The sequence below is a fragment of the Tachyglossus aculeatus genome, chromosome 22, assembly GCF_015852505.1.
Source record: "Tachyglossus aculeatus isolate mTacAcu1 chromosome 22, mTacAcu1.pri, whole genome shotgun sequence".
In the NCBI taxonomy this organism is placed as follows: domain Eukaryota; kingdom Metazoa; phylum Chordata; class Mammalia; order Monotremata; family Tachyglossidae; genus Tachyglossus; species Tachyglossus aculeatus.
In genome coordinates this window covers 56,536,284-56,678,474 of record NC_052087.1, presented here as the reverse complement: position 1 = coordinate 56,678,474, position 142,191 = coordinate 56,536,284, and the positions used below count along the sequence as shown (strand labels likewise).

The following is a 142,191-nucleotide window of genomic DNA, read 5'->3' as shown; positions in this document are numbered from 1 at the left end:
AGACCTGACTCTGTGTCTTCCTCTCTCCCCAGGGACCCCCACCACGTGGCTTTGGGCAAACCAAGGAGACGCGAACAGCCCCTCGAGGGTCACCATCAAAGCCACGTGGCCTGGTCCTGCTGACCCTTGCCCTGGCCCAGGCCTCGCCTCAGGTCATCTCCATCTCCTCCTCCTCCTCCTCCTCCTGGTCCTCATCCTCCTCAGCCTCATCATCCTTCTCCTCCCTTCTTCTCCCCACGTCCTTCTCTTCTATCTTCCCTTTCTCCTAGTCCTCCTCTTCCTTCTCCTCATCCTCGTCCTAGTCATCATCCTCCTCCCCTCTGCTCTCCCCTACTACCTCCTCCTCTTCCTTCTCACCCTCCTCCTCATCCTCATTGCTCTCCTTCTCCTTCTTCTCTCCTCTGCTCCCCCATCCTCCTCCTCCATCTTCTCCTCCTCCCCACCCTCCTCCTCCGCCTCCTCCTCCTCCAATTTGCTCCCCCATCCTCTTCCTCCTCCATCTTCTCCTCCTCATCATCTCCTTTCTTCATGAATGAATGACCTTTCATTCATACATTCATTCAATCGTATGGATTGAATTCTTATTGTGTTCAGAGCACTGTACTAAGCACTTAGAAAGTACAATTCAGCAACAGAGACAATTCCTACCCAACAACAGGCTCACAGTGTAGAAGCAGGGGAGACAGACAGCAAAACAAAACAAGTAGACAGGCATCAGTAGCCTCAGTATAAATAAATAGAAATATAGATATATGCACATCATTAATAAAATAAATAGAATAATAAATATGCACATATATACACAAGTGCTATGGAGCAGGAAGGGGGGTAGAGCAGAGGGAGGGAGTAGGGGCAATGAGTTCTCAACCTCCTCCTCTTCTTGCTCCTCACTCTCATCCTCCTCCTCCCCCTCCTCCTCTTCACCTTCTTTCTCCTCCCATCCTCCTCCTCCATCTTCTTCTCCTCCTTTTCCTCCTCCATTTCTTTACTCTTTCCTCTCCCTCTTCCTCTTCCTTTTCTTCACCTTCTCCTCCTCCATCCTCCCCCCTGCTCCCCTGTCCTCCTTCTCACCCTCCATCTTCTCCTCCTCCTCCTCCTCCTTCTCTTCTTTCCTCGTCTCATTTTCCTGCTCCTCCTCCTCTTCTTCCCCCTCTTCCTTCTCCTCGTTGTCGTCCTCATCCTCCTCTTCACCTCCACTCCTCCCCCACCTCCCCCTACATCTTCTCCTCCTCTTTGCAGTGCTCTGTACTGGATGCCTGCTGTGTACCCAGCACTGTACTGTGCTTAGTACAGTGCGCTGCACACAGTAAGCGCCCAATAAATACGATTGAATGAATGAATGACGTGGGTATGCCACATGAAGGAGACCAAGTCGCTGTGCTGTAATGGAGGAGCCGGGTGCCGTAGATACCATTTGAACATTGGGCACACCAGGCAAAACACAGAAAGGTGTTTTGCAAACCTGAGCAGGAGACAATCACTTCACGGTGTAGCAAGAGAAAACATGGTTAAAGCTAAACAAGAACTTCCTGACGGCAGGGGGAAAAGGAGTTTGTGGTTATTTTGGCTCTCCAATCCATTCTTTTTAATAATGATGGTATTTGTTAAGTGCTTACTATGTGCAAAGCACTGTTCTAAGCGCTGGGGGGGATACAATAATAATAATAATAATGATGGTACTTGTTAAGCACTTACTATGTGCAAAGCACTGTTCTAAGCGCTGCAGGGATACAAGGTGATCAGGTTGTCCGACGTGGGGCTCACAGTCAATCCCCATTTTACAGATGAGGGAACTGAGGCACAGAGGAGTTAAGTGATTTGCCCAAAGTCACACAGCTGACAATTGGCGGAGCTGGGATTTGAACCCATGACCTCTGACTCCAAAGCCCGGGCTCTTTCCATTGAGCCACGCTGCTTCTCTGCTTCTCTGGGACAACCTGATCACCTTCTCTACAAGGTGATCAGGTTGTCCCAGGTGGGGCCCACAGTCTTAGTCCCCATTTTACAGATGAGGGAACTGAGGCAGAGAGAAGTGAAGTGACTTGCCCAAAGTCACAGAGCTTTGACGGCAATTGGCGGAGCAGGATTTGAACCCATGACCTCTGACTCCAAAGCCCGGGCTCTTTCCATTGAGCCATGCTGCTTCTCCCAGTATGGAAGCAGAAACCCAAGACTTTGCCCCAAATTGCTGCCACACTGATGAAAATGTTTATAATAATAAGTATTATTATTATTATGATATTTGTTAAGCACTTACTATGTGCCAGGCACTGTGCTAACTGCTGGGGTGGATACAAGCCAATCAGGAGGGACACAGTCCCCATCCCATGTGGGGCTCCCAGTCTCATTCCCCATTTTACAGATGAGGGAACTGAGGCCCCGAGAAGTGAAGTGACTTGCTCAAGGCCACACAGCAAACAAGTGGTGAAGCTGAGATTAGAACCCATGACCTTATGACTCGCAGGCCCGGGTGGTATCCACTACACCATGCTTGAGTGCTTACTGTGTACGGAGCACTGTACTAAGTAATAATAATAATAATGGCATTTATTAAGTGCTTACTATGTGCAAAGCACCGTTCTAAGCGCTGGGGAGATTACAAGGTGATCAGGTTGTCCCATGGGGGGCTCACAGTCTCAAACCCCATTTTACAGATGAGGTAACTGAGGCCCAGAGAAGTGAAGTGACTTGCCCAAAGTCACACAGCTGACAATTGACAGGGTGGGGATTTGAACCCAGAACCTCTGACTCCAAAGCCCAGGCTCTTTCCACTGAGCCACGCTGCTTCTCAAGTGCTTTGGAGAGAACTGTGAGCCCCATGTGGGATCATCATCATCATCAATCGTATTTATTGAGTGCTTACTATGTGCAGAGCACTGTACTAAGCGCTTGGGAAGTACAAATTGGCAACATATAGAGACAGACCCTACCCAACAGTGGGCTCACAGTCTAAAAGGGGGAGACAGAGAACAAAACCAAACATACTAACAAAATAAAATAAATAGAATGGCTATGTACAAGTAAAATAAATAAATAAATAAATAGAGTAATAAATATGTACAAACATATATACATATATACAACATATATACATATATACAGCATATATACACATATACAGGGATGACCTGAATATATTGTATCAACCCCAGTGCTTAGAACAGTGCTTGGCACATAGTAAGTGCTTAGCCAGTACGGGATGACCAGATTACCTTGTATCTACCCCTGTACTTAGAACAGTGCTTGGCACATAGTAAGTGCTTAACCAATACTATCATTATTATTACACTATAATAATAAACAGACGCAATAAATGCAGTTGAAATACGATTGAATGAATTCCTGCCCACATAGAGCTTACAGTCTAGAGGGGGAAACACACATTAATGTAAATAAATGTATTACAGATATGTACATAAGTGCTGAGGGGCTGGAGGAGGGAGGTGAAGAAAGGAAGAAAGGAAGTCAGGATGACGTAGAAGGGAGTGGGAGAAGAGGAAAGGGAAGGCCTCCTGGAGGAGACAGGCCTTTAATAAGGCTTCAATAAGGCTTTGAAGTGGGGGGTGAGTAGTTGCCTGTCGAATATGAGGAGGGAGGATGTTCCAGATCAGAGGCAGGATACGGGCGAGAGGTCGGCAGTGAGCTAGATGAGGTCGAAGTGCAGTGAGCAGGTTGTCATTAGAGGGGCGAAGTGTAAGGGCTGAGCTGTAGTTGAGTTGTTTAGAGAAGGAGAATGGCCTAGCAGATAGAGCACGGGTCTGAGAGGCAGAAGGACTTGGGTTCTAATCCGACCTCCACCACTTGTCTGCTGTGTGACCTCGGGTGAGTCACTTCACTTCTCTGGGCCTCCGTTGCCTCATCTATAAAATAGAGATTATTAATGATAATCCAGACTGTGAGCCTGCTGTTGGGTAGGGACCGTTTCTATAAATTGCCAACTTGTACTTCCCAAGTGCTTAGTACAGTGCTCTGCACACAGTAAGTGCTCAATAAATACAATTGAATGAATAATAATAATAATAATAATGGCATTTATTAAGCACTTACTATGTGCAAAGCACTGTTCTAAGCACTGGGGAGGTTACAAGGTGATCAGGTTGTCCCACGGAGGGCTCACAGTCTTAATCCCCATTTTTCAGATGAGGTGACTGAGGTACAGAGAAGTTAAGTGACTTGCCCAAAGTCACACAGCTGACAATTGGCGGAACAGGGATATGAACCCATGACCGATTAAGAGATCAAGAATGTGAAGCCCATGTGAGAACGGAACTGCATCCAACCCGATTCCAGGGCTTAGAACAGTGTTTAGAGCATAGTAAGTGCTTAACATGAAGCCTCTATAGGACCAGACTTAGGGCTTCCCCTTCTTAGGTCTCCCCCTTCTAGACTGTGAGCCCACTGTTGGATAGGGACCGTCTCTATATGTTGCCAACTTGTACTTCCCAAGAGCTTAGTACAGTGCTCTGCACACAGTAAGCGCTCAATAAATGCGATTGAATGAATGAATGAATGGACAAGTACCATAATTATTATTAGTAGGTGGAGGAGAGTGGAGAGTTGAGGTTGGAGGGGCCAAGGTGATTGAGTGCTTTAAAGCTAATGGTGAGGAGCTTTTGTTTGATGCGGAAGTAGAATTGGCAACCACTGAAATTTCTCGAGGAGTGGGGAAACATGGCCTGAATGTTTTTGTAGAAAAATGATCCAGACGACTGAGAGAAGTATGGACCGGAGTGGGGAGAGGCAGGAGACAGGGCTAAAAACATCCACTAAAGGATGCTAAATCCCGAGTGGTTTCAGGTCTATCGACTCTGTTGCATTTTATCAATCAATGAATCAATCAGTGGTATTTATTGAGCACTTACTATGTGCACAGCACCCTAGTAAGCACTTGGGAGAGTACAATTCAACGGAATTAGCAGGTCCATTCCCTGTCCAAAATGAGCTTCCAGATTAGAGGGGATTTTTGAGAAGTGCGGAAACACGGACTGAACGTTTTTGTAGGAAAATGATCCGGGCAGTGGAGTGAAGTGTGGACTGGATTGGGGAGAGTCAGGAAGCAGGGAGGCTGGAATTGTAGTTAATAACTGCATTTTCAAACTCTGAGAATAATCCTATGCATAGTATACACTAAATCAATCAATCAATCAATCAATCAATCAATCAATCGTATTTATTGAGCGCTTACTGTGTGCAGAGCACTGTACTAAGCGCTTGGGAAGTACAAGTTGGCAACATATATAGTTCCTACCCAACAGTGGGCTCACAGTCTAAAAGCTCACATTTATTCTAAATGAATAGATCAGATTGATTCCTGGTTGACCGAGTATTAAGTGGGATTGGGGGTGCTGTTTTGCACACAGTAAGCGCTCAATAAATTCAAATGAATGAATAAATGAATGGTGGCTTCTTCTCACAGAGAAGCAGCATGGCATAGTGGGAAGAGCCCGGGCTTGGAAATCAGAGGCTGTGGGTTCTAATCCCGGCTCCGCCACTGATCAGCTGGGTGACTCTGGGCAAGTCACTTGACTTCTCTGTGCCTCAGTTCCCTCATCCGTAAAATGGGGATTAAGACTGTGAGCCCCATGTGGGACAACCTGATTACCCTGTATCTCCCCCAGCGCTTAGAACAGTGCTTTGCACGTAGTAAGTGCTTAATAAATGAGAAGCAGCATGGATCAATGGAAAAAGTACGGGCTTGGGAGTCAGAGGTCATGGGTTCTAATCCCGGCTCCGCCGCTTGTCAGCTGTGTGACTTTGGGAAAGTCACTTCACTTCTCTGGGCCTCAGTTCCCTCATATGTAAAAGAGGGATTAAGACTGTGAATCCCACGTGGGACAACCTTGATGACCTTGCATCCCCCCAGCGCTTAAAACAGTGCTTGGTGCATAGTAAGCGCTTAACAAATACCAACATTATTATTATTATTATTATTATTATTAACAAATGCCAGTGCTTAGAACAGTGCTCCAGCACTTAGAACAGTGCTTGGCACATAGTAAGCGCATAGTACAGTGCTCTGCGTACAGTAAGTGCTCAATAAATACGAGTGAATGAATGAATGAACAAATACCAAAATTATTATTATTATTATTATCATTATTATTCTCAGAGAACAAGTGTGGCTCAGTGGAAAGAGCCCGGGCTTTGGAGTCAGAGATTGTGGGTTCAAATTCTGGCTCCGCCAATTGTCAGCTGTGTGAATTTGGGCAAGTCACTTAATAATAATAATAACAATAACAATAATTGGCATTTGTTAAGCACTTACTATGTGCAAAGCACTGTTCTAAGCGCTGGGGAGGATACAGAGTGATCAGGTTGTCCCACGTGGGGCTCACAGTCTTAATCCCCATTTTACAGATGAGGTAACTGAGGCCCAGAGAAGTTAAGTGACTCGCCCAAGATCACACAGCAGACATGTGGCGGAGTCGGGATTCAAACCCATGACCTCTGACTCCAAAGCCCGGGCTCTTTCCACTGAGCCACGCTGCTTCTCTCACTTAACTTCTCTGTGCCTCAGTTCCCTCACCTGTAAAATGGGGATTAAGACTGTGAGCCCCACGTGGAACAACCTGATCACCTTGTATCCCCCCCAGTGCTTAGAACAGTGCTTTGCACATAGTAAGCACTTAACAAATACCGTTTTTATTATTATTATTATTGTTATCATTACTATTCTCAGTTCAACTGTTGGGTAGGGACTGTCTCTATATGTTGCCAATTTGTACTTCCCAAGCGCTTAGTACAGTGCTCTGCACATAGTAAGCGTTCAATAAATACGATTGATGATGATGAAGTGATGGTAATGAATAACCTGCAGTTCCAGAAATAGGCCAGCAGAGGGAGACGTTTCCTCCTCGCTCCGGCGGCCTGGTTACGCGGAGTTCCCCACTTCAATCAACCAATCCATCTTATTTATTGAGCGCTTACTGTGTGCAGAGCACTGTACTAAGCGCTTCGGAGAGTACTATATAAAGAAGCAGCGTGGCTCAGTGGAAAGAGCCCGGGCTTTGGAGTCAGCGGTTCTGGGTTCAAATCCCCACTCTGTCAATTGTCAGCTGTGTGACTTTGGGCAAGTCACTTCACTTCTCTGGGCCTCAGTTCCCTCATCTGTAAAATGGGGATTAAGACTGTGAGCCCCACGTGGGACAACCTGATCACCTTGTATCCCCCAGTGCTTAGAACAGTGCTTTGCACATAGTAAGCACTTACCAAATACCGTTATTATTATTATTATTATTATTATTATCATTACTAGTCTCAGTTCAAGTGATGGTAATGAATAACCTGCAGTTCCAGAAGTATACCAGCAGAGGGAGACGTTTCCTTCTCGCTCCTGCTCCCTGCTTACGCGGAGTTCCTCACTTCAATCAACCAATCCATCTTATTTATTGAGCGCTTACTGTGTGCAGAGCACTGTACTAAGCGCTTCGGAGAGTACGCTATAAAGAAGCAGAGTGGCTCAGTGGAAAGAGCCCGGGCTTTGGAGTCAGAGGTTCTGGGTTCAAATCCCCACTCTGTCAATTGTCAGCTGTGTGACTTTGGGCAAGTCACTTCACTTCCCTGGGCCTCAGTTCCCTCATCTGTAAAATGGGGATGAAGACTGTGAGCCCCACGTGGGCCAACCTGATCACCTTGTATCCCCCCAGTGCTTAGAACAGTGCTTTGCACATAGTAAGCACTTACCAAATACCGTTATTATTATTATTATTATTATCATTACTAGTCTCAGTTCAAGTGATGGTAATGAATAACCTGCAGTTCCAGAAATAGACCAGCAGAGGGAGACGTTTCCTTCTCGCTCCGGCTCCCTGGTTACGCGGAATTCCCCACTTCAATCAACCAATCCATCCTATTTATTGAGCGCTTCCTGTGTGCAGAGCACTGTACTAAGCGCTTCGGAGAGTACTATATAAAGAAGCAGCGTGGCTCAGTGGAAAGAGCCCGGGCTTTGGAGTCAGAGGTTCTGGGTTCAAATCCCCACTCTGTCAATTGTCAGCTGTGTGACTTTGGGCAAGTCACTTCACTTCTCTGGGCCTCAGTTCCCTCATCTGTAAAATGGGGATTAAGACTGTGAGCCCCACGTGGGACAATCTTAACACCTTGTATCCCCCAGTGCTTAGAACAGTGCTTTGCACATAGTAAGCACTTACCAAATACCGTTTTTATTATTATTATTATTATCATTACTATTCTCAGTTCAAGTGATGGTAATGAATAACCTGCAGTTCCAGAAATAGACCAGCAGAGGGAGACGTTTCCTTCTCGCTCCAGCTCCCTGCTTACGCGGAGTTCCCCACTTCAATCAACCAATCCATCGTATTTATTGAGCGCTTACTGTGTGCAGAGCACTGTACTAAGCGCTTCGGAGAGTACGCTATAAAGAAGCAGCGTGGCTCAGTGGAAAGAGCCCGGACTTTGGAGTCAGAGGTCATGGGTTCAAAGCCCGGCTCCGCCAATTGTCAGCTGTGTGACTTCGGGCAAGTCACTTCACTTCTCTGAGCCTTAGTTACCTCATCTGGAAAATGGGGATGAAGACTGTGAGCCCCCCGTGGGACAACCTGATCATCTTGTAACCTCCCCAGCGCTTAGAACAGTGCTTTGCACATAGTAAGCGCTTAATAAATGCCATTATTATTATTATTATATAATAGAGTACATAATAAGTAATAAATAATAATGGTATTGGCTAAGCACTTAACCCTACTAAGCGCTGGGGTGGACATATGGGAAGCAGCGTGCTTCCCGTATTGAGCACACAGTAAGTGCTCAATAAATACGATTGAATGAATGAATGAACAAATACCAAAATTATTGTTATTATTATTATCATTATTATTCTCAGAGAAGCAGCGTGGCTCAGTGGAAAGAGCCCGGGCTTTGGAGTCAGAGTTCATGGGTTCAAATCCCGGCTCCGCCAATTGTCAGCCGTGTGACCTTGGGCAAGTCACTTAACCTCTCTGGGCCTCAGTTACCTCATCTGTATAATGGGGATTAAGACTGTGAGTGCCCCGTGGGACAACCTGATCACCTTGTAACCTCCCCAGCGCTTAGAACAGTGCTTTGCACATAGTAAGTGCTTAATAAATGCCATCATCATCATCATCATCATCATCATCAGTGTGGCTCCGTGGAAAGAGCCCAGGCTTTGGAGTCAGAGGTCATGGGTTCAAATCCCAGCTCTGCCAACTGTCAGCTGTGTGACTTTGGACAAGTCACTTCACTTCTCTGGGTCTCAGTTCCCTCTTCTTTAAAATGGGGATTAAAACTGTGGGACAACCTGATCACCTTGTAACCTCCCCAGCGCTTAGAACAGTGCTTTGCACATAGTAAGCGCTTAGCAAACACCATCATTATTATTATTATATAAGCTAATCAAGTTGGACACCATCCCTGTCCCACGTGGGGTTCACAGTCTCAATCCCCATTTTACAGATGAGGTAACCGAGGCCCAGAGAAGTGAAGTGACTTGCCCAAGGTCACACAGCAGACAAATGGCAGAGTCAGGATTAGAATCCATGACCTTCTGACTCCCAGGCCCGTGGTTTATTCACTGTGCCATGCTGCTTATCTAAGAAAAACACCTTCCCCGTCTCTTCCTTAACAATTCCCCTGGGGCATTTTTAAAAACGATACTTGTTCATTCATTCATTCATTCATTCAACCATATTTATTGAGCGCTTACTGTGTGCAGAGCACTGTACTAAGCGCTTGGTAAGTACAAGTTGGCAACATATAGAGACGGTCCCTACCCAACAGCGGGCTCACAGTCTAGAAAGGGGAAACAGACAACAAAACAAAACATATAAACCAAATAAAATAAATAGAATAAATATGTACAAGTAAAATAAATGAATAAATAGAGTAATAAATATGTACAAACATCTATACATATATACAGGTGTTGTGGGGAGGGGAAGGAGGTAAGGCGGGAGGGATGGGGAGGGAGAGTAGGGGGAGAGGAAGGAGGGGGCTCAGTCTGGGAAGGCCTCCTGGAGGAGGTGAGCTCTCAGTAGGGTTTTGAAGGGAGGAAGAGAGTTAGTTTGGCGGATGGACAGAGGGATTGGGGGCATTCCAGGCCTGGGGGAGGACGTGGGCCAGGGGTCGATGGCGGGACAGGCGAGAACGAGGCACGGGGAGGAGATTAGTGGCAGAGGAGCAGAGGGGGTGGGCTGGGCTGGAGAAGGAGAGAAGGGAGGTGAGGTAGGAGGGGGTGAGGGGATGGACAGCCTTGAAGCCCAGGGTGAGGAGTTTCTGCCTGATGCGTAGGTTGACTGGGAGCCACTGGAGATTTTTGAGGAGGGGAGTAACATGCCCAGAGCGTTTCTGCACAAAGACGATCCGGGCAGCGGCATGAAGTATGGATTGAAGTGGGGAGAGACAGGAAGATGGGAGATTGGAGAGGAGGCTGAGGCGGTAATCCAGTCAGGATAGGATGAGAGATTGAATGAGTAGGGTAGCAGTTTGGATGGAGAGGAAAGGGCGGATCTTGGCGATGTTGCGGAGGTGAGACCGGCAGGATTTGGTGACAGATTGGATGTGAGGGGTGAACGAGAGAGTGGAGTCGAGGATGACAACAAGGTTGTGGGCTTGTGAGACAGGAAGGATGGTAGTGCCATCAACAGTGATGGGAAAGTCAGGGAGAGGGCAAGGTTTGGGAGGGAAGACAAGGAGTTCAGTCTTGGATATGTTGAGTTTTAGATGGCAGGCAGACATCCAGATGGAGATGTCCTGAAGGCAGGAGGAGATACGAGCCTGGAGGGAGGGAGAGAGAGAAGGGGCAGAGATGTAGATCTGGGTGTCGTCAGCGTAGAGATGATAGTTGAAGCCGTGGGAGCGAATGTGGTCACCAAGGGAGTGCGTGTAGATCGAGAACAGTAGGGGACCAAGCACTGAACCTTGGGGAATCCCCACAGTAAGGGGATGGGAGGGGGAGGAGGAGCCTGCAAAAGAGACTGAGAATGAACGACCGGAGAGATAAGAGAACCAGGAGAGGACAGAGTCTGTGAAGCCAAGGTTGGATAGCGTGTTGAGGAGAAGGGGGTGGTCCACAATGTCAAAGGCAGTTGAGAGGTCAAGGAGGATTAGGATAGAGTATGAGCCATTGGATTTGGCAAGCAGGAGGTCATTGGTGACCTTTGAGTGGGCAGTTTCCATGGAATGCAGGGGATGGAAGCCAGATTGGAGAGGGTCGAGGAGAGAGTTGTCGTTGAGGAATTCGAGGCAGCATGTGTAGACAACTCGTTCAAGGAGTTTGGAAAAGAATGGTGGGAGGGAGATAGGGCAATAACTAGAAAGTGAGGTGCTGTCAAGAGAGGGTTTTTTTAGGATGGGAGAGACATGGGCATGTTTGAAGGCAGAGGGGAAGGAACCAGTGGAGAGTGAGCGACTACTACTACTACTACTACTAATAGTAGTGGTGTTTGTTTAGTACATAATAATAATAGTAATAATAATAATGGTGTTTGTCAAGAGCTTACTATGTGCCAAGCACTGTTCTAAGCACTGAGGGAGATACAAGGTCACCAGGTTGTCCCACGTGGGGCTCACAGTCTTAATCCCCATTTTACAGATGAGTTAACTGAGGCACTATTATCAGATGCCAGGCACTGTACTACACACTGGGGTAGATACAAGCTAACCAGGTTGGACCCAATCCGCGTCCCACATAGGGCTCACAGTCTAAATCTCCATTTTACAGTTGAAGTGACTGAGGCATGGAGAACTTAAGTGACTTGCCCAAAGTCACGCAATAGACAAGTGGCAGAGGTGGGATTAGAACCCAGGTCCTTCTGATTTCCGGGCCTTTGCTCTATCTGCTAGGCCACACTGCTTTCTCCTCCACTGGGCCCCCACCCACCTGCCTGGGCGACCCCCAATTTATCTTTCCCCACTCCTCTGTGAGCTTGGGGAGAGTGTTCGGAGGCGGGGTGTTGGGAGTGGGGCTGGTGGAATAGGGGCTGGGAGAGGAGATCCATGCGGAGACAAGGGGGGTGGTCTTGGAGAAGTAGAGAAACTGAGAAACAGTGTTGCCTAGTGGCTACAGCCCAAAGGACCTGGGTTCTAATCCCGGCTCCACCACATGTCTGCTGGGTGACCTTGGAAAACTCACTCAACTTCTCTGTGCCTCAGTTCCCTCATCTGTAAAATGGGGATTAAGACTGTGAACCCCAGGTGGGACAGGGACTTTGTCATTCATTCCCTGTACATTCATTCCCTGTAAGAGCGCTTAGTACAGTGCTCTGCACACAGTAAGCGCTCAATAAATACGATTGATGATGATTCATTCATTCAATCATATTTATTACTGTGTGCAGAGCACTATACTAAGCACTTGGGAAGTACAAGTTGGCAACATATTCATTCATTCATTCAATAGTATTTATTGAGTGCTTACTGTGTGCAGAGCACTGGACTAAGCGCTGGGGAAGTCCAAGTTGGCAACATATAGAGATGGTCCCTACCCAACAGTGGGCTCACAGTCTAGAAGGGGGAGACAGAGAACAAAACCAAACATATTAACAGAATAAAATAAATAGAATAAATATGTACAAGTAAAATAAATAAATAGAGTAATAGAGTAATAAAGTAATAAACATATACAGATGGTCCCTACCCAACAGCAGGCTCACAGTCTAGAAGGGGGAGACAGACAACAAAATGAAACATATTAACAAAATAAAATAAATAGAATAGTAAATATATACAAGTAAAATAGGGTAATAAATCTGTACAAACGTATATACAGGTGCTGTGGGGAGGGGAAGGAGGTATGGTGGGGGATGGGGAGGGGGAGAGGAATGGGGGTGCTCAGTCTGGGAAGGCCTCCTGGAGGAGGTGAGCTCTCAGTTGGGCTTCGAAGGTTTGTCCAACCTGATCAGCTTGTATCTACCCCAGTGCTTAGTAATAATAATAATAATAATAATAATAATAATAATAATAATAATGATGTTGGTATTTGTTAAGCACTAACTATGTGCCAAGCACTGTTCTAAGCACTAGGGCAGATACAGGGTAATCAGGTTGTCCCACATGGGGTTTACAGTTTAATCCCCATTTTACAGAAGAGGGAACTGAGGCACAGAGAAGTTAAGTGACTTGACCAAAGTCACACAGCAGACAAGTGGCGGAGCCGGGATTAGAACCTAGTACAGTGCTTGGCACATCCTAAGCACATAAGAAATATTAAAAACAAGGGTTAGATCGAGTGGTGTGGGGTTCTTCCCCCATCCCAGCCTCAGAGCCCTCATGTCTATATCTGTAATTTATTTCTTTATATTAAGGTCCATCTTCCCTCCCCCCGGCTGTAAGCTCGTTGTGGGCAGGGACTGTGTCTGTTTACTGTTGTATTGTCCTCTCCCAAGTGCTTAGTCCAGTGCTCTGCACACAGTAAGCGCTCAAGAAATATGATTAAATGAATGAATGAATATACCCCAGTGCTTAGCACAGTGCCTGGCACATAATTAATGATGGCATTTGTTAAGCGCTTACTATGTGTCAAGTACTGTTCTAAGGGCTGGTGAGGGCGGGGGATACAAGGCGATCATGTTGTCCCACGTGGGGCTCACAGTCTTCATCCCCATTTTCCAGATGAGGTAACTGAGGCCCAGAGAAGTGAAGTGACTTGCCCAAAGTTACCCAGCTGACAAGTGGCGGAGCCGGGATTCGAACCCATTCATTCATTCATTCAATCGTATTTATTGAGAGCTTACTGTGTGCAGAGCACTGTACTAAGCGCTTGGGAAGTACAAGTTTGCAACATATAGAGACGGTCCCTACCCAACAGCGGGCTTTCAGTCTAGAAGGGGGACCCATGACCTCTGATTCCCAAGCCCGGGCTCTTTCCACTGAACCACACTGCTTTTCTTAGGTACGTACTTAACAAATATAAAAATAGCAAGGGTCAGACCGACAGGTGTGGAGGCTACAAACTCCTACCTTGGAGGGGGGTCCTTTTTCCACGGGGCTCTCAGATCTGGTGGGAAAGAAGGGGCTGAGCGAGGCCTGGAGATCATCATCATCATCAATCGTATTTATTGAGCGCTTACTGTGTGCGGAGCACTGGACTAAGCGCTGGGGAAGTCCAAGTTGGCAACATATAGAGACAGTCCCTACCCAACAGTGGGCTCACAGTCTAAGAGGGGGAGACAGAGAACAAAACCAAACATACTAACAAAATAAAATGAATAGAATAGATATGTACAAGTAAAATAAATAAATAAATAGAGTAATAAATATGTACAAACATATATACATATATACAGGTGCAGTGGGGAAGGGAAGGAGGTAAGATGGAGATTGGCCCAAGTGCAGAGAGTGGGAGGGAAAACAACATCTGGAAGGCCCAGAGCCCCCCCACCCCTCCAACCCCATCTCTCCGCTTCAGATCCCGTGTCCCTCCCACGCTCTCCAGACCCTCAGGCCCGGGCCACGCAAAGGACGCGTGACCCGGGAGGGAATGGGGATGGGAAGAGGGGAGGGAATGGGGATGGGAAGAGGGGAGGGGGGCTTCGTCCATCTCCCTCTGCTGAGGTTGCTAATTAGGAAGGTGGCACACGCTTTCCTTAGCCAGTCAGTCGATCGTAGTGAAGCAGCGTGTCTTCGTGGAAAAAGTCCGGGCTTGGGAGTCAGAGGTCGTGGGTTCCAACCCTTCCTCTGCTGTGTGACCTTGGACAAGTCACTTATAATAATAACAATAATAATGATGGCATTTATTAAGCGCTTACTATGTGCAAAGCACTGTTCTAAGCGCTGAGGAGGTTACAAGGTGATCAGGTTGTCCCACGGGGGGCTCACAGTCTTCATCCCCATTTTCCAGATGAGGTAACTGAGGCCCAGAGAAGTGAAGTGACTTACCCAGAGTCACACAGCTGACAATTGGCAGAGCCGGGATTTGAACCCATGACCTCTGACTCCAAAGCCCGTGTTCTTTTCCACTGAGCCATACTGCTTCTCTTGTCTTATCTCTTATCTTAACTTCTTAACTTCTCTGTGCCTCAGTTACCTCATCTGTAAAATTGGGATTAAGACTGTGAGCCCCACGTGGGACAACCTGATAACCTTGCAATCAGGTTACAATCTCTTATCAGGTTGTAATCTCTTATCTCTTATCTCTTATCTTCTCTGGGCCTCAGTTACCTCATCTGGAAAATGGGGATGAAGACTGTGAGCCCCACTTGGGACACTCTGATAACCTTGTATCTATCCCAGCCCTTAGAACAGTGTTTGGTACATAGTAAGCACTTAATAATAATAATAATAATAATAATGATAATAATAATAATAATAGCATTTATGAAGTGCTTACTATGTGCAAAGCACTGTTCTAAGCGCTGGGGAGGTTACAAGGTGATCAGGTTGAGGAAGCAGCGTGGCTCAGTGGAAAGAGCCCGGGCTTTGGAGTCAGAGGTCATGGGTTCAAATCCCGGCTCCGCCACTTGTCAGCTGTGTGACGTTGGGCAAGTCACCTCACTTCTCTGTGCCTCAGTTCCGTCATCTGTAAAATGGGAATGAAGACTGTGAGCCCCTCGTGGGGCAACCTCATTACCTTGTACCTACCCCAGCGCTTAGAACAGTGCTTTGCACATAGTAAGCGCTTAACAAATACCAACATTATTATTATTATCAGGTTGTCCCACGTGGGGCTCACAGTCTTAATCCCCATTTTACAGATGAGGTAACTGAGGCACAGAGAAGTTAAGTGACTTGCCCATAGTCACACAGCTGACAAGTGGCAAAGCCGGATTTTGAACCCATGACCTCTGACTCCAAAGCCCATGTTTTTTCCACTGAGCCATGCTGCTTCTCTGTGCTGGGTCAGGGATGATGATGATGATGATGGCATTTGTTAAGCGCTTACTATGTGCAAAGCACTGTTCTAAGCGCTGGTTGGAGAGGGGAGAGTCAGAGGCTTGTGTGCCAAGCACTGTTCTAAACATTGGGGTAGATACAAGATGATCAGGTTGTACCAGGTGGGGCTCACAGTCTTCATCCCCACTTTACAGATAAGGTAACGGAGGCCCAGAGAAGTTAAGCGACTTGCCCAAGGTCACACAGCAGACAAGTGGTGGAGTCGGGATTAGAACACATGTTCTCTGTGCTGGGTCACTGGGGGAGAGTCGGGGATGGGGAGGGAAGAGTCAGAGGTGTTGGAGGGTCCATTCTGGATAATAATAATAATAATGATGGCATTTATTAAGCGCTTACTATGTGCCAAGCACTGTTCTAAGCGCTGGTGGAGATACAAGGCAATCAGGTTGTCCCACGTGGGGCTCACAGTCTTAATCCCAATTTTGCCGATGAGGTAACTGAGGCCCAGAGAAGTTAAGTGATTTGCTCAAAGTCCCACAGCTGACAAGTGTTTGGTTCTGTTCTCTGTCTCCCCCTTTTAGACTGTGAGCCCACTGTTGGGTAGGGACTGTCTCTATATGTTGCCAATTTGTACTTCCCAAGCACTTAGTACAGTGCTCTGCACATAGTAAGTGCTCAATAAATACGATTGATGATGATGATGAAGTGGCAGAGCCAGGATTAGAACCCATGACTCTGACTCCCAAGGCTGGGCTCTTTCCACTGAGCCACGCTACTTCTCTAGGATCACTAGGGGAGAGTCAGGGATGGAGAGGGGAGAGTCGGGGTGTGGGATGGTCCATGCTGGGTCACTGGGGGAGAGTCAGGGATGAAAAGGGGAGAATCAGACCGTCCTAACATCCCTGACTGTGCGGTGGGGGGATCAATCAATCAATCAATCAATCGTATTTATTGAGCGCTTACTATGTGCAGAGCACTGTACTAAGCGCTTGGGAAGTACAAATTGGCATCACATAGAGACAGTCCCTACCCAACAGTGGGCTCACAGTCTAAAAGGGGGAGACAGAGAACAGAACCAAACATACCAACAAAATAAAATAAGTAGGATAGAAATGTACAAGTAAAATAAATAAATAAATAAATAAATAGAGTAATAAATATGTACAACCATATATACATATAACAACCATATATACATATAACAACCATATATACATATAGCCACCGGCGTGACCAAACCCCAACCTCAGGGCCAAAGTTGACCGACCGAAGCGAAAGCCATTAAGCCAACCTCAGGCCTCCACCCAGGCCCCACTCATCCGCGAAGCAGCGTGGCTCAATGGAAAGAGCCCGGCCTTGGGAGTCAGAGGTCATGGGTTCAAATCCCGGCTCTGCCAATTGTCAGCTGGGTGACTTTGGGCAAGTCACTTCTCTGGGCCTCAGTCCCCTCATCTGGAAAATGGGGATTAAGACTGTGAGCCCCGTGTGGGACAACCTGATCACCTTGTATCCTCCCCAGCGCTTAGAACAGTGCTTTGTACATAGTAAGCGCTTAACAAATGCCATCGTCATCATCATCATCATCATCCAACTCACATTAATTCCGGGAGGGTGACGCAGGTAGGCCCGAGGCCCAGCGCACAGCCTGACGCACAAGAACTTGTTTTCGCCCCTCGCTAAAACCGTCAGCTCCTTCACCGGTAGCCTGGCATCCCCCCCACCGCCACCCCCCAGCAAGGGGACACTGTTTTGGGGAGGGGGAGAAGGAGGAGGATCAGGCCATGTTGCCTCTCCCCATCTCCTTTGCTCCTCCGTCCCCCATCTCTTCCCTTCCCCATCTCTGAGTCGCCCCTCTCTATCTCTCTCTCTGCACCTCCATCCTTGGCGACAGATGTTGGAGGGGGAGGTCGCAGGGGGGGTTCCTTTCTCCGCGCCCTTGGGCCCTCGTTAGGACGCCCAGGGCTTCTTGTTCCCGAGCCCAGCCCCCCGCAGAGCAAACAGCGGGGGGGGACCAAGGGGAAATTATCCGGAAACTGAAAGTGCCGACGCGCCCCCTTCTCCAACCCCTCGCCATCTGCCAAGCGAAGCCCCCAGCGTGCTCAGACAGCAGAAATTCGGGGTGGGATGAGGCTCGGGGGGCAGCGGGGAGGGGCAAGCAGCCCCTCATGGACAGCGATCTGGGAGCGTATAAATGAGGCTGGAGGGAGAGCTCTCCACGTCTGGGTGGCCTCACTCTCCCCTGCCTCCTCTTCTCCTTCCTCCTCTATCCTCCTGGTACAACAGGTGAGGCCTCCCTGCCCACAGGGAGAGTGAGGGATGGAGAGTTAGGGGTGTTGGATGGTCCGTGCTGGACCACTGGGGAGAGTCAGGATGGAGAGGGGAGAGTCAGGGTGGGAGTGGGATGGTCCGTGCTGGGTCACTGGGGAGGGTCTTTTAGACTGTGAACCCACTGTTGGGTAGGGACTGTCTCTATATGTTGCCAACTTGTACTTCCCAAGCGCTTAGGACAGTGCTCTGCACACAGTAAGCGCTCAATAAATACGATTGATTGATTGATGGAGAGGGCAGAAGGGAGAGGGTGTGATCTGTCATCCTGTATCCTGGGGCCCCTGTGAGAGACGGTCACCATCATCATCATCATCATCATCAATCGTATTTATTGAGCGCTTACTGGGTGCAGAGCACTGTACTAAGCGCTTGGGATGTCCAAGTTGGCAACATATAGAGACAGTCCCTACCCAACAGCGGGCTCACAGTCTAAAAGGGGGAGGCAGAGAACAAAACCAAACATACTAACAAAATAAAACAAATAGAATAGCTATGTACAAGTAAAATAAATAGAGTAACAAATATGTACAAACATATATCCATATATACAGGTGCTGTGGGGAAGGGAAGCTGGTAAGATGGGGGGGATGGAGAGGGAGAGGAAGGAAGGGGCTCAGTCTGGGAAGGCCTCCTGGAGGAGGTGAGCTCTCAGTAGGGTCTTGAAGGGAGGAAGAGAGCTAGCTTGGCGGATGGGCAGAGGGAGGGCATTCCAGGCCCGGGGGAGGACGTGGGCCGAGTCCTGCGGGGCTGACCAGAGCCTCGCTCGGGGGATGGGGGTCTGGGCTGGAGTGGGGTCCTCAGGACCAACTCCCTCCCACACTCCCCCTCCCTCCTTCCCTCCCTCCCCCTGCAGCCTCCTCTCTGGCCATGGCTCTTTGGGTCACGGTCTTGCCCCTGCTGGGCCTCCTGGCACTCTCGATGCCCACGCCTGGCGAGGCCTTCGCAAACCAGCACCTGTGTGGCTCTCACCTGGTGGAAGCGCTCTACCTGGTGTGTGGAGAGAAAGGCTTCTACTACATCCCCCGGGGCCGCAGGGATGCTGAGGAGCCGGTCGGTGGTGAGTATTCATTCATTCAACCATATTTATGGAGCGCTTACTATATGCAAAGCACTGTACTACTACTAATAGTAATAATAATGAGCGTGGCTCAGTGGAAAGGCACGGGCTTTGGAGTCAGAGGTCATGGGTTCAAATCCCGGCTTCACCAATTGTCAGCTGTGTCACTTTGGGCAAGTCACTTAACTTCTCTGGGCCTCAGTTACCTCATCTGTAAAATGGGGATTAAGATTGTGAGCCCCCCATGGGACAGCCTGATCACTTTGTAACCTCCCCAGTGCTTAGAACAGTGCTTTGCACATAGTAAGCACTTAATAAATGCCATTATTATTATTATTATTTATTAAGCGCTAACTATGTGCAAAGCACTGTACTAAGCGCTGGGGAGGTTACAAGGTGATCAGGTTGTCCCATGGTGGGGGGCTCACAGTCTTAATCCCCGTCCTCTCCTGGTTCTCCTCTTATCTCTCCGGTCGTTCTTTCTCAGTCTCTTTTGCAGGCTCCTCCTCCCCCTCCCATCCTCTTACTGTGGGGGTTCCCCAAGGTTCAGTGCTTGGTCCCCTTCTGTTCTCAATATACACTCACTCCCTTGGTGACCTCATTCGCTCCCAAGGCTTCAACTATCATCTCTACGCTGATGACACCCAGATCTACATCTCTGCCCCTGCTCTCTCCCCCTCCCTCCAGGCTCGCATCTCCTCCTGCCTTCAGGACATCTCCATCTGGATGTCCGCCCGCCACCTAAAGCTCAACATGTCGAAGACTGAGCTCCTTGTCTTCCCTCCCAAACCTTGTCCTCTCCCTAACTTTCCCATCTCTGTTGACGGCACTACCATCCTTCCCGTCCCACAAGCCTGCAACCTTGGGGTCATCCTCGACTCCGCTCTCTCGTTCACCCCTCACATCCAAGCCGTCACCAAAACCTGCCGGTCTCAGCTCCGCAACATTGCCAAGATCCGCCCTTTCCTCTCCATCCAAACTGCTACCCTGCTAATTCAAGCTCTCATCCTATCCCGTCTGGACTACTGCACTAGCCTTCTCTCTGATCTCCCATCCTCGTGTCTCTCTCCACTTCAATCCATACTTCATGCTGCTGCCCGGATTATCTTTGTCCAGAAACGCTCTGGACATATTACTCCCCTCCTCAAAAACCTCCAATGGCTACCGATCAATCTGCGCATCAAGCAGAAACTCCTCACCCTGGGCTTCAAGGCTGTCCATCACCTCGCCCCCTCCTACCTCACCTCCCTTCTCTCCTTCTACTGCCCAGCCCGCACCCTCCGCTCCTCCACCACTAATCTCCTCACTGTACCTCGCTCTCGCCTGTCCCGCCATCGACCCCCGGCCCACGTCATCCCCCGGGCCTGGAATGCCCTCCCTCTGCCCATCCGCCGCGCTAGCTCTCTTCCTCCCTTCAAGGCCCTGCTGAGAGCTCACCTCCTCCAGGAGGCCTTCCCAGACTGAGCCCCTTCTTTCCTCTCCCCCTCGTCCCCCTCTCCATCCCCCCGTCTTACCTCCTTCCCTTCCCCACAGCACCTGTATTTATGTATATATGGTTGTACATATTTATTACTCTATTTATTTATTTATTTATTTATTTATTTTACTTGTACACTTCTATCCTACTTATTTTATTTTGTTGGTATGTTTGGTTCTGTTCTCTGTCTCCCCCTTTTAGACTGTGAGCCCACTGTTGGGTAGGGACTGTCTCTATGTGATGCCAATTTGTACTTCCCAAGCGCTTAGTACAGTGCTCTGCACATAGTAAGCGCTCAATAAATACGATTGATTGATTGATTGATTGATTAATCCCCATTTTACAGATGCGGTAACTGAGGCCCAGAGAAGTGAAGTGACTTGCCCAAAGTCACACAGCTGACAATTGGTGGAGCCGGGATTTGAACCCATGACCTCTGACTCCAAAGCCCGAGCTCTTTCCACCGCGCCACGCTGCTTCTCTGTGCTTGCTTGGGAGAGGACAATATCATCATCATTATCATTGTGATATTTGTTAAGCATTTACTATGTGCCAGGCACTGTACTAAGCGCTGGGGTGGATACAAGCAAAGCAGGTTGGCTACAGTTCCTGTCCCACGTGGGGCTCACAGTCTCAATCCCCATTATCCAGATGAGGGGGGGCTCAGCGGAGCACTGTACTAAGCACTTGGGAAGTATAAATAGGAAAAATATAGAGACGGTCCCTACTCAACAATGGGCTCACAGTCTACTGTGGTCGTATGGGCAAGGCTGCATTTGTGTGTGTGTGTGTACATATTTATTCTATTTATTTTATTTTGTTAATATGTTTTGTTTTGTTCCCCGTCTCCCCCTTGTAGTCTGTGAGCCCACTGTTGGGTAGTGACTGTCTCTATATGTTGCCAACTTGTACTTCCCAAGCGCTTAGTACAGTGCCCTGCACACAGTAAGCACTCAATAAATACGATTGATTGATTGATTGATTGATTGATCAGTTGTCACTTTCTTTCCCCTGTGACAGTTCGTGGGCTCCTCCAGAATGGGTTGAATGACCTGGAATCCCCTTCGGACCTCCAGGTGGGCAAGAGGGGCATCGTGGAGGAGTGTTGCAAAGGCGTCTGCTCCATGTACCAGCTGGAAAATTACTGCAACTAGTCGTCGGCGGTGGGTGGGTGGGTGGGTCGGAGCCTGGCACTTTCATTATGGCACCTTCAAAGCAACCGAATAAAACTTCCAGTGACTGACTCATTCATTATTCAATCATGCAATCACATTCAATCACATTCGCCTGTCCCGCCATCGACCCCCGGCCCACGTCCTCCCCCGGGCCTGGAATGCCCTCCCTCTGCCCATCTGCCAAGCTAGCTCTTTTCCTCCCTTCAAGGCCCTACTGAGAGCTCACCTCCTCCAGGAGGCCTTCCCACACTGAGCCCCTTCCTTCCTCTCCCCCTCGTCCCCCTCTCCATCCCCCCCATCTTACCTCCTTCCCTTCCCCACAGCACCTGTATATATGTATATATGTTTGTACATATTTATTACTCTATTTATTTATTTATTTTACTTGTACATATCTATTCTATTTATTTTATTTTGTTAGTATGTTTGGTTTTGTTCTCTGTCTCCCCCTTTTAGACTGTGAGCCCACTGTTGGGTAGGGACTGTCTCTAGATGTTGCCAATTTGTACTTCCCAAGCGCTTAGTCCAGTGCTCTGCACACAGTAGGCGCTCAATAAATACGATTGATGATGATGATGATGATGAATGGGGAAGGGGCGGTAGGGAGAGGCTGCAGGCTCGGATGTGGCCGGGAGGGGGCGCCAGAAGTCAGCGCACATGGCCGGCTTTGCCTCTTTGACTTTATTCCTTGACATTGGCGGCCGCAGGGAGAGAGGGAGCCAGGAGTGTTGGAGACTGCCAAAAGGAAAAGAAAAAAAAAAAATAAGAGAGAGAAAAACAAGAGAGAGAAGGGAGGACTGACCTGGAGAGGGGCAGGAAAGGGGGAAAGTTGGAGGGGGAGGAGAAACCCGGGAACCGCTTTCTTAGAAGTTTCCTCCTCTCCAGTTTTCCTGACAAGCAACTGGGAGTAAGAAAAAGCTCCCCCCCTTGGCTGTCCCTCCTGGCATGCTTCCCCCAGGCCCTCCAGAAATGCCTGGCTGGACTCTACTGCTAAACGTTGCATGTCCTCGGCAGACCCTGAAGGCCCAGATCTGGAATGCTTGGAGGCAGGGGGATGGATTAGATGACCTCAAGGTCCCTAGCGCTCCAGAGTTCCCGCCAAATGACTGGAATACAGAAAGCGGCCGGCCCCAAACACGCAGTCCTCACTCCGGCCTCCTCTTATCCCCCTTTCTGGGAAATTCATTCACTCATTCAATTCGTATTTATTGAGCACTTACTGTGTGCAGAGCACTGTACTTCCCAAGCGCTTAGTACAGTGCTCTGCACATAGTAAGCGCTCAATAAATACGATTGATGATGATGATGTACTGCTTGGAAAGTACAATTTGTCAACAAATAGAGACAATCCCTGTCCACAAGGGGATCACAGTCTAGAAGCGGGGAGGCAGGCATCAAAGCAAGTAAACAGGCATCACTATAAATAAATAGAATTAATAATAATAATAATAATGTGGATATTTGTTAAGCACTTACTATGGGCCAAGCACTGTTCTAAGCACTGGGGAGGTTACAAGGTGATCAGATTGTCCCACGTGGGGCTCACAGTCTTCACCCCCCTTTATAGATGAGGGAACTGAGGCCCAGAGAAGTGAAGTGACTTGCCCAAGGTCACACAGCTGACAAGTGCGATGAGAAGCAGCGTGGCTCAGTGGAAAGAGCACGGGCTTTGGAGTCAGAAGTCATGGGTTCAAATCTCGGCTCCACCAATTGTCAGCTGTGTGACTTTGGGCAAGTCACTTCACTTCTCTGGGCCTCAGTTCCCTCATCTGTAAAATGGGGATTAAGACTGAGCCCCCCTGTGGGACAACCTGATCACCTTCTAAACTCTCCAGTGCTTAGAACAGTGCTTTGCACATACTAAGTGCTTAACAAATGCCATCATTATCATTATTATTATTAAGTGGTGGAGCCAGGATTAGAACCCACGACCTCTGGCTCCCCAGCCCAAGCTCTTTCCACTGAGCCACACTGCTTCTCAATTATAGATATATTCACATCATTAATAGAAATAAATCCCAGCAGAGGTCATTAGAGGGAGGCAGGAATGTATATAGAATAGCCGATAGTCCAACAGCCCAACCTTCAATCAGTCAGTGGCTTTTATTGAGCATTTATTGTGTGCAGAGCACTGTACTAAGCGCTTGGGAGAGTACAATCTAGCCGAGTTGGTAGACAGTTTCCCTGTCCACAATGAGTTTACAGTCTAGAGGGGGAGACAGGCAGTCTTAAGTAATAAGTGAGAAGCAGCGTGGCTCCGTGGAAAGAGCACAGGCTTGGGAGTCAGAGGTCATGGGTTCTAATCCCGGCTCCGCCATTTGTCAGCTGTATGACTATGGGTAAGTCATTTAACTTATCTGAGCCTCAGTTCCCTCATCTGTAAAATGGGGATTAAGACTATGAGCCCCACGTGGGACAACCTGATCACCTTGTATTCCCCCAGCGCTTAGAACAGTGCTTTGCACATAGTAAGGGCTTAAAAAATGCCATTATTATTATTATTATTACTAATATAAATAAGTAAATTATGGCTATGGACAGAAGTGCTGTGGGGCTGAGGGAGAGGGTGAATTAAAGGAGGAAATCCAAGTAAAAGGGGGGTGCAGAAGGGAGTGAGAGGAGAGGAAATGTGTGCTTCATCAGGGAAGGCTCCTTGGAGGAGTTGTGCTTTTAATAATAATAATAATGATGATGTTAATAACAATAATGGTATTTGTTTAGTTTTTACTATGTGCCAAGCACTGTTCTAAGCACTGGGGGTAGATACAAGGTCATCAGGTTGTCCCATGTGGGGCCCACAGTCTTCATCCCAATTTTCCAGATGAGGGAACTGAGGCACAGAGAAGTGAAGTGACTTGCCTAAAGTCACACAGCAGGCAAGTGGCAGAGTGGGGATTAGAACCCATGACCTGTGACTCCCAAGCCCGGGCTCTTTCCATTAAACCAAGCTGCTTTTGCTGCTGTGATGATGATGATGATGATGATGATGATGATGATGATGATGGTATTTGTTAAGCGCCTACTATGTGCCAAGCAGTATTCTAAGCTCTGCAGGAGATAAAAGGTAATCAGGTTGTCCCACGTGGGACTCACAGCCTTAATCCCCATTTTCCAGATGAGGTAACTGAGGCACAGAGAAGTGAAGTGATTTGCTCAAAGTCACACAGCAGATAAGTGGCCAAGCCGGAATTAGAACCCTTAACTTCTGACTCCCAAGCCTGTACTCTTTCCACTAAGCCTTACTGCTCAGTGGCCAGTTCTTTCAGACATTTAACTTCCTCCTCAAACCCCTTTCTTTCCCCCCAGCCCCCTCCCCCCATCTGTTGCCCCTAATGACCTGGCCACGGACTTTATTAAGAAAATTGAAACCATCAGGTGTGATCTCCCTAAAATCTCCCCTGCTCCCCTTGAGTCCCTCCCTCCTCCTGCCCCTTCTTCAATTCTCCCGTCTTTCCCAGCCTTCTCTCAAAAAAAGTTCTCCCACCTCCTCTCAAAATCCACCCCCAACACCTAAGCCTCCCACCCCATTCCTTCACGCCTTTTCAAAACACTTCCCCCTCCCTTCCTCTCTCCCTAACAGCCGTCTTCAACCGTTCACTGTCCAATGGCTTCTTCCCCACTGCTTTCGAACATGCTCATAATAATAATGATGGTATTTGTTAAGCGCTTACTATGTGCAAAGCACAGTTCTAAGCACTGGGGAGGTTACAAGGTGATCAGGTTGTCCCACGTGGGGCTCCCAGTCTTAATCCCCATTTTACAGATGAGGTAACTAAGGCCCAGAGAAGTGAAGTGACTTGCCCCAAATCACACAGCTGACAGTTGGTGGATCCGGGATTTGAACCCATGACCTCTGACTCCAAAGCCCGTGCTCTTTCCACTGAGCCACGCTGCTTCTCCATGTCATGTCAGGTCTCTCCAACCCTAAAAAATCATCATCATCATCATCAATCGTATTTATTGAGCGCTTACTATGTGCAGAGCACTGTACTAAGCGCTTGGGAAGTACAAATTGGCAAAATATAGAGACAGTCCCTACCCAGCAGTGGGCTCACAGTCTAAAAGGGGGAGACAGAGAACAAAACCAAACATAGTAACAAAATAAAATAAATAGAATAGATATGTACAAATAAAATAAATAAATAAATAAATAGAGTAATAAATATGTACAAACATATAGACATATATACAGGTGCTGTGGGGAAGGGAAGGAGGTAAGATGGGGGGGATGGAGAGGGGGATGAGGGGGAGAGGAAGGAAGGGGCTCAGTCTGGGAAGGCCTCCTCTGGGAAGGTGGGATCAAGAAATCCCACCCTTGATCCCAAAGCTCCCTCCAGTTATCCCCCCATCTCCCCCTTACCATTCCTAACATTAATACAGTGCTCTGCACATAGTAAGCACTCTATAAATACAGTTGAATGAATGAGTGAATTCCTCTCCAAACTTCACGAGCAAGTCGTCTTAGATCCCAAGTCATCTTAGATCCACAGTCTCCAGTTCCTCTCCTCCAAGTCTCTCCTCGACCCCCTCCAATCTGGATTCCGCCCCTATTGCTCCTCAGAAACGGCCCTCTCAAAGGTCAGCAATGACCTCTTTCTTGCCAAATCCAATAGCCTCCACCACCGCTCAGCTGCCTTTGGTACCGTCGATCACTCCCTTCTTCTGGAAACATTATCCAACCTCGGCTTCATTGACCCTGTCCTCTCCTGGTTCTCTCTGGTTGCTCATTCTCAGTCTCTTTCGTGGGCTCCTCTCTGCCTCCCACCCCTTAATTGTGGGGATCCCTCAAGCTTCATTTCTGGGTCCTCTTCTATTCTCCACCCACACCCACTCCTTCGGAGAACTCATTCACTCCCATGGCTTAACTGCCACCTCTATGTGGATGATTCCCAAACCTCCATCTCCAGCCCTGATCTCTCTCCCTCTGCCGTCTCACGTGTCCTCCTGCCTCCAAGACATTTCTACTTGGATGCCCAGAGGACACCTCAAATTTAACATGTCCAAAACAGTATTCATTATCCTCCCACCCAAACCCTATCCTCCCCCTGACTTTCCCATCACTGTAGACAGCACCTCTATCCTCCCTGCCTCACAAGCCCATTAATTTGATGTTGTCTTTGACTCACCTCTCTCATTCAACCAATATTCAATCTGTCACCCAACCTGTCAGTTCTACCTTTGCAACATTGCAAAATCTGCCCTTTCCTCTCCAACTTGTACTTCCCAAGTGCTTAGTACGGTGCTCTGCATACAATAAGCACTCAATAAATGCGATTGAAGATGATGATGATGATGAATGAATGAATGAATGAATCCAAACTGCTACCACATTAATCCAAATCCTTATCCCATCCTGCCTTTATTACTGTAACCTTCTCAATGATCTCCCTGTCTCCTGTCTCTTCCCACTCCATTCCATACTTGACTCCGCTGCCCAGATCATTTTTCTGCAAACACTTTCAGGCCATGTCTCCCTACTCCTCATTCATTCATTCATTCAATCGTATTTATTGAGCGCTTATTGGGTGCAGAGCACTGTACTAAGCACTTGGAAAGTACAATTCAGCAATAACAAGAGACAATCCCTGCCCACAACTGGCTTACAGTCTACAGGGGGACTCAGACATTAACAAAAATAATGCTCGCTCCCACCATCATTCATTCACTCATTCAATCGTATTTATTGAGCGCTTACTGTGTGCAGAGCACTGTACTAAGCACTTGGGAAGTACAAGTTGGCAACATATAGAGACGGTCCCTACCCACAACGGGCTCACAGTCTAGAAGGGGGAGACAGACAACAAAACAAAACATATTAACAAAATAGAGTAAATAGAAGAGTAAATATGTACAAGTAAAATAAATAGAGTAATAAATCTGTACAAACATTCATTCATTCATTCAATCACATTTATTGAGCGCTTACTGTGTGCAGAGCACTGTACTAAGCACTTGGGAAGTACAAGTTGGCAACATATAGAGACGGTCCCCACCCAACAATGGGCTCACAGTCTAGAAGGGGAAGACAGACAACAAAACAGTAAGCACTCAATAAATATGACTAAATGAATATTAACAAAATAAAATTAATAGAATAGTAAATATGTACAAGTAAAATAGAGTAATAAATCTGTACAAACATATATACAGGTGCTGTGGGGAGGGGAAGGAGGTAGGGCGGGGGGGATGGGGAGGGGAAGAGGAAGTAGGCGGCTCAGTCTGGGAAGGCCTCCTGGAGGAGGTGAGCTCTCAGTAGGGCTTTGAAGGGAGGAAGAGAGCTAGCTTGGCGGATGTGCGGAGGGAGGGCATTCCAAGCCAGTGGGAGGACGTGGGCCGGGGGTCGATGGCGGGACAGGCGAGAAGAAGGCCCAGTGAAGAGGTGAGCGGCAGAGGAGCGGAGGGTATGGGCTGGGCTGTAGAAGGAAAGAAGGGAGGTGAGGTAGGAGGGGGCGAGGTGATGGGCAGCCTTGAAGCCAAGGGTGAGGAGTTTTTGCCTGATGCATAGGTTGACTGGGAGCCACTGGAGATTTTTGAGGAGGGGTGTAACATGCCCATAGCATTTCTGCACAAAGATGATCCAGGCAGCGGCATGAATTATAGACTGAAATGGGGAGAGACAGGAGGATGGGAGATCAGAGAGGAGGCTGATGCAGTAATCCAGTCAGGCTAGGATGAGAGATTGAACCAGCAGGATAGCGGTTTGGATAGAGAGGAAAGGGTGGATCTTGGCGATGTTGCGGAGGTGAGACCGGCAAGTTTTGGTGACGGATTGGATGTGAGGGGTGAATGAGAGAGCGGAGTCGAGGATGACACTGAGGTTGCGGGCTTGTGAGATGGGAAGGATGGTAGTGCTTACAGTGATGAGAAAGTCAGGGACAGGGCAGGGTTTGCGAGGGAGGATAAGGAGTTCAGTCTTGGACATGTTGAGTTTTAGATGGTGGGTAGACATCCATATGGAGATGTCTTGAAGGCAGGAGGAGACATGTGCCTGAAGGGAGGGAGAGAGAGCGGGGGCAGAGATGTAGATTTGGGTGTCATCAGCGTAGAGATGATAGTTGAAGCCATGGAACCGAATGAGTTCACCAAGGGAGTGAGTGTAGTTAGAGAACAGAAGGGGACCAAGAACTGACCCTTGAGGAACCCCTACAGTAAGGGGATGGGAGGGGGAGGAGGAGCCCACAAAGGAGACTGAGAATGAATGACCGGAGAGATAAGAGGAGAACCAGGAGAGGACGGAGTCTGTGAAGCCAAGGTTGGATAGTGTGTTGAGGAGAAGGGGGTGGTCCACAGTGTCGAAGGCAGCTGAGAGGTCGAGGAGAATTAGGATAGAGTAGGAGCCGTTGGATTTGGCAAGCAGGAGGTCATTGGTGACCTTTGAGAGAGCAGTTTCGGTGGAATGTAGGGGACAGAAGCCAGATTGGAGGGGGTCGAGGAGAGAGTTGGTGTTGAGGAATTCAAGGCAGCGCGTGTAGATGACTCATTCTAGGAGTTTGGAACAGTGAGGAGGTGAGAGGTGGCAGAGGAGCGGAGGGTGCAGACTGGGCTGTAGAAGGAGAGAAGGGAGGTGAGGTAGGAGGGGGTGAGGGAATGGACAGCCTTGAAGCCGAGGGTGAGGAGTTTTTGCTTGATGCGTAGGTTGACTGGTAGCCACTGAAGATTTTTGTGGAGGGGAGTAACATGCCCAGCGCATTTCTGCACAAAGATGATCCGGGCAGCAGCATGAAGTATAGACTGAATCAGTCTCCTGACTGTAGACTTTAAAGTACTCAATCAGCTTGCCCCTTCCTGCCTCACCTCCCTGATTTCCTACTATATTCCAGCCCACACAGGGAGCAGTTTGGGGGTGTCAGTGTGTAGGTGTGTGGGGGGGAGAGGGATTTTGTGTAGGGGGTGGCAGTGGTTTGATAAGGCTGTGGGATAGAGAGGAGAGGGTGAAGCATGAGAGTGGCGGCGGAGGGTGGGGGAGAAGAACAAGCGCTTAGTCCAGTGGTTCTGCACATAATAACAGTGCTATTTATTAAGTGCTTCCTATGTGCCAGGCACTGTACTAAGCGCTGCCGTAGATATAAGCAAATTCAGTCGGACACAGTCCCTGTCAATCAATCAATCAATCATATTTATTGAGCGCTTACTGTGTGCAGAGCACTGTACTAAGCGCTTGGGAAGTACAAGCTGGCAACGTATAGAGACAGTCCCTACCCAACAGTGGGCTCACAGTCTAGAAGGGGGAGACAGAGAACAAAACCAAACATACTAACAAAATAAAATAAATAGAATAGATAGGTACAAGTAAAATAAATAAATAGAGTAATAAATATGTACAAACATATATCCATATATACAGGTGCTGTGGGGAAGGGAAGGAGGTAAGATGTGGGGGATGGAGAGGGGGACGAGGGGGAGAGGAAGGAAGGGGCAGTCAGTCAGTCTGTCCTATGTGGGGCTCTTAGTCTCAAGCCCCATTTCACTGATGAGGCAACTGAGGCCCAGAGAAGGGAAATGACTTGCCCGAGGTCACACAGCAGACATGTAGTGGAGCTGGAATTAGAACCCAGAACCTTCAGACTCCCAGACCGTGCTCTATCCACCACTGTAGACTGCATTCCAGCCCATAAAGAATGTACATAGGAGAAGCAGCATGGCTCAGTGGAAAGAGCCCAGGCCTGGGATTCAGAGGTCGTGGGTTCTAATCCCGGCTCAGCCACATGTCTGCTGCATGACCTTGGGCAAGTCACTTCATTTCTCTGGGCCTCAGTTATCTCATCTGTAAAATGGGGATCAAGGTTGTGAGCACCATGAGGGATAGGGACTGCGTCCAACCTGATTACCTTATCTGATGATGATGATGGCATTTGTTAAGCACTTACTATGTGCAAAGCACTGTTCTAAGTGCTGAATAATAATGATGGTATTTGTTAAGCGTTTACTATGTGCAAAACACTGTTCTAAGCACTGGGGAGGTTACAAGGTGATCAGGTTGTCCCACGGGGGGCTCACAGGTTTAATCCCCATTTTACAGATGAGGTAACTGAGGCACAGAGAAGTTAGGTGACTTGCCCAAAGTCACACAGATGACAATTGGTGGAGCAAGGATTTGAACCCATGACCTCTGACTCCAAAGCCCATGCTCGTTTCACTGAGCCATGCTGCTTCTTACTACCCCAGTGCTTAGAACAGTGCTTGGCACATAATAAGCACTTAACAAATACCACAATTATTATTATTATATTAAGTGCTCAATAATTTCATTCCTTGACACATAGTAAGCATTTAACAAATGCCATAATACATAACGCATAAATAAATAGAGAAGCAGCATGGCCTAGTGGCAAGAGTACGGGCTTGGGAATCAGAGGATGTGGGTTCCAATCCCCGTCTCCGCCACTTGTCTGCTGTGTGACCTTGGGCAGGTCACTTCTCTAAGCAGCGTGGCTCAGTGGAAAAATCCCGGGCTTTGGAGTCAGAGGTCATGGGTTCTAATCCCCACTCTGCCACTTGTCAGCTGTGTGACCTTGGGCAAGTCACTTAACTTCTCTGTGCCTCGGTTCCCTCATCTGTAAAATGGGGATGAAGACCGTGAACCCCACTTGGGACAACCTGATCACCTTATATCCCTCCCGCCAGCACTTAGAACACTGCTTCACACATAGTAAGAGCTTAACAAATAACATTATTATTATTATTATTATTATTCTCTTGGCCTCAGTTCCTTCCTCTGTAAAATGGGGATCAAGTGATGTGAGCCCCATGTGGGCCAGGGACTGTGTCCAACCCAATTTGTTTGTATCAACCCCATTCCTGGCACATAGTAAACCCTTAAAAAATGTCATGATAATAATAATAGTTATTATTATTATTATTATGATTCTCTGGGCCTCAGTTGCCTTATCTGTAAAATGGGGATTATGATTGTGAGCCCCATGTTGGACAATATGATTGAATGAATACCCCAGTGCTGAGAACAGTGCTTGGCACCTAGTAGGGGTTTAACAAATGCCAATAATAATAATAATAATAATAATAATAATAATAATAATAATAATAACATCATTGATTAATTGATTGACAGGCCGGGGACTGTGACTGAGCACTCCTGGCTGCAGGTAGAAGGCCCCTCTGGGCTGAAGGTGAGGAAGAGCTGTTTTGGGTCCACCCCCTGACCCCAGCCCCCGGCCCCAGCCCTGCCCCCCTGGTTGCCTGTTGGTCACCCTGCGAGCTGGACATGTGCACCCCATTAGCTGGCCCATGAGAGTGGCTTCCTCTTTTAATCAACCTTCTCATTCCAGTAATCCCTGCCCCTTCCCCCCAGGCCGCCCCGGACCCCCTGTTTGGATAACCCGGGGGCGGTGACCCCAACAGACAGACTCACAGACCCCCGGCCTTGAAGCCCGGACGTCCCCCTACTCCCCTCCCTCCGGATGTCCCTCTGTGGTTTAGCCTCTGGCCCCCGGCCCCACTCTGTTCTGCATTTCCCACCCTCTCCCTGTGTCCTGGACCCCCCAAATTGCTCCCACAGCCCAGGCCTGCCCCCCTCTCGGGGCCTGTCTTCATTCCTGAAGCCCCCTCCTCTACCAGGACCCTCGTTTGGGCCAGAGTTTTTACTGTTGGCACAAACCCCCTCCCCACCATCCTCACACCCCCAGGCAGGAACCCCCAGACCCAAGGTGGTCCCTCTCCCTCTCCTCTCTGCCGGGCCAGGGAGAGGCAGGAAAAACTGGACAGGGGTCTTTTGGTGGGGGGGGGGGCGGGGGTGCCCTCCTGATTTCGAGGTCTCCTCTCTGCTTCTCAAGGGGCAAGGAGCGCTTTCCAGAGATCTGAATCCAGGCGGGCTCTGATCCGGAGGGGCTTCGGAGACCCCCAGCCGGTGGCCTCGACCCACGAGCCAAAGCGGGTTTCACACCTCGTAAAAAGCGCCTTCAAATCCGGGAGGCGGGGCATGTTCTGTCCAGACTCTGCTTTTCTAGAACCTGGGAGGCGAAGGGGTTGGAGGATGAGGGACTGGTGAGGGGGGTCCAGGGGGGCGGGAAGGAGATGGGGTCCAGGGGGGTGACAAGGAGAAAGTCGAGGGGGCTGGGAGAGAAGGAAGAGGTCATTCTTTTTTCTGTCTTTTAAAGTAATCCTTTCCCGATCTGTCCCTCTCTGGGGGCAGGGGACGGAGCATTTAAGACCCCGGCCCAGGGGAGAGGAGAAAGCCGTCCGAGGATCCAACGGGTCATGGCCTCAGAGCCAGGGGCACCTGCCCTGGACCGTGTTAACCGTTAACCGGGCCACCTGTGTCTGTCTGGACACTGGGACAACCTTCCAGAGATGAGAGAATCTGTTCTCACATGGGGAGTGAACCCCTTTTCCCACCCGCCAGGCCACATCTCTCCCCACCGTAACAACTAAAATCATTACTAATTATGGCATTTGTCAAGCGCTTACTATGTGCCAGGCACTGTAATAATAATAATAATAATAATGGCATTTATTAAGCGCATATTATGTGCAAAGCACTGTTCTAAGCGCTGAAGCACTGCTCTAAGCGCTGGAGCACTGTGATTGGGTGGATATAAGCAAATCGGGTTGGACGCAGTCCCTGTCCCATGTGGGGCTCACAGTCCCAATCCCCATTCTACAGATGAGGTAATGAGGCTCAGGGAAGTGAAGTGACTTGTTTGTCTACTTGTTTTGTTTTGTTGTGTTTCCCCCCTTCTAGACTGTGAGCCCGTTGTTGGGTAGGGATCATCTCTATCTGTTGCCGAATTGGACTTTCCAAGCACTTAGTACAGTACTCCGCAAATCACTTCACTCTCTTGTCTGCTGACTGCTTTACTTCTCTGTGCCTCAGTTACCTCATCTGGAAAATGGGGATCGAGGTTGTGAGCCCCGAGTGGGACGGGGATTACATCCAACCCAATTTCCTTGTATCTATCCCAGTGCTTAGTACGGTGCCTGGCACATAGTAAACGCTTAGCAAATACCACCATTATTATTATTATTACTCTCCTGTGCCTCAGCTCCCTCAACTGTAAAATGGGGATTGAGACCATGAGCCCCACATGGGACAAGGGACTGGGAACAACCTGATTTGCTTCTATCCACCTCAGCACTCAGTATGGTGTCTTAAGCACTTAAAAAACACTGAAATTATTATTATTACTTCTCTGTGTCTCAGGTATGTTGTCTGTAAAAGGGGATAAAGACTGTGAGCCCCATGTGGGACAGGAACTGAGTCCATCTTGAATCTACACCAGTGCTTACTACAGTGCCTGGGACACAATAAGCGATTTACCAAAACCATTTTTTAAAAATTGAGCACTTACTATGTGCACAGCACTGTACTAAGCACTTGGTACAGCACAATACAAGTTAGCTGACACGTTGGTGGTGTTAATAATAATAATAATAATAGTAATGGAATTTGTTAAGCGCTTAGTGCAAAGCACTGTTCTAAGCATTGGGGGCATACAAGGAAATCAGGTTGTCCCACATGGGGCTCACAGTCTTAATCCCCATTTTACAGATGAGATAACTGAGGCACAGAGAAGTTAAGTGACTTGCCCAAAGTCACACAGCTGACAACTGGTGGAGCTGGGATTTGAACCCATGACCTCTGACTCCAAAGCCCGGGCTCTTTCCACTGAGCCACACTGCTTCCCCTTCAGTACAGGACACAGGGGGCACTTCTTGGGGGTCTGAGCAGCAGGAGATGCCTCCCCTCCTTCCCTTCTCCCCTTCCTCTGTCCCTTTCCTCATCCTCCCTCTCTCCCTCCATCCCTCCTTCTGCCCTTCCCTCCTTCTCTCCCACTTCTCTGGGCCTCAGTTCCCTCATCTGTAAAATGGGGATTGAAACTGTGAGCCCCACGTGGGACAGGGACTGTGTCCAACCCCATTTGCTTGTATCTACCCCAGAGCTTAAAACAGTGCTTGGCACATAGTAAGTGCTTAACAAATACTGCAATTATCATTATTATTCTTGCAACCAACACAGTGCTCTGCCCACATTAATTAATTAGTTATAGTATTTGTTAAGCGCTTACTATGTGCCAGGCGCTGTTCTAAGCACTGGGGTAGATACAAGGTATTCAGGTTGTCCCACGTGGGGCTCACAGTCTTAAATCTCATTTTACAGTTGAGGTAACTGAGGCCCAGAGAAGTGTAGTGGCTTGCCCAAGGTCACACAGCAGACAAGTGGCCGAGTTAGGATTAGAACCCATGTCCTCTGTCTCCCAAGCCCGGGCTCCTTCCACTAAACCATGCAGCTTCTCAGCATTAGGCAGTTAGTACAGCGCTCTGCATCTAGCAGGCATCAGGTGCTCAGAACAGTGCTTTGCAACAAAGCAGCGTGGCTCAGTGGAAAGAGCCCGGGCTTTGGAATCAGTGGTCATGGGTTCAAATCCCGGCTCTACCACTTGTCAGCTGTGTGACTTTGGGCAAGTCACTTAAATTATCTGTGCCTCAGTTTCCTCGTCTGTAAAATGGGGATGAAGACTGTGAGCCCCCCGTGGGACAACCAGATCACCTTGCAACCTCCCCAGCACTTAGAACAGTGCTTGGCACACAGTAAGCACTTAATAAATGCCATTATTATTATTATTATTGCACACAGCAGGTGCCCAGTACGGCATCCTGAATCCAGTAGGCGTCCAGACCAGAGCTCTGCACACGGTATGCACCCAGCGTAGGGAATTCTATAATTTTATTCATTTCTATTGATGTTATTTATGCCTGTTTACTTATTTTGATGCCTGTCTCCCCCCTTCTAGACTGTGAGCCCATTGTTGGGTAGGGGATTGTCTCTATCTGTTGCCGACTTGTACTTCCCAAGCGCTTAGTACAGTGCTCTGCACACAGTAAGCGCCCAATAAATAAGATTGAATGAATGAATGAGGGAGGGTCCTGGGGTCAGCCCTGTCCCGTTACAGGCAGCCTGAAAGGGCGGGGGGGGGGGGGGGGCACGGTGGGCATTTCCAGCGCTTAGAACAGTGCTTGGAACATAGTAAGTGCTTAATGCCACGTGGTTCAGTGGAAAGAGCCCGGGCTTTGGAGTCAGAGGTCATGGGTTCAAATCCTGGCTCCGCCAATTGTCAGCTGTGTGACTTTGGGCAAGTCACTTCACTTCTCTGTGCCTCAGTTCCCTCATCTGTAAAATGGGAATGAAGACTATGAGCCCCCTGTGGGACAACCTGATCACCTTGTAACCTCCCCAGCACTTAGAACAGGGCTTTGCACAGAGTAAGCGCTTAATAAATGCCATTATTATTCGGCTCCACCAATTGTCAGCTGTGTGACTTTGGACAAGTCACTTAACTTCTCTGGGCCTCAGTTACCTCATCTGTAAAATGGGGATTAAGATTGTGAGACCCGCATGGGACAACCTGATCACCTTGTATCCTCCACCGCACTTAGAACAGTGCTTTGCACATAATAAGCGCTTAACAAATACCATTCATTCAATCGTATTTATTGAGTGCTTACTGTGTGCAGAGCACTGTACTAAGTGCTTGGGAATCAATCAATCAATCAATCAGTCAATTGTATTTATTGAGCGCTTACTGTGTGCAGAGCACTGTACTAAGTGCTTGGGAAGTACAAGTTGGCAACATACAGAGACGGTCCCTACCCAACAGCGGGCTCACAGCCTAGAAGACCGATAGAAGACCAAAATTATTATTATTATTAATGAGGATGATGAGGCATTTGCTCAGTGCTTGCTGTGTGCCAAGCACTGTTCTAAGCACTGGGGTAGATCCAAGGTGATCAGGTTGTCCCAACGTGGGGCTCACAGTCTTCATCCCCATTTTACAGTCGAAGCCACCGAGGCCCAGGGAAGCGAAGTGACTCGCCCCAAGTCACACAGCCGTCAAGTGGCGGAGCCAGGATTTGAACCCACGACCTCTGACTCCCAAGCCCGGGCTCTTTCCACTGAATCACGTGGCATTACTATATGTCTGTACATATTTATTACTCTATTTATTTATTTATCTTATTAGTACATATCTATTCTATTTATTTTATTTTTGTTAGTATGTTTGGTTTTGTTCTCTGTCTCCCCCTTCTAATAATAATAATAATAATAATAATGGCATTTATTAAGCGCTTACTATGTGCAAAGCACTGTTCTAAGCGCTGGGGAGGTTACAAGGCGATCAGGTTGTCCCAAGGGGCTCACAGTCTTAATCCCCATTTTACAGATGGGGCAAGTGAGGCCCAGAGAAGTGAAGTGACTTGCCCAAAGTCACACAGCTGATAATTGGCGGAGCCGGGATTTGAACCCCTGACTTCTGACTCCAAAGCCCAGGCTCTTTCCACTGAGCCACGCTGCTTTCTAGACTGTGAGCCCGCTGTTGGGTAGGGAACGTCTCTAGATGTTGCCAACTTGTGCTTCCCAAGCGCTTAGTACAGTGCTCTGCACACAGTAAGCGCCCCCTTCCCAGACTGAGCCCCTTCCTTCCTCTCCCCCTCGTCCCCCTCTCCATCCCCCCATCTTACCTCCTTCCCTTCCCCACAGCACCTGTATTTCTGTATATATGTTTGTACATATTTATTACTCTATTTATTTATTTATTTATTTATTTATTTATTTATTTATTTATTTTACTTGTACATACCTATCCTATTTATTTTATTTTGTTAGTATGTTTGGTTCTGTTCTCTGTCTCCCCCTTTTAGACTGTGAGCCCACTGTTGGGTAGGGACTGTCTCTGTGTGTTGCCAATTTGTACTTCCCGAGCGCTTGGTACGATGCTCTGCTCATAGTAAGCGCTCAATAAATACGATTGATTGATTGATTGATTGACTGTGAGCCCATTTTTTTTACTCTATTTATTTTTTAATTTATTTTATTAGTACATATCTATTCTATTTATTTTATTTTGTTAGCGTGTTTGGTTTTATTCTCTGTCTCCCCCTTTTAGACTGTGAGCCCACTGTCGGGTAGGGACTGTCTCTATATGTTGCCAATTTGTACTTCCCAAGCGCTTAGTAAAGTGCTCTGCACATAGTAAGCGCTCAATAAATACGATTGATTGATTGATTGATTGATTGACTGTGAGCCCACTGTTGGGTAGGGACTGTCTCTATATGTTGCTTAGTACAGTGCTCTGCACATAGTAAGCGCTCAATAAATACGATTGATTGATTGATTGACTGTGAGCCCATATTTTTTTACTCTATTTATTTTTTTATTTATTTTATTTGTACATATCTATTCTATTTATTTTATTTTGTTAGTATGTTTGGTTTTGTTCTCTGTCTCCCCCTTTTAGACTGTGAGCCCACTGTCGGGTAGGGACTGTCTCTATATGTTGCCAATTTGTACTTCCCAAGCGCTTAGTACAGTGCTCTGCACATAGTAAGCGCTCAATAAATACGATTGGTTGATTGATTGATTGACTGTGAGCCCACTGTTGGGTAGGGACTGTCTCTATATGTTGCTTAGTACAGTGCTCTGCACATAGTAAGCGCTCAATAAATACGATTGATGATGATGATTGATTGATTGATTGATTGATTTCCACTGAGCCACTCTGCTGCTCCCTGCACGCTTAACAAATACCATTATTATTCAATCGCAAAAATCCCCTCCCGGGCTATGAGCAAATGGATGGGCGTTGTGGCAAACAACAGAGGTGTGGCTCCCATCTCGCATATTTCCCTGACGACCCTCTTCATCCCCTCCCCAGGCCCCAACTATTTCCTCCCCCTTTGTCTGGGGGTGATGAAGTATGCGCCCCCCGCCCCATTTCCCCCAGGCCTGATGGGGTCTCCAGATAAGGGGGATGTGAGAGGCTCCCCCCACCAACCCGGGGCTGAGGACCGACCACCCCGCGCTCTGCGAACTTAGAACAGTGCTTTGCACATAGTAAGTGCTTCTCAGGCCCTACTGAGAGCTCAAGGCCCTACTGAGAGCTCACCTCCTCCAGGAGGCCTTCCCAGACTGAGCCCCTTCCTTCCTCTCCCCCTCATCCCCCTCTCCATCCCCCCCATCTTACCTCCTTCCCTTCCCCACAGCACCTGTATATATGATGGATATATGTTTGTACATATTTATGACTCTATTTATTTATTTATTTTACCTGTACATATCTATTCTATTTATTTTATTTTGTTAGTATGTTTGGTTTTGTTCTCTGTCTCCCCCTTTTAGACTGTGAGCCCACCGTTGGGTAGGGACTGTCTCTATATGTTGCCAATTTGTACTTCCCAAGCGCTTAGTACAGTGCTCTGCACATAGTAAGCGCTCAATAAATACGATTGATGATGATGATGAATCGCGCAAACCGCGCTCTGGGAGCGGGCGATTGTCCCAGCAGATGCCTGGAGCCCCTGCCCAGAGCATAGTTGACATTCCTAAAGCCTCAGACGCTGTCAAGGTCACCCTGCTCAGATTAATAATAGTAATAATAATAATAATACTTAGAAAACAGTGCTCTGCACACAGTGAGCGCTCCATAAATACGATTGATGGAATAATCATGGCATTTGTTAAGCGCTTACTATGGGCCCAGCACTGTTCTAAGCGCTGGGATAGATACAAGGTGATCGAGTTGTCCCATGAATGAATCATCATCATCGTCAATCGTATTTATTGAGCGCTCAGTATGTGCAGAGCACTGTACTAAGGAAGTACAAATTGGCAACATATAGAGGCAGTCCCTACCCAACAGTGGGCTCACAGTCTAAAAGGGGGAGACAGAGAACAAAACCAAACATACCAACAAAATAAAATAAATAGAATAGATATGTACAAGTAAAATAAATAAATAAATAGAGTAACAAATATGTACAAACATATATACATATATACAGAGTATATATCGATCAATCAGAATATTCTTTACTGGATAATCGATTCATCAGTGGTGTTTACTAATCCATCAATTGATGAATCAATGACATATAATAATAATAATGATATTTGTTAAGCGGTATGTACTTGAGTACATACTCTTTAGACACATGATATTCTCACCCACAATCCCACAGCACCTATATCCATATCTTTATGCTCTGCCTCTTCTCCTATCAACAATTTTTTTTTAGTGCTTCCTCAAGCATTGCTAGGTGCCAGGCACTGTTCTAAGCACTGGGATAAATGCAAGCAAATTGGGATTCATTCATTCATTCATTCAATCGTATTTATTGAGCACTTACTGTGTGCAGAGCCCTGTACTAAGCGCTTGGGAAGTACAAGTTGGCAACATATAGAGACGGTCCCTACCCAACAGTGGGCTCACAGTCTAGAACACAGTCCTTGTCCCAAACGGGACTCACAGTCTTAATCCTCATTTCACAGATGAGGGAACTGAGGCACCGAAAAGTGGCAACTTGTACTTCCCAAGCAGTTAGTACAGTGCTCTGCACACAGTAAGTGCTCAATAAATATGATTGATTGATTGATTGATTGATTGATTGAAGTGACTTACCCAAGGTCATACAGTGGACAAGTGACAGAGCCGGAGTTAGAACCCAGGTCCTTCTGACTCTCAGGGCTGTGCTCTATCTATTATTCGTCCATTCATTCAATCGTATTTATTGAGCGCTCACTGGGTGCAGAGCACTGGACTATGTGCTTTGAAAGTACAATTCAGCAATAAAGAGAGACAATCCCTGCCCGCAACGGGCTCATAGTCTAGAAGGGGGGGAGACAGACATCAAATCAAGTAAACGGGCATCAATTTAAATAAATAGAATTATAGATAGGTACATATGTCCACATGTGCTGTGGGGTGGGGAGGGGTGGTAGAGAAAAGGAAGAGAGTGACACGGGGTGACATGGGGGGGAGCTGAGGAAAAAGGGAGCTTAGTCTGGGAAGGCCTCCTGGAGGAGATGAGCTTTCAGTAGGGCTTTGAAGGGAGGAAGAGAGCTAGTTTGGTGGATGTGTGGAGGGAGGGCATTCCGGGCCAGGGGGAGGACGTGGGCTGGAGTTTGACGGCGGGATGGGCGAGAACGAGGCCCAATGAGGAGGTTAGCGGTGGCAGAGGAGCGGAGGGTGCAGGCTGGGCTGGAGAAGGACAGAAGGGAGGTGAGGGAGGAGGTGACGAGGGGATGGACAGCCTTGAAGCTGAGATTGAGGAGTTTTTGTTTGATTCAGCGTTTGATAGGCAACCACTGGAGATACTGCTCCTACACTAGGCCGTGCTGCTTGTCTTTGCAGACAAAGATTGCGCTAACAATTCCACTGTATCATCCTCTCCCACGCAATCAATCTTTCCATCAATCAAACAATCAATCATATTTACTGAGTGCTTATGATGTGCAGAGCACTGTACTAAGCACTTGGGAGAGTACACTATAACAAAGTTGTTAGGCACATTCCCTGCTCACAGTGACCTCACTGTCTGGAGGGAGAGATGGACATTAATAGAAATAAATAAATTAGTTATAGGGACATAAATTTCTGTGGGGTTGAGGGAGGGGTGAATAAAGTCCAACTTGTACTTCCCAAGCGCTTAGCACAGTGCTTTGCACACAGTAAGCGCTCAATAAATACAGAGTACAGTGCTCTGCACACAGTAAGCGCTCAATAAATATGATTGATTGATTGAATGAATGAATGAATGAATGAAAGGGAGGGAATCAGGATGACGCAGAAGGGAGTGGGAAAAGACGAAATGAAGGCATAGTCAGGGAAGGCCTCTTGGAGGAGATGGGCCTTCAGTAAGGCTTTGAAGGAGGAGAGAAGAATTGTCAGCTATGAAGAGGGAGGGGTGTTCCTGGATAGAGGCGGGACGTGGGTGAGAGGTTGGCAGTGAGATAGACGAGATGGAGCTACAGTAAGGTAGGTTGGCCTTAGAGGAGCAGAGTGTGCAGGTGGGGTGGAACGGGAGAGAGGCGAAACGAGGTAGCAGAGGGCATTCATTCATTCAATCAATCGTATTTATTGAGCGCTTACTGTGTGCAGAGCACTGTACTAAGCGCTTGAGAAGTACAAGTCGGCAACATATAGAGACAGTCCCTACCCAACAACGGGCTCACGGTCTAGAAGGGTGAGATGAATGAGTGCTTTTAAAGCTGATGATAAGGAGTTTCTGTTTGATGTGGAGGTTGATGGGGATCCCTGGAGGTTCTTGAGGAATGGGGAGACATGGACTGAAAGATTTTGTAGGAAAATGATCTGGACAGCAGAGTGAAGTATGGACTGGAGTGGGGAGAGACAGAAGGCAGGGAGGTCTGCAAGGAGGCTGATACAGTCATCAAGACGGGGTAGGATAAGTGCTCGGATCGTTTTGGTAGTCATTCGGAAGGAGAGGAAAGGGCGGATTTAAGTGATTTTGTGAAGGTCGAAACGACTGGATTTACAGGTTGAATGTGTGGGTTGAATGAGAGAGATGAGTCTCATCCGCCAAGCTAGCTCGCTTCCTCCCTTTAAAGCCCTACTGAGATCTCACCTCCTCCAGAAGGCCTTCCCAGACTGAGCCCCCTTTCTCCTCTCCTCCCCCAACCCCCCCGCCCTACCTCCTTCCCCACCTCACAGCACCTATATATATGTTTGTACAGATTTACTACTCTATTTTACTTGCACATATTGACTATTCTATTTATTTTGTTAATGATGTGCATCTAGCTTTAATTCTATTTGTTCTGACTATTTTGACACTAGTCTACATGTTTTGTTTTGTTGTCTGTATCCCCCTTCTAGACTGTGAGCCCGTTGTTGGGCAGGGACCGTCTCTATATGTACCAACTTGTACTTCCCAAGTGCTTAGTACAGTGCTCTGCACGCAGTAAGCGCTCAATCAACTTGTACTTCCCAAGCACTTAGTACAGTGCTCTGCACACAGTAAACACTCAATAAATACGATTGAATGAATGAATGAATAAATACGATTGAATGAATGAATGAGTCAAGGATGACATCGAGGTTATGGGCTCGTGAGACAGAGGAGGATGGTGCTGTCTACAGTGATGGGAAAGAGAGGCAAGAACAGGGTTTGGGTGGGAAGATGAGGAGTTCTGTTTTGGACCTTTAAAGTTTGAGGTGTCGGCGGGACAACCTAGTAAAAATGTCCTGAAGGCATCCAAGGGAGTGGGTGTAGATGGAAAATAGAAGGGGACCCAGAACTGAGCCTCCACGGACCCCCACAGTTAGGGGGTGGGAGGTAGGGGAGGAGCCTCCAAAAGAGACTGAGAATGAGCTGCCAGAGAGATAGGAGGAGAGGACAGTGTCAGTGAAGCCGAAGTTGGATATTGTTTCCAGGAGAAGGGGATGGTTGACAGTGTCAAAGGCAGCTGAAAGATTGAGGAGGATTAGGATGGAGTAGGAGCCATTGGATTTGGCGAGAAGGAGCTCATTGGTGACCTTCGAGAGGGTCGGTTTCCGTAGGGTGGATTGGATGGAAGCCAGATTGGAGAGGGTCAAAGAGAGAATTGGTGGAGAAGAAGTGGAGGACTGCGGATGTAGACAACTCGCTCAAGGAGTTTGGAAAGGAATGGCAGGAGGGAGATGGGGCGATAAACTGGAGAGAGCCGTGGGGTCAAAGGAGGGTCTTTTTAGGATAGGGGAGACACGAGCATATTTGAAAAGCAGTGGGGAAGAAGCCGTTGGAGAGCAAACATTTGAAGATGGCAGAAAGGGAGGGAAGATGAGGCAGGGACTTTGATACGGACCAAAGGGATGGGGTTGAATCCACAGGGGTGGATTTTGAGAGGACGATCTTGAGATATTGTTGGGAAAGTTGAAGAAGGGGCAGGAGGAGGGAGGGAGGAAATCTTGTCCAATCCAATTACCTTGTATCTACCTCAGTGCTTAGAACAGTGCTTGGCACATGGTATGCACTTAACAAATACCATGATTATCATTATTATCATGATTATTACAAACCCTTCCTGTAGCAGGGATGATGGGGCTGGAGGCAGCAAAGGATACTGATTTTGATTTTTCTATTTTGATTTTTCTGAAACATTCTCTCCAGCTCTAGGCTGTAAGCTCTTTGTGGGCAGGGAATGTGCCTGTTTAATGTTACATTGTACTCTCCCAAGTGCTTAGTACAGTGCTCTGTACGCAGTAAGCGCTCAATAAAGAAGCAGCGTGGCTCAGTGGAAAGAGCCCGGGCTTTGGAGTCAGTCATCATGGGTTCAAATCCCGGCTCCACCACTTGTCAGCTGTGTGACTTTGGGCAAGTCACTTCACTTCTCTGTGCCTCAGTCCCCTCGTCTGTAAAATAGGGATTGACTGTGAACCCCCTGTGGGACAACGTGATCACCTTGTAACCTCCCCAGCGCTTAGGACAGTGCTTTGCATGTAGTAAGCGCTTAATAAATGCCATCATTAATGATGGGGGCCCAGATGAAGCCGCTCCAGAAGATGGACCATCGACCCTCAGCAACCCCTTAGGAATAAGGGTCGTATGTCTTTGAGGGGGAAATGATGGGGGGGGCCCCCATCAATTATTAATAAACACGATTGAGTGAATGAATGTGGGACAGGGACTGTTTTCAACCTCTGTGCGTAGAACAGTGCTCAGCACATAGTAGATGCTTAATAAACACTATTATTATTGTTGTTATTATTTATTACCTCCTTTGCTCCAACTGATTTTCTGCCTTAGATCCTCCGTCTCCCCCAGTCCCCCACAAACAAAGACCCCTTCCCTTCCACCCCAAGAAGATCACTTTTCCTCTTCCCCCACCCCCAGATAAGGATCCCCTTTCCCTTCCCCAGTGGCCCCCAGCTCAGGCAGTCGAGTCAGGAAGCTGGCCTGTCTATACCCCCGGGGGCATGCAGCCATTAGCCCAACGGACTTGCCCGGACATATCCGGGCTGAGAAGAGCTGTGGTGGAGGGGGTCACCTAGGATCCTGCTGTGTAGCCCTGCACAGTACTAGGCACCTACTGTGTGCAAAACACTGTACCGGGCATCTACTATAATAATAATGATGGCATTTGTTAAGCGCTTACTATGTGCAAAGCCCTGTTCTAAGCACTGGGGAGGTTACAAGGTGATCAGGTTGTCCCACGTAGGGCTCACAGCCTTAATTTCCATTTTACAGATGAGGTCACTGAGGCACAGAGAAGTGAAGTGACTTGCCCAGAGTCACACAGCTGACAGTTGGCAGAGCTGGGATTTGAACCCATGACCTCTGACTCCAAAGCCTGTGCTCTTTCCACTGAGCCACGCTGCTTCTCTACTCGAATAATAATGGCATTTATGATGTACTTACTATGTGTAGAGCACTGTTCTAAGCGCTGGGGAGGTTACAAGGTGATCAGTTTGTCCCACGGGGGGGCTCACAGTCTTAATTTCCATTTTACAGATGAGGTAACTGAGGCACAGAGAAGTGAAGTGACTTGCCCAGAGTCACACAGCTGACAGTTGGTGGAGTCGGAATTTGAATCCATGACCTCTGACTCCAAAGCCCGGGCTCTTTCCACTGAGCCATGCTGCTTCTCTACTATGTGTAGAGTGCTGGGCCAGCCTCCTACTGTGTGCAGAGCGCTGTGCCAGCCGCCTACTGTGTGCAGAGAGCTGTACTGAGGGCTACTGTGTGCATAGCTCTGGTGCCTACTCTGTGCAAAGCGCTATATCGGGAATCTACTGTGTGTAGTGTGTTGTGCTAGACACCTACTGTGTGCAGAGAGCTGTGCTGAGTGCCTACTGTGAGCAGAGCGCTGGACCGAGCAACAACTGTGTGCAGAGCACTGGTGCCCACTGCGTGTAATGATGGTATTTAATAAGTGTTTACTATATGCAAAGCACTGTTCTAAGCTCTGGGGAGGTTGCAAGGTGATCAGGTTGTCCCACGGAGGGCTCACAGTCTTAATCCCCATTTTCCAGATGAGGTAACTGAGGCACAGTGAAGTGAAGTGACTTTCCCAAAGTCACACAGCTAAGTGGCAGAGCCGGGATTTGAACCTCTGACCTCTGACTGTAAAGCCAAGTGCTGTACTGGATGCCTAATGTGTGCAGAGCACTATGCCTGGTGCCAACTATGTGCAGAGCACTGTAATGATGTCTACCGAATGCAGAGCCCTGTACCAGGTGACTACTATGTGCAGAACAATGGTGCCTACTCTGTGCAGAATGCTGTGCTGGGCACCTAATAATAATAATAAAATATAATTATGGTATTTGTTAAGCATTTCCTATGTGCCAGGCACTGTATTAAGCACTGGGGTGGATACAAGAGAAGCAGCATGGCTCAGTGGAAAGAGCCCGGGCTTTGGAGTCAGAGGTCATGGGTTCAAATCCCAGCTCTGCCAATTGTCAGCTGGGTGACTTTGGGCAAGTCACTTCACTTCTCAGGGCCTCAGTACCCTCATCTGTAAGATGGGGATGAAGATTGTGAGCCCCACGTGGGGCAACCTGATCACCTTGTAACCTCCCCAGCGCTTAGAACAGTGCTCTGCACATAGTAAGCGCTTAATAAATATCATCATCATACAAGCAAATCAGTTTGGCTACAGTCCCTATCCCATGTGGGGCTCACAGTCTCAATCCCCATTTATTTTTAGAGAAGCAGCATGGCTCAGTGGAAAGAGCCCGGGCTTGGGAGTCAGAGGTCATGGGTTCTAATCCTGACTCTGCCACTTGTCAGCTGTGTGACTTTGGGCAGTCACTTCACTTCTCTGGGCCTCAGTTACCTCATCTGTCAAACGGGGACTAAGACTGTGAGTCCCAAATGGGACAACCTGATTACCTTGTATCCCTCCCAGTGCTTAGAACAGTGCTTGGCACATAGTAGGAGCTTAACAAATGCCATCTTCATTATTATTATTATTATTTTACAGATGAGGTAACTGAGGCCCAGAGAAGTAAAGTGACTTGCCCAAGGTCACACAGCAAACAAGGGGCAGAGCAGGAATTAGAACCCAAGACTTTTGACTTCCAGGCCTGTGCTCTATCCATTATGCAATGCTGTGTGCAGAGCACTGTACCAATCAATCAATCAATCAATCATATTTATTGAGCACTTACTATGTGCAGAGCACTGTACTAAGCGCTTGGGAAGTACAAATTGGCAACATATAGAGACAGTCCCTACCCAACATTGGGCTCACAGTCCAAAAGGGGGAGACAGAAAAAAAAACAAACAAACATACTAACAAAACAGGCACTTACTCTATGCAGAGCGCTGTACTGGTTGCCTTATTAAGTGCTTACTATGCGCTATACTAAGTAAGCCCTTAGCAAATGCCATTATTATTGTTATTATTATTATTATTATTATTACTGTGTATAGAGCACTGGTGTCTACTGTGTGCAAAGCACTGAACTGCATCCTTACTGCAGCAAGGCGTAGTGGATGGAGCCCGGGCCTGAGAATCAGAATAATAATATTAACAATCATGGTATTTGTGAGCGCTTACTATGGGCCAAGCACTGCTCTAAGCACTGGGGTAGATACAAGGTAATCACGTTGTCCCACGTGGGCCTCGCAGTCTTAATCCTTATTTTACGGATGAGCTAACTGAGGCACGGAGATGTTAAGTGGCTTGCCCAAGGCCACACAGCAGACAGCGGTGGAGCCATGGGTTCTAATTCTGCCTCCTCCATTTGTCTGCTGTGTGATCTTGGCAAGTCGCTTCACTTCTCTGGGCCTCAGTGACCTCATCTGTGAAACGGGGATTAAGACTGCGAACTCCATGTGGGACGGGGACCACGTCCAACCCGACTATCTTGTATCTATCCCAGTGCTTAGAACAGGGACTGGCACATAGTAAACACTTAAAAGATACAGAGAAGCAATGGAAAGAGCACGGGAGTCAGCGGTCATGGGTTCAAATCCCAGCTCTGCCAATTGTCATCTGTGTGACTTTGGGCAAGTTGCTTAACTTCTCTGTGCCTCAGTTACCTCATCTGGAAAATGGGGATGAAGACTGTGAGCTCCACGTGGGACAATCTGATCACCTTGTATCCTCCCCAGTGCTTAGAACAGTGCTTTGCACGTAGTAAGAGCTTAACAAATACCATTATTATTATTATTATTAAATACCATGGTTGTTTATTTATTATTATTATTATTATTATGTGCAAAGCGCTGTGCCGGGTACTTACGCTGCTTCCCTGTCCAGTCCAGCACGCTGTCCACTCCCCCAGGGACTCCAGACTAGCTTGCCGATTAGGTCGGTCCAGAGACCTTGAACCAGAATGGTAAGAAATGCTCTTAGTTCTTGGTCCCCAACTCAAGGCCCAGTTTACATGCTCTGAAAGCACATTTGTGTGTAAATCCGCTAGAAGCCAGAAGCCTCTAGACCATAAGCTCGTTGCAGACAGGGAATGTGTCCGTTTATTGTAGTATTGTACTCTACCAAGCGCTTAGTACAGTGCCCTGCACGCAGTAGGCACTCAATAAACACGATATTACTCTATTTATTTATTTTACTTGTACGTATCTATCCTATTTATTTTATTTTGTTAGTATGTTTGGTTTTGTTCTCTGTCTCCCCCTTTTAGACTGTGAGCCCACTGTTGGGTAGGGACTGTCTCTATATGTTGCCAATTTGTACTTCCCAAGTGCTTAGTACAGTGCTCTGCACATAGTAAGCGCTCAATAAATACGATTGATGATGATGATGATGATGATTGACTGACTGAATGTCATGCCCAAGTTTTCAGGGGTGGAAGCCCTCTGCCTTTCACGCATTTTCCCAGGACACCTCTGTCTCGATTGCACAATGTGATAAAGGCTGGAGAATCCCGAAACCCTGAGCCGGACTGTCCGAGTTTAATATTTGCCTTTTAAGAGGCCTGGACTTTCCCCCACACTCCAGCCCACCCCCACCCTTCGATCATTCCACGCACATTCTCTTTAAATGAAAAAGAAAAAGCTTTCAAACTGTCTGTCTCTTGGGCTTTCCATCTCTGCTGTGTCTCCACTGTCTCAGACTCTCCGCGTCTCTGTCACTCTCTCCCTCTGTTTCTGTGCATGTTTCTCCTCTCTCGCTGTCTTTCTGACATGATCTCTTTCTGTCTCCCCCTCTCTGTCTCTATCTAGCACTCTCTGTCTCTTTCTCTCTTGGTCTGTCTCTCTACCTCTCGCTGTCTGTCTTTTTCTTTCTCAGTCTCTCTCTTTCTTCTTTTGTAACTCCCCGTGTCTCTGTCTACCACTGTCTCTCTCTCTGCTTCCTCTTTTGTCTATCTCTTGCTGTCTCTGTCTTTTTCTCTCTTGGTCTCCCAATCTCTTCTTTTGTGACTCTCTGTCTCTACCACCTTCTCTCTGTCTCCTCTCTTGGTCTGCCCGTCTATCTCTTGCTGTCTCTGTCTTTTTCTCTTGGTCTCCCTCTTCTTTTGTGATTATAATAATAACAATAATAATGGCATTTATTAAGTGCTTACTATGCTGCTCTAAGCACTGGGGGTGATACAAGGTGATCAGGTTGTCCCACGGGGGGCTCACAGTCAACCCCCATTTTACAGATGAGGTAACTGAGGCACAGAGAAGTTAAGTGACTTGCCCAAAGTCACACAGCTGACTGGAGGCGGAGCCGGGATTTGAATCCATGACCACTGACTCCAAAGCCCAGGCTCTTTCCACTGAGCCACGCGGCTTCAATTGATTATACATGTCTCTGTCTACCACTGTCTCTCTTTGTCTTCTCTTGGCCTCCCTCTCCATCTCTTTCTCAGTCATTCATATTTATTGAGTGGTTACAGTGTAGGGCACTGTACTAAGTGCTTGGGAGAAGTTTTTCTCTCTTAGTTTCCCTCTTTTTCTGTGACTCTCCATGTGTTTCAACCTACCTCTCCCTGTCTCTATCTCTTTCTCTCTTGGTCTGTCTCTGTTCTTGTCTATCTCCCCCTGTCTCTGTCTTTTTCTCTCTTGGTCTCCCTCTTTCTTCTTTTGTGACTCTGTGTATCTCCATCACTGACTCTCTGTCTCATTCATTCAATCGTATTTATTGAGCGCTTCTCTCTCGGTCTCTCTCTCGGTCTCTGTCCCTGCCTGCCTTTTATCTCTCTTGGTCTCTCTCTCTTTCTGTGACTCTCTCCATGTGTCCCAGTCTATGTCTGCCACTTTTTTCTTCATCTCTGTCTCTCTGTCTCCTTCTCTCTTGATCGCTCTACCTCTGTTTCTGTTGCTGTCTGCCTTTACCCTCCTTTTAGTCTCCCTCTCTTTCTGTGACTCTGATATCTGAGAAGTAGTGTGGCTCAGTGGAAAGAGCCTGGGCTTTGGAGTCAGAGGTCATGGGTTCAAATCCTGGCTCCGCCACTTGTCAGCTGTATGACTTTGGGCAAGTCACTTCACTTCTCTGGGCCTCAGTTCCCTCATCTGTAAAATAGGGATTAAGACTGTGAGCCCCACATAGGACAACCTGATCACCTTCTATCCCCCCAGTGCTTAGAACAGTGCTTTGCACATAGAAAGGGCTTAATAAATACCATCATTATTATTATATCTCCATCTACTTCCATCACTTTGTCTCTCTCCGTCTTCTCTCTTGGCCTTTCTCTATCAATTTGTCACTGCCTTTTTTTGGTCTTGGTCTCCCTCTTTTTCTTTGACTCTGTGTGTCTCTACCTCAATCACCTTTCCTCTGTCTCTGTCTCCTTCTCTCAATCTTTCTGTCCCTGTCACTGTCTGCTTTTTCTTCTCTTGGTCTCTTTCTGTTCCTCTCTGTGTGTCTCAATCTATCTTTGTCACTTTTTTCTTTTTGCCTCTCTGTCTTTTTCTCTCTAGATCTCCCTCTCTCCTTCTGTGGCTCTCATTCATTCATTCAATTGTATTTGTTGAGTGCTTACTGTGTGCAGAGCACTGTACTAAGCGCTTGGGAAGTACAAGTTGGCAACATATAGAGACGGTCCTTACCCAACAACGGGCTCACAGTCTAGAAGGCTCTCTCTCTTTGCCTCTTGCTCTCTCTGTCACTTTCTCTCTGTCTCTCAGTCTCTGTGTCTGCTTTTGTTTCTGTCTCTGTGTTTTTCTCTCTTAGTCTCTTTCTCTCCTGCTGAAATGCCTTACCTCTGTCACTTTCTCTGTCTGTTTTTCTAGCTCTCTCTCTCTCTCACTGTCCCTCTGTCTCTGTGTTTGTCTCTCTTTGTCTCCCTCTCTCCTCCAGGGACCCTTTGCCTTGGTCTATCTGTCACTTTCTCTATCTCTGTTTGCCTACTCTCTATGTGCCTCTCTGGGTCTCTCAGTCTCTGTGTTTTTCTATCTTCTTCTCACTCTCTCCTCCAGGGATGCTTTGTCTCTATCTGTCACTTTCTCTGTCTCTGTCTCCTCTCTCTGTCTCTGTCTATTCTCTGTGTGTCTCTCTGTGTCTCTCTGTCTCTGTGGTTTGCTCTCTTGTTCTCCCACTCTCCTCCAAGGACGCTTTGTCTATCTGTCACTTTCTCTGTCTCTGTTTGTCTACTCTCTGTGTGTCTCTCTGTGTTTCTCTGTCTCTGTGTTTTGCTCTCTTGTTCTCCCACTCTCCTCCAGGTATGCTGTGTCTGTTTATCTGTCACTTCCTCTGTCTCTGTTTGCCTACTCTGTGTGTATCTCTCTGGTTCTCTCTGTCTCTGTTTTTCTCTCTTGGTCTCCCTCTCTCCTCCAGGAACTCTTTGTCTCCATCTGTCACTTTCTCTGTCTCTGTCTACTCTGTGTGTGTCTCTCTGTTTCTCTCTGTCTCTGTGTTTTGCTGTCTTGTTCTCCCACTCTCCTCCAAGGATGTTTTGTCTCTGTCTATCTGTCACTTTCTCTGTCTCTGTTTGTCTACTCTCTGTGTGTCTCTCTGGGTCTCCCAGTCTCTGTGATTTTCTCTCTTTGCTCTCCCTCTCGCCTCCAGGGATGCTTTGCCTCTATCTGTCACTTTCTCTGTCTCTTCTCTGTCTCTCTCTGTCTCTGTTTTTCTCTGTTGGTCTCCCTCACTCCTCCTCAGACTCTCTGCCTCAGTCTCTTTCTCTGTCTCTCTGTTTGGCTATCTCTGTGTCTCTCTGTCTCTGTTTTGCCCTCTTGGTCTCCCTCTCTCCTCCAGGGACGCTTTGCCTCAGTCTATCTGTCCTACTGAGAGCTCACCTCTTCCAGGAGGCCTTCCCAGACTGAGCCCCCTTTTTCCTCTCCTCCTCCCCATCCCCCCGCCCTACCTCCTTCCCCTCCCCACAGCACCTGTATATATGTTTGTACAGATTTATTACTCTATTTATTTTACTTGTACATATTTACTATTCTATTTATTTTGTTAAACTGTGAGAGGCACATTTTAGACTGTGAGCCCACTGTTGGGTAGGGACTGTCTCTATATGTTGCCAACTTGTACTTTTCAAGCACTTAGTACAGTGCTCTGCATACAGTAAGCGCTCAATAAATACGATTGATTGATTAATGTAGTGCATCTAGCTTTACTTCTATTTATTCTGATGACTTGACACCTGTCCACATGTTTTGTTTTGTTGTCTGTCTCCCCCCTCTAGACTGTGAGCCGGTTGTTGGGTAGGGACTGTCTCTATATGTTGCCAACTTGTACTTCCCAAGCACTTAGTACAGTGCTCTGCACACAGTAAGAACTCAATAAATGTGATTGAATGAATGAATGAATCTGTCACCTTCTCTGTCTGTCTCTGTCTTCCCTGTGTGTCCCTCTGTCTCCGTCTATCTCTCTGTGTCTCTCTGTATCTGGGTTTTGCTCCCTTGTTCTCCCTCTCTCCTCCAGGGACTCTTTGTCACTATCTGTCATTTTTTCTGACTCTGTCTCTCTCTGTCTCTGTTTTTCTCTGTTGGACTTCCTCACTCCTCGGACTCTCTGCTTCAGTCTGTCACTTTCTTTGTCTCTCTGTCCATCTTTCTGTGTCTCTCTGTCTCTATGTTTTGCTCTCCTGTTCTCCCACTCTCCTCCAGTGATGCTTTGCCTCTGTCTATCTGTCACTTTCTCTGTCTCTGTCTACTCATTCATTCATTCAATCGGAGTGCTTACTGTGTGCAGAGCACTGTACTAAGCACTTGGGAAGTACAAGTTGGCAACATACTCTCTGTGTGTCTCTCTGTGTCTTTCTGTCTCTGTGTTTTGCTCTCTTGTTCTCCCACTCTCCTCCAGTGATGCTTTGTCTCTGTCTATCTGTCACTTTATCTGTCTCTGTTTGTCTACTCCCTGTGTGTCTCTCTGTCTCTATGTTTTGCTCTCTTGTTCTCCCACTCTCCTCCAGGTACGCTTTGTCTCTGTCTATCTGTCACTTTCTCTGTCTCTGTTTGTCTACTCTCTGTGAGTCCCTCTGGGTCTCTCTGTCTCTGTTTGTCTCTCTTGGTCTCCCTCTCTCCTCCAGGGACTCTTTGTCTCTGTCTATTGTCACTTTCTCTGTCTCTGTTTGTCTATCTCTCCATGCCTCTCTCTAGATCTCTCTGTCTCTCTCTCTGTTCCCCCCACCTCTCAGTCTCTCTCTGTCCCTCCTCTTTGGCTCTCTCTTCCCGGCCTTGAGGAACCAACCAACCCCAACCCGGTGAATGGACCCCATTAACCCCCTCCTCCCCGTCCCCCCACCCGGGAGCTCACACCACACACCCTTTAGTTGCCGGGAAGGATAACTCCGAAGCGGCTGAAAGATCAAACGCACGCAGCAGGGAGACCCCCAAATACGACTCCTTCGGTGGGTCGATTTCTGGGGGACTAGAGATGTTTCGCACCCTTCTCCTCTGCCAAAAACTCAACCTCTGCTCGCCGAAGCCCCCTCCCCCTGCAGCTCCCCTATGGCGACCCTTCGCTTTTTGAAAAAGTGGGATGGGGGCTCCCCATTATGAATTGCTCCTAAGGGGGTTGATTTCCGCGAGTTTCGAAATCCTCCCGGTCTCCCTGGATAGGGGACAGGCTTCCTCGCCCTTCTCTTTCAGCTTTCCAGAGAAGAGCCTGGGCTTTGGAGTCAGAGGTCATGGGTTCAAATCCCGACTCTGCCAATTGTCAGCTGTGTGACTTTGGGCAAGTCACTTCACTTCTCTGGGCCTCAGTTACCTCATCTGTAAAATGGGGACTAAGGCTGTGAGCCCCTCGTGGGACAACCTGATCACCTAGTAACCTCCCCAGCGCTTAGAACAATCAATCAATTAATCAATCGTATTTATTGAGCGCTTACTATGTGCAGAGCACTGTACTAAGCGCTTGGGAAGTACAAATTGGCAACACATAGAGACAGTCCCTACCCAACAGTGGGCTCACAGTCTAAAAGGGGGGGGGGGGGAAACAGTGCTTTGCACATAGTGAGCGCTTAATAAATGCCATCATTATTATTTAGAATGGGGGGACAACGGGGGGGGGGGAAGAGAGGGGTCCTAACCTCGCAGCCGAGACCCTCCTCCCCTCCCCCATGGGGACATATAACCCTTTCGGGGTCTCGTTTGCGCAATCCAGGACCGGGAAACGGGAGGGGACAGGGAGGGGCCGGTCTATGCCCTAATCTGGCAGAATTAAAGGGATTAGGGAGGGAGGGAGTTGGGGGGGGGGAAGGGAGAGAGGGTCGTCCTTTGGCCCTATCCGGATCTTTCAGACACCCCCCATGTGGAGGTAGAAAAGGGGAGGGGGAAATTTCGGCCCATCTGAGAGATTCGGTGCGGGCGACCAAAGGCGGAGAGAGAAAGAAATCCACTCGGCGCGCAATGGAGCTGAGTGTGCGTGTGTGATATTTTTATTATTACTATGGTATTTGTTAAGCGCTTCCTATGTGCCAACCACTGTTCTAAGCGCTGGGGGGGGGATACAAGGTGATCAGCTTGTCCCACATGGGGCTCAAAGTCTTCATCCCCATTTTACAGATGAGGTCACTGAGGTACAGGGAAGTGAAGTGACTCGCCCAAGGTCACACAGCAGACGAGTGTTGGAGGGGTGTGTGTGTGTGTGTGTGTGTGTGATGGGGAACTCAAAATTGAGGCTATTTTGGCTTCTGGGTTAGGGTTCTCCCCAGCCCCCCGGGGCCCGATCGCCGGGGTCCCCTCTGGAGCCGGTTGGAGAGGTAACAATAACCTTACTGATGATGGCATCTGTTAAGCGTTTATTATGTGCCAGGCACTGTGCTAAGCGCTGGGGTGGACCCAAGCGAATCAGAGGTCCTTCCGAGGAGAGATGGGCGGTGTGGGGAGTGGGAGGGGGGGAGAGAGGAGGGCTGACCCGTTGATCTCTGCCCCGATCCCCGGCCGGGCTTGGGACTTTGGTCCCGTAATAAACGTCTCCAGCTTCTTCCGGTCCTGACTGCGGGGCGGGGAGGGGAGGGGGCTTCGGGAGGGCCGTCCCCGCCCCCCACTCCCCCGCAAACCCGTGGGTCCGTGCGTCAGAGGACCGGGACCGTTCCTCCCTGAGCCCCATCCCGCTTTCGCCCCCAGTGTAGGAGACGCCCCGCTTTCCGTCATCCCTGGATTAACGGTGGCGAAAAACTTTCCCTGGGTCTCCCTCTCTCTCCGTCGTCTCTGATTCTCCGGGTCCGTCTCTTCCCCCCCCCCCCCCCCGTCCTCTCTCTCCGCCCCCCTCCACCATCCCACGCGGGGCTCGGGGAGGGGGCTTGGGGGGAGGGGGCGGAGCCGGAGGCTATTGGCTGGGTGACTTTGTTGTGTTTCCCTACTGGGTCGGAAAGGACCCTACTCCGGACTCGGCCTATATAAGAACCGGGGCCGGGGCCGCTCCTGTCTGTCCAGGGCCGGAGAGGGTCCGGGAAAGGAAAGAGCCGGAGCCGCCGACCCCTCCCCAGCCCCCCCACACCTCCCACGACCCCCCACCCCCGGCCTCGACCCCTCTCCCCCCCGGGTGGTCCACGTTGCCCCCTCCCCAGAGATCCTCCTCCTCCTCCTCCTCCTCCTCCAGGCCCCGGGGAGCCAGTGGGCTCTGGTCCCGCGCCGCCCCCTCCCCTGCATCCTCAGCTGCCCTCCCCCCTCCCCACTCCCCCCATCCCGCCCCCCACCCCCCATCCCACCCCTTCCACCGCTCCCGACCGACATGGGCCGGGAGAAGTCCTCGGCTTGCTGCCGCCTGTCCGTCCCGCCCAGCCGGGGGAACAGCCTACAGGTGAGGCCGGAGGGACCCCCGACACCCCACCTATCCCCCCCCCCCCAGGGCAGGCGACCCCCGGGGTCACCGGAGGACGAGCCGAGGTCCGGCGGCGGGGGAGAGCGCTTCGAGGAGCCCAGCCCACTCCTGAAGGGCGTGGGGGCGTTGGGGGGTGTGGGAATCTCTCCTCCTCTCCCCTCCTCTGCTCTCCCTCTCTCCCCCTCTTCTACCTTCTCTCCTTCTCTCCCGCTTTTCCCCCTTCCCTCCTCTTCATCATCATCAATCGTATTTATTGAGCGCTTACTGTGTGCAGAGCACTGTACTAAGCGCTTGGGAAGTCCAAGTTGGCAACATATAGAGACAGTCCCTACCCAACAGTGGGTTCACAGTCTATCTCCTCCTCTCTCCCCTTCTACCCCCTTCGCCCTCTTCTAACCCCTCTCCTTCTCTCCCCTTTTCCCTCCTCTTCCCCATCTCCCTTCTCTCTCCTCTTCTGCCCTCTTCTCCCCCTCTTCCCCAGCCTGGAGTTTGGGGAAAGGTCCCCCAGGCTGGACCCTCCCTCCTCATCCCCGCCCCTCTGGGAGGAACGGGTGGGGGGATGCAGGAGTGGAGGGAAGGGGGAAAGGTTGGAGGGAAGGGGGAAAGGTGGGAGGTATTGCGGGGTCGGGGGTCGGGCATCTGGTTGGATCTTTGCGGGAGTTGCGGGAGGATAAGAAGAAGAATTCTGGTATTTATTAAGCGCTTCCTAGGTGCCAGGCACTGTACTAAGCGCTGGGGATGAGGACCGTCTCCGGGATGTCGCGTCCTGAGGGGGAAGCCGGGAACTTCAAAGCTGCGGATTTGGAAACTTGTCTCTCCCATCTCTTCCCCCTCCAAAGCCCCCCACCCCATCCAAGGAAAGTGTAGCACCCGGGGTTGGGGTCTCCCCTGCCCCTGTCAGGGGGTCGGGAGAGGTGCGGGGGGATCCTAGGACAGACGTGAGCTAAACCAGGGGGATGCTGAACTCCCGGGGTGGCCTTGGGGGGAGGGGGGTGTCCCATTTTGAGGGAGGGTCTGCTTCAGCTCCCCCCTCACCCCCAACCCCTCTAGGGGGTATGGACATAGACCACCCCCCTCTCCTCTGTGACCATTCATCGCTGCCTGGATCGAGCGCAATTGGAGGAGGGGGGGGAAAGAGAGAGAGTGTGTGTGTATATGCCGACTTGTACTTCCCAAGCGCTTAGTACAGTGCTCTACACACAATAAGCGCTCAATAAATACGATTGCATGAATGAGTGTGTGAGTATTTTAGGGGGAGTCCCAAAGCCCCCCCACCCGCACCCCATCCAGGGAAGCCCTTTCCACCCTCCCCCTGCCCCTGGGTCTCGGGAACAGCAGCTAACGGGGTCCGCGAAGGACGATGATGGGGGGAATTGGGGATGAATAGCCCCCCGTGGGACAATCTGATCATCTTATAACCTCCCCAGCGCTTAGAACAGTGTTTGGCACATAGTAAGCGTTTAATCAATGTCATTATTATTATTATTGTCGGCTCCAGAACGCCCCCGCCCCCAAACCTAAACTCAGGCCGAATGGCCTCCTCCAGGCTGAGGGGTGGTCGTGGGGGGGCGGGGGCGAGTCCCTTGATGCTGGTCGATACCCCCCACTCATTACCTCCCACACAGCCAAGCAGGACAGCCCACCCCGGGGGCTTCCGTCCAGCCACTGGGGAGGGGGCGAGGGGGCCAGATGGGCAGAGGTTGCGGGGGGTCATCCGGGGTGGGAGGGAGAGATGGGGGTCTGCGGTCCAGAAAGCAGCCCCCAGACCCAAATGCTGCTGTCTAGGCGGGGCGGGAGTGCAGCTGGAGGGTGAGGGGGGCAATGAGGAATTTTCATCTTGGGGGTCCTCGGACTCCCCGCCCCCTCAGTCCGGGCAAGGGGCCCGTCCTGAAAATTGGATTTTCCCCGGGCCCTGTCCCAGCGTCAGGGAGATTTGAGGAGGGGTCCTCGGCCCGGGCCGGGAGGTTCAGGAGAAAGTTTCTGGATTGTTGGGGGGTGGGGGCCAGTGACGCCCCCCGCCCCCCTTGTGTCCCGACAGGACCCCCGACCCTATCTCTGCCGATAGCAGAGACACGCAGCGCCCCGCTCTCCCCCTGCTTCACAACCTTAGGGCTTCGTGGGGGAGCGGGCGGGGAGGGGGTGGGGGTCTTTGCTAGAGCCCGGCGGAGAGGGGGCTCTCTGAGCGGGCTGACCACCCACCCACCACCCCCTCCCCTCTTCCTCCTCCTCCTCCTCCCTCCCTCCCTCCCTCCCGCCCTCTCTCCCCATCTGCGTGTGGCCTTGGCTTGAACCCGGCAGGCCCGAAGAGTTGTCAAATTGGGGGGTGGGAGGAGGAGGGGGGCCGGCAGAGGCCCCGGCCGAAATGGGAAAACCAGCCCGCGCCCCCGAGCCCCCCCACGGAGCCTGAGCCCGAAGGGGTTAACCAGCCTGCTTGCCGGGATGCAAGGGGAGGGGGGGGGCCTGAACCCCGAACCGCTGTGGTGGGAGCCCCCCCCCCCCCGGCTGCTGAAATCCCACCCACCCTCCCACCCCTCTGCCTCTCTCCTTTTCCTCTTCTTCCCCTCTCTCCCCTCCTCCTCCCCTCTTTCTCTCCCTCTCTCTCCCCCTCTCCCCTCTTCTACTTTCTCCCCCTTTCCCTCTTCTTCCCTCTTCCCCATCTCCCCTCTCTCCTCCTCGCCCCTTCTTTGCTCTCTCTTCCCCTCTCCTTCTTCTACCTTCTCTCCTTCTCTCCCCCTTTCTCCCTTCTTCCTTCCTCTTCCCCAACTCCTCTCTCTCCTCCTCTCCCCACCTATTCTCCCCCTCTTCCTCTCTCCCCTTCTTCCTTCTTCTACCCCCTTTTCCCCTTTCCCCTCTTTTCCCTATCTCCCCTCCTCCTCTCCCCTCCTCTGCTCTCCCTCTCTTCCCCCTCCCCTCTTCTCCCCCTCTCCCTCTTTCCCCCTCTTCTATCTTCTCTCCCCCTTCTCTCCTCTTCCCCATCTCCCCGTCTCTCCTCCTTTCCCCTCTTCTCCCCCTCTTCCTCTCTCCCTTCTTCTACCCCTTCTCCTTCTCTCCTCTCTTCTACCCCCTCTCCTCTCCCCCTTTCCTCCTTCCCTCCTCTTCCCCATCTCCCCTCTCTCTCCCTCTCCCCTCTTCTACCCTTCCCCCCTTCTACCCCCTCTCCTTCTCTCCCCTTTTCCCCCCTCTCTTCCCTTCTCTTCCCCATCTCCCTTCTCTCTCCTCTCCCCTCCTCTGCCCTCTTCTCCCCCTCTTCCCCTCTCTTCCTCTCTCCCTCTTCTACCCACCTCCTCTCCCTCTTCCCCCTCTTCCCTTCTCTTCCCCATCTCCCCTCTCTCTCCTCCTCTGCTCTCTTCTCCCCCTCTTCCCCTCTCTCCCCTCCTTTCTCCTCCTCTCCCTCCCCTCTCCCCAAATCTGCCCATCTTCTCTCTCCTCCTCTCTCCCTTTCCCCCTTTGCCCCCATCTCTCCATCTCCCCCCTCCTCGGCTTTCTTCTCCCCATCTCTCCCCTCCTTTCCCTCTCACCCCCCCTTCTCCCCTTCTCTCCCCCTCCTCTCCTCCTCTCCCTCCTTTCTGTTTCGGCTCTGAGGCCCTGGAAGCCTAGCAGGGAGGGGAAGGCCAGTAATGAAGAGCAGGAGGTAAGCGAGGTTACTCAAACTTTTTCAGTCCTCGGCGGCCCGGCCGGCTGTCTTTAGAAAACTTAGGCAAGATTCTGTTTCCCTTTCATTTTATTTATTTATTTTTTTATGTAATAAATCAAACGTTTCTGGGCCGCGGACCAAAATTCCTGCAAGTCTCTCTCCCCAGTGGAGAGAAACAGTGCTTAGTGCCGCCCCCCTTCCCTCCTTCTCCCCTCTTTCTCCCTTTCTTCTCCCCCCCTCCCTCCCTCTTTCTCCCCCTTTCAATCTTCCCCTTCTCTTCACCTCACTTCTTCTCCTCTCCCTCCAATCTCCAATCCCTCTCTCCCCTTCACTCTATCTCCCCTCTCTCCTTCTCTCTCCCCTTCCTCCTTCTCCCCTCTCTTCCCTCTCCCCCCTCCCCTTTCTCTCTCCATTCATTCATTCAATCAGATTTATTGAGCTCTTACTGTGTGCAAAGCACTGTGCTAAACGCTTGGGAGAGTCCACCACAACAATTGACACATTCCCTGCCCACAACAAGTCTACAGTCTAGAGGGAATAACGGTACTTGTTAAGCGCTTATTATGTGCCAAGCACTGTTCTAAGCACTGTGGTAGATACAAGCTAATCAGGTTGGACACAGTTCCTGCCCCACATGGGGCTCATTCTTGTAACCCCCGTTTTACAGATGAGGTAACCGAAGCCCAGAGAAGTGAAGTGACTTGTCCAAGGTCACCCAGCAGACATTTGGCAGAGCTGGGGTTAGAACCCTTCCTTTATCCCACCCTCCCCTCTCAGCATGTCTTAGTGAGAAGCAGCATGGCTTAGTGGCAAGACCATGGCCTTGGGGGTCAAAGGATGAGGGTTCTAATCCTGGCTCCACCACTTGTCTGCTGTGTGACCTTGGGCAAGCCATTTAACTTTTTCGTGCCTCGGTGACCTCATCTGTAAAATGCGGAATAAGACTGTGAGCCCCACGTGGGAAAACCTATTTATCTTGTATCTACCCAGTGCTTGGCACATAGTAAGCTCTTAACAAATACCATAATTATTATTCTCTCTCCCCTCCCTCCCTCTCTCTTTATCTCCTCCTCCCTCCCATTCTACCATTCACTTTTGGTGTCTAGCTTGGTAGGAAAGAACGGGTGGACTGGTACTGAATCAACCACAGTCCCGCGGAAGGGGAGTGGGAGATGGAGAGGGGGTGTTGGGGATGGAAGGAAGCATCACAGCCTAGTGGAAAGAGTCCAAGCCTAGGAGTCAGAAGACCTGGGTTCTAAACCTGACTCCACCACTTGTCTGCTGTGTGACCTTGGGAAAGTCACTTAAACTTCTCTGTGCCTCAGTTACCTCCTCTGTAAATTGGGGACGGAGACTGGTAGCCCCGTGTGGGACATGGATTGTGTCCAACTTGATTATCTTGAGAAGCAGCGTGACTCAGTGGCAAGAGCACAGGCTTTGGAGTCAGAGGTCATGGGTTCGAATCCCGACTCTGCCACATGTCTGCTGTGTGACCTTGGGCAAGTCACTTAAATTCTTAGAGCCTCAGTTCCCCTATCCGTAAAATGGGGATGAAGACTGTGAGCCCCACGTGGGACACCTTGATCACCTTGTATCCCCCCCAGCGCTTAGAACAGTGCTTTGCGCATAGTAAGCGCTTAACAAATACCATCATCATCATCATCTTGTATCTACCCCAGTGCTTAGTACAGGGCCTGGCACATAGTAAGGGCTTAACAAATACCATTTTTTAAGGTGCCTTCTCTCCTTGCATTTTACGAGAAGCAGTGTGGCTTAGTGAAAAGAGCACAGAAATCAAGAGGCCTAATCCCGGCTCTGTAGTTTGGCTGCTGTGTGACCTGCCAGCGCTTAGAACAGTGCTTTGCACATAGTAAGCGCTTAATAAATGCCATCGCTATTATTATTATTGGGCAAGTCACTTGACTTCTCTGGGCCTCAGTTTCCTTATTTCTAGCATGGAGATTCAATACCTGTTCTCTTTCTTAGATTGCGGAACAGGAACCGGGTCCACTCTGATTACCTTGCATCTACCTCAGCGCTTAGTACAGTGTCAGGTGCATAGTAGCCTGGTGTAGTGGATAGGGCACAGGCCTCGGAGTCAGAAGGTCATGGGCTCTAATCTTGGATGCACCACTTGTCTGCTGTGTGATCTTGGGCAAGTCACTTCCCCTTTCTAGATTGTGAGCCCATTGTTGGGTAGGGACCGTCTCTGTATGTTGCTGATTTGTACTTCCCAAGCACTTAGTACAGTGCTCTGCACACAGTAAGCACTCAATAAATGCGATTGAATGAATGAACACCACTTAAATAATTATAAATAATGATGGCATTTATTAAGCTCTTACTATGTGCAAAGCACTGTTCTAAGCGCTGGGGAGGTTACAAGGTGATCAGGCTGTCCCACGGGGGCTCACAGTCTTAATCCCCATTTTACAGATGAGGGAACTGAGGCTCAGAGAAGTTAAGTGACCTGCCCAAAGTCACACAGCTGGCAATTGGCAGAGCCAGGATTTGAACCCATGACCTCTGACTCCAAAGCCCAGGCTCTTTCCACTGAGCCATGCTGCTTCCCCTGGGTCTCAGTTCCCTCATCTGTTAAACGGGGATTGAGACCGTGAGCCCTGTGTGAGATAGGGATTGCGTCCAACCCGATTTGTTTGTATCCACCCCAGCACTTAGTACAGTGCCTGGCACATTCATTCATTCAATCGCATTTATTGAGCGCTTACTGTCTGCAGAGCACTGTACTAAGTGCTTGGAAAGTACAATTCAGCAACAAATAGGAGACAATCCCTACCCAACAATGGGCTCACAGTCTAGAAGGCACATAGTAAGCACTTAACAATCAATCAATCAATCAATCAATCGTATTTATTGAGCGCTTACTATGTGCAGAGCACTGTACTAAGCGCTTGGGAAGTACAAAGTGGCAACACATAGAGACAGTCCCTACCCAACAGTGGGCTCACAGTCTAAAAGGGGAAGACAGAGAACAAAACCAAACACACCAACAAAATAAAATAAATAGGATAGAAATGTACAAGTAAAATAAATAAATAAATAGAGTAATAAATATGTACAACCATATATACATATATACAGGTGCTGTGGGGAAGGGAAGGAGGTAAGATGGGGGGATGGAGAGGGGGACGAGGGGGAGAGGAGGGAAGGGGCTCAGTCTGGGAAGGCCTCCTGGAGGAGGTGAGCTCTCAGCAGGGCCTTGAATCAATCAATCAATCAATCAATCGTATTTATTGAGCGCTTACTATGTGCAGAGCACTGTACTAAGCGCTTGGGAAGTACAAATTGGCATCACATAGAGACAGTCCCTACCCAACAGTGGGCTCACAGTCTAAAAGGGGGAGACAGAGAACAGAACCAAACATACCAAATCATTATTAGTAGTAGTAGTAGTAGTAATTGTTGTTGTTGTTGTTCCCTTATGCGGTCGCGTCAGGTCTGACCCATAGTGACACCATAAACACATCTCTCCCAGAATGCCCTAATTCCGTCTGCCATCGTTCTGGTAGTGGGTCCGTAGAGTTTTCTGGTAAAAATCCAGAAGTGGTTTACCGCTGAGAAGGAGCGTGGCTCAGTGGAAAGAGCACAGGCTTTAGAGTCAGAGGTCATGGGTTCTAATCCCGGCTCCACCAGCTGTCAGCTGTGTGACTTTGGGCAAGTCACTTCACTTCTCTGTGCCTCAGTTACCTCATCTGTAAAACAGGGATTAAGACTGTGAGCCCCCAGTGGGACAACCTGATCACCTTGTAACCTCCCAAGTGCTTAGAACAGCGCTTTGCACATAGTAAGTGCTTAATAAATGCCATTATTATTATTATTATTATAGTAAATACTTAACAAATGCCATCATCATTATTATTGTTATTAGTACCATTGCCTCCTTCCGCACGGTAAACTTGAATCTTCGCCCTTGATTCTCTCCCGTGCTGCTGCTGCCCAGCACAGGTGAGTTTTGACTTATTCGCTTAGTACAGTGCTCTGCACACAGTAAGTGCTCAATAAATATGATTGATGATTGATGATGACTTGTAGCAGGTTGCCTTACACTCACTAACTGCCCAAGCTAGGAATGGAATGGCTATGCCTCTGCTGGACTCTCCCTCTTTGCATTCATTCATTCGATCATATTTATTGAGCGCTTACTCTGTGCAGAGCACTGTACTAAGCACTTGGGAAGTCCAAGTCGGCAACATATAGAGCCGGTCCCTCCCCAACAATGGGCTCACAGTCTAGAAGGGGGAGACAGACAACAAAACAAAACATGTAGACAGGTGTCAAAATAGAATAAATAGAATTATAACTATCATCACTCCTGTAGTCGTGACAGGTAGACTAGGGGAAACTTTCCAAGTGCCATCCTGAAAGGGGAGTAGTAGTAATAATTACGGTATTTGTTAAGCACTTACTATGTGCCAAGCACTGTTCTAAGTGCTGGGGTAGATACAGGGCCACTTAAGTGAATGAACTCCACTTAAATAATAATAAATAATGATGGCATTTATTAAGTGCTTACTATGTGCAAAGCACTGTTCTAAGCGCTGGGGAGGTTACAAGGTGATCAGGTTGTCCCATGTGGGCCTCACTTTTTAATTCATTCATTCATTCAATTGTATTTATTGAGCGCTTACTGTGTGCAGAGCACTGTACTAAGCACTTGGGAAGTACAAGTTTGCAACAAATAGAGACGGTCCCTACCCAACAGCGGGCTCACAGTCAATCCCCATTATACAGATGAGGTAACTGAGGCACAGAGAAGTTAGGTGACTTGCCCAAGGTCACACAGCAGACAAGTGGAGGAGCCAGGATTAGAACCCATGTCCTCTGACTCCCAAGTCCGGGCTCTTTCCACTTAGACACACTGCTTCTCAGTAGTAATACTAATAGTGGTGTTTGTTAAGCGTTTACTATGTGTGAAGCACTTTTCTAAGCGCTGGGGGGGATACAAAATGATCAGGTTTTCCCACATGGGGCTCACAGTTTTAATAGCCATTTTGCAGATAAGGTAACTGAGGCTCAGAGAAGTTAAATGCCTTGCCCAAAGTCACCCGGCTGACAAGCAGCGGAGTCGGGATTAGAACCCATGACCTCTGACTCCCGAGCCTGTGCTCTTTCCACTGAGCCTCACTGCTTCTCTAGTAATAGTAGTAGTAGTAGTACTAGTAGTAGTACTAGTAGTAGTAGTAGTAGTAGTAAGCGTTTAACAAATACCCAATCATTTCTTCCATTCACTCCCATTCTCCGCCAGCTCGGCTTCTCCAGTCCCTCTTTCCCTATCTATTACTCTATTTATTTATTTATTTTACTTGTACCTATCTATTCTATTTATTTTATTTTGTTAGTATGTTTGGTTTTGTTCTCTGTCTCCCCCTTTTAGGCTGTGAGCCCACTGTTGGGTAGGGACTGTCTCTATATGTTGCCAATTTGTACTTCCCAAGCGCTTAGTACAGTGCTCTGCACATAGTAAGCGCTCAATAAATACGATTGATGATTGATGATGACCACTTACATCAAAAATTCCAGAAGAATATCAGCTTCCTGAGAGGAGAGATCATATCTTGCTTCTGGTACTTTCCAAGGCGCTTAATATAGTGCTCTGGATTCAGTGGCTGCTCAATAAATACCATTACTACTACCACTACTACTACTACTACTACCAATCCCTTCTAGACTGTGAACCCATTGTTGGGTAGAGACCGTCTCTAAAGGTTGCCAATTTGTACTTCCCAAGTGCTTAGTACAGTGCTCTGCACACGGTAAGCACTCAATACGACTGAATGAATGTATTGAATGAACAATAATAATATTTATGACATTTGTTAAGCATTTTGTGCCGGGCACTGTACTAAGCGCTGGGGTGGATACAAGCAAATTGGGTTGGACACAGTCTCTGTTCCCTGTGGGGCTCACAGTCTCAATCCCCATTTTACAGATGAGGTAACGGAGGCCCAGAGAATCAATCAATCAATCAATCATATTTATTGAGCGCTTACTGTGTGCAGAGCACTGTACTAAGCGCTTGGGAAGTACAAGTTGGCAACATATAGAGACAGTCCCTACCCAACAGTGGGCTCACAGTCTAGAAGTGAAGTGACTTGCTCAAGGTCACCCAGCAGACAGGTGGCAGAGTCGAGATTAGAACCCATGACCTTTTGACCCCCAGGCCCATGCTCTATCCATTACACCAAGCTGCTACTACCATTAAGAATAATAATAATGACATTTATTAAGCGCTTACTATGTGCAAAGCACTGTTCTAAGCACTGGGGGGGATGCAAGCTGATCAGGTTGTTCCACGAGGGGCTCACAGTTTTAATCCCCATTTTACGATGAGGTAACCGTGGCACAGAGAAGTTAAGTGACTTGCCCAGAGTCACACAGCTGACAAGCGGCAGAGCAGGGATTTGAACCCATGACCTCTGACTCCAAAGCCCGGGCTTTTTCCACTGAGCTACGCTGCTTCTCTACTACTACCCTGGTGCTATTACTACCACTATGGCTACTACCACTATTTCTATTGTATCCCTCCCCAGCGCTTAGAACAGTGCTTTGCACATAGTAAGCACTTAACAAATGCCGTCATTATTATTATTATTATTATTATTACTACTAGAGAAGCAGCGTGGCTCAGTGGAAAGAGCCCGGGCTTTGGAGTCAGAGGTCATGGGTTCAAATCCCGGCTCCGCCAATTGTCAGCTGGGTGACTTTGGGCAAGTCACTTCACTTCTCTGGGCCTCAGTTCCCTCATCTGTAAAATGGGGGTTAAGACTGTGAGCCCCCGTGGGACAACCTGATCACCTTGTATCCTCCCTAGCGCTTAGAACAGTGCTTTGCACATAGTAAGCACTTAATAAATGCCATCATTATTATTAGTAATAATAATATAATAACTAATTATCAATGTTAATATAATTAATATAATTAATATTAATATAACTAATAATAATAATGTAATAATAGTAATAATTATGGTACTGGTCAAGCACTTACTGTGTGCCAAGCACTGTTCTAAATCCTGAGGTAAATCAAGTTAATCAGGTTGGACACAGTCCCTGTCCCACAACGTTCACACTGTTAATCCCCATTTCCCAGATGAGTTAGCCAAGGCCCAAAGAAGTGATGCGGCTCGCCCAAGGTCACACAGAAGACGTGTGGCAGAGCCTGGATTAGAACCCAGGACCTTCTGACTCCCAGACTCATGCTCTAGCCACTAAGCCATGCTGATTCCCTAACATTCATTCATCCAATCGTATTTATTGAGCACTTATGGTGTGCAGAGCACTGTACTAAGCGCTTGGGAACTACAGTTCAGCAACAATTCCTGCCCACAGTGGGCTTCTCCTCCTCCTCCTCCTCCTCCTAATGCTGCTACTACTACTTTTACCACTGCTGCTACTACGGAGAAGCATTCATTTAATCGTATTTATTGAGCGCTTACTGTGTGCAGAGCACTGTACTAAGCGCTTGGGAAGTACAATATAGAGACGGTCCCTACCCAAAAGTAGGCTCATTATGACATAGCGGATAGAAAGTCCACTATATCTCGCTAGCCATTGCCCACACTAGGAATGGAAAAGGTAGGCCTCTGCGTGACTCTCCCTCCTGTAGTCGTGACTGGTAGAGGACTGGTGTTTAAACAGATTTATTATTCTATTTTACTTGTACTTATTTACTATTCTATTTATTTTGACAATGATGTCCATTTAGCTTTAATTCCATTTGTTCTGACTACTTGACACCTGTCCACATGCTTTGTTTTGCTGTCTGTCTCCCCCTTCGAGACTGTGAGCCCATTATTGGGTAGGGACTGCCTCTCTATGTAGCCGACTTGGACTTCCCAAGCGCTTAGTACAGCGCTCTGCACGCAGTAAGCGTTCAATAAATACGATTGAATGAATGAATGATGTATATATGTGTGTGGACACAACATGGCTTAGTGGAAAGAGCCCGGTTTTGGTAATCAGAGGTCATGGGTTCCGCCATGGTCAGCTGTGTGAGTTTGGGCAAGTCACTTAATTTCTCTGGGCCTCAGTTACCTCATCTGTAAAATGGGGATTAAGACTGTGAGCCCCACGTGGGACAACCTCATTACCTTGTATCTACCCCAGTCCCTAGAACAGTGCTTGGCACATAATAAGTGCTTAACAAATAATAATAATAATAATGTTGGTATTTGTTAAGTGCTTACTATGTTCCAAGCACTGTTCTAAGCACTGAGCACTGGTCTCATCATCATTATTACTATATAGCTATAATTCTATTTATTCTGATGGTATTTACACCTGTCTACTTGTTTTGTTGCATTGTCTATCTCCCCAATCTAGACTGTGAGCCCATTTTGGGGTAGGGACTGTCTCTATATGTTGCCGATTTGTACTTCCCAAGTGCTTAGTACAGTGTTCTGTACACAGTAAGCGCTCAATAAATACAATTAAATGAATGAATGAATGACTGGAAACTCTCCAGGTGCTACCCTGAGAGGAGATCACTACCCCAGTGCTACCAATATTGCCTGTTTGCTTGTTTTGATGTGTGTCTCCCCTCTTCTAGACTGTGAGCCTGTTGTTCGGTAGGGATTGTTTCTATTTGTTGCTGAATTATACTTTCCAAGCACTTGGTACAGTGCTCTGCACACAGTAAGCGCTCAATAAATATGATTGAATGAAGTACAGTGCCTGGCACATAGTAAGCGCTTACCAAATACCATAATAATAATAATTATTATCACTATTACTACTATCACTACTATCATCACTACTATTCATTCATTCAATTGTATTTATTGAGCGCTTACTGGGTGCAGAGCATTGAGAAGCAGCATGGCTCAGTGAAAAGAGCCTGGGCTTTGGAGTCAGAGGTCTTGGGTTCAAATCCCGGCTCCGCCACTTGTCAGCTGTGCGACTTTGGGCAAGTCACTTCACTTCTCTGTGCTTCAGTTACCTCATCTGAAAAATGGGGATTAAGACTGTGAGCCCCCCGTGAGACAAACTGATCACCCTGTAACCTCCCCAGGGCTTAGAATAGTGCTTTGCACATAGTAAATGCTTAATAAATGCCATCATTATTATTACCACCTATATCCCTACTAACACTATTATTGCTACTACTACCACTGCTACTACTACTACTACTGTCACTTCTAATAATAATAACGGTGGCACCTGTTAAGCACTTACTATGTACAAAGCACTGTTCTAAGCCCTGGGGTAGATACAAGGCAATCAGATTGTCTCATGTGGGGCTCACAGTCTTAACCCCATTTTACAGATGAGGTAACTGAGGCACAGAGAAATGAAGTGACTTGACCAAAGTCACATGGCTGTTAAGTGGCGGAGCCAGGATTAGAACCCATGACCTCTGACTCTCAAGCCCACTAAGCCACACTGCTTCTACTACTACTCCCCATAGTGCTACTAATGCTGGCAGACTGTAAGCCTGGTGTGGGCAGGGACTGTCTCTCTTTATTGTTGAATTCTACCTTCCAAGTGCTTAGTACAGTGCTTGGCATACAGTAAGCGCTCAATAAGTACGATTGAATGAATGAATGAATGCTACTATTACTATCACTACTACTATTATTACTACTATTACCTCCTCTACCACTTAATACTTCTATCACTTCTACTATCACTGCTAGTACTACTACTATCACTTCTACTACTACTACTACTACTACTACTACTACTACTACTACTACCAATAATGGTATTTGTTAAGCGCTTACTATGTGCCAAGCACTGTTCTAAGCACTGGGGTAGATACAAGGCAATCGGGTTGTCCCACGTGGGGCTCACAGTCTTAATCCCCATTTTACAGATGAGGTAACTGAGGCACAGAGAAGTTAAGTGGTTTGCCCAAGGTCACACAGCAGACAAGTGGCAGAACCAGGATTAGAACCCATGTCCTTTGACTTCCAAACCCGTGCTCTTTCCACTGAGCCACACTGCTACTACTACTACTAATAATTCTGGTATTTGTTAAGCGCTTACTATGTGCCAGGCACTGTACTAAGCTCTGGGTGGATACAAAGTAATCAGGTTGGACACAGTCCCCATCCTGCATGGGGCTCACAGTCTTAATCCCCATTTTGCAGAAGAGATAACTGAGGCACAGAGAAGTAAAGTGACTTTCCCAAGGCCACTCAGCAGACAGGTATTACTATCACTACAACTACTATTATCGCTACTACTACTATTGCCACTTCTACTACCAATCAATCAATTGATCAATCAGTCGTATTTATTGAGTGCTTACTGTGTGCAGAGCACTGTACTAAGTGCTTGGGAGAGGACAACATACAGAGTTGGTAGACATGGTCCCTACCCATAAGAAGCTTAAAGCCTAGAGGGGATACAGATATAAATAAATTATGGATATGGACATAATAATATGTCAAGCGCTTAGTACAGTGCTCTGCATACAGTAAGCGCTCAATAAATATGATTGATGATAATAATAATGGTCTTTGTTAAGCGCTTACTATGGGCCAAGCACTGTTCTAAGCACTGGGGAGGTTTTGGGGAGGAGTGAATAAAGGGTACAAATCCAAGTGTAAGGGAGAGGGAGAAGAGGAAATGAGGACTTTGTGGGGGAAGGCCCTTGGAAGTGATTTTAATAAGGCTTTGAAGGTGGGGAGAGGGATTGTCTGTCAGATATGAATAATAATAATGGCATTTATTAAGCACTTACTATGTGCAAAGCACTGTTCTAAGCGCTGGGGAGGTTACAAGACGATCAGGTTGTCCCACGGGGGGGGTGTGTGTGTCAGTCTTAATCCCCATTTTACAGATGTTGTAACTGAGGCCCAGAGAAGTTAAGTGACTTGCCCAAGGTCACACAGCTGGCAATTGGCGGAGCCGGGATTTGAACCCATGGCGTTCCAAGCCAGAGGCAGGATGTGGGTGAAGGGTCGGAGGTGAGATGGATGAGTTGGAGGCCCAGTGAGAGGATTGGCATTAGAGGAGCCAAATGTGTGGGCTGGGTTGGAATAGGAGAGCAGCAAGGGGAGGTAGGAGGGGGAAAGGGATTTTTGTTGGCTGTTGAGGTGGATGGGCAACCCCTGGAGTTCCTTGAGGAGTGGAGAAACATGTCCTGAACTTTTCTGTAGAAAAATGACTCGGGCAGCAGAGTGAAGTATGGACTGGAGTGGGGAAAGACAGGAGGCTGGGAGGTCAGCAAGGAGCCTGATGCAGTAATCCAGGTGGGACAGGGTGAGTGACTGTATTAACATGGTAGCAGTCTGGATGGAGAAGAAAAGGCGGGTTTCAGCGATGTTGTGAAGGTGAGACCGACAGGATTTAGTGACGGATTGAATATGTGGGTTGAAGGAGAGAGAGGCGTCAGGGATGTTGTGAAGGTGAGACCGAAAGGATTTAGTGACGGATTGAATATGTGGGTTGAAGGAGAGAGAGGCGTCAAGGAGAACGCCAAGGTTACGGGCTTGTGAGACAGGAAGGATGGGTTGCCGTCTACAGTGATGGGAAAGACAGGGAAGGATAGAGTGTGGATGGGAATATGAGGACTTCCGTTTTGGACGTGTTAAGGTTACGGTGTCAGTGGGACAACCTAGTAGAGATGTCCTGAAGGCAGGAGGAAATAGGAGACTGCAGAGAAAGAGAGAGAGAGATCAGGGCTGGAAATTCATTCATTCATTCATTTGTATTTATTGAGCGCTTACTGTGTGCACAGCACTATACTAAATGCTTGGAAAGTACAAGTCGGTGACATAGAGACGGAAATGTGGACAGCACCTGTGTATATGTATATATGTTTGTACAGATTTATTACTCTATTTATTTATTTATTTTACTTGTACCTATCTATTCTATTTATTTTATTTTGTTAGCATGTTTGGTTTTGTTCTTTGTCTCCCCCTTTTAGACTGTGAGCGCACTGTTGGGTAGGGACTGTCTCTATATGTTGCCAATTTGTACTTCCCAAGCGCTTAGTACAGTGCTCTGCACATAGTAAGCGCTCAATAAATACGATTGACGATGATGATGATTTGGGAGTCGTCTGCATAGACGATGAAGCCATGGGAGTGAATGAATTCTCCAAAGGAGTGAGCGTGGATGGAGAATAGAAGGGGATCCAGAACTGGGAGGCCGAGGAGGAGCCCATGAAGGAGACAGAGAGATAGGAGGCGAACCAGCAGAGCAGAGCACTGAACGGAGAGTAGAGAGCACTGCAAAATGCAGAGCGGAGAGTGCAGAGCGGAGAGCTCCAAGAAGAGCATGTAGAGAGGAGAGCAGATAGGAGAGCGCAGAGCAGAGAGCACAGAGGGGAGAGCGGAGAGCAGACTGCGAGCTCACTGTGGGCAGGAATGTGTCTGTTTGTTGTTCTAGTGTACTCTCCCAAGCGCTTAGTCCAGTGCTTTGCACACAGGAAGCGCTCAATAAATATGATTGAATGAATGCACATAGTAAGCGCTCGATAAATACGATTGATGATGATGATGATAAATATGATTGAATGAATGACTGAATGGAGAGCCCAGAGAGGAAAGCGCGGAGGGGAGAGAGCAAAGAGGAGAGCAGAGTGCAGAGTGGATAGCACAGAGTGGAGAGCTCTGGCGGTGGGGAGCAACAGCAGCGGAGGAGGGGAGCAGGGAAGAGTTAGGGACCCACTATTCTGGGGACCCCCCCCCTCCCTGCTCCACACTCCCCCTGGCCGGCCCGCGGAGGGGTCAGGGGTCAGGAGTGAGGCTGGTTCCAAACAGCCCTGTGATGAGCCCCTTGTTGGGTAGGGACCGTCTCTATATGTTGCCGACTTGTACTTCCAAAGCGCTTAGTCCACTGCTCTGCACACAGTAATCGCTCACTAAATACAATTCAATGAATGAATGAATGTTTAAACCTCCTCCTTGAGCGTGCGTGTACGTGTGCTTAAATGGTGGGTGAGTGTGGCGACTGTGAGCCCGTTGTTGGGTAGGGACCGTCCCTATATGTTGCCAACTTGTACTTCCCAAGCGCTTAATACAGTGCTCTGCACACAGTAAGCGCTCAATAAAGAAGATTGAATGAATGCGTGGGTCCACATTTGGGTGTGTGCTTGTATATGTGAGCGGGTTTTTGTGAGGGTGTGTTTGTGTAGAAGTGCCTGGGTGTGTGTGGAGGTGTGCACACGGGTAGATCCCGGCTTCGCCGCTTGTCAGCTGTGTGACTTTGGGCAAGTCACTTAACTTCTGTGCCTCAGTTCCCTCATCTGTAAAACGGGGACTAAGACTGTGAGCCCCCCGTGGGACAACCTGATCACCTTGTAACCTCCCCAGCGCTTAGAACAGTGCTTTGCCCATAGTAAGCGCTTAACAAATGCCATCATTATTTATTATTCATTTGTGTGTATATATGGGTTCTTGTACGCTTGTGTACAAGAGAGAAGTACTTAATAAATGCCATCATTATTATTATTATTGTGTGAGGGTGCAGGTGTGTATTTGTGTATGCTTGTATGGGTGTGAATGTGTGTTTGTGTGCTGGTGCAGGTGTGGGTCTGTTTGTGTACTTGTGTATGGGTGTGGGTTTGGGTCTGCACGCTTGTGTTGGGGCGTAGGTGTGTGACTCCATGCTTGTGTGCGTACAGGTGCTTGTGTGCATATTTGTGTGTGGGTGCAGGTAATAATAATAATGATGGCGTTTATTAAGCGCTTACTATGTGCAAAGCACTGTTCTAAGCACTGGGGAGGTTACAAGGTGATCAGGTTGTCCCATGGGGGGCTCACAGTCTTAATCCCCATTTTACAGATGAGGTCACTGAGGCCCAGAGAAGTGAAGTGACTTGCCCGAAGTCACACAGCTGACAATTGGCGGAGCTAGGGTTAGAACCCATGAGCTCTGACTCCAAAGCCCGGGCTCTTTCCACTGAGCCACGCTGCTTCTCAGGTGTGTGCAGCTGTGTCTGTGTACATGCTTGTGTAGAGGTGCAGGAGTGTGTCTGTGTCTGCTCACTTTTCCAGCCCAGCCCGCACCCTCCGCTCCTCTGCCGCCGCTCACCTCCTCACTGAGCCTCGTTCTCGCCTGTCCCACCGTCGACCCCCGGCCCACGTCCTCCCCCTGGCCTGGAATGTCCTCCCTCCACACATCCACCAAACTAGCTCTCTTCCTCCCTTCCAAGCCCTACTGAGAGCTCACCTCCTCCAGGAGGCCTTCCCAGACTGAGCCCCCCTTTTCCTCTCCTCCTCCCCACCCCCCCACCCTACCTCCTTCCCCTCCCCACAGTACCTGTATATATATTCGTACAAATTTATTACTCTATTTATTTTACTTGTACGTATTTACTGTTCTACTTTTTTGTTAATGATGTGCATCTAGCTTTAATCCTGTTTGTTCTGACGATTTTGACACCTGTCCACATGTTTTGTTTTGTCGTCTGTCTCCCCGCTCTAGATTGTGAGCCCGTTGTTGGATAGGTACCATCTCTATATGTCACCTACTTGTACTTCCCAAGTGCTTAGTACAGTGCTTTGCACACAGTAAGCTCTCAATAAATACAATTGATTGATTACCAAGCGCTTAGTATAGTGCTCTGCACACAGTAAGCGCTCAATAAATACGATTGAATGGATGAATGAATGCTTTTGTATGGGTGCTGGTTTTTGTGTGTGTTTGCATGCAGGTGCGGGTGAGTGTCTGTGTGCATGCTTGTTTGCAGGTGTGTGACTGTGTGCTTAACAATAATAATAATAATAATAATAATGGCATTTATTAAGTGCTTACTATGTGCAAAGCACTGTTCTAAGTGCTGAGGGGGGCGTTATAAGGTGATCAGGTTGTCCCACGGTGGGCTCACAGTCTTAATCCCCATTTTCCCGATGAGGTCACTGAGGCACAGGGAACTGAAGTGACTTGCCCAAAGTCAATCGTATTTATTGAGGATGATGATGATGATGATGATTCCGTGGTCATGGATTCAAATCCTGGCTCCGCCAATTTTCAGCTGTGCCCGCGCTCTTTCTGCTGAGCAACGCTGCTTCTCTGTGCTTGTCTGCGTGTTGTGACTGTCCTCTGTTGTTCTGTAGTCTTCATTTTGGCTCAGGGTTGTGGGGTGAGGGGAACCAGAGGGGGAGAGTTGTAGGGGCGGCGGCTGAGGAAAAGTGGGGGGCAGTCAGCCCGGGGTGGGGGGACAGGGGTAGCCCCCCGAGAAACAAGGCACTACCCTTGTGGAGCCCCACTTCCCCGGGACCCTAAATCTGCTCTGCTGGCCGGCATCGATGTGGAAAAGACGGTGACGGTTGTTGGGTAGGGACCGTCTCTATATGTTGCAGACTTGTACTGCCCAAGCGCTCAGTCCAGTGCTCTGCAGTGCTCAACAAATACGATGGAATGAATGAATGAATGAAAAGAGGCGCCTTTTACACACATGGGTGGAGAAATGGGGGGCAGTTTGCGCACCAGGAAAATTTCATTCATTCACTCATACATAAGCGCTTGCTTCATTCATCCATTATATTTACTGAGCTCTTACTCTGTGCAGAGCACTGTACTAAGTGCTGCCGAGAAGCAGCGTGGCTCAGTGGAAAGAGCCCGGGCTTTGGAGTCAGAGGTCATGGGTTCGAATCCCGGCTCCACCACGTGTCTGCTGTGTGGCCTTGGGCAAGTCACTTAACTTCTCGGAGCCTCAGTGACCTCATCTGTAAAAGGGGGATGATGACTGTGAGCCCCACGCGGGACAACCTGATCGCCTTGTATCCCCCCCAGCGCTTAGAACAGTGCTTTGCACATGGTAAGCGCTTAACAAATGCCATCATTAATTAATTAATTAATTAAAGTACAATTCAGCAACAGATAGGGATGATCCCTACCCAACAACGGGCTCTCTGTAGTGCTCAGTAAATACGATGGAATGAATGAATGAATGACAAGAGGCGCCTTTTACACACATGGGTGGAGAAATGGGGTGCAGTTTGCGCACGAGGAAAATTTCATTCATTCACTCATTCAATCTTATTTATCAAGCGCTTGCTTCATTCATCCATTATATTTATTGAGCTCTTACTGTGTGCAGAGCACTGTACTAAGTGCTTGGAAAGTACAATTCAGCAACAGATAGGGATGATCCCTACCCAACAACGAGCTCTCTGTAGTGCTCAATAAATACGATGGAATGAATGAATGAATGACGAGGCGCCTTTTACACACATGGGTGGAGAAATGGGGTGCAGTTTGCGCACCAGGAAGATTTCATTCATTCACTCATTCAATCTTATTTATCAAGCGCTCTCTTCATTCATCCGTTATATTTATTGAGCTCTTACTGTGTGCAGAGCACTGTACTAAGCTCTTGGAAAGTACAATTCAGCAACAGATAGGGATGATCCCTACCCAACAACGGGCTCACAGTCTTGAAGGGGGAAACAGACAACAAAAGGAAACAAAAACATCAATAACATCAAAACAGACAAATAGAATTATAGATAATAATGATGATGGCATTTATTAATTATAATTAATTAATTCATTTAATTCATTTATTAATTATAATTTATTAATTATATGATTATAATGATGATGGCATCTTTTAGACTGTGAGCCCACTGTTGGGTAGGGACTGTCTCTATATGTTGCCAACTTGTACTTCCCAAGTGCTTAGTACAGTGCTCTGCACACAGTAAGTGCTCAATAAATATGATTGATTGATTGATTGATTAAGCCCTTACTATGTGTAAAGCACTGTTCTAAGTGCTGGGGAGGTTACAAGGTAATCAGGTTGTCCCACAGGGGGCTCAGTCTTAATCCCCATTTTCCAGATGAGGCAACTGAGGCACAGAGAAGTTGACCAAAGTCACACAGCTGACAATTGGCGGAGCCGGGATTTGAACCCATGACCTCTGACTCCAAAGCCCAGGCTCTTTTCACTGAGCCGTGGTGCTTCTACACATCATTTATAAAATAAATAGAATAATAAATATGTACATATATACACAAGTGCTGTGGGGTGGAGAAGGGGGCAGAGCAGAGGGAGGGAGTCGAGGCGATGGGGAGAGCAGGAGGAGCAGAGGAAAAGGGGCTCAGTCTGGGAAGGCCTCCTGGAGGAGGTGAGCTCTAAGTAGGGCTCTGAAGGGAAGAAGCAGCTTGAAGCACTGGACTAAGCAGAGAAGCAGCATGGCTCAGTGGAAAGAGCACGGGCTTTGGAGCCAGGGGTCATGGGTTCGAATCCCAGCTCCGCCACATCATCATCATCAATCGTATTTATTGAGCGCTTACTATGTGCAGAGCACTGTACTAAGCGCTTGGGAAGTACAAATTGGCAACATATAGAGACAGTCCCTACCCAATAGTGGGCTCACAGTCTAAAAGGGGGAGACAGAGAACAAAACCAAACATACTAACAAAATAAAATAAATAGAATAGATATGTACAAGTAAAATAAATAAATAAATAAATAGAGTAATGAACATGTACAAGCATATAGACATATATACAGGTGCTGTGGGGAAGGGAAGGGGGTAAGATGGGGGATGGAGAGGGGGACGAGGGGGAGAGGAAGGAAGGGACTCAGTCTGGGAAGGCCTCCTGGAGGAGGTGAGCTCTCAGCAGGGGCTTGAAGGGAGGAAGAGAGCTAGCTTGGCGGATGGGCAGAGGGAGGGCATTCCAGGCCCGCCACATGTCTGCTGTGTGACCTTGGGCAAGTCACTTCACTTCTCTAAGCCTCAGTTACCTCATCTGTAAAATGGGGATTAAGACTGTGAGCCCCACGTGGGACAACCTGATCACTTTGTATCCCCCCAAGCGCTTAGAACAGTGCTTTGCACATAGCAAGCGCTTAACAAATGCCAACGTTATTATTATTATTATTAAGAAGAGAGCTAGCTTGGCGGATGTGAGGAGGGAGAGTATTCCAGGCCAGAGGGAGGACGTGGGCCGGGGGTCGACAGCGGGACAGTCTTTTAGACTGTGAGCCCACTGTTGGGTAGGGACTGTCTCTATATGTTGCCAATTTGTACTTCCCAAGCGCTTACTACAGTGCTCTGCACATAGTAAGCGCTCAATAAATACAATTGATTGATTGATTGAGAATGAGGCCCAGTGAGGAGGAGCAGAGGATGTGGGCTGGGCTGGACTCCCACCCCCCAGATTGACCTTGCAGGGGTCCGCGTCCTCCCAGAAATTGGTAGTGAGTTTAAAGACCAGAATGGGCTGAGCCTGCGGGACATCGTGGAAGAGGGAGGCCACTGCCACGGCAAGGGCCCCACTTACTGTGTGCAGAGCACTGTACTAAGCACTTGGGAAAGTACAATACAGCAATAAACAGCAACAATCCCTGCCCACAGTGAGCTCAAAGTCTTGGCCAGGGGGAAGACAGACATCGATACAAACATTCTGGATAATAATAATAATAATAATGATGATGGCATTTGTTAAGCGCTTACTATGTGCCAAGCACTGTTCTAAGCACTGGGGGGAATACAAGGTTATCAGGTTGTCCCACCTGGGGCTCACAGTCTTCATCCCCATTTTACAGTTGAGGGAACTAAGGCCCAGAGAAGTGAAGTGACTTGCCCAAAGTCACACAGTTGATAAACAGCGGAGCCAGGATTAGAACCCATAACCTCTGACTCCCAAGCCCGGGCTCTTTCCATTGAGCCACACTGCCTTTCATAATGGTATTTGTTAAGCGCTTACTATGTGCCAAGCACTATTCTAAGCCCTGGAGGAGATACAAGTTTATCAGGTTGTCCCAAGTGGGGCTCGCAATCTTAATCCCCATTTTACAGATGAGGTAACTGAGTCTATACAGGTACATATTGAGAAGCAGCTTGGCTCAGCAGAAAGAGCCCGGGCTTGGGAGTCAGAGTAGGGACCGTCTCTATATGTTGCCAACTTGTACTTCCCAAGCGCTTAGTACAGTGCTCTGCACACAGTAAGTGCTCAATAAATACGATTGAATGAATGAATGAATGAATAGGTTCTAATCTCGGCTCCGCCACATGTCTGCTGTGTGACCTTGGGCAAGTCACTTAACTTCTCTGAGCCTCAGTTCCCTCATCTGTAAAATGGGGATGAAGACGGTGAGCCCCACTTGGGACAACTTGATCACCTTGTACCCACCCAGAGCTTAGAACAGTGCTTTGCACATAGTAAGCACTTAATAAATGCCATCATCATTATTATTTTTATTATATATACGTCGGACAGATATATACATATCTATCGACTGTGATGTAGATATAGACTGTGAGCCCATTGTTGGGTAGGGACTGTCTCTATATGTTGCCAACTTGTACTTCCCAAGTGCTTAGTACAGTGCTCTGCACACAGTAAGCGCTCAATAAATACGATTGATATACATCAGAGCTGTCTATGCACCTATTGGTGGAGAAATGGGGTGTTGCTTACACTTGTGGATGGGGGAAAGAGGTGCCGTTTACACACTTATGGGTGGAGAAATGAGGTACAGCTTATAAACCTGTGGGTGTGACAAGGAAATGCAATTTACACACGTATGAATGGAGAAACAGTGCACTTTATACACCAGGAAATGCAGATTGGGGAAGAGGGGTGTGATGTATTATACCCCTGAGGGAGGGGAATTGGATGTGGCTCAGTGGAAAGAGCTCAGGCTTTGGAGTCAGTGGTCATGGGTTCAAATTCCTGCTCCGCCAATTAATAATAATAATAATAATGGTATTTGTTAAGTGCTTATAAGCGCTTAGTACAGTGCTCTGCACACAGTAAGCGCTCAATAAATACGATTGATTGCAAAGCACTGGTCTAAGTACTGGGGGGATACAAGGCGAACAGGTTGTCCCACATGGGGCTCACAATCTTAATCCCCATTTTACAGATGAGGTAACTGAGGCCCAGAGAAGTGAAGCAACTTGCCCAAAGTCACACAGCTGACAATTGGCGGGGGTGGGATTTGAACCCCTGACCTCTGGCTCCAAAGCTCGTGCTCTTTCCACCGAGCCACACTGCTTCTCTAATTGTCAGCTGTGTGACTTGGGGCAAGTCACTTCTCTGAGCCTCATTACCTCATCTGGAAAATGGGGATTGACTTTGAGCCCCCCGTGGGACAACCTGATCACCTTGTATCCCCCCCAGCGCTTAGAACAGTGCTTTGCACATAGTAAGCGCTTAACATGCCATCATTATTATTATTATACTCCAGGGAAGCGGCATAGACCAGTGGAAACAGCACAGGTCTGGGGGTCGCAGGACCTGAGTTCTAGGGACCGTCTCTATATGTTGCCAACTTGTACTTCCCAAGCGCTTAGTACAGTGCTCTGCACACAGTAAGCGCTCAATAAATACGATTGAATGAATGAATGAACGAATTCCGGCTCCACCACTTTATGTATTTATGGTATTTTTTTTTAAATGGTATTTTTTAAGTACTTACTAAGTGTCAGGCACTGTACTAGGTGTTGAGGTGGTTACACGCTAATCAGGTTGGGCACTGTTCCTGCCCCACATAGGGCCCATGATCTTAATCCCCATGAGAGGCAGTGTGGCTCAGTGGCAAGAGCCCGGGCTTTGGAGTCAGTGGTCATGGGTTCAAATCCCAGCTACACCAATTGTCAGCTGTGTGGCTTTGGGCAAGTCACTTCACTTCTCTGGGCCTCAGTTCCCTCATCTGTAAAATGGGGATGAAGACTGGGAGCCCCAAGTGGGACAACCTTAATTACCTTGTATCCCCCAGCGCTTAGAACAGTGCTTGGCACATAGTAAGCACTTAACAAATACCAACATTATCATTATTATTATTTTGCAGATTCATTCATGCATTCATTCAATCAAATTTGAATACACCGTTCCATCAAATTCATGTACTTAGTACAATGCTCTGCACACAGTAAGTGCTCAATGAATCCGACTGAATGAATGAATGAATTTATTGAGCACTTACTATATGCAGAACACTGTACTAAACGCTTGAGCACTGTACTAAGCCCTTGAGGTAACTATATGTGTCAGGCACTATACTAAACACTGGGGGTAGATATAATAATAATAATGGCATTTGTTAAGCGCTTATTATGTGCCAAGCACTGTTCTAAGTGCTAAGGGAGATACAAGGTAATCAGGTTGTCCCACATGGGGCTCGCAGTCTTTATCCCCATTTTACAGATGAGCTAACTGAGGCCCAGAGAAGTTAAGTGGCTTGCCCAAAGTCACACAGCTGACAAGTGGCAGAGTGGGATTAGAACCCGTGACTTTGGACTCCCAAGCCCGTGTCTTTCCTCTAAGGCATGCTGCTTCTCGATATCAGGTTGGACACAGTTCGTGTCCCACGTGGGGCTCACAGTCTTAATCCCCATTTTACAGACTGAGTAACTGAGACTCAGAGAAGTGAAGTGACTTGTCCAAGGTCACACAGCAGCACAGTAGAGCTGGGATTAATCCTTCTCACTCCCAGGCCCAGGCTCTGTATACTATGCCAGATTAGAGAAGCAGCATGGCTCAGTGGAAAGAGCACGGGCTTGGGAGTCAGAGGTCGTGGGTTCAAATCCCGGTCAGCTGTGTGACTTTGGGTAAGTCACTTCACTTCTCTGTGCCTCAGTTACCTCATCTGTAAAATGGGGATGAAGACTGTGAGCCCCCCGTGGGACAACCTGATCACCTTGTATCCTCCCCAGTGCTTAGAACAGTGCTTTGCACATAGTAAGTGCTTAATAAATGCCATTATTATTATTATTACTTCTGTACCGTGTGACCTTGGGCAAGTCATTTCACTTCTATATGCCTCAGTTACCTCATCTGTAAAATGGGGAAGAAGACTGTGAGCCCCATGTGGGACACAGACTGTGTCCAACTTGATTACCCCTTTGCTTTTATCTACCCCATCGCTTAGTACAGTGCCTGGCACGTAGTAAGTGCTTAACAAATAACGTAAAAAAGTGGGGATTCAAAGCCTGTTGTCCCTCCTACTTAGACTGTGAGCCCCATATGGGAGAGATTGCATCCAGTCTGATAAACTTATATTTATCCCAGTGCTTAGAACAGTGCTTGACGCATAGTAAGCGCTTAACCGACAGACAATTGCTCTCCCCTCTTTAAAACCTTATTGAAAGCCCATCTCCTCCAAGAGGCGCTTAGTACAGTGCAAGCGCTTAGTACAGTGCTCTGCACATAGTAAGCGCTCAATAAATACGATTGATGAAGAGGCCTTCCCAGAGTAAGCCCTGCTTTTCCTCATCTTCCACTCCCTTCTGCGTCGCCCTGACTTGCTCCCTTCGCTCTCCCCCTCAACCCAGCCCCACAGCACTTATTCATTCAATCGTATTTATTGAGCGCTTACTGTGTGCAAAGCACTGTACTAAGCGCTTGATGTATAGATCTGTCATTTTGTTTAGTTTTCTTGATATTTCTCTCCCCCTCCCTCTAGACTGGGAGCTCACTGTGGGCAGGGAATGTCAGTGTTTATTGTTGTATTGTACCAGCACTTAGTACAGTGCTTTGCATACAGTAAATACAAATAATGAATTAGTGAACAAATGCCACAAAAGAGCAGGGAAGGGGATTGGAGAAATGGGGTGTGGAGTTTATGCCTCTGTGGGAGGGGAAATGGGGTGCAGTTTATACACCAGTGAAGGGGGATGGGGAAAAGTGGAGTGAGGTGGCTTACACAGCGTGGCTCAGCGGAAAGAGCATGGGCTTTGGAGTCAGAGGTCATGGGTTCAAATCCTGGCTCTGCCAATTGTCAGCTCTGTGACTTTGGGAAGGTCACTTAACTCCTGTACCTCAGTTTCCTCATTTGTAAAATGGGGATGAAGACTGTGAGCCCCCCGTGGGACAACCTGATCACCTTGTAACCTCCCCAGCACTTAGAACAGTGCTTTGCACATAGTAAGTGCTTAATAAATGCCATTATTATTATTATTATACTCTTGCGGGAGGGGATCTGGGGTGCGGCTTGGGAGCAGAGGGGGTGCTAGTCTGGAGGACATTGGTCTGGGGAGGGTGAGCATTTATTCATTCAATCAACGTATTTATTGAGCATTTACTGTGAGCAGAGCACTGGACTAGGCGCTTGGGAAGGTACAATAAAGAGAGACAATCCCTGCCCACAACAAGCTCCCGGTTTAGAGGTGGGGAGACAGATATCAATAAAAATAAATAACATTATAGATATATAAGTAAGTGGTGTGGGGCTGGGAACAGGGGGGAATAAAGGGAGCAAGTCAGAGCGATGCAGAAGGGAATGGGAAAAGAGGAAAGGGGGGGCTTGGTCAGGGAAGGCCTCTTGGAGGAGGTGGGCCTTCAGTAAGGCTTTGGAGTTGGGGAGAGTCATTGTCTGTTCATTCATTCATTCAATCATATTTATTGAGTGCTTACTACAGCGTGGCTCAGTGGAATGAGCCTGGGCTTTGGAGTCAGAGGCCATGGGTTCAAATCCCGGCTCTGCCACCTGTCAGCTGTGTGACCTTGGGCAAGTCACTTAACTTCTCTGTGCCTCAGTTACCTCATCTGGAAAAGGGGGATTAAGACTGTGAGCCCCATGTGGGACAACCTGATCACCTTGTAATCTCCCCAGTGCTTAGAACAGTGCTCTGCACATAGTAAGCGCTTAATAAATGCTATCATTATTATTATTATTACTGTGTGCAGAGCACTGTAGTAAGCATTTAGGAAGTACAAGTTGGCAACATATACAGACGGTCCCTACCCAACAACGGGCTCACAGTCTAGAAGGGGGAGATTCGATGAGGGGGTGCTGGACTGGGGTGGGTTGGGGTGGGAGGTCTGGTCTGGGGTGGGCGAGAGTTGGGGGGCACTAGACTGTGAGCCCACTGTTGGGTAGGGACCGTCTCTATATGTTGCCAACTTGTACTTCCCAAGCACTTAGTACAGTGCTCTGCACACAGTAAGTGCTCAATAAATAAATAAATAATAAATAATGAATGAATGAATGGACCCAGGTGGGTAGGGGCAGGGAACGCTGGTCTGGGACAGGTGGGGAGCACTGGTCTGGGGTGGGCTGGGGGTGCTTCTCTGGGATGGGTAGGGGTGGGGGGCACTGGTCTGGGACAGAGGGTAGTCAATCAATCAATCAATCAATCAATCGTATTTATTGAGCACTTACTGTGTGCAGAGCACTGTACTAAGCGCTTGGGTAGGACAAGTTGGCAACATCTAGAGATGGTCCCTACCCAACAGTAGGCTCACAGTCTAGAAGGGGGAGACAGACAACAAAACAAAACATATTAACAAAATAGTCGGGGGTCTCTGGTCCGGATTGGGTTGTGGGCAGAGGGGCCGGTCCGGAACGCATGGGGGTCCGTCCCCTGGCATCTGAGGGGTCCGTGCCGTGTGCCCCTGGTACAGGGGCGGCGGATCTGCCCGCTGTGGAGATGGCTGTTGTTCACCCTGACGTGCCTCGTCTACACGGCTGCCACTCAGAGCCCGCACCGCCACAGCCAGAGCGAGACCCTGTGCGGCGGAGAGCTGGTGGACACACTCCAGTTCGTCTGTGGAGACCGAGGCTTCTACTTCGGTAAGGTCGGGGGGCGGCCGGGGTTGCAGGCGGGGGGAAGGGGGCCCAGGGTGGACCCTCCACCCCAATCTCACTTCCACTCTCCTCTGGTTCCCTCTGTGTGCAAATGTGTGTAGCGGCTAGAGCCCCGGCCTGAGAGGCAGAAGGACCTGGGTTCTAATCCCGGCTCCACCACTTGTCTGCTGTGGGACCTTGGGGAAGTCACTTCGCTTCTCCGGGCCTCAGCTCCCTCATCTGGAAAATGGGGATGGAGACGGTGAGTCCCCCGTGGGACGGGGACTGTGTCCAACCTGATTTGCTTGTATCCACCCCAGTGCTTAGTTCAGTGCCTGGCATGTAGTAAGCGCTCAACAAATGCCACAATTACACCAGTAGGGAATGTGTCTGTTTGCTCCTGCTAGGTTTCCCCAGGGCTCAGCACAATGCTCCGCACTCAGTATGCGCCCAGTACACCAAGCAGAGACAGCATGGCCTAGCGGTTAGAGCATGGACTGGGAGCCAGAAGATTGTAGGTTCTAATCCCAGCTCCGCCACTTGTCTGCTGTGTGACCCTGGGCAAGTCTCTTCGCTTCTCTGGGCCTCAGTTTCCTAATCTGTAAAATGGGATTGAGACTGTGTCCAACCCAATTTGCTTGTATCCCCCCCAGAGTTTAGTACAATGCCTGGAACACAGTAAGCGTTTAACAAATACTAGAATTATTTATTATTATTATTATTTGCATGAATTTGTGTGTACTTGAGAGGTGGGTATTATTAATATGTCCGTGTATGTGCAAATGAATTAATTTATGTGTTGGCGGGGGGGGGAGTGAATCTGGAATGGGGAGACTTGATGTGGGCAGGAATGTGTCTGTTTATTGTTATATTGCCCTCCTGAGCACTTAGTACGGTGCTTTGCACATAGTGAGCTCTCAATAAATATGACTGACTGAATGAATGAATGGGGGCGGTCTGAATTTGCATGAATTAGTGTATGCATTCATTGGGGGTCTTATTAAAGTGTGTATGTATGTATTAATGAATTAATTAGTGTCTGTGTGTGCGCGTGGGTATGTGTATGTTTATGCGCACGTGTGCGTGTATGGGCAGGAACGCAGTTGACGATCACCCCGAGATTGTCTCCGAAGGAGATGGCCCGGTGGAGAGGTGAAGAAGAGGGAAACCAAGGCAGCCAACGGGAGGGGATGGTAGGGGAGGGGACAGTCCCCTGGGGTCCCCTGCTCCTGGCTCCCGGCTCCGTTGCCACACCTGGGATGGCAACCCCCCTCCTCAAGAGTGTCTCTGTGGTGGCAGGGGCTGGGTGGTCCCAAGGGGGTGAGTAGGGGACACCACACTGCATGGAAAAGACGTCGGCTGCTTGGGGCCCAGAGCTCATTCATTCATTCAATCATATTTATTGAGTGCTTACTGTGTGCAGAGCACCAGACTAAGCGCTTGGGAAAGTACAATACAGCAATAAAGAGTGACAACCCCTGCCCACAATGAACTCAGAGTCTAGAAGGGGGAAACGGACATCAGTAAAAATAAATACAATGACAGATCTATACATAAGCGCTGTGGGTTGGGAAGAGGCGGGGAAGAACAAAGGGAGGGAGTCGGGGTGATGCAGAAGGGAGTGAGAGATGAGGAAAAGTGGGAAGGCCTCCTGGAGGAGATGGGCCTTTAGGAAGGCTCTGAATCATCATCATCATCATCAATGGTATTTATTGAACGCTTACTGTGTGCAGAGCACTGTACTAAGCGCTTGGGAAGTACTAGTTGGCAACGTATAGAGACAGTCCCTACCCAACAGTGGGCTCACAGTCTAAAAGGGGGAGACAGAGAACAAAACCAAACATACTAACAAAATAAAATAAATAGAATAGATACATACAAGTAAAATAAATAAATAAATAAATAGAGTAATAAATATGTACAAACTTATATACATATATACAGGTGCAGTGGGGAAGGGAAGGAGGTAAGATGGGGGGGATGGAGGGGGGGAATCAGGGAATCTGAATCGGGGGGGGAGAGTCATTGTCTGTTGGATTTTTGGAGGAAGGGCAATGCAGGCCAGAAGCAGAACGTGGACCAGGAGTCGGCGGTGAGACGGGCGAGATGAAGGCCCAGTGAGGAGGTTAGAGGCACCAGAGGAGCGGAGCGTGCGGGCCGGGATAGAGAAGGAGAGAAGCGAGGTGAGGTAGGAGGGGACAAGGGGATGGAGAACTTTAAAGCCACTGGTGAGAAGATTTTGTTTGATGCGGAAGTGGATAGGTGGATAGAGCTCAGTGGTTGGAGGCTTGGGATTACGTGCTTGGGGATAATAATAATAATGTTGGTATTTGCTACGTGCTTACTACTTGCCAAGCACTGTTCTAAGCACTAGGATAAATACAAGATAATCAGGTTGTCCCACGTGGGGCTCACAGTCTTAATCCCCATTTTACAGATGAAGGAACTGAGGCACAGAGAAGTTAAGTGACTTGCCTGAAGTCACACAGCTGACATGTGATGTGAGGGAGCTGGGATTAGAACCCATGACCTCCGACTCCTAAACCCAGGCTCTTATCACTGTTGGAGCTCCAGGCCAGAGTTCGCACCTTCTCCCCACTTCTCCACCAAAGAACCCCAAGCGCTTAGTACAGTGCTCTGCACACAGTAAGCGCTCAATAAATACGATTGAATGAATGAATGAATGAATGACCCAGCTCTCAGCTCCACCATGTGTCAGCTGTGTGACGTTGGGCAAGTCACTTAACTTCTCTGGGCCTCTGTTACCTCATCTGTAAAATGGGGATTAAGACTGTGAGCCCCACATGGGACAACCTGATCACCTTATATCCTCCCAGCACTTAGAGCAGTGCAGTAAGCGCTTAACAAATACCATCATTATTATTATTATTATTATCCCAAGTACTCAGTTTAATGCTCTGCACAGAGTAAGTGCTCAATAAATACCATTGATTGAATGATTTTTTTTATGGTCTTTGTATAGCACTTACTATGTGCTAGGCACTGTTCTAAGCGCTGGGGTAGATACAAGCTAATCAGGTTGGACACAGTCCATGTCCCATATGGGGCTCATAGTCTTACTTCCCATTTTACAACAGAGGTAACTGAGGCATAGAGAAGTGAAATGACTTGTCCAAGGTTACACAGCAGACAACAATAATAATAATAATAATAATAATAATAATAATAATGGCATTTATTAAGCGCTTACTATGTGCAAAGCACTGTTCTAAGCACTGGGGAGGTTACAAGGTGATCAGGTTGTCCCTCGGGGGGGCTCACAGTCTTCATCCCCATTTTACAGATGAGGTAACTGAGGCACAGAGAAGTTAAGTTACTTGTCCAAAGTCACACAGCTGACAATTGACGGAGCCAGGGTTTGAACCCTTGACCTTTGACTCCAAAGCCCGGGCTCTTTCCACTGAGCCATGAAGTGGCAGAGCCGAAATTAGAACCCAGGTCCTTCTGACTCCCAGGCCTGGGCTCTAGCCACTAGGCCGCCCAGCTTCTCTGGTTCATTCATTCATTCATTCAATCGTATTTATTAAGCGCTTTCTGTGTGCAGAGCACTGTACTAAGCGCTTGGGAAGTACAAGTTGGCAACATATAGAGACGGTCTCTACCCAACAGCGGGCTCACAGTCCACAAGTGAATCTGTGCCCTTTGGGTATTTGGTATACATCCCACTCTCGCCTGCAAAACATTTTATGTACATATCTGTAAATCATTTATTTATAATGTCTGTCTCTCTAATAATAATGATGATGGGATTTGTTACGCACTTACTATGTGCCGAACACTGTTCTAAGCGCTAGGGTAGATACAAGGTAATCAGATTGTCCCACGTGGGGCTCACAGTCTTAATCCCCATTTTCCAGATGAGGTAACTGAGGCACAGAGAAGTTAAGTGACTTGCCCAAAGTCACACAGCTGATAAGTGGAGGAGCCAGGATTAGAACCCGCGACCTCTGACTCCCAAGCCCGGACTCTTTCTGCTAAGCCATGCTGCTTCTCTAGACTGTAAGCTCTTTGTGGGTAGAGAACATGTCTACCAACTCTGTTATACTGTAATAATAATAATGATGATGGCATTTGTTAAGCGCTTACTATGTGCTGAGCACTGTTCTAAGCAGTGGGGGGATACAAGGTGATCAGGTTGCCCCACGCGGGGCTCACAGTCTTAATCCCCATTTTCCAGATGAGGTAACTGAGGCTCAGAGAAGTGAAGTGACTTGCCCAAGGTCACACAGCAGGCATGTGGCGGAGCCGGGATTCGAACCCACGACCTCTGACTCCAAAGCCCGTGCTCTTTCCACTGAGCCACGCTGCTTCTTTCCCAAGCAAGCTCCGTGTGCTCTGCACACAGAAAGTGTTCAATAAATACCACTGATTGACTCATTCATTCATTCAATCAATCGCATTTATTGAGCGCTTACTGTGTGCAGAGCACTGTACTAAGCACTTGGAAAGTACAATTCGTCAGCAGAACGAGACAATCCCTACCCCACAGCGGGCTCACAGTCTGGAAGCGGGGAGACAGACAACACAACTAAACAAGTAGACAGGTGTCAATAGCATCAAACTGACTGATTCCATATCGTCTAATACTCATGTTCTCAAAACTCCCCATAGAATTTATGTCCAAAAAGTTATCCAGTGCTTTGCACATAGTAAGCACTTAAAAAATGCCATATTATTATTATTATTATTATCCTCTACTGCTTTACCCGAGCTGTCATTTACTTGTCTGTCTCCCCTGATAGACTGTAATAATAATAATAATATTTATGGCATTTGTTAAAGCTTACTATGTGCCTGGCACTATACTAAGCGCTAAGGTGGGTAAAAGCAATTTGGATCGGGTACAGTCCTTGTCCCACGTGGGGCTCACAGTCTCAATCCCCTATTTTCCAGATGAGGCAGCTGAGGCCCAGAGAAGTGAAGTGACTTGCTCAAGGTCACACAGCGGAGTCAGCATTAGAACCCATGACCTTCTGACTCCCGGGCCTGGCTGTATCTACTACACCGTGCTTCTTCTCCTCAAAGGCAGGGATCAAGTCTACCAACCCCATTGTACTCACCCAAGCACTCAGCTCAGTGTCCTGCACATCAGTCAATCAATCAGTGGTATTTATTGAGCGCTTACTGTGTGCAGAGCACTGGAGAAGCAGCGTGGTTCAGTGGAAAGAGCACGGGCTTTGGAGTCAGAGGTCATGTGTTCAAACCCCGGCTCTGTCAATTGTCAGCTGTGTGACTTTGGGCAAGTCACTTCACTTCTCTGGGCCTCAGTTACCTCATCTGGAAAATGGGGATTAAGACTGTGAGCCCTCCGAGGGACAACCTGATCAAGTTGTAACCTCACCAGCGCTTAGAACAGTGCTTTGCACACAGTAAGCGCTTAATAAATTCCATTGTTATTATTATCATTATTAAGCACATGGGAGAGGACAATGCAACAGATACCCTGCCCACAAGGAGTTTACAGTCTAGAGGGGAGACTGACATTAAAATAAATTGCAGATAGGGGAAATAGCTGAGGGAAAGGATAGCAGTCCATTTTGTTTATTGAGCTTTTACTGTGTACTAAGCGCTTGGGAGAGTACAATATAATGTACACGAGTGCTGCGGGGCTGAGGGGTGAATATCAATTGCTAAAGTGCACAAATCGAAGGATTTAGTGCAGAAAGGCAACAGGGAAAATGCAGCCTTAGTTGGGGAGGGGCTCTTAGGGGAGATGTGCATTTAATAAGGACAACAGAATGAAGTGGGGAGTGACAGGAGGCAGGGAGGTCAGAGAGGAGGCTGATACAGTCAGCAAGGTGGGATAGGATGAGTGCTTGGATAGAGAAGCAGCCTGGCCTAGTGGAAATAATAATGATGGTATTTATTAAGCGCTTACAATGTGTAAAGCACTGTTCTAAGTGCTGGGGAGATTAAAAGGTGATCAGGATGTCCCACGGGGGGCTCACTTTTAATCCCCATTTTGCAGATGAGGCCCAGAGAACTTAAGTGACTTGCCCAAAGTCACACAACTGACAATTGGCGGAGCCGGAATTTGAACCCATGACCTCTGACTCCCAAGCCCGTGCTCTTTCCACTGAGCCACGCTGCTTCTCTAATCTGGGACTGGAAGTCAGAGGCCTTGGGTTCTAATTCCAGCTCTACCGTTTACCTACTTGTGACCCTGGACAAGTCACTTCGCTTCTCTGTGACTCAGTTCCCTTATCTGCAAATGAGGGGGCTAATACCTGTTCTCCCTCCTACTGAGACTGGTAGCCCCATGTAGGACCTGATTACCTTGTATCTACTTCAATGCTTAGAACAGTGCTTGGCACATAGTAAGCATCTAACAAAAAACACAATATTAGTAGTAGTATTACTGGGGTAGTTTGGATGGAGACGAAAGGGCAGATTCTAGAGAGGGTAATAATAATAATAATAATAATAATAATAACGGCATTTGTTAAGCACTTACTATGTGCTGAGCACTGTTCTAAGCACTGGGGTAGATACAAGGTAATCAGGTTGTTCAATGGGGGGCTCACAGTCTTTATCACCATTTTATAGATGAGGCAACTGAGGCCCAGAGAATTCATTCATTCAGTCATATTAATTGAGCGCTTACTGTGTGCAGAGCACTGTACTAAGTGCTTAGAAGTGAAGTGACTTGCCCAAGATCACACAGCACACATGTGACAGAGCCAGGATTAGCACCCAGGTCCTTCTGGCTCCCAGTCCCGGACTTTTTGCACTGAGCCACAGTTACGAAGGTGGAACCGATGGGGTTTAGTCACAGATTGAGTGTCTTGGTTGAATGAGAGAAACGAGTTGAGGATCATGCCAAGGTTACGTGTTTGTGGGACAGGGAGGATGTTGGTATTGTCTACAGTGAAGGGAAAGAAGGCCAGAGGAGGGGATTTGGGTGGGAAGAGGGGGAGCTCTGTTTTAGACCTGTTAAGTCTGAGACATCAGTGGGACAACCAGGTAGAGTTGTCCTGAAGGCTGGTTGAAGTACCAGACTGAAGAGAAGGAGAGAGAGCAGGGCTGGAGATGTAGATTTGGGACTCTCTGTTCATTCATTCATTCATTCAATCGCATTTATTGAGCACTTACTGTGTGCAGAGCACTGTACTATGCACTTGGGAAGTACAAGTCGGCAACATATAGAGACAGTCCCTACCCAACAACGGGCTCACTATCTAGAAGCGCTCACAACAGAGCCCTGCACTCAGTAGACTAATTGCTTAATATGGTCTTCTGCAGAACAGGTGCTCAATAAATAATGTGATTCCTCAGCGGAACCCTGTCTGAAACCAGTAATAATAACAATTGCGGTATTAAGTGTGCTTACTATGTGCCAAGCGCTGTATTAAGCACTGGGGTAGTTACACTGGACATAGTTCCTTCCCCACATGGGGCTCACCATCTTAATCCCCATTTTACAGATGCGGCAACCGAGGCCCAGAGAAGTGAAATGACTTACACAAGGTCACGGGGCAGACAAGTGGCAGAGCCGGGATTAGAAACCAGATCCTTCTGACTCCCAGGCTTGGCTCTTTCCACTAGGCCACACTGCTTCTCTAGCCCCACAAGCCCCTCTCTTTAGACTTTTCAAAATGGACTATCTCTGCTTTTAGCCAAGGGGCAAATAATAATAATAATAATAATAATGGCATTTATTAAGCGCTTACTATGTGGAAAGCGCTGTTCTAAGTGCTGGAGGAGGTTACAAGGTGATCAGGTTGTCCCAAGGGGCTCACAGTCTTAATCCCCATTTTACAGATGAGGTAACTGAGGCCCAGAGAAGTTAAATGACTTGCCCAAAGTCACACACTGTGGCAATCTACTCTGCGCTTGCCCCTGTTTCCATCCCTGCTCTATTTTTGCCCCTGACCATCTGCCTGCCTCGGGGGTGTTGGATGGTCTATACTGAGTCACTGGAGGAGAGTCAGGGATGGAGAGGGGAGAGTCAGGGGGGTTGGATGGTCCATGCTGGGTCACTGGGGAGAGTCTGGGATATAGAGGGGAAAGTCAGGAAAGGCAGGATCGTGGGATGGTCTGTGCTGCATCACTAGGGGAGAGTCAGGAGTATTGGATAGTCCATCCCTAGCCCTGAGGATGAGTATCCCGAAGAGACCCGAGCACAAATAATAATAATAATAATAATAATGGCATTTGTTAAGCACTTACTATGTGCCAAGCACTGTTCTAAGCACTGGAGGGGATAATCAATTTGTCCCACATGGGCCTCACAGTCTTAATCCCCATTTTAATAATAATAATAAAAATAATGGCATTTATTGAGTGTTTACTATGTGCAAAGCACTGTTCTAAGCACTGGGGAGGTTACAGTCTGATCAGGTTGTCCCACAGGGGGCTCACAGTCTTAATCCCCATTTTACAGATGAGGTAACTGAGACACAGAGAAGTTGAGTGACTTGCCCAAAGTCACACAGAAGACAAGTGGCGGAGCCGGGATTAGAACCCATGACCTCTGACTCCCAAGCCCGTGCTCTTTCCACTGAGCCACGCTGCTTCTCTAATCTGGGACTGGAAGTCAGAGGCCTTGGGTTCTAATTCCAGCTCTACCGTTTACCTACTTGTGACCCTGGACAAGTCACTTCGCTTCTCTGTGACTCAGTTCCCTTATCTGCAAATGAGGGGGCTAATACCTGTTCTCCCTCCTACTGAGACTGGTAGCCCCATGTAGGACCTGATTACCTTGTATCTACTTCAATGCTTAGAACAGTGCTTGGCACATAGTAAGCATCTAACAAAAAACACAATATTAGTAGTAGTATTACTGGGGTAGTTTGGATGGAGACGAAAGGGCAGATTCTAGAGAGGGTAATAATAATAATAATAATAATAATAATAACGGCATTTGTTAAGCACTTACTATGTGCTGAGCACTGTTCTAAGCACTGGGGTAGATACAAGGTAATCAGGTTGTTCAATGGGGGGCTCACAGTCTTTATCACCATTTTATAGATGAGGCAACTGAGGCCCAGAGAATTCATTCATTCAGTCATATTAATTGAGCGCTTACTGTGTGCAGAGCACTGTACTAAGTGCTTAGAAGTGAAATGACTTGCCCAAGATCACACAGCACACATGTGACAGAGCCAGGATTAGCACCCAGGTCCTTCTGGCTCCCAGTCCCGGACTTTTTGCACTGAGCCACAGTTACGAAGGTGGAACCGATGGGGTTTAGTCACAGATTGAGTGTCTTGGTTGAATGAGAGAAACGAGTTGAGGATCATGCCAAGGTTACGTGTTTGTGGGACAGGGAGGATGTTGGTATTGTCTACAGTGAAGGGAAAGAAGGCCAGAGGAGGGGATTTGGGTGGGAAGAGGGGGAGCTCTGTTTTAGACCTGTTAAGTCTGAGGCATCAGTGGGACAACCAGGTAGAGTTGTCCTGAAGGCTGGTTGAAGTACCAGACTGAAGAGAAGGAGAGAGAGCAGGGCTGGAGATGTAGATTTGGGACTCTCTGTTCATTCATTCATTCATTCAATCGCATTTATTGAGCACTTACTGTGTGCAGAGCACTGTACTATGCACTTGGGAAGTACAAGTCGGCAACATATAGAGACAGTCCCTACCCAACAACGGGCTCACTATCTAGAAGCGCTCACAACAGAGCCCTGCACTCAGTAGACTAATTGCTTAATATGGTCTTCTGCAGAACAGGTGCTCAATAAATAATGTGATTCCTCAGCGGAACCCTGTCTGAAACCAGTAATAATAACAATTGCGGTATTAAGTGTGCTTACTATGTGCCAAGCGCTGTATTAAGCACTGGGGTAGTTACACTGGACATAGTTCCTTCCCCACATGGGGCTCACCATCTTAATCCCCATTTTACAGATGCGGCAACCGAGGCCCAGAGAAGTGAAATGACTTACACAAGGTCACGGGGCAGACAAGTGGCAGAGCCGGGATTAGAAACCAGATCCTTCTGACTCCCAGGCTTGGCTCTTTCCACTAGGCCACACTGCTTCTCTAGCCCCACAAGCCCCTCTCTTTAGACTTTTCAAAATGGACTATCTCTGCTTTTAGCCAAGGGGCAAATAATAATAATAATAATAATAATGGCATTTATTAAGCGCTTACTATGTGGAAAGCGCTGTTCTAAGTGCTGGAGGAGGTTACAAGGTGATCAGGTTGTCCCAAGGGGCTCACAGTCTTAATCCCCATTTTACAGATGAGGTAACTGAGGCCCAGAGAAGTTAAATGACTTGCCCAAAGTCACACACTGTGGCAATCTACTCTGCGCTTGCCCCTGTTTCCATCCCTGCTCTATTTTTGCCCCTGACCATCTGCCTGCCTCGGGGGTGTTGGATGGTCTATACTGAGTCACTGGAGGAGAGTCAGGGATGGAGAGGGGAGAGTCAGGGGGGTTGGATGGTCCATGCTGGGTCACTGGGGAGAGTCTGGGATATAGAGGGGAAAGTCAGGAAAGGCAGGATCGTGGGATGGTCTGTGCTGCATCACTAGGGGAGAGTCAGGAGTATTGGATAGTCCATCCCTAGCCCTGAGGATGAGTATCCCGAAGAGACCCGAGCACAAATAATAATAATAATAATAATAATGGCATTTGTTAAGCACTTACTATGTGCCAAGCACTGTTCTAAGCACTGGAGGGGATAATCAATTTGTCCCACATGGGCCTCACAGTCTTAATCCCCATTTTAATAATAATAATAAAAATAATGGCATTTATTGAGTGTTTACTATGTGCAAAGCACTGTTCTAAGCACTGGGGAGGTTACAGTCTGATCAGGTTGTCCCACAGGGGGCTCACAGTCTTAATCCCCATTTTACAGATGAGGTAACTGAGACACAGAGAAGTTGAGTGACTTGCCCAAAGTCACACAGAAGACAAGTGGCGGAGCCGGGATTAGAACCCATGACCTCTGACTCCCAAGCCCGGGCTCTTTCCACTGAGCCATGCTGCTTCTGTTATTACAGAATCCTGGACCAGTCAGGCTGACACAGGTGATGGGGCATTGTCCAAGGTTTTAGGCCCCAGCGCAGCTTGGGAAATTCAGTGGATTCGGTTTCTGAGCTGCTAGCCTGTCTATCCCTGTTTCTGCGGAGTATGGATTTCTAGAGAATCGGGGTCCCCTTCCCGACTGCCCACCCCTCAGAGCCCGCCCCCACCCAGAGCACCTCCCTAGCACCCAGGCAGCCCTCCTGGACCCTGGTCATCCTGGACTGGGCACGGGTGCCGGAAGCATGAGGATGCGTGTCCTGTTCCGGGGGTGGGCGGATGGGGGTCAACCGTTGCTTCCCCTGCACTGACCCTCTGTAAGACTTTGACCTTTGATCGTACTGTGGGGACTGGAGTAAGGGGAGAGGTCACTTCATTGTGAGCTTTCTGGCCTCCTCCCCCAACCAGCTCTCTTCTCCTCCCTGACCCTCACACTTCACTCTTCTAATGCCAACCTTCTCCCCATGCTTCCATCTCGTCCATCTCGCCACCGACCTCTCGCTCACATCCTGCCTCTGGCCTGGAATGCCCTCCCTCCTCAAATCTGACAGACCTCCGCTCTCCCCACCTTCAAAGCCTTATTAAAAACACACCTCCTCCAAGAAGGCTTCCCAGATTTAGCCCTCATTTTCCATACTTCGTCTCCCCTCTGCACTGCTTATGCACTTGAACCCCTTAGGGAATTGTGATTCTCACCCCAGTCCCCCAGCACTTCGGTCCAAAGACTTATGCTCTATCACTTCCCCCATTGTAATTTATTTTAATGTCCATCTTCCCCTCCCCATTGCTAGACTGTAAACTCCTTGAAGGCAGGAACTGTGTCTCCCAGCTCTGCTGTATCAAATCGCTCTCTCCCAAGTGTATAGTTCAATGCTTGGCATCCCGTGAGCACTTCAAATACCACTGATCGACTGAGTACTGAAGCAGGTTGGTTCATGGGAAAGAGCACGGGCTTTGGAGTCAGAAGTCACAGGTTCAAATCCCGGCTCTGCCAGTTGTCAGCTGGGTGACTTTGGGCAAGTCACTTCACTTATCTGCGCCTCAGTTCCCTCATCTGTAAAAAGGGGTTTAAGACTGAGCCCCCCGTGGGACAACCTGATCACCTTGTAACCTCCCCAGTGCTTAGAAAAGTGCTTTTCACACAGAGAAGCAGCGTGGCTCAGTGGGAAGAGCCCGGGCTTTGGAGTCAGAGGTCGTGGGTTCGTATCCCGGCTCCACCACATGTCTGCTGGGTGACCTTGGGCAAGTCACTTAACCTCTCTGAGCCTCAGTTACCTCATCTGTAAAATGGGGATTAAGACTGTGAGGCCCCCGTGGGACAATCTGATCACATTGTATCCCCCCCCAGTGCTTAGAACAGTGCTTTGCACATAGTAAGCGCTTAACAAATGCCATTATTATTATAGTAAGCGCTTAATAAATGCCATTATTATTATTACTGGCACGTTACTGTGTGCAGAGCACTGATTGTGGTGCTTGGGAGCGGCAGTAAAAGGAGAAAACTTAATCCCTACCCTCGAGGGGCTTCTACTCCTCCCCCCTCTGCCCCCCAATAACCCCTCTGCTCCACATGCAGACCCTTGTTCATTCCAGCCCCTCACTCCAGGCACCCCAGCGGGGGTTGCGGGGAGTCGGGGGACACTGCTAGACCTCTATGGGGTGGGCATGAGGAATAATGATAGTAGTAGCGGTGGTACTTGTTATGTGCTTACTCTGCGCCAAGCCCTATGCTACACACTGGGGAGACTGGAGATAATCAGGTGGTCCCTGGTCCTCAGCCCCTCAAGACGGGGAGATCTCAGGGACTGGGTGGGCGGCCAGTGGGTGGACGGGCTGACACCTAGGGAGTCGACGAGGTGGGTGGGAGGCGGGAGAGGGCCCAGGGGTGGGCGCCGGGAGGACGCAGGGGTGGGAAGAAAGTGGCAGAGGCTAACAGCTTCCCTCCTTCCCAACAGCTGATAAGAATTTAGCTCTTTCCAGCAGCTTATGCTGACGGCGCACATTCTTCGCCTCGGACTGTTGGTTGGGATAATACATGGAAAAAGGAAGCGGGGGAGGGGCCGGGCGGCGGGCTGGGGAGGGGTAGGGTTAGTCTGAGACATCACCCGCATCCAAGCCAGACAAAGAGTCTTTATTAGAGCTGCGTTTTTCTGGGCAGGGGGGAACAGGGGTTGTGGGGGGCCCGGGGCCTGTTTACACCCTGAGTTTCATTCCACTTGGCTTGCTGCTTGATTGATTGGGGGGAAGGGGCGGCCCACCCAGACATACCCGAGGCCCCTCCTCTGCTCCTGCCCAGCCGGCCCAGGGGGGCCCGCCAACGGGGCCGGGGGCTTCTCGCCGCCGACCACTCTCCTCCCCAGTCCCCGTCCACCTCAGTTTCAGCTTCCCCTTCTGGAAAATGGGGCAAGGACCAATCTGGTCTGCACATGGCTGGGGGTTGGTGTGGGAGGGGTTCTTTTTCACTCAGAAAAAGCGGGGAGTCCAGGTTTGGGCACATGGGAAATTCAGGTTATTGGGCAAAGTTGGGGCTCCTTGGGCAGACCAGCCTCCCCTGCTCCCCAAAGTTCACTGGGAAAGCGGGGTGGAAATCAGCTTGCTTCTTGCCCCAATGCTTAGCAAGTACCATAATTATTATTATCTCTTTCCCTTCCTCTGAAGCTCACATCATCCACCTCTACCACCCAGTCCTGTTACTAATCACAGTCATCCACCGGCCCCCAGGCCCCCACCGACCTCCAACTTTATGAAACATTTTGACGGCTTTGTCACATTCCTTGTGACACTTTCGCTGGCCTGATCCTGGCTCAGCCACTTTTCCACTGGGTGACCTTGGGCAAGTCGCGTCGCGTCGCTTCTCTGGACCTCAATTCCCTCATCTGTAAAATGGGGATTAGGACTGTGAGCCCCACAGGGGACAAGTAGTGTGTCCAACCCGATTTGCTTGTATCCACCCCGTGCTTAGTACAGTGCCTGGCACACAGTAGCACTTAACAAATATCACTATTATTATTATCATTATTATTATTATTTCTCCATCTCTACACTAATCCTCGGGGACTTGAATATCCATGTGGATGCCCCAGTAATACTTTGGCTGCCCGCTTCCTTTAATTCTTCAACTTCACTGACCTCCTGCTCCACCCCACCTTACCCACTCACCAACTTGGACACATGCTCGATTTCATCATCTCTACTCTCTGTACAATCTTCAACCTCACCAACTCTGAAATCCCTGTATCCAACCAGAACCTCCTGATCCACCTTCTCTTCCACCCCGTCCTGGCAAATCTGTAATGTTCTCCGGCAGAGATCTCCGATCTTTCCTCCCCCTCCAATTTTCCAAAGTCATGTCACACCCTGTTTGGTTTCCACGCCTACCCTTCCTTCTCTTAACACACAAATCCACACCCTCAACACTGCCTTCTTCATCCTCTAACTGGTGGGGGTTCCTCGAGACTCAGTTCTGCAACCCCATAATAATAATAATAATAATAATAATAATAATAATAATAATAATAATAATAATAATAATAATATTTGTTAAGCACTTACTATGTGCCAAGCACTGTTCTAAGCACTGATGTAGAGTCAAGGTAATCAGATTGTCCCATGTGGGGCTCACAGCCTAAATCCCCATATTACAGATGAGGGAACTGAGGCACAGAGAATTTAAATGACTTGCCCAAAGTCCCAAGCTGACAAGTGGTGGAGCTGGGATTAGAACCCATGACTTCTGACTCCCAAGCCTGTGCTCTTTCCACTGAGCCACGCTGCTTCTCATCATTTTCTCCATCTACACCCACTCCCTTGGAGAACTCATTCGCTCCCACGGCTTCAATTACTACACAAATGATTCCCAAATCTACCTCTCCAGCCCTGATCTCTCTCCTTCTCTGCATTCTCACATTTCCTCCTGCCTTCTGGACATCTCTACCTGGATTTCCTGTCAACACCTTAAATGTAGTTAAGTCCAAAACAGAACTCATATTCCACCCAAACACTATCCTCCCCCTGACTTTCCGATCACTGTATACACGAGCCCGTTGTTGGGTAGGGACCGTCTCTATATGCTGCCAACTTGTACTTCCCAAGTGCTTTGTACAGTGCTCTGCAAACAGTAAGTGCTCAATAAATATGATTGAATGAATGAATCACCATCTTCCCTTGGTATAATCCTCTACTCATCTCTCTCATTCAATCTGTCGCCAAATCCCGTCGGTTCTGCCATCACCACATGACTAAAATCCACTCTTTCCTTTCTATCCAAACTACTCCCGTGCTGATTCAAGCACTTACCTTATCCCACCTCGACTACTGTGTCAACCTCCTCGCAGACCTCCCTGCCTCCTGTCTCTCCCCACTCCGATCCGTACTTCACTCTGCTGCCTGGATAATTTCTCTACAGATCCATTCAGTCCATGCTTCCCCCCTCCTCAAGAACCTCCAATGGTAAACAGAAACTCTTTACCAATGGCTTCAAGGCATTCAGTCAGCTTTCTCCCTCCTACCTTTCCTCTCAGATTTCCTATTCCAGCCCACCCCTCACACTTCACTCCTCTAATGCCAGCCTATTCACTGTACCTCGAGCTTGTCCGCCCTGCCGTCGACTCGGTCATTCAATCAATGCTATTTACTGAGCGCCTGGGAGAGTATAATGCAATAGAGTTGGTAGATTTGGTCTCTGCCCATGAGGTGCTTAGAATCTAGAAGTAGAGATCATCCCCTCTCTGTGTTCCCTATGCATTCGGATCCATCCCCCTTATTCACTTGATATTCACCCTACCCTCAGCCCTACAGAACTAATGTCCGTATCCTTATTCCCTGCCTTTTCCTCTTTCTGTAATTTATTTCATTGTCTGCCTTCTCTTCTAGACCTTAAGTTCCTTATAGGCGAAGATCATCAGTCAATCAATCATATTTATTGAGCTCGTACTGTTTGCATTCATTCATTCATTCAATCGTATTTATTGAGTGCTTACTGTGTGCAGAGCGCTGTACTAAACGCTTGAGAAGTACAAGTTACAAGTACAAGTGTGCAGAACACTGTACTGAGAGCATGGGGAAATACAACAGAGTTGAGAGACACGTTCCCTGTCTACAAGGAGTGTACAGTCTAGAGGGCGAGACAGACATTAATATAAATAAATTGCAGGTATAATAATAATGGCATTTATTAAGCACTTACTATGTGCAACACACTGTTCTAAGCACTGGGGATGTTACAAGATGATCAGGTTGTCCCACGGGGGGCTCACAATCTCAATCCCCATTTTACAGATGAGGTAACTGAGGCACAGAGAAGTGAAGTGACTTGCCCAAAGTCACACAGCTGACAATTGGCAGAGCTGGGATTCGAACCCATGAACTCTGACTCTGCCCATGCTCTTTCCACCTAGCCACTCTGCTTCCCATGGGTATGGTCTTAAATGTTGTGGGGCTGAAGGATGGGACAAATCCAAGAGCAAAGGGCTTGCAGAAGGGAGTGGAAGAAGAGGAAATCAATCAATAAATCAACGGTATTTATTATGTGCAAAGCACTGTACTAAGTGCTTGGGAGAGTACAATATAGCAGAATTAACAGATACGTTCGCTGCCCATAATGAGGTCAAGAGGGGAAATAAGGGGTTGGTCATGAAAGGCCCTTGGAGATGCCATTTAAATAAGGCTTTGAAGGTGGGAAATTGGTGGTTTGTTGGATATGAAGGGGAGGGAGTTCCAGACCAGAGGCAGGATGTGGGTGAGGGATCGGAGGTGAGATAAATGAGATTGAGATACAGTGAGTAGGTTGGCATTAGAAGAGCAAAGTGTGGAATGGGTTGAACTAGGAAAGCAGAGAGGTAAGATGGGTGCGGGCAAGGTGATAAGGAGTTTCTGTTCAATGCAGAGGAGGACGCAAAACCACTGGAGATTCATGAGCAGGAAGAGGAGGACTGAATTTTTTTAGAAAAATAATCTGGGTAACAGAGCGAAACATGGACTGGAGTGGGGAGAGGGCGGAGGAGGGAGGTAAGAGAATAGGCTGATAATAATAATAATGGTATTTGTTAAGTGCTTACTATGTACAAAGCACTGTTCTAAGCTCTGGGGAGGTTACAAGGTGATCAGGTTGTCCCACGGAGGGCGCACAGTCTTCATCCTCATTTTACAGACGAGGGAAACTGAGGCCCAGAGAAGTGAAGTGACTTGCCCAAAGTCACACAGCTGACAGTTGGCCGAGCCAGGAGTTGAACCCATGACCTCTGACTCCAAAGCCCGGGCTCTTTCCACTGAGCCACACTGCTTCTCCAGGAGTCAAGGTGGGATAGGATGAGTGCCAGGATCAACTCCATTGTATTGTATTTTCCCAAGCACTTAGTACAGTGCTCTGCACAAATTAAGTGCTCAGTAAGTAGCATTGATTGACTGAATGATTGAACTCAATTCCATCATTCCTCAGTCTCTCCCGTGACCTCTTACTACCAACAGTCAGCCCGGGTCGCCTCTACGGTCCATTTCCTCCACTCTTGCGCACGAGCTGTGAAGCACCGCTGGCAGAAATCCAGACACCAGGCTGACCTTACCCACCTGAAACTCATCCTCACCTGCTTTAATTCTGCCCTCTCCTCTGCCCGGCAACATTATTTCTCCATCCTCATTGACACCCATGCTCCTTGCGCGTGCCAGATGTTTCAGACTTTTAGCTCCTTCCTCCAACCTCCCACCCCCCCACACACCTCCCCCATCTCTTCTCCCTGATGACCTGGCCATGCACTTCATCGAGAAAATTGAAATGATCAGACGTGAGCCCCCTAATATCTCCCCTGCTTCTCTCCAGCCCCTATCTCCTCTTGCACCTTCTTGGACTCTCCCATCTTTCCCAGCAGTATCTCAAGAAGAGATCTCCCGCCTCCTCTCAAAATCCACCCCTCCTCCACCTGCACCTCCAACCCCACTCCTTTGCCCATTATCAAAGCACTCACCCCTTCCCTTCTTCCCTCTTGACCATCATCTTCAACTTCATTTTTCAAAAGTTTTCCCCCACCGTCTTCAAACACACTCGTGTCTCCCCCATCCTAAATAAACCCCTTCACCCCATGGCTCCCTCCAGTTATCGCCCTATCTCCCTCATCATCATCATCATCATCAATCATATTTATTGAGCGCTTACTATGTGCAGAGCACTGTACTAAGCGCTTGGGAAGTACAAACTGGCAACATATGGAGACAGTCCCTACCCAACAGTGGGCTCACAGTCTAAAAGTCTCCCTCCCACCATTCCTCTCCAAATGCCTTGAGCGAGTTGTCTACACCCTCTTCCTCTACTTCCTCTCCTCCAATTCTTTCCTTGGCCTCCTCCAATCTGGCTTCCTCCCCATTCAGTCCACCAAAATCACCCACTCCAAAGTCACCAATGATCTCCTTGTCAAATCCAACGGCCTCTACTCCACCCTAATCCTCCTCAACCTCTCAGCTACCTCAGACACTGTGGTCCACATCCTTCTACTGGAAACATTATCCGACTTCGGGGAAAGGCTGAGAGACAGACAGAGTGGCAGAGAGAACAGGAGTTGGGGATCTAGGGGTGATGATGATAACATTTGTTAAGTGCTTATTAGGTACCGAGCACTGTTATAAGCCCTGGGGTAGATACAAGGTTCTCAGGTTGTCCCACATGGGGCTCTCAGTCTTCATCCCCATTTTACAGATGAGGGAACTGAGGCACAGAGAAGTTAAGTGACTTGCCTAAAGTCACACAGCTGACAAGTGGCGGAAGTGGGATTAGAACTCATGACCTCCGACTCCTGAGCCTGGGCTCTCGCCACTAAACCAAGCTGCTGCTTAGGGGTGAGGAAAGTCAGATGCAGAGAGATCTCACCTGGGGCTCCTATCTGCAGAGAGAAGGGTCCGATGATAGAAATCAAGTCTCTAACTGGAAGCCCTTCTTTCTCCATCCCAAGTGCTTAGTACAGTGCTCTGCACACAGTAAGCACTCAATAAATTTGATTGATTGATTGATTGATTGAACTCATGGGATCCACCCTGGCCCAGTCACCTCTGCCCACTTATGAAGAGTTGCTGAATGTGGAACAGGAACTGTGTCCACTTCAGCATTTAGTACAGTGTCTGGCACATAGTGAGTGCCAGACACTGGCACTCTCCCCCTTTTAGACTGTGATGTTGGGTAGGGACTGTCCCTATATGTTGCCAACTTGTACTTCCCAAGCGCTCAGTACAGTGCTTTGCACACAGTAAGCACTCAATAAATACGATTGATGATGACGATTGATGATGATGAGTGCTTAACAAATACCACGATCATTAAATGTGCATTTAAGTTGAACAACCCCTTGGCCCCTTGGTCTCTGACTCTTCTGCCATCTGTTGCCCTTTTCATCACTTCCAGGAACCTGGCTCAAATGCTCCCAGTTCAGTGCTCCCTTCTTGGGGTTCCCAGCTCAGTGCTCCTGTCTCCCATTCTCCCGGTTCAGTGCTCCTGGCAGTAGGAGCTCCTGACTCAATAATGATGATGTCCATTGTTGTTCAGCGCTTACTATGTGCCAACCACTGTATTAAGCTCTGGGATAGATAAAAGATCATCAGGTTGACATGTGCAGCTCATAGTCTAAGCAGGAGGGCATTGAATCCTCATTATGCAGACTTTGTAGAGTGCTCAAGTGCTTAGTACAGTGCTCTGTAAACAGTAAGTGCTCAATGAATACCACTGAATGTCACTGGAGAAGCAGCGTGCCGTGGAAAAAGCCCAGGCTTTGGAGTCAGAGGTCATGGGTTCAAATCCCACTCCGCCAATTGTCAGCTGTGTGACTTCGGCCAAGTCACTTCACTTCTCTGTGCCTCAGTTACCTCATCTGTAAAATGGGGATTAAGATTGTGAGCCCCATTTGGGACAACCTGATCGCCTTGTATTCCCCCAGTGCTTAGAACAGTGCTTGCTACAGAGTAAGCGCTTAACAAATACCATCATCACTATTATTATTGAATGAATGAATGGCTTGCCCAAAGTCACACAGCAGGCAGGTGGAGGAGCCAGGAAGAGAATCCAGGTGCTCTGGTTCCCAGATTCCAGCTCTTTCCACTAGTCCATGAGGTTTCCCGGCACTCGTAGCTCTGGGTGGGACACTCTCTGGCTCCCCGAGGAGCCGGTGGGCACAGCGACATCATCCTGGGGGGCACAGAAGCAGCATGGCTCAGTGGAAAGAGCACGGGCTTTGGAGTCCGAGGTCATGGGTTCGAATACTGGCTCCGCCACATGTCTGCTGTGTGACCTTGGGCAAGTCACTTAACTTCTCTGAGCCTCTGTTCCCTCATCTGTAAAATGAGGATGATGACTGTAAGCCCCACATGGGACAACCTGACCACCTTGTATCCCCCCCGGCGCTTAGAACAGTGCTTTGCACATAGTAAGCGCTTAACAAATGCCATTATTATTATTATTATTATTATTATTATTATTATTATTATTATCCTGGGGCAGGGGAGAGAGAGGAGGGGGTCAGAAGAGACTTCTCTTCCCCCTTGACTGGATTCACCCATGGGGCTGAGTGTGAGGGGGTAAACCGACTGGATTAATAATAATAGTAATAATAATGGCATTTATTAAGCACTTACTATGTGCAAAGCACTGTTCTAAGTGCTGGAGAGGTTACAAGGTGATCAGGTTGTCCCCTGGGTGGCTCACAGTCTTCATCCCCATTTTGCAGATGAGGCAACTGAGGCACAGAGAAGTTAAGTGACTTGCCCAAAGTCACACAGCTGACAATTGGCAGAGCTGGGATTTGAACCCCTGACCTCTGACTCCAAAGCCCGTGCTCTTTCCACTGAGCCACGCTGCTTCTCTTAGTGGAAAGTGGATTAGTGGAAAGAGTCTGTGGGGCCTTTGTCCCAGCTCTGCCAGGAACCTGCTGTGTGATCTCTGGAAAGTTGCTTAACCCCTCTATTTCCTCATGGGTGAAATTCATTCAATCGTATTTATTGAGCGCTTAGGACGGTGCTCAATAATGATGATGACGATTGTGGTTGTTCAGTGCTTACTGTGTGCTAAGCACTGTATTAAGCACTGGGATAGATAAAAGATCATCAGGTTGACACATGCAGCTCATAGTCTAAGCAGGAGGGCATTGAATCCTCATTATGCAGATGAGAGAATCTGAATAAGCGCTTGTACTAAGTGCTTGGAAAGTACAACTCATTCATTCAATCGTATTTATTGAGCGCTTACTGTGTGCTGAGCACTGGACTAAGCGCTTGGGAAGTACAAGTCGGCAACCTAAAGAGATGGTCCCTACCCAACAACGGGCTCATAGTCTAGAAGGGGGAGATAGACAACAAAACAAAACATGTAGACAGGTGTCAAAACCGTCAGAATAAATAGAATTATAGCTATATGCACATCATTAATAAGATACAGTAGTAAATATGTACAAGTAAAATAAATAGAGTAATAAATATGTATATGTATGTATCCCTCCTCCCCCTCCCCATCCCCCGCCTTACCTCCTTCCCCTCCCCACAGCACCTGTATATATGTATATATGTTTGTACATATTTATTACTCTATTTATTTATTTTACTTGTACATATTTATTCTATTCATTTTATTTTGTTCATATGTTTCGTTTTGTTGTCTGTCTCCCCCTTCTAGACTGTGAGCCCGCTGTTGGGTAGGGACCGTCTCTATATGTTGCCAACTTGTACTTCCCAAGTGCTTAGTACAGTGCTCTGCACACAGTAAGTGCTCAATAAATATGATTGAATGAATGAATGAATAAATGAAATATGTACAAATATACACAAGTGCTGTGGGGAGGGGAAGGAGGTAGGGCATGGAGGAGGAGATAAAAAGAGGGTCTCAGTTTGGGAAGGCCTCCTGGAGGAGGTGAGCACTCAGTAGGGCTTTGAAGGGAAGAAGAGAGCTACCTTGGCAGATGTGAGGAGGGAGGGCATTCCAGGCCAGGAGAAGGACGTGGGCTGGGGGTTGGAAATGGGACAGGCAAGAACTAGGCCCAGTGAGGAGGTGAGTGGCAGAGGAGCGGAGGATGCAGGCTGGGAAGGAGAAGGAGAGAAGGGAGGGGAGGTAGGAGGGGGCGAGGGGATGGACAGCCTTGAAGCCAAGAGGGAGGAGTTTTTGCTGCATTCGAAGGTTGACAGGCAGCCACTGGAGATTTTTGAGGAGAAAGATAATCCAGGCAGCAGAGTGAAGTATAGACTGAAGTGGGGAGAGACAGGAGGAAGGGAGATCAGAGAGGAGGCTGATGCAGTCGTAATAGGATGAGAGATTGAACCAGCAAAGTAGCTGTTTGGATGGAGAGGAAAGGGCGGATCTTGGCGATGTTGTGGACAATTCGGCAACAGAGAGAGACGGTCCCTACCCAACGATGGGCTCACAGTCTAGAAGGGGGAGACAGACAACAAAACAAGTAGACAGAATCAATACCATCAGAATAGATGAATTATAGATATATACACATCATTAATAAAATAGAGTAATAAATATGTACAAATACACACAAGTGCTGTGGGGAAGGGAAGGGGGTAGAGCAGAGGGAGGGAATAGGGGCGATGGGGAGGGGAGGAGGAGCAGAGTAAGAGTACAGTTTAGTGGATTAAGCGAGGGCCTAGGAGTCAAGAGGCCATGGGTTCTAATCCCAGCTCCACCACTTCTCTGTTGTGTGACCTTGGGCAAGTCACTTCACTCCTCTGGGCCTCACTTCCCTCATCTGTAGAATGGGGGATTGAAACTGTGAGCCCCACATGGGACAGTGAGCCCACTATTGGGTACGGACTGTCTCTATATGTTGACATCTTGTACTTCCCAAGCGCTTAGTACAGTGCTCTGCACACAGTAAGCGCTCAATAAATACGATTGATTGATTGATTGATTGATTGACAGGGACAGTGTCCAACTCGATTTTCTTGTATCCCCCCAGCGCTTAGTATTGTGCCTGGCACATAGTAAGCACTTAACAAATACCACCAGTATTCTTATTATTATTCTTATCCTAAATGGGATAGGCTGCTCTCCCAGGAGTTTGGGGATGGTGAAATGAGATCTTCTCAACTGTAAGCTCACTGTGGGCAGGGAATGTGTCTACCAGCTCTGTTGTTATTGTACTCTCCCAAGTGTTTAGTCCAGTGCTCTGTAATCAATCATATTTATTGAGCGCTTACTGTGTGCAGAGCACTGTACTAAGCATTTGAGAAGTACAAGTTGGCAACATACTTGTACTTGTACTTGTACTGTACTCAGTAAGCATTCAATAAATATGACTGATTAACTGATTGGTGGAGATCACTAGTATGGGCTGGGCTCATTCAAGGAGATGTGATTATTCGTATGAAGGGTGTTTGCACGTGTGCAAATGGGGGCTATTACTTTATGCAAAGGGATGCAATTAATTGTGTTAGGGGATGTGATTAATTTGTGCTCGTGTGTGGAGAAGGAAAGTATTATTTGCTTGTGCAAGGGAATGCGATTACCTCGTGCTTACGCATGGAAACATGATTATTCCATGCTCGTAGGAGGGGATGTGCTCATTTAGTACAGTGCTCTGCACACAGTAAGCGCTCAATAAATACGATTGAATGAATTCCATGCCTGTTCAAGGGAACACAGTTATTCAGCGCTTCTGTGAAATGATGTGACTCTTCCATGCTTGTGCAAGTGGATGTGATTAGTCTGTGCAAGAAAACAGGATTACTCTGTGACTGTGCAAAGGGATGCAGTTTATCTGTGCTTGTATGAGAGGAAGAGAGTTTCTTCCTGCTTCTCTCCAACAGTTCCAACAGTGCTCTCACAGTAAAGTGAGTTGTGTTTGAATTTTCTCCCCAGAGGAGTTCCAATGAACCATTTGCTACTAATCAATGATCCGTTTGTAGAAGATAAAAATAGATGTTCTGTCAGCGCAGTCTCTAACAGCCAGTATGAAGAGATATTTTCAGCTAATCGATATGAGAATTTTGGCAAACTTCTTTTAAATATTGCTAGGCTTAGGTTATAGGTCATTCTAAAACTAAGAGAACCTGTCTACATGTTTTGTTTTGTTGTCTGTTTCCCCCTTCTAGACTGTGAGCCCACTGCTGGGTAGGGACTGTCTCTATATATTACCAACTTGTACTTCCCAAGCGCTTAGTACAGTGCTCTGCACACAGTAAGCGCTCAATAAATGCGATTGATGATGATGATGGTATGTTGCCGACTTGCACTCCCAAACTCTTAGTACAGTGCTCTGCACACAGTAAGCGCTCAATAAATATGATTGAATGAATGAATGAATGAATGAATGAATGAATGAAAAAGCAGATGAAATTACTGTTTGCTACTTGGAAAAAATACTTACTGACCATTTACTCTTCATTGAGTTATGATTGAAATGTTCAACAAATCCTCTGGGTGAGGAAATCTCATAGAACAACCTTTAAAAAATTCTGGTGTCTTGAGCAACACATTTTGGGATGTTAAAACTAAGCATGCCTATTTATATATTTTTGTTAATTTATATTTTGGGGGCAAATGATAGGTATCTTGCCTGTTTTGTTTTGTTGTCTGTCTCCCCCTTCTAGACTATGAGCCTGTTGTTGAGTAGGGAATGTGTCTCTATATGTTGCCGATTTGTACTTCCCAAGCGCTTAGTACTGTGTGCTCTGCACACAGTAAGAACTCAAGAAATATGATTGATTGAATGAATGAATTATTCTGTGTTTGTGCAAGGGAATGTGATTACTCCGGGCTCAGAATGTGATTATCCCACGCTTGTGCAAGGAGACCTGAGTATTTTATGCTTCTGTGAGAGGATGTGATTCTTCTAGCATTTAGAACAGTGCTTTGCACATAGTAAGTGCTTAACAAATGCCATCACTATTATTATTATTATTATTGTGCAAGGAGATATGATTACTCTCTAGTTGTGCGAGGGGATGCGATTTATCTGTTCTTGTGTGCTGAGGTGAAATTTCTCGTACAAGAAGATACATTGACTCTGTGCTGGTGTGAGAGGATTTACTGCCAAGTGAGGGTAATGGAGTGTCATAACTTTGTTGTTGCCAATAATTCAGTCACCGAGTGCCTGCAGTTGGCAAAGCACTGTACTGAGCGCTTTGGAGAGCACTAGAATTAGTAGACCTGTCCGTACATTTATTTATATTAATGCTTGTCTCCCCCTCTAGACTGTAACCTCCCTATGGGCAGGGAATGTGACTACCAATTCTGTTGTGTTCTACTCTCCCGAGCACTTATTAAAGTGCTCTCCACACAGTAAGAGCATAGCGTAAAGGATAGAGCATGGCCACGGCAGTCAGAAGGTCATGGGTTCTACTCCCGGGTCCATCGCTTGTCTGCTGTGTGACCTTGGGCCTCAGTCGCCTTATCTGTAAAATGGGGGTTGAGACTGCAAGCCCCACATGGAACAGGGACTCTGTCCACTTCGATTTGCTTGTATCCACCCCAGAGCTCAGTACAGTGCCTGGCACATAGTAGATGTTTAACAAATACCACAATTATTATTATTATTGTTATAAATACTTGCCATATGCCGTCGAGTTGTCTTTGACCCATAGCGATGCCATGGGCACATCTCTCCCACAATGCCCCACCTCCACCTGCAATTGCTCTGGTAGAATGAATAAATACGATTGAATGAACTTGTACTTCCCAAGAGCTAACTTGTACTTCCCAAGCACTTAGTACAGTGCTCTGCACACAGTAAGTGCTCAATAAATATGATTGAATGAATGAATAGAATTTTCTTGGCAAAAATCCGAAAGTGGTTTACCATTGTCTCCTTCCGCGCGGTAAACTTGATCCTTCGCCCTCGATTCTCTCCCATGCCGCTGCTGCCCAGCACAGGTGAGTTTTGACTTGTAGCAGATTGGGTAGCAGAGTTAAAAATAGTTTAAAAATGTATGCATAAAAGTTATGGAGGGATTGGGTTTGGGGGTGGGTATTGAAATACTGAGTTGATGCACAAGTGCTGAAGTGGGAATTGGGAGGAAAACTGGGAAAAACAGCAAGAGCCCGGGCTTGGAAGTCAGAGGTTGTGGGTTCTAATCCCAGCTCCTCCACTTATCAGCTATGTGACCTTGGGCAAGTCCCTTGACTTCTTTGTGCCTCAGTTACCTCATCTGTAAAATGGGGATTAAGACTGTGAGCCCCACGTGGGACAACCTGATTACCTTGTAACTCCCCCAGCACTTAAAACAGTGCTTGACACATAATAAGCACTTAACAAATACCATCAATATTATTATTATCATGTGACTCAGTTCTTCTATTCTCCCTCCTACTTAGAGAAGCAGTGTGGTTCAGTTGAAAGAGCACGAGCTTTGGAGTCAGAGGTCATGGGTTCGAATCCCGGCTCCACCATGAGTCTGCTGTGTGACCTTGGGCAAGTCACTTAACTTCTCTGAGCCTCAGTTCCCTCATCTGTAAAAATGGGGATTAAGACTGTGAGCCCCACGTGGGACAACTTGATCACATTGTATCCCCCCCAGCACTTAGAACAGTGTTTTGCACATAGTAAGCGCTTAAGAAATGCCATCATTAATTAATTAGACTGTGAGACCATTGAGGGACAGGGACTGTGTCCAACCTAATTAACTCGTACCTATAAAGTGCTCGAAAAAGTGTTTGACAGCGCTTAACAAATATCATCAAAAATAGGGTGGGGAGTTGAGCGATTAATCCTAGAAGGCTTCCTGGAGGAGGTGTGACCTCAGAAGGGTTTTGAAGGCTGGGAGAAACGTGCTCTGCCAGATGGGAAGAGGGGAGGAAGTTCCAGACAGGAATGAGGATGTGGGCAAGAGTCAAAGGAGAGAGATCAGATTTGAGGCAGTGAGTAGATTGGCTTAGAGGAATCAAGCGTGAGGCCTGGGGTGTAATGAGAAGTCGGCAAAGTGAGATAGGAGGGGGAAAGGGGATGGAGGGATTTAAAGCCCATGGTAAGGAGTTTCTCTTTGATGCAGAGGTGCATGGGCAATCACTGGAGTTTCTTCAGAAGCAATCTAGCTTAGTGGAAAAAGCACAGGCCTGAGAGTTAGAGGACCTGAGTTCTAATACCAGTTCTGAGAATTGCTTGTTTGGGTGACCTTGGACAAGTCACTTCTCTGCTCCTCAGTTTCCTCAACTGTAAAATGGGGTTTTAAATACCTGCTCTCCTTCCTACTTAACCTGTGAGCCCCATATGGGACAGGGTCTGTGTCCAGCCTGCTTAACTTGTTTCTACCATAGTGCTTAGAATGGTGCTTGACACCCACTAAGTGTTTAACAAATATAATAATAATAATAATAACGAGGTGGGCTTAATGTTTTTTTTTTTCGAAAAAATGATTCAGGCAGGAGAGTGAAGTACCAAAGGAGGCAGAGAAGTCAGCGAGGAGGTTGATGCAGTGATTCATGGTGGAATAAGATAAGAGCTTAGATCAGTGTGTTGGCAGTTTGGATTCTAGAGATGTTGGGAAAGTAGAAGTGTCAGGAATTGGTGACAATGTATGGGTTGAAAGAAAGAGATGCATTTAGAATAATGCCAGGGGAATGGGCCTGTGAGACAGGGAGAATAGTGGTGTTGTCTAAAGCGATAAGAAATCAGGGGAATACAGGATTTGGGTGGAAAGATGAGGAGTACCCTTTTGGGCAGGTTAAGTTAGAGGTGTCGGTGGGATATTCATTCATTCATTCATTCATTCGTATTTATTAGCGCTTGGGAAGTACAAGTTGGCAACATGTAAAGACGGTTCCTACCCAACAACGGGCTCACAGTCTGGAAGGGATAGCCAATAGAGATGTTCTGCAGGCAGGAGGAAATGTGAGGTAGCAGAGAAGGAGGGAGATTTGGATGATATTAATGGAGCTGAAGTTGTGGTCGGGGGTGTAGAAGAGAAATGGGTCTGGAGTTGAGCCCTAACAGATTCAGAGAGTTAGGAGGGGGATCAGAAGAGGCCAGTATCAAAGAGCCAGGGGAGCCGGGTGAGTGGGCTATCATGGGAGACCGAAGGGGGAGAATCAGGGATGGAGAGGAGTCATGGGGTGAGATGGTCAGTGCTGGTTACCTGGGGGAGAGTCAGGGGTGTTGGATGGTCCATGCTAGGCCACTGGGGTCAGTCAGGGATGGAGAGGGGAGAGTCAGGGGTATTGGGCTCTAAACTCTAGACTTTAAGGTCGTCTAGACCGTAAGCTTGTGAGGGCAGGGAATGTGTCTACCAACTCTGTTCCATTGTTATATTGTACTTTCCCAAGCATTTAGTACCGTGCTCGGCACAAAATGAATATCTATGCTATTTATATATCTATAATTCTATATATTAGAGAAGCGGCGTGGCTCCGTGGAAAGAACACGGGTTTTGGAGTCGGAGGTAATGGGTTCGAATCCCAGCTCCGCCACTTGTCATGGGTGTGACCTCAGGCAAGTCACTTAACTTCTCTGGGCCTCGTTCCCTCATCTGTAAAATGGGGACTAAGATTATGAGCCCCCCGTGGGACAACCTTGATCACCTTGTATCCCCCCCAGCACTTAGAACCGTGCTTTGCACATAGTAAATGCTTAACAAATACCACCATTATTATTATTATTATTTATATTGGTGCTACTGATGCCTGTTTACTTGTTTTGATGCCTGTCTCCCCCTTTATAGACTGTGAGCCCATTGTGGGCAGGGATTGTCTCTGTTTGTTCCTCAATAATACTCTTCAAGCACTTGTTACAGAACTCTGCACACCGTAAATGCTCAATAAATATGACTGAATGAATGATTGATCAATTGACTGATTGGGCAGTTCATGCTGGGTCACTGAGGAGAGTCAGAAATGGGGAGGGGAGAGGCAGAGGTGTTGGATTGTCCGTGCTAAGTCACTGAAGGAGAGTCAGGGATGGAGAGGGGAGATTTAGCGGTGTGAGATGGTCCGTGCTGGGTCGCTGAGGGAGAGTCAGGGATGGAGTTGGGGGAGAGTCAGGGGTGTGGGATATTTCTGGCCTTCCCTCCTTCTAGGTCTTTCATCATCATCAATCGTATTTATTGAGCGCTTACTATGTGCAGAGCACTGTACTAAGCACTTGGGAAGTACAAATTGGCAACATCTAGAGACAGTCCCTACCCAACAGTGGGCTCACAGTCTAAAAGGGGGAGACAGAGAACAAAACCAAACATACTAACAAAATAAAATAAATAGAATAGATATGTACAAATAAAATAAATAAAGAAATAAATAGAGTAATAAATATGTACAAACATATATACATATATACAGGTGCTGTGGGGAAGGGAAGGAGGTAAAATGGGGGGATAGAGAGGGGGACGAGGGGGAGAGGAAGGAAGGGGCTCAGTCTGGGAAGGCCTCCTGGAGGAGGTGAGCTCTCAGCAGGGCCTTGAAGGGAGGAAGAGAGGTCTTTCATAGCAGAAGGCATGACGTCCTGCGTAAAGTTATGCCCTGGCCTGTGGGCAAGAGGGTGGTCAAAATAGCCTCCACAGGACCTCATCCCGGACAAGGGACTGAGGCCTGAGCTGAAGCTTCCGACGGACCTGAGCTTGGGGGCGAGGCAGTGCTGTCGAGTGGTCAGAGCACGGGTCGGTGAGCCGGGAGTTCCTGGGCTTTTCTTCCGGCTCCATCCCCGCCCGGTGACCCGTTCACCCTCTCTGTGCCTCAGCGTCCTCATTGGTAAAATGGGGACAGGCTGCCCTCCCTCCCTCCGGCTGAGACTGGACTCTACGCTCGATGTGGCCAGGGGATGTGTTTACTGTCGCGTTGTACTTTCCCAAGCACTTATTCATTCATTCAATCGTATTTATTGAGCTCATACTGTGTGCAGAGCACTGGACTAAGCGCTTGGGAGGTCCAAGTTGGCGACATATAGCGACGGTCCCTACCCAACATCAGGCTCACAGTCTAGAAGGGGGAGACAGACAACATAACAAAACAAGTAGACAGGTATCAATAGTATCAAAATAAATAGAATTATAGATATATACACATCTCTACTAAAATAAAAAATGCATAATAAGGTTTTAACAAACACCGTCATTATTACAATTATTTAAGGCTCACTGGTCACCTCAGGGCCATCTCACTTACCATGAGGGAGAGGGCCAGAGGGGGCCGGTTGGTCCTGCTCATGAACCTGCTCAGATTTATTGCTCATTTATTTTACTTGTACATATTTACTATTCTATTTATTTTGTTAATGATGCTCATTTAGCTTTAATTCTATTTATTCTGATGACACCTTTCCACATGTTTTGTTTTGTCATCTGTCTCCTCCTTCTAGACTGCGAGCCCGTTGTTGGGTAGGGACCGTCTCTATATGTCGCCAACTTGGACTTCCCAAGTGCTTAGTCCAGTGCTCTGCACACAGTAAGCGCTCAGTAAATACGATTGAATGAATGAATGAATGAACAGCCACTTCAGCACGACTTTGTTGAAGCTCGAGTTAGTCCAGTGCTCTGCACGTGAGAAGCGCTCAATAAATATGATAGGATAAATACGATTGAATGATGAATTCATTCATTCATTCAATTGTATTTATTGAGCACTTACTGTGTGCAGAGCACTGTAATAAGCCCTTGGGAAGTACAAGTCGGCAACCTATAGAGACAGTCCCTACCCAACAATGGACTCACAGTCTAGAAGGGAGAAGACAGACAATGAAACAAAACATGTGGACCGGTGTCAAGTCATCAGAATAAATAGAAATAAAGCTAGGTGCACATCATTAACAAAATAAATAGAATAGTAAATATGTACAAGTAAAATAAATAGAGTAATAAAACTGTACAAACATATACAAACAAACACAAACATGAAGTATAGACTGAAGTGGGGAGAGACAGGAGGATGGGAGATCAGAGAGGAGGCCGATGCAGTCATCCAGTCGGGATAGGATGAGAGATTGAACCAGCAAGGTAGCGGTTTGGATGGAGAGGAAAGGGTGAACGAGACCCGGAGCTCCCAGGGCGTACATATCGAGCCGGCGTTCGGTACGGAGGTGGTCAATCAATCAATCAGTCATATTTATTGAGCGCTTACTGTGTGCAGAGCACTGTACTAAGCGCTTGGGAAGTATAAGTTGGCAACATATAGAGACAGTCCCTACCCAACAGTGGGCTCACAGTCTAAAAGGGGGAGACAGAGAACAAAACCAAACATACTAACAAAATAAAATAAATAGAATAGATATGTACAGGTAAAATAAATAAATAAATAAATAAATAAGTACAAACATATATACATATATACAGGTGCTGTGGGGAAGGGAAGGAGGTAAGATGGGGGGATGACGAGGGGGAGAGGAAGGAAGGGGCTCAGTCTGGGAAGGCCTCCTGGAGGAGGTGAGCTCTCAGTAAGGCCTTGAAGGTCACCGGCCCCGTCTCCGCTGTCCCCACAGGGCGATCTCCAAGCAGGACCAACCGCCGGTCGAAGAAGGGCATTGTGGAGGAGTGTTGCTTCAGCAGCTGCGACCTGGCGCTGCTTGAGACCTACTGTGCCACGCCTGCCAAGTCCGAGCGTGACGTCTCTGTCTCGTCCACCACGGTCAGTGCGGGACGGCCGGGTTGGCCCCGGGAGGGTGGGCAGCCCTGGTGGGACCCCGGAGCTCAGGGGTGCCTGGGGCTGGATGGGTCATTGTTCTCCAGGGTTCTAGCCCTCACTCTGCTGCTTGTCTGCTGTGTGTCCTTGGGCAAATCGCTTCACCCGGGCTTTGGAGTCAAGGTCACGGGTTCAAATCCTACTCCACCAATTGTCAGCTGTGTGACTTTGGGCAAGTCACTTAACTTCTCTGGGCCTCAGTTACCTCATCCGGAAAATGGGGATTAAGACTGTGAGCCCCAAGTGGGACAACCTGATAATGATAATAAGAATAATAATAATAATAATAATAATAATAATGGCATTTGTTAAGCTCTTACTATGTGCAAAGCACTGTTCTAAGCGCTGCGGGCAGATACAAGGTGATCAGGTTGTCCCACGTGGGGCTCACAGTCTTCATCCCCATTTGACAGATGAGGGAACTGAGGCTCTGAGAAGTTAAGTGACTTGCCCAAGGTCACACAGCAGACATGTGGCAGAGCCGGGATTCGAACCCATGACCTCTGACTCCAAAGCCCAGACTCTTGCCACTGAGCCACGCTGCTTCTCTGATCACCTTGTAACCTCCCCAGTGCTTAGAACAATGCTTTGCACATAGTAAGCACTTAATAAATGCCATTATTATTATTATTCACCTCTCTGGGCCTCAGTTCCCTCATCTGGAAAATGGGGATTGGGACCGTGAGCCCCACGTGGGACAGGGACTCTGTCTGACCCCATTTGCTTATCCACGACAGCTCCAAGCACATAGTAAGCGTTTAAGAAATACCACAATTATTAATATTATTCATTCATTCATTCAATAGTATTTATTGAGCACTTACTGTGTGCAGAGCACTGTACTAAATGCTTGGGAAGTACAAGTCGGCAACATATAGAGATGGTCCCTACCCAATAACGGGACACAAGGAGCTCACAGTCTACAGAATGCAGAGCGAGGTACTGAACTCTTGGGAAGGATGATAGACTTAATAAACTTAATCCTTGCCCTCAAGGAGCTTACTGTATGCAGAGCACTGTACTGAGCACTTGGGAGAGCACAACGGAGTAGGTAGACATGATCCTTTGAGGAGCTTAAAATCTAGCAGGGAGGCAGACACTAAAATCAATTAAGGGTAAGGGAAGCAAGAGTTTAAGCGTATAGACTTAAGTGGCTCTGTCACTTGCCTGCTTTGTGACTGTGGGCAAGTCACTTAATTTCTCTGGGCCTCATTTCCCCATCTGTAAAATGGGGATTCAAGCCCCTGTTTCCCTCCTCCTTAGACTGTGAGCCCCATGTGGAACAGAGACTGTGTCCAAACTGATTAACTCGTTTAGAACAGGGCTTGGCACACAAGTTCTTAACAAATAGCACAGTTATTATTATAAGTGCCTTGGGTCTGAGGCCGGAAGCTGAGGGCGAAGGAGACACAGCAGGAGGGGGATATAATAACGCACTTCGGCCCACCCCCCTCCTGCGGGAAGAGTGCGAGGAAACAACCTCAATTGGCAGCGGGAGGGATCTGGGTTAGACCCAAAGGCCATCCCCCCTAGACCTGGTGGATGCGTCGAGGGGCACTGGGGAATCAGACTGGAAACGGTCCTCGCCCCGTGAGGGGCCTGACAGGGAGGGAGAGCTGGGATCTTCACCCCACTGTTCGGATGAGGCCCAGAGAGGTTCAACGACTAGCCCGAGGTCACACAGCAAGCCGGGGGCCGAACCCGATTCTTCCAATCCCGGGCCCCATCCTCCTACCCCCCAGATCCAGCTTTCCAGACCTCCCCCCACCCCATCGCCCCCCTTAATGCCCCCCGGCCCCTCCTGCCCTGTCCTACAGGACTACCAAAAGCCATCCAGCACAAAGTTCTTCCGTGACGAGTCATGGCAGAAGTCGGCCCACCGTCTTCGACGAGGGGCTCCGGTCCAGGCCCGGCTCCGCCGCTTCCGGCCCCTGGCGGACCCCCGGCACGGCTCCCAGCTCTTCCGGCCCCTCGGCCCCCTCCCCGGCAAACGGCCCTTCCTCGCCCACGCCACCTCAGAGACGCTGCGACGCCGAGAGTGAACGGGCGTCTACCGGACGCTCCCCGGAGACCAGTCCGGTGGTCTTCCTTCTCCTGGTCCCCCCCCTTACCCCTGCACCAGGTATCCCCATCCTCCCGCCCCTCCTCTCCCGCCCACAGAGACTGGAAAAGCAGGGCGTGGGCGGTGGGCACAGACCTCTACCTAGGGTCCCCTCACCCTTCCCTCCGCCGAAGAGGGGCAAGGCCTTTGGCCGCATTGGCGAAGGGCATCGCTGGGGTATTTATTACCCCATCCGCCTTTCCGATCTGCGCTGTGGATGAAACATGCTTCCTGCAGCCGGCTTCCCCTCCCCTGCCCTGTCCTTTCTGCGGAGACAGTGGAGGGGGAGAGGAGAGGGCCGCGGAGACGGAGGGAGATGTTTGGATTTCCACTTCTTCCAGGGCGGAAGTGTTCACTATATAGTTCCTCTCTGAGGGTTCTATTATAGATCTCCTACATCTATAAACCGCCTCCAGTCTCACCCTACTTGATCGATGCCCTCTTATACCATATATATATGTATACGTAGATACATATATATGTATATATATATATATATAATTTTTTAAATAACCCCCAGATTCTTTGCACCTTTTTATATCACTGAGAAAACAAATGCTGGATAATTGTGTGTTTCGCTTAATTACAAGTTTCCAAATCTACTTGCACCTTTTAATCACCGAAAAAGTGAGAGGAGAGAGAGAGAGAGAGCGGATAAAGAAGAAAAGAGGAGGAAAGAGACAGTTAGGTCCACTGAGGCAGCCAAAATGTCTGCTCTGCATATTTTCCACAGAGGATGTTGATTTATAGATAGAGATATATGTATGTGTATATATTTATATATATGCATAATATATTATATAGCGTGGGGGCGAGGCACAAAGGAAAAGCACTATTTTTATCAGATGATGTTTGCTGAAGTGTCAGAAGAGGCATGGACCGAGACACCCCCGGACCCCACCCCACCGGCCAGCACCCCCCCGCCCCGTGTTCTGGTGCTAACGGAAGATGGAGACTTTTAGATTCAGAAGCCATTGAACATTAGCTTTTCGTTTTAGGGAAAGAACACTCAATGCTTCTCTTCTTCTCCTTCCGAGGATGGGGTTTGGGTTGCGGGGGGGTGGGGCAGTCCCCAAACCCATCCCCCGGCCAGGGGGGACCCACGGCCAGGCACTGACCGCTGACCCCCTTCCCCGGGGTCAAAGGATGAAGCTGGGGGGACCACTAGGACGATGGAGAAGAGACGCGACTCTTTTGAGGTGATTCCTCAATCACCTCCTTCTCTGGCCACCCCACTGCTCTTCAGGACCCCTTCCCAAAGTCGCCCCTCTCCCCACTCGACTCCGACTGTGAGATGGAGACCCCAGCTTGGAGAATGGACCTGGGGTTGAAAGCCTGGAGGTGTCGGGACGTGGCGATGCGGGGGGCGGGGTGTTTGTGGGGGAGAGGGGGGTCCATAGGTTCTAAGAACCGCCCCCCTCACATCCCAACCTCTAGTTTCCCAAAACCGGGAACGCCGCTGGGCAGTTGGTCGTGGGCCTGATTCGCTTTCTCCAGCTCCGCTATTTCAAATCGAAAACCCAAGAGGCTACTTGAAGCATCTTCTGTCTTGGGAGAAGGGTGGGGGTGTGTGTGGCGGGGCGGGGGGCGGGCGGGGGTAGGGGTACTTCACCCCCAATTTATTTGTTTATTAATGTTATTATCTTGCATTGTTGAGCCATGAAGCCTTCTACTTAATGACACTGCAGAAAAGGAAGAAAAAACAAAAAAAGAACAAAAAAAACCACAACTACAACAAAAAAAGTCCTTTATTTATTTTGTTACAGAGCTCTTTAGAAGGAGAGGCCAGCTGTCCCCAGAGAACGGTGGGCACACGGGGGTAGGTGGGGGGGCGGTTGCCAGGGTGGTGGTGGTGGGAGTCTAGCCTTGGGTGAGGGAGGGACATTTGGGGAGGGGGCAGTTCTGGTGGTGATCAGAAGACCCCGCTGGGGTCTGGAGGGGTGGGGGTGGGGGGCAGGGAAGCAGGGCCTCCTGTTGTAGATTTTTGACTTTTCTTCTTTTTAGGGGTTGGTCGGGGGGGGGGGGGGGATGTGTCTTTTTTAAACTTAGTTTTTATTTTTCAAAACAAAAAAAAAGCTTTTGTAGGTACTTTGTACCAAAAAGGAAAAAAAAAAAGATTAAAATGAAAACTTACAAAAAAGAAAAGTGTTGGGGGTGGAGAGGGGCTGATCTGGCTATAAGGACCCCCATTCTCACTCTGCCCCCTCCCCCTGTACTCTTTTTATTTATTTCATTGATCCTTTAATTTTCTATTACCCGGCAGCCCATCTGCTCTGAAGTTGGGGGGTCGTGGGGGGAGTCTGGTTTGGAGTTTCTTTGGCTCTGGAGATGGGGGTGGCAACGGGGGCTTTGTTGAACTCTGCGTCTCTGGCCAGGGCTGGTCCCACCAGAGACTCACAGTCTGCAGGGTCATCTCGGCCCCTGCCCTGGCCACCCCCGGTCAGCTGTGAGCTGACAGCTGGGCTAGCCGCTCTTGGACTTGGCTCGCCAGCCCAGTTTCCCGGCCCCTAATGTGGCAGAGGAGTCACTGCTGGACCTCGGAGGGAGGGGAAGGGGGGTGCTGGGACTCCCGGCAGCCTCCTAGATCCTCTCTCAGGAAACTCAGACCTCAGAGAGGGCAGCCCCATGGGGTAGGGGAGGCTGTTCAGCTGCTACTCAACTTCCCACCCAGGGAAGGGTCATCGTGGGCATCCCCCTATCCCCGGCCTCCTGGATATTGAGAGTTAGGGGGCATGTAGGGAGGAAGACAGGGTGGGGGCTGAGGCAGGCCCTCCCTGGCCTGCAAAAGGGTCTCCCCTCCAACCCCGGGACTCCCTACATGGGAACTGACTGGATTTGAACTCTTGGCCGGCTGGGCGGGGGCCGAGGGTTGTGCCCGGAGCCTCTCCCCAGGGTTCGGCCCGATCTCACCTGAGGCTGGGAAGGCCGTTCGCCATCCAGTGTGGTCTAAATAACAGCATCCCCTCACTCTTCCCAGCTGGGGACTCAGTCCTGGAGGGAAGGCTGTCCGGAATGGGGGGAAGGGGGGGGTCCCCATACCTGAGATGTCAAAGGTTTGGCTGATATGGCAGTCAGGACCAACCATCCCTATCTGCACTAATAAAGGGAGGGGTCCTTTAAAGAGCCCCTCTGGGCACCCAATCCTGCCTCATACAGCGAGGGGGGCGGGGGGCGAGGAGGGGGCTGCCACTTCCCAACCTGGGTCCCCCGCGGACCCTCCCTCAACCTCCTGAGCCAGGTCTCAGCTGGCCGATTCTCACACCTATGTTACCTTTCATTTGTAATGCTGTATCAATAAAGCAATCAGTTATTCTGTCTCATCGTCCTGACTCTCTTCCTGGCCACTTCCCATTCTCCGGTCCCTTCGCTGTCCAGTCCCACTGGAGAGCACGGCTCTGGCCTAATAGTAGTAAGATAATAATAATTATGGTGTTTGTTAAATACTTACTATGTGCCAGATGCTATACTAAGTGCTGGGGAGGATACAAGCAAATAGGGTAGGACACAGTCCCTTGTCCCACGTGGGGCTCACACACTCGATCCCTGTTTTACAGATGAGGTAAGTGAGGCCCAGAGAAGTGAAGTGACTTGCCCATGGTCACACAGCAGACAAGTGGAGGAGCCGGGTTTAGAACCCATGACCTTCTGACTTCCAGAGTTGGGCTCTATCCACTACTCATTCATTCAATCGTATTTATTGAGCGCTTACTGTGTGCAGAGCACTGTACTAAGCGCTTGGGAAGTACAAGTTGGCAACATATAGAGATGGTCCCATGCTGCTTCTCTAGATTCCCAGGTGTAGACATATACAGTTCAGTTCTTAAAAAATGGCATTTGTTAATTCATTCAATTGTATTTATTGAGCACTTACTCTTTGCAGAGCACTGTACTGAGCACTTCAGAAGTACAAATCAGCATAAGAAACCACTGGCCATTGGGTGGGAAGGTCACTTGGAAGAGCATAATGGAGCTGGTAGGCACGATCTCTGCCGTCAAGGAGCTTAAAGTCTTCTGTGCAGAGCACTGTACTGAGCACTTGGGAGAGGACAATAGACTTAGAAGACACAATCCCTGCTCTAAAGGAGCATCCAGTCTTATTGTGTGCAGAGCACTGTACTGAGCGCTTGGGAGAGGACAGTAGCGCTTAGAACAGTGCTCAGAACATAGTAAGCACTTAACAAATACCATAATTATTAATTAGGAGACACAATTCCTGCCCTAAAGGAGCATCCAGTCTTATTGTGTGTAGAGCACTGTACTGAGCACTTGGGAGAAGACAATAGAATTAGAAGACACAATTGCTGCCCTCAAAGGGCTGATAACCTATTGTGTACAGAGAGCTGCAGAGTTTGGTAGATTCTAGCAGAGTAGGTAGACTAGACTCCTGCCTTCAAAATGCCAATCAATCGTATTTTTTGAGCACTTGCCGTGTGCAGAGCACTGTACCAAGCACTTGGGAGAGTAAAATACATCAATAAACAGACACGTTCCCTGCCCACAACGAGCTTACAGTCCAGGGAGTTTGGGGTTAGAGTCATTGTCTTGGTAGCCAGGATGACCACTGGACAGTTGTCCAGCACCACAGAAGAAGGTCCTTTAACGAGCCATGGCTCAGGTGACCACAAAGTGGTCAAAGTGACTGAAAGTGGAATCAAAACTGCTGAAGTTTTCCGCAGAGCCCTGGGATTCGCTCAGTACAGCTCTCTGCACACAGTAAGTGCTCGATAAGTACGATTGAATGAATTCCCTTCATTGGGACCTCTTCTCCGGAGTAATAGTTGCCCTGCCTGAAACTGGGGACACGGCAGACTCCCAATGATCTCCAAATGGCCAGTTCAAGGACCAGTCGATCACGTTCATTACGGTGGTGGCGATAGGGGTGATGGGGTAAAGATTGTGACAGTAGTGGCGGTTGATGACGTTGAAGCAGTGTGGCTCAGTGGCCACACCCCGGGCTTAGGAGTCAGAGGTCGTGGGTTCTAATCCCGGCTCCGCCGTGGGACTTTGGACAAGTCACTTCACTTCTCTGGGCCTCAGTTCCCTCATCTGTAAAACGGGGATGAAGACTGTGAGCCCCGAGTGGGACAACTTAATTACCTTGTACCTACCCCAGTGCTTAGAACGGTGCTCGGCAGGTAGCAAGTGCTTAACAAATATGATCATTATTATGGAGGTAATGGAGGTGGTGGGAATAGCGATCGTGGTGCTGATGTAGATGATGGTAAAATCCAACAGACAGTCACTCTTCCTCCCGTCAAAGCCTTCTTGAGGGCACATTTTCTCCAAGAGGCCTTCTCAGACTAAGCCCCTCCTTTTCTCTTCTCCCACTCCCTTCCTCATCACCCCGATTTCCTCCCTCTGTTCTCTCCTCCTCCCAGCCCCACACGACTTATGTACATCGCCATAATTTATTTATTTGTATTGCTGTCTCTCTACGCTGCTCTAGACTGTAAGCTTGTTGTGGGCAGGAAATGTGTCTGCTTATTATTGCATTGGACTCTCCCAAGTGCTCAGTACGGCTCTCTGCACACAGTAAGCGCTCAATAAATACGATTGAATGAATGGTGGTTGATGATAGTGGTGGTATTAACAGTGGTAGCGGCGGGGTGATAGTATTTCTTCAGTCGGTCATAATAATAATAATGATGGCATTTATTAAGCGCTTACTATGTGCAAAGCACTGTTCTAAGCGCTGGGGAGGTTACAAGGTGATCAGGTTGTCCCAAGGGGGCTCACAGTCAATCCCCATTTTCCAGATGAGGTAGCTGAGGCGCAGAGAAGTGAAGTGACTTGCCCAAAGTCACACACCTGACGATTGCAGCGTGGCTCAGTGGAAAGAGCCCAGGCTTTGGAGTCAGAGGTCAGGGGTTCAAATCCCGGGTCCGCCAATTGTCAGCTGTGTGACTTTGGGCAAGTCACTTAGCTTCTCTGTGCCTCAGTTCCCTCATCTGGAAAATGGGGATTAAGATTGTGAGCCCACGTGGGACAACCTGCTCACCTCGTATCCCCCCCAGTGCTTAGAACAGTGCTTTGCACATAGTAAGTGCTTAACAAATGCCATTATTATTATTATTATTATTAATTGGCGGAGCCAGGATTTGAACCCATGACCTCTCCCAAGCCCAGGCTCTTTCCACTGAGCCACGCTGCTTCTCTTCAAATCTTGCTTTCCTTCCCAGCATCTTCAAAATCTTCTATCTCTCCATCCACACTTCCATTCTGCTGGGCCAAGCTCTTGCCCTGTCCCATCTTGATCAGCCTCCTCGCTGACCTCCCTGCCTCCTGTCTCTCCCCACTCCAGTCCATACTTCACTCCGCTGCCCGGAGCCTTTTTCTACAAAAACATTCAGTCCATGCTTCCCCACTCCTCAGGTTGGTTCACCCCTGCCTCAAACAGAAACTCCTCCTCATCAATCAATCAATCAATCAATCAATCGTATTTATTGAGCACTTACTGTGTGCAGAGCACTGTACTAAGTGCTTGGGAAGTACAAGTTGGCAACATATAGAGACAGTCCCTAACCAACAGGGGGTTCACAGTCTAAAAGGGGGAGACAGAGAACAAAACCAAACATACTAACAAAATAAAATAAATAGAATAGATATGTACAAGTAAAATAAATAAATATCGACTTTAAAGCATTCAATCACCTTGCCCCTTCCTGCCTCACCTTGCTACTCCCCTCAACTACAACCTAGCCTGCACACTTCACTCCTGAGCAGCAGCGTGGCTCAGTGCTTGGCACATAGTAAGCACTTAACAAATACCATCATCAGCATCATCCTCTAATGCCAATCTACTCCCTTTACCTCTATTTCATCTATATCTTGCCTCCGACCTCTCGCCCACTTTCTACCTCTGGCCTGCTAAGCCCTCCTTCTTCATATCCAACAGACAATGACTCTCCAACACTTCAAAAAGTTATTGAAGACCCGCCTCCTCCAAGAGGCTTTCCCTGACTAAGCCCTCCTTTCTTCTTTTCCACTCCCTTCTGCATCACTCTGACTTGCTCCCTTTATCCACACCCCGTCCCACGGCACTTCTGTACATAATCACAATTTATTTCATTCATTCAATCGTATTTATTGAGCACTTACTCTGTGCAGAGCACTGTACTAAGCGCTTGGGAAGTACAAGTCGGCAAAATTTATTTCATTCATTCATTCATTCAATCGTATTTATTGAGCACTTACTGTGTGCAGAGCACTGTACTAAGCGCTTGGGAAGTACAAGTCGGCAACATATAGAGACGGTCCCTACCCAACAATGGGCTCACAGTCTAGAAGGGGGAGACAGACAAAAAAACAAAACATGTGGACAGGTGTCATCAGAATAAATAGAAATTAAGATAGATGCACATCATTAAGAAAATAAATAGAATAGTAAATGTGTTCTATTAATGTCCTTCTACCCCTTCTAGCCCTCCTGACTGTACGCTCACCGTGGGCAGGTAATGTGTCCGTTTTAGTGTCGTGTTGCGTAGCGCTTCGTCCAGTGCCCCGCACACAGTAAGCACTCAATAAATACGGTCGACTAATTGATTGACGATGACGGTTGTGATAATGGAGGTATTAACGTTGATGATGGAGACGGTACTTAGGTCGATGGTGAATTGTGATGGTGACGGTGATGATGCCAGCTCTGATGAAAATGTTGATGGATGGTGGCACTGATCTTGGTGATGATAATGGCATTGATGGTATCGATGGAGACAGTGACAGAAATGGCAACGTTGAGGGTGGCAGTGACAGTATGACGGCGGCGGTACTGATGATGTCGATATCAGTGTTAGAACAGAGATGTCGATAGCTATAAAATAGCTATTAGAGAAGCGGCGTAGCTCAGTGGAAAAAGCCCAGGCTTGGGAGTCAGAGATCATAGGTTCAAATCCCGGCTCCACCAATCGCCAGCTGTGTGACTTTGGGCAAGTCACCTCACTTCTCTGGGCCTCAGTGACCTCATCTGGAAAATGGGGATGAAGACTGTGAGCCCCCCGTGGGACAATCTGATTGCTTTGTATCCTCCCCAGCGCTTAGAACAGTGCTCTGCACATAGGAAGTGCTTAACAAATGCCATCATTATTATAATACTGATGGCGGTGTTGACAACGATGGTGGAATTCGATGATGATGGTATTTGTTAAGCACTTAGTCTGCACCAAGCACTGTTCTAAACGCTGGGGTAATAATAATAATGGTATTTGTTAAGTGCTTACTATGTGCAAAGCACGGTTCTAAGTTCTGGGGACATACAAGATGATCAGGTTGTCCCAAGTGGGGCTCACAATCTTAATCCCCACTTTACAGATGAGGTAACTGATGCCCAGAGAAGTTAAGTGACTTGCCCAAGGTCACACAGCCGATAAGTGGTGGAGCAGGGATTAGAACCCATGACCTCTGACTCCCAAGCCCGTTCTCTTTCCACTGAGCCATGCTGGGTAGATACAAGGCCATCAGCTTGTCCCACGTGGGGCTCACAGTCTTCACCCCCATTTTACAGAGGAGGTCACTGAACCTCAGGGAAGTGAAGAGACCAGCCCAAAGTCACACGGCTGATAAGTGGTGGAGCCGGGATTAGAACCCATGACCCCTGACTCCCAAGCCCAGGCTCTTGACACTAAGCCACACCGCTTCTCCAGTGTGGTGTTGATGGTGAGGTTCGTATCGGTGACAAAGATGGTATTGGTGATGATGAAGCAGCGTGGCTCAGTGGGAAGAGCCCGGGCTTGGGAGTCAGAGGTCATGGGTTCTAATCCCGGCTCTGCCACTTGTCAGCTGGGTGACTTTGGGCAAGTTACTACACGTCTCTGGGCCTCAGTTACCTCATCTGGAAAATGGGGATCAAGACTGCGAGCCCCACGTGGGACAACCTGATCACCTTGTAACCTCCCCAGCACTTAGAACAGTGCTTTGCACATAGTAAGTGCTTAATAAATGTCATTATTATTATTATTATTATTCTCTGTGCCTCAGATACCTCATCTGGAAAATGGGGATCAAGACTGTGAGCCCCACGTGGGACAACCTGATCACCTTGTTTTCCCCCCCAGCGCTTAGAACAGTGCTTTGCACATAGTAAGCGCTTAACAAATACCATTATTATTATTATTATTATTATAAAGGTGGCTGGGTTGGGGGAGAGGTTGGTGGCGGAGTGCATGTCCTGCTGTTGGGTAGGGACCGTCTCTATATGTTGCCAACATGTACTTCCCAAGCGCTTAGTACAGTGCTCTGCACACAGTAAGCGCTTGATAAATATGATTGAATGAATGTGTTGATGGTGTTGATCGTGATGATTTGTCAGCATTGGTGGTGATGGTGAGATTGGTATTGATGTTGATAGGTTAGCTGATAATAATGATAACAAAAATTGTGGTATTTGTTAAGTGCTTACTATGTACTAGACACTGTACTAATCGCCAGGGGGATTACAAACAAATCGGGTTTGACATGGTCCCTGTCCTGCATGGGGCTCACTGTCTTAAGTCCCATTTTACAGAGGAGGGAACTGAGGCCCAGAGAAGTGAAATGACTTGACCAAAGTCACCCAGCAGACAAGTCGTGGAGTCAGGGATAGAGCCCATGACCTTCTGACCCCCAGGCCGATGCTCAATCCATCAAGCCATCAAGCTAGACTGTGAGCCCACTGTTGGGTAGGGACCGTCTCTATATGTTGCCAACTTGTACTTCCCAAGCGCTTAGTACAGTGCTCTGCACACAGTAAGAACTCAATAAATACGATTGAAATACGATTGAAGCCTTGCTGCCTCTCTTTGGGGAGGATTCAGGTATCCTCCTCAGAGAGTCCCCATTAAGCCAAGCCCAGGAGGCTTGCGGTCACCCCATAATAATAATAATAATAATAATAATAATAATAATAATAATAATAATGGTAATTGTGGTATTTGTTAAGTACTTACTACGTGCCAGGCACTGTACTAAGCCCAGGGGTGGATATAAACAAATCAGGTTGGACACAATTCCTGTCCCCCATGGGGCTCACAGTCTTAATCCCCTTTTGACAGATGAGGCAACTGAGGCCCAGAGAAGTGAAGTGACTTGCCCAAGGTCACACAGCAGACAAGCAGTGGAGCAGGGATTATAGCTTTAATTCTATTTGTTCTGTTGATTTTGACACCCGTCTACATGTTTCGTTCCGTTGTCCGTCTCCCCCTTCTAGACTGTGAGCCCGTCATTGGGTAGGGACCGCCTCTCTATGTTGCCGACTTGGACTTCCCAAGCGCTTAGTACAGTGCTCTGCGCACAGTAAGGGCTCAATAAATACGATTGAATGAATGAATCCCAGGACTCCAGCCCCCAGCCCGGGCAGATGGCGGCCACGAAAAAGGGCACGGTCAAATGTGTCTGTTCAATTGTTACATTGTCCTCTTCCAAGTGCTTAGTGCAGTGCTCTGCACACAGTAAGTGCTCAATAAATATTGTAACAATAATAATAATAATACATATAAATATTGTATTTAGACCGACTGACTGTATAAGGCTTGTGTTCATGCAAGGAGCAGGAGGCCTGGGGTTTAAAACTCATCTTCGGCCTTGTTTCTTTTCCTTTCCCCAAACAATCTGGGCAAGAAGTGATGTATGAGCTGCCCCCTCCCTACCTCCTCCTCTCTGGCCAGGATGTCTCAAACTATAAGCTCGTTGTGGGCAGGGAATGTGTCTATTTATTGTTGTATTATACTCTCCCAAGTGCTTAGTACGGTTCTCTGCTCACAGTAAGTGCTCAATGAATATTCATTCATTCATTCAATCATATTTATTGAGTGCTTACTGTGTGCAGAGCACTGTACTAAGCGGTTGGGAAGTCCAAGTCGGCAACATATAGAGACCGTCCCTACCCAACAACGGACTCACAGTCTAGAAAGGGGAGAAAGACAACAAAACAAAACATGGAATAATAATAACGATGGCATTTGTTAAGCGCTTACGATGTGTAAAGCACTGTACTAAGCTCTGGGGAGGATAGAAGGTGATCAGGCTGTCCTACGTGGGGTTCACAGTCTTAATCCCCATTTTACAGATGAAGTAACTGAGGCCCAGGAAAGTGAAGTGACTTGCCCAAAGTCACACAGCTGACAATTGGCAGAGCCAGGATTTGAACCCATGAACTCTGACTCCCAAGCCCGTGCTCTTTCCACTGAGCCACGCTGCTTCCGTAGACAGGTGTCAAAACCATCAGAATAAATAAAATTATAGCTATAATAAATAGAATTATAGCTATAAATACAATGGACTGAGTGATCTGAAGGAGTTGTGGTCTGCTTTAATAATAATAATATTAATAATGATGTTGCCAATAATTATGTTGCCAACTTGTACTTCCCAAGTGCTTAGTACAGTGCTCTGCACACAGTAAGCGCTCAATAAATACGATTGAATGAATGAATAAATGAATGAATGAATGAATAATGATGGTATTTGTTAAGTGCTCACTACATGCCAGGCACCATACTAAGCGCTGGGGTGGATACAAGCAAATTGAATTGGACAAAGTCCCTGTCCCATGTGGGGCTCACAGTCTCAATCCCTGTGGTTTAGTGGAAAGAGCACACGCTTGGGAGTCAGAGGTCATGGGTTCTAATCTTGGCTCTGCTACTTGTCAGCTGCGTGACTTTGGGCAAGTCACTTCACTTCTCTGTGCCTCAGTGACCTCATCTGTAAAATAGGGATGAAGACTGTGAGCCCCCCGTGGGACAACCTGATCACCTTGTATCTACCCCGGTACTTAGAACAGTGCTTGGCACATAGGAAGCGCTTAACAAATGCCAATATTATTATTATTTTTAGATGTGGTAACTGAGGCACGAAGTGAAGTGACTTGGCCAAGGTCACACAGCATCATCATCATCAATCGTATTTATTGAGTGCTTACTGTGTGCAGAGCACTGTACTAAGCGCTTGGGAAGTACAAATTGGCAACATATAGAGACAGTCCCTACCCAACAGTGGGCTCACAGTCTAAAAGACAAAAGTCTAAAAGACAGCAGACAAGTGGCAGAGGCCGAATTAGAACCCATGACCTTCTGGCTCCTAGGCTCATGCTCTATCCACTATGTGCCGAGCGCTGTACTGAACACTTGGATGTGGACAATTGAATTAGTGGATGCAATCAAGGAGCTCCCAGTCTACTGTGTGCAGGGCACTGTACTGAGCGCTTCTGAGAGGACAATAGCATTAGGACCAGACTGAGCCCCCTCCTTCCTCTACCCCTCCCCATCCCCCCCGCCTTACCTCTTTCCCCTCCCCACAGCACCTGTATATATGTATATATATTTGTACGTATTTATTACTCTATTTACTTATTAATTTTATTTGTACATATTTACTCTATTTTAGTTTGTAAATATGTTTTGTTTTGTTCTCTGTCTCCCCCTTCTAGACTGTGAGCCTGCTGTTGGGTAGGGACCGTCTCTATATGTTGCGGAATTGTACTTTCCAAGCACTTAGTACAGTGCTCTGCACACAGTAAGTGCTCAATAAATACGATTGAGTGAATGAATTAATTAATTAATAGAGCCCCTCCCTGCCCTCAGGAACGGCATGGTCTTCAAGGCTTTCAGGTGGGGAGGGAGGACCATTCATTCATTCATCCATTCAGTCATATTTATTGAGCGCTTACTGTGTGCAGAGCACTGTACTAAGCGCTTGGAAAGTACAATTCCAATTATAATTCCAATTATAGAGAAGCAGCGTGGCTCAGTGGAAAGAGCGCGGGCTTTGGAGTCAGAGGTCATGGGTTCGAATCCCGGCTCCGCCACATGTCTGCTGTGTGACCTTGGGCAAGTCGCTTAACTTCTCTGAGCCTCAGTGACATCATCTGTAAAATGGGGATGAAGACTGTGAGCCCCACGTGGGGCAACCTGATCACTTTGTATCCCCCCAGCGCTTAGAACAGTGCTTTGCACATAGTAAGCGCTTAACAAATGCCAACATTATTATTATTATTACAATTCGGCAACAAAGACAATCTCTACCCAGCAATGGGCTCACAGTCTAGAAGGGGGGAGACAGACAACAAAACAAAAGAAATAGACAGGCGTCAATAGCGTCAATATAAATAAATAGAATTATAGATATATACACATCATTAATAAAATCAATAGAATAATCAATAGGTACATATATACACAAGTGCTGTGGGGCGGGGGGTAGAGCAGAGGGAGGGAGTCGGGGCAATGGGGGGGAGGAGGAGCAGAGGAAGAGGAGGGCTCAGTCTGGGAAGGCCTCCTGGAGGAGGAGAGCTCTCAGTAGGGCTTGGAAGGGGGGAAGTGTGATTGTTTGGTGGATGTGCAGAGGGAAGGCATTCCAGGCCAGAATGGGAATAGAAGAAGTGGGGAGAGCAGGTTTTTCATTCATTCATTCATTCAATCGTATTTATTGAGCACTTACTGTGTGCAGAGCACCGTACTAAGCGCTTGGGAAGTACAAGTCGGCAACATATAGAGACGGTCCCTACCCAACAGCGGGCTCACAGTCTAGAAGGGAGAGACAGACAACAAAACAAAACATTAACAGACATGTGGCAGCTCCAGGATTAGAACCCAGGTCCTTCCGACGCCCAGACTCATGCCCTTTCCACTAGGCTATTAGAGTGGCAGCATGGCCTAGTGGCTAGAACCCAAGCCTGGGAGTCGGAAGGTCGTGAGGTCTACTCCTGGCTCCGCCACTTGTCTGCTGTGTGACCTTAGGCTTTTTGAGGTGGGGTCGCTGGTTTGGGAAGAGCGTCTCTATATGTTGCCAACTTGTACTTCCCAAGCGCTTAGTACAGTGCTCTGCACACCGTAAGCGCTCCATAAATATGATTGATTGATTGATTGATTGATTGATTGATTGATTGATCTGAGCTTGGAGGAGGCCTTAAAGGCCTTGAAGCAGTATGGCCTAGTGGAAAGAACAGGGGCCTGGCAGTAGAGGATGTGGGTTCTAATCCCGGCTCTGCCCCACGTCTGCTGTGTGACCTTGGGCAACTCACTTCAATCAATCAATCAATCAGTCAATCAATCGTATTTATTGAGCGCTTACTATGTGCAGAGCACTGTACTAAGCGCTTGGGAAGCACAAATTGGCAACACATAGAGACAGTCCCTACCCAACAGTGGGCTCACAGTCTAAAAGGGGGAGACAGAGAACAGAACCAAACATACCAACAAAATAAAATAAATAGGATAGAAATGTACAAGTGAAATAAATAAATAAATAAATAGAGTAATAAATATGTACAACCACTTCTCTGTGCCTCAGTTACCTCATCTGTAAAAGGGGGATTAGGACTGTGGGCTCCACATGGGCAACCTGATTATCTTGTATCTACCCCAGCACTTAGAACAGTGCTTGTCACATAGTAAGCGCTTAACAAATACTGTAATAATAATAATAATAATGAGCACTGTTCTAAGCACTGGGGTGGATACAAGGTTACCAGGTTGTCCCACGAGGGGCCCACAGTCTTCATCCCCATTTTACAGATGAGGTCACTGGGGCGCAGTGAAGTGATTTACCCAAAGTCACACAGCTGCCAAGTGGTAGAGGCGGGATTAGAACCCACAACCTCATCTGTCAAATGGGGATTCATTCATTCATTCATTCAATCGTATTTATTGAGCGCTTACTGTGTGCAGAGCACTGTACTAAGCACTTGGGAAGTCCAAGTTGGCAACATATAGAGACCGTCCCTACCCAACAGTGGGCTCACAGTCTAGAAGGGGGAATGAAGGGGGATGAAGACTGGGAGCCCCTTGCGGGACAGGGACCATGTCCAACCAGATTACCTTGTCTCTACTCCAGTCTTAGGACAGGGCTTGGCACATAGTAAACGCTTCACAAATACCACAATGGTTATTATTATTATTGGCGGATCATGGGACTTCCTGCTGGTTGTGGTGGAGAAGGGGGGAGCTCAGAAGCCCCAGGTAGGGCCCATTCCTGGCTAGCCCCTTGGCCCACTTTCATCATCATCATCATCGATCATATTTATTGAGCGCTTACTGTGTGCAGAGCACTGTACTAAGCGCTTGGGAAGTCCAAGTTGGCAACATCTAGAGACGGTCCCTACCCAACAGTGGGCTCACAGTCTAAAAGGGGGAGACAGAACAAAACCAAACATACTAACAAAATAAAATAAATAGAATAGATATGGACAAGTAAAATAAATAGAGTAATCAATAAATCAATCAATCAATCAATCGTATTTATTGAGCGCTTACTGTGTGCGAAGCACTGTACTAAGTGCTTGGGAAGTCCAAGTTGGCAACATCTAGAGACAGTCCCTACCCAACAGTGGGCTCACAGTCTAAAAGGGAGAGACAGAGAACAAAGCCAAACATACTAACAAAATAAAATAAATAGAATAGATGTGTACAAGTAAAATAAATAGAGTAATAAATATGTACAAACATATATACATATATACAGGTGCTGTGGGGAAGGGAAGGAGGTCAGAGGGAAGGAGGCACTGTTCTTGGAGCTGTGGTAATAATAATAATAATGATAATGATGACATTTTTTAAGTCGATAGTGAGGAGTTTTGTTTGATTCGAAAGTTGATAGGCAACCACTGGAGATTTTTGAGGAGGGGAGCGACATGCCCAGAGCGTTTCTGTACAGTGATAATCCAGGCAGCAGACACGAATATAAATACATTTATAATATATAATTTAATGATGCATTTTTAAGTGCTGTGAGTTTGAGGGTGGGGCAAATAGCAAATGCCCAGAGATTACAGATTCAAGTGCGTGGACGCCGCCCAAGGGAGAGGGAGCCGGGAGCCATTAATCACCATTTCCATTAACCAATCAATCAATCAATCAATCAATCATATTTATTGAGCGCTTACTGTGTGCAGAGCACTGTACTAAGCGCTTGGGAAGTCCAAGTTGGCAACATCTAGAGACAGTCCCTACCCAACAGTTGGCTCACAGTCTAAAAGGGGGAGACAGAGAACCAAACCAAACATACTAACAAAATAAAATAAATAGAATAGATAAGTACAAGCAAAATAAATAAATAAATAGAGTAACCATCATCATCAATCGTATTATTGAGCGCTTACTTGTGCAGAGCACTGTACTAAGCGCTTGGGATGTCCAAGTTGGCAACATCTAGAGACAGTCCCTACCCAACAGTGGGCTCACAGTCTAAAAGGGGGAGACAGAGAACCAAACCAAACATACTAACAAAATAAAATAAATAGAATAGATATGTACAAGTAAAATGAATAGAGTAATCATCATCATCAATCGTATTTATTGAGCGCTTACTGTGTGCAGAGCACTGTACTAAGCGCTTGGGAAGTCCAAGTTGGCAACATCTAGAGACAGTCCCTACCCAACAGTTGGCTCACAGTCTAAAAGGGGGAGACAGAGAACCAAACCAAACATACTAACAAAATAAAATAAATAGAATAGATAAGTACAAGCAAAATAAATAAATAAATAGAGTAACCATCATCATCAATCGTATTATTGAGCGCTTACTTGTGCAGAGCACTGTACTAAGCGCTTGGGATGTCCAAGTTGGCAACATCTAGAGACAGTCCCTACCCAACAGTGGGCTCACAGTCTAAAAGGGGGAGACAGAGAACCAAACCAAACATACTAACAAAATAAAATAAATAGAATAGATATGTACAAGTAAAATGAATAGAGTAATCATCATCATCAATCGTATTTATTGAGCGCTTACTGTGTGCAGAGCACTGTACTAAGCGCTTGGGAAGTCCAAGTTGGCAACATCTAGAGACAGTCCCTACCCAACAGTGGGCTCACAGTCTAAAAGGGGGAGACAGAGAACCAAACCAAACATACTAACAAAATAAAATAAATAGAATAGATATGTACAAGTAAAATGAATAGAGTAATCATCATCATCAATCGTGTTTATTGAGCGCTTACTGTGTGCAGAGCACTGTACTAAGCGCTTGGGAAGTCCAAGTTGGCAACATCTAGAGACAGTCCCTACCCAACAGTGGGCTCACAGTCTAAAAGGGGGAGACAGAGAACAAAACCAAACATACTAACAAAATAAAATAAATAGAATAGATATGTACAAGTAAAATAAATAAATAAATAAGTAGAGTAATAAGTATGTACAGACATATATACATATATACAGGTGCTGTGGAGAAGGGAAGGGGGTAAGATGGGGGGATGGAGAGGGGGATGAGGGGGAGCGGAAGGAAGGGGCTCAGGCTGGGAAGGCCTCCTGGAGGAGGTGAGCTCTAAGATAGCCCCTTGGCCTGTCTCTGTCTGTCTCTTTCTTTCTCTCTCTCTCTTTCTCTCTCTCTGCAGGGCAGGAATCTCAGCTATGCGACTCACCGGCCGAAGCCAGGGGCTTGCTGATAAACTAATCTCGGCTTCCCCGCAGCTGGAGCGGTGGCCTGCCGAGGATGGGGCAGGGGGGCCGGAGGATGCCGGGGAGGGGGCTAAAGTTGGAGGGGAGGAGGACAGGATGGGAAAGGGAGGTGGAGAGCGGGACAGGGAGAGGGGAAATGGGGAGAGAAAGGGAGTGGGAGGGAAGGAATAATAATAATAATGGTATTTGTTAAGCACTACTTTGTGCCAGGCACTGTAATAATAATAATGATGGCATTTATTAAGCTCTTACTATGTGCACTGTTCAAAGCGCTGGGGAGGTTACAAGGTGATCAGGTTGTCCCACGGGGGGCTCACAGTCTCAATCCCCATTTTACAGATGAGGTAACTGAGGCCCAGAGAAGTGAAGTGACTCGCCCAAAGTCACACAGCTGACAAGTGGTGGAGCTGGGATTTGACCCCATGACCTCTGACTCCAAAGCCCGGGCTCTTTCCACCGAGCCACACTGCTTCTCCTAAGCACTGTACTGTGCTAAGCGTGGGGCAAATTAGGTTGGATACAGTCCCTGTCCCATGGGGGCTCCCAGCCTCAATCCCCATTTTGCAGATGAGGCAACTGAGGCCCAGAGAAGGGAAAGGACTTGCCCAAGGTCACCCAGCAGACAAGTGGCAGAGGCAGGATTGGAGCCCACGACCTTCTGATTCCCAGTCCCAGGCTCTATCATCGTCATCATCATCAATCGTATTTATTGAGCGCTTACTGTGTGCAGAGCACTGTACTAAGAGCTTGGGAAGTACAAGTTGGCAACATATAGAGACAGTCCCTACCCAACAGTGGGCTCACAGTCTAAAAGGGGGAGACAGAGAACAAAACCAAACATAATAACAAAATAAAAGTAAAATAAAAGTGGCTCTAGCCACTAGGCCATGGACAGGAAGGATGGGGAGGTGAGCAGGGGAGGGCAGAGTTGGGAAATGGAGGGAGGGGCAAGAAGGGGGGAAATAGGGAGAGAAAGGGGGTCAGGAGGGAAAGAAGGATGGGGGAGGGCGGGGAGCGGGGGAGGACAGGGTGGGGTGATGCGGAGAACCGAGAGGGAGGGAAGTGGAAGGTGAGGAATGTTGAAATTCATTCATTCATTAAATCATATTTATTGAGCGCTTACTGTGTGCAGAGCACTGTACGAAGCACTTGGGAAGTACAAGTTGGCAACATCTAGAGACGGTCTCTACCCAACAAGGGGCTCACAGTCCAGAAGGGGAAGACAGGCAACGAAACAAAACATACAGGCAGGTGTCAAAATCACCAGAATAAATAGAATTAAAGCTATATTCACATCATAAATGAAACAGAGTGGTAAATCTGTACAAGTAAAATAAGTAGAGTAATAAATCTGTATAGATATATTTATATACAGGTGCTGTGGGGAGGGGAAGGAGGTAGGGCGGGGGGGATGGAGAGGAGGAAAGGAAAAAGGGGGCTCAGTGTGGGAAGGCCTCCTGGAGGAGGTGAGCTCTCAGTAGGGCTTTGAAGGGAGGAAGAGAGCTAGCTTGGAGGATCAAACAATCAATCAATCGTATTTATTGAGTGCTTACTGTGTGCAGAGCACTGTACTAAGCGCTTGGGAAGTCCAAGTTGGCAACATATAGAGACAGTCCCTACCCAACAGTGGGCTCACAGTCTAGAAGGGGGAGACAGAGAACAAAACCAAACATACTAACAAAATAAAATAAATAGCATAGATATGTACAAGTAAAATAAATAAATAGAGTAATAAATATGTACAAAATATATACATATATGCAGGTGCTGTGGGGAAGGGAAGGAGGTAAGGTGGGGGAGATGGAGAGGGGGACAAGGGGGAGAGGAAGGGGAGGACATTCCAGAAAAATATGGAACGCTTCACGAATTTGGGTGTCATGGGTGGGAAGGAGCATGTGAGGAAGGGGAGTAAGTCTTGGGACACCCTTCTCCTGCCCTTCACGGGGGACCTTTCTACCTGTCCAGACAGGGAAGGTCAAATGAGTCCTGGGGCTGGCATATCTTTCTCCGCTCTCCCAGTAGCCCACCCCCTGGTTTCCTCCGCTCTCCCCTGCCCCTGCCCTGCCCTGAACTCTGCCTGACTCCCCTCATCTCCTCCCTGCCCTCTGGGTCACCGCAGTCCAAAGTGGGGCTCACTGGGGGTGGGCAGAAGGAGGGGGGGAGTTCCATGGAAACCGCTATAAACCCACTCCGAGATTTGCGACTTAATTCCCAGAGAAATTCTAAGAAGTCCAGAAACTTGGGTGCGGGCCTAATCGTAGCCACAAACCTGGGCCTCCAAAATCAGCTCTGCTACAGCTCCTTGGGCAGGCTGGGAGCGGCGAAACCATCATCATCATCATCATCATAATTATGTTAATAATAATCATTCATTCATTCAATCGTATTTATTGAGCGCTCACTGTGTGCAGAGTGCTGTACCAAGTACTTGGAAAGTCCAATTAGGCAACAGATAGAGACAATCCCTGACCAACAATGGGCTCACAGTCTAGAGAAGCAGCATGGCTCAGTGGAAAGAGCACAGGCTTTGGAGTCAGAGGTCATGGGTTCAAATCCCGACTCTGCCAATTGTCAGCTGTGTGACTTAGGTCAAGTCACTCAACTTCTCTGTGCCTCAGTTACCTCATCTGTAAAGTGGGGATTAATTCTGTGAGCCCCACGTGGGACAACCTGATCACCTTGTAACCTCCCCAGTGCTTAGAACAGTGCTTTACACATAGTAAGCGCTTAATAAATGCCATTATTATTATTATTATTATTATTATAATAAGGGGAGACAGATAACAAAACAAAACAAGTAGACAGGCATGAATAGCATCAAAATAGAGCAATAGAACTATAGATATATTCATTCATTCAATCCGATTTATTGAGTGCTTACTGTGTGTTAAGCACTTGGGAAGTACAAGTTGGCAACATATAAAGACTGTCCCTACCCAACAATGGGCTCACAGTCATCATTAATACTCATCATTAATATCATCATTAATAAAATAGAGTAATAAATATGTACAAATATGCACAAGTGCTATGGGGAGGGGAAAGGGGTAGAGCAGAGGGAGGGACAAGGGGCGATGGGGAGGGGAGGAGGAACAGAGGAAAAAGGGGGCTCAGTCTGGGAAGGCCTCCTGGAGGAGGTGAGCTCTCAGTAGGGCTTTGAAGAGTGGAAGAGAGCTAGTTTGGTGGATGTGTGGAGGGAGGGCATTCCAGGTCAGGGGAAGGACGTGGTCCAGGGGTTGACAGCGGGACGGGCGAGAACGAGGCCCAGTGAGGAGGTGAGTGGCAGAGGAGCGGAGGGTGCGGACTGGGCATAATAATAACTATGGTATTAAGCACTTACTATGTGCCAGGCACTGTACTAAACATTGGGATGGAAACAAGCAAATCAGGTTGGACACAGTCCCTTGTCCCATTCAGGGCTCACAATCTCAATCCCCATTTTACATATGCGGTCACTGAGATGCAGAGAAGTGAAGTGACTTGCCCAAGGTCACACAGCAGACAAGTGGCAGAGCTGGGAACTCAGGCCCCAACTCTATCCTCTATGTTGCTTCTCTGTCAACAGTATTTGTTGAGCACTGAGTATCAATAAATCAGTCGCATTTATTGAGCGCTTACTGTGTACAGAGCACTGTACTAAGCGCTTGGGAAGTACAAGTTGGCAACATCTAGAGACAGTCCCTACCCAACAGTGGGCTCACAGTCTAAAAGGGGGAGACAGAGAACAAAACCAAACATACTAACAAAATAAAATAAATAGAATAGATATGTACAAGTAAAATAAATAAATAAATAGAGTAATAAATATGTACAAACCTATATACATATATCCAGGTGCTGTGGGGAAGGGAAGGAGGTAAGATGGGGGGGATGGAGAGGGGGACGAGGGGGAGAGGAAGGAAGGGGCTCAGTCTGGGAAGGCCTCCTGGAGGAGGTGAGCTCTCAGTAGGGCCTTGATGTGCTGAGTATGTGCTGAGCACTGTACTAAGCACTTGGGAGGGTATAATAGGATAGAATTGTCTGATACATTCACTGCCCACAGCGAGCTCAGTCTAAACGAGGAGATAATCATAATAACAGTGGTATTTGTTAATACTAATGATAATAATAATTCTGGTATTTGTGTCAGGCAGTGTTCTAAGCGCTGGGGTAGAAACAAGGTCCTTGTCTAACCTGCCTGGGAGACTACAAAACAACGAAGTTGGCAAACACATTCAGTGTGGCTCAGTGGAAAGAGCATGGGCTTTGGAGTCAGAGGTCATGGGTTCAAATCCCTGCTCCGCCAATTGTCAGCTGTGTGACTTTGGGCAAGTCACTTCACTTCTCTGTGCCTCAGTTCCCTCATCTGTAAAATGGGGATGAAGACTGTGAGCCTCCCGTGGGACAACCTGATCACCCTGTAACCTCCCCAGCACTTAGAACAGTGCTTTGCATATAGTAAGCGCTTAATAAATGCCATTATTATTATTATTCCCTGCCCACAAGGAGCTTAGAGGGGAGATAATAATAATAAAAATGACTGTGGTATTTGTTAAGCACTTACTATGTGCTAAACATTGTCTGTATTAAGCACTTGGGAAAGTACAGTACAACAGAGCTGGCAGAAACATTCTCTGCCCACAATGGGCTTACAGTCTAAAAGGGGAGATAAGAAGAAGAAGAATTGCGGTATTTGTTAAGCGCATACTATGTGCTGAGCACTGTACTAAGTGCTTGGGAGAGTACAATACAATAGAGTTGGTAAATAAGTTCCAGTCCTGCCTCTGACCCTCGGTCTGCTGAGTAAATTCATTGAGCCTCTCTGGTCCTCCGGAAAACGAACGATCATTCAGTCATTCAATTGTATTTCAATCAATCAATCGTATTTATTGAGCGCTTACTGTGTGCAGAGCACTGTACTAAGCACTTAGGAAGTACTATTCAGCAACAAATTCATTCGACACTTGTTCTCCCTCCCGCTTACATGGTGAGCCCCTGTGGGACAGGGATTGTGACTGAAGTTGTTGGGTTTTTATTTATTTATTTGTTAAGCTCCTACTGTGTGCCTGGTACTGTCTCAAACACTCATGATAATAATGATAATAATGATGGCATTTATTAAATGCTTACTATGTGCAGAGCACTGTTCTAAGTGCTGGGGTGGTTACAAGGTGATCAGGTTGTCCCTCGTGGGGCTCACAGTCTTAATCCTCGTTTTCCAGATGAGGTCACTGAGGCACAGAGAAGTGAAGTGACTTGCCCAAAGTCACGCAGCTGACAATTGGCGGAGCAGGGATTTGAACCCATGACCTCTGACTCCAAAGCCCATTTTCCACTGAGCCACGCTGCTTCTGCTTCACACTGAGATAGATACAAGCTAATCAGGGCGTACACAGCTCATGTCCCACACGGGGCTCACAATCTTAATCCCATTTCACAGATGAGGTGACTGAAGCACAGAGAAGTGAAGTGACTTTCCCAAGGTCACACAGCAGATGAGTGGAGGAGCCGGGATTAGAACCCAGATCCCTCGGACACCCAGGCCTGGGCTCTATCCGACACTGCTTCTCATCTCTCTCATCCGTCCCACGTATTCAGTCTGTCAGTAAATCATGTCTATTCAGCCTTCACGATGTTACTAAAATCTGCCCTTTCCCCTCCATCTGAACTGCCACTCCGCTGAGCCAAGCATTTATCCCGTCCTCCTTAATTAATGTATCAGCCTCCTCACTGACCTCTCGCCTCCCGTCTCTCCCACTCCAGCCCATACTTCCTTCTGCTGCCTGGATCATTTTTCTACAAAAAACGTTCAGGCCGTGTCTCCCCACTCCTCGGAAATCTTCAGTGGTTGCCCAACCACCTCCACATCCAAAAGAAACCCCTCGCCATCGGCTTTAAGGCCCTCGATCACCTCAACCCCTCCTAACTTACCTCCGATTTCCTATTCATCATCATCACCATCATCAATCGTATTTATTGAGCGCTTACTGTGTGCGGAGCACTGTACTAAGCGCTTGGGAAGTACAAATTGGCAACATATAGAGACAGTCCCTACCCAACAGTGGGCTCACAGTCTAAAAACAGTGGGTATTCCAACCCAGCCCACACACTTATCTCTTAATTCTGCACTTACTTTGAGCCAAGCATTGTGCTCAGTGCTGGGCAGGCACAGGAGAATCAGGTCAGACACCAAACACAGCTTTGCACACAGTAAGCGCTCAATAAATACGATTGAATAAATACAATTGAATGAATGAAACGCTTAGTACAGTGCTGTTCACGCAGCAAGCGCTCAATTAATACCATTGATGTCTCCAGTGAGGCTGCCAGGCTGAGAGGGTGGGATAACAGGGTCCTCATCCTTACTGTACAGGTGGGATCACTGAGGCACAGAGGTTGGGTGGTTTACTTGTCTGCCCCTTGTCTGCTGTGCGACGGGCTTCTGAGTCAGAGGATGTGGGTTCTAATTAAGGCTCTGCCACTTGTCTTCTGTATGACCTTGGGCAAGTCACTTTACATCTCTGCCTCAGTTACCTCATCTGTAAAAGGGGGGTTAAGACTGAGAGCCCCACGTGGGACAACCTGATTACCTTGTATCTCCCCCAGCGCTTAGAACAGTGCTTGGCATGTAGTAAGCACTTAACAAATACCATTGTTATTATTACTACTTTGGGCAATTCACTTCTCTATTTCTCAGTTCCCTCATCTGTAAAATGGGGATTAAGCCTGCGAGCCCCATGTGGGACAGGGACTGGGTCCAACCTGATGCCCTTCTATCTCCCCCAGCGCTTAGAACAGTGCTTGGCACATAGTAAGCACTTAACAAATACCATTATTATTATTATTACCTTGGGCAATTCACTTCTCTATTTCTCAGTTCCCTCATCTGTAAAATCATCATCATCATCATCAATCGTATTTATTGAGCGCTTACTGTGTGCAGAGCACTGTACTAAGCGCTTGGGAAGTACAAATTGGCAACATATAGAGACAGTCCCTACCCAACAGTGGGCTCACAGTCTAAAAGGGGGAGATAAAACCAAACATACTAACAAAATAAAATAAATAGAATAGATATGTACAAGTAAAATAAATAAATAAATAAATAGAGTAATAAATGGGGATTAAGCCTGCAAGCCCCATGTGGGACAGGGACTGGGTCCAACCTGATGAACTTCTATCTCCCCCAGCGCTTAGAACAGTGCTTGGCACATAGTAAACACTTAACAAATACCATTATTATTACCTTGGGCAATTCACTTCTCTATTTCTCAGTTCCCTCATCTGTAAAATGGGGATTAAGCCTGTGAGCCCCATGTGGAACAAGGACTGGGTCCAACCTGATGACCTTCTATGTCCCCCA

General features: G+C 47.9%; 2 protein-coding genes across 2 annotated transcripts; both read left to right on the top strand.

Moving 5' to 3' along the window:
- The first annotated feature begins 19,002 nt into the window (after positions 1-19,002).
- Positions 19,003-21,823, top strand: INS (insulin). The gene is made up of 2 exons (XM_038764543.1): positions 19,003-19,189; positions 21,690-21,823. Exons 1-2 carry the CDS (start codon positions 19,003-19,005, stop codon positions 21,821-21,823), a joined length of 321 nt encoding a protein of 106 aa, XP_038620471.1.
- Positions 21,824-53,428: 31,605 nt separating this feature from the next.
- IGF2 (insulin like growth factor 2) lies at positions 53,429-117,989 on the top strand. The gene is made up of 6 exons (XM_038765386.1): positions 53,429-53,454; positions 55,671-55,724; positions 59,328-59,376; positions 83,661-83,829; positions 115,182-115,327; positions 117,199-117,989. Exons 1-6 carry the CDS (start codon positions 53,429-53,431, stop codon positions 117,421-117,423), a joined length of 669 nt encoding a protein of 222 aa, XP_038621314.1. The 3' UTR covers positions 117,424-117,989.
- The last annotated feature ends 24,202 nt before the right edge of the window (positions 117,990-142,191 follow it).

What these genes read in the sequence shown, in the direction of transcription:
- IGF2 (XM_038765386.1), top strand. Translation starts at nt 53,429, where the DNA reads ATGGCGACCCTTCGCTTTTTGAAAAA. An exon ending in GCCGGGGGAACAGCCTACAG is followed by an intron (nt 55,725 to 59,327) that starts GTGAGGCCGGAG and finishes TTCGGCTCTGAG; the next exon opens with GCCCTGGAAGCCTAGCAGGG. An exon ending in AGACCGAGGCTTCTACTTCG is followed by an intron (nt 83,830 to 115,181) that starts GTAAGGTCGGGG and finishes CTGTCCCCACAG; the next exon opens with GGCGATCTCCAAGCAGGACC.
- INS (XM_038764543.1), top strand. Translation starts at nt 19,003, where the DNA reads ATGGCTCTTTGGGTCACGGTCTTGCCCCTGCTGGGCCTCCTGGCACTC. An exon ending in GGATGCTGAGGAGCCGGTCG is followed by an intron (nt 19,190 to 21,689) that starts GTGGTGAGTATT and finishes CCCCTGTGACAG; the next exon opens with TTCGTGGGCTCCTCCAGAAT.